Source organism: Trachinotus anak, unplaced genomic scaffold, assembly GCF_046630095.1.
Source record: "Trachinotus anak isolate AG129_WGS33_773 ecotype Australia unplaced genomic scaffold, CSIRO_AGI_Tana_v1 ptg000021l, whole genome shotgun sequence".
Classification (NCBI taxonomy): domain Eukaryota; kingdom Metazoa; phylum Chordata; class Actinopteri; order Carangiformes; family Carangidae; genus Trachinotus; species Trachinotus anak.
The window spans coordinates 18,972,048-19,105,499 of NW_027273872.1; the positions used below are offsets into that span (position 1 = coordinate 18,972,048).

Genomic DNA, 133,452 nt, shown 5'->3' on the forward strand with positions numbered 1-133,452 from the left:
CAGATGAAACCTTGTTTTGTTCACTGAGGCACACGCACATGCAGAGACACAAGCACACACAAATACACACTAAAGCCCCTCATAGCAACTGGGCAGACCTCTCATTAGTTTTACTGCCATCCACATCAAAGAAAGGGGAGGCCAATTTTGTCCCTCTAGACTAACAAATTAGACTCTGGTTTCAGTTTACAGGGCCAGGTTCTGATTAGAAAATCACCATATTGTGTTTCACTGGGTCTTGTCAGGAAAAGGTTACCAGATACCTTTAGGATGGGGCTTTTAAGCTGCTGTACTGGTCTGTGGCACCATCCAGTGGTCACAGTGGTACAATGTGTCGCTACAAATTCACAATCGCAACAAGTGCATATCGGAGGTACCTGGTAGTACCTATTTACTCTGAATATCAGAGCTGTCTCTGTATTCAAAAGTTATGGTGAGGTAATCATTTTTCTTCAGTAACTTTTGTGTCATGTGACCTAGTGACTCCAAATCATGGAAATGATCATAAATTAGGGCTGATAGCTATTGCACATTGTTTGGAGTTACAGTGCCCTCTAAAGGCAGATAGAAAGCTAAGGGATGCAGCTAAAGTGTTCCTTTGCAAAGCTGGTTTCAAATATGCCAACATGAAACACATTACAGTTATAATATCTTTCAATAATTAATAATTGATCATTATTGTGCATGCTATCAACAAAGTCTCTGTATTCTTTGTTACAATCGGAAATCAGCATGTTTAATGGACTGTTAAAACCAATATTTGGTTTCACGTAACCCACATTGCATGTCTTTTTTAATTTAGTGATACTGACACCAACAACAAGAGTGGAGTCAGTGTTTGTGCACATATCCTGTGTGCACAGACACCTGCCTATAAAGAGTCAGTAAAAATTAGTCTTTATACTCATTCCCCGAACTGTATTTTCCATTCTAGCTGGACCTCTCACTTCTTTACAAGAATATATTAGCTGGAAAATTACATAACCAGAAAGCTCCAGTATTTAACACCTTAGTTACAGTACATGATCTGGCCACTAAATAAATGTTGAGAACTATAGAGAGGATCTATAGAAAAAGAGATTAAAGCATGAAAAAAGGAGCAATGTGATATGTGATACATTTTATTGGCATTGTTACAGACATCATGTGCACAAACTCACCCATCCAGTATTAGAGAAAAACAATAACAAAATAAATATGAGGTTCTTTTAAAACAGTATTTTCAAGTTTTTTTGGAGACATTTGTTATTAAAGTACAAACATCAGTAAATTAGTAAACCTATTGATTTATAGTGCCTGTGCATGACAGCTCAAGTTACAGTATGATGTTATAACCCTGTATCAAAAGTGACAAAAGTTTTAGTAGATCATTTTGAAATTAGGCAATCATCTTAAGAACACCTCATGGAAAAGGCTTACTCTCATGTTTTCAAAACATTAGCTCAAGAATCATATATCTCTTTCTATTAAAGCAGCCTAGCACAGAATAAGCAGCAGCAAATAAACAACAACCAAGAATCGCTCTCTTCAGTTGCAGTGTGAAAACTCAAATAACAGCACAGGCTAACATTAGACACCCCTTTTATACACTGTGTATTTAAAACCCAACAGGCTCCAGGAAGGCGGCCTCTATCCTCTATTTCAGGACCTTTTCCCCCCTGTTGGGGGTAGGTTGGGGGGATGTTTGTGGTAATAGTCTGGTGGGGTAGGATTGGGGCTTGCATTCATCCCTGTAGGGACATAATACATACTCTCCAGGTAGCTCTGGTCCAAAGGTGGATTGTTCTGGGGCTCTGGCTTGGACCCCTGACCAGAGTGATTCCTGTATCTGACCCCAGGCCCACTTGGGTGCATTGTTGCTGCAGCAGAGGCCTCAGGATAGCGGGGTGGCTGGGGCTGAGCCTGGGGGTGGGCTGGGGGAGGTGGTGCTGCATAGGGCATGTATTGTGGTGCAGAGGCATACATATTGGGGTTGTGGAGAGATGGGTATGGGGCTGCTGAGGGAGGATACAGTCCTGAATGTGACATTGCCTGCTGTGGGATGAGCACCTCCACATATTGGCCTGTCTCTGGGTCAAACAACATTTTCCTCAGTGGCTGTACAGGCACTTCAATATAAAAATACTTGCCAGTCTCAGGATCCAGGAGAACTCTGCGAGGTGTCTGTCCATAGTTACTCTCTGAGTACAAACTAGAGCTGTCACCCCCATATTCAGAGCCATAGGATGGCCCCAGACTTTGAGGGCCACACAAATACTGGGGATCCATAGGAGGAAGGCCAGGAGAGTGGCTGTGGCCAGAATCGCTGTAAGGAGCCCCAGCCATGCCTGGTGGCTGCTGTTGAGGGGATCTATGTACAGGGGGTCGTCGAGGGTCAATATGCTGAGGTGGCTGCAATGGCCGGTCAGCAGTGCAGGCCTGCATGAGTGAGGGGTGGGGAGGGCAGGGAGGAGGCTGGTGGAGAGGCTGGTATAATGCTGGTGGCTGGTTTGGACCAAGAGGACTTGATTTGGGAGAGCCGGGCTGGTAGTTCATTGGCTGAGGGTCAGGTCTGCACTGGAGGGGACGAAGAGGAGGCTGAGCCATTGGGTAGGGTAATGTCTGGCCTGGAGAGTGTGGAGGGGCAGGGGGGGTGAGGTTATGGGGGCTGCGGTGATGGTGAGCAGGTACAAGACCAGGGTGGGAAGGGCAGCCAGCTGTGCAGGAGCAGGGAGGAGGACGGGAGGAGGGTTGATAGTGATTTGACCTCCTGGGGGTCAGATCTGGGAGCATGAGAGGACTAAAGCTCTCTCTTTCATCGTAGCTTGGAGGGTCATCTGATGCATAAAAACACAGGTCATCTGTCCTTTGGCGGTGCTCACTGGACAGTGATCTGCGGCATGGCTGGTGTGTGTATCCTGGCACTTGTGTTGTGGGAACAGCAGTGGGTTGTTTTGTGTTGTTTGAAGTTACTGGCATAGCTTGTTCATGAGGGTATGCCATCCTGGGATATTGTGGTTGGCTGTTTGGATCCATAACAGCTGGCTGGCTTGGCTGGTTGGCTCCAGCTGAGGGGGGTCCAGTGACTTGGTTTGCTAGTGGGTCAGGAACTGGACCTAGAGCTGAGGTTGAACCTGTGCAAGTAGTGGATGTTGGAGCTAAGGCTGTTGGTCTTTGTGTGTATCTGGAGCTTTGAGGTGAGGCAGCTGGTTGTTGCTGATGCCCTCTGTCATTAGATGCCTCTGTCTCTGATGGTGCTGTCGACTGGTTTGAGAGGTTTGAGATGGTGGTTGCTGTTGTTTTGCTAGGTGGAGGCTTGAGGCTGGACACTGCAGACACAGCTAGTTTTTTTGTATAGTTTGATGTTGATGTGGACTCATTGGAGATCTTTCTATAGATGGTTGGCGAGGACACCACAATTGTTTGAGACCTCTCCTCACCTTGTGGTTTGACAGATGATGTTGTTGTTGAGAGTCTTTGTGCTTCATTTGGCATTGTTCCTAAATCTGCAGGTTTAAATTTGCAGCTTGGTTTTGGAGGCACAGCTGGCTTTTGAGAATTTTTAGCTATAGATTTAACTTCAATTGTTTGAGGCCTGTTTCCTGTGGAGTTCGTGGGCTTCTCTTGTTTCTGTGGGTCTTTAGACAGTGACTTAACCTCAATTGGCTGTGGTCTGAATCGTCTTACTGCAGGGGACCTTGGGGGAAAAGTTGGATCTACTCTTTTCACTGCTTCAAAATCTCCTAGATCCTTCTGTTTGGTGAGTGGTGGTGTTTGCTCTTGTGTATTCCTTAGTGGAGGAGCACTTTTCTGCTTTGCTGTGTCTTTTATTGGAGGCTTAGTGCAAACTCCGTCATCTTCTGTGGTCTTTGTAAGGGTGTCAGTGTTTTCAGACACTACTGAGGGGCGAGAGGGAGTAGATGATGAGGAGAATGTCCTCTCTCTATGAGCCTCAATTTGCCTACCATCTGAAGGCATGGTGATCTGAAGGGGGATCTCCAGGCAGTTCACATGCTTATGGGGAGCCCCTTTCTCTCCAGCTGCACTCTGACTGTCACCCACCACTGCTCCAATGTCTGCTTGGTAGCCTTTCTCTTTCAATAACATGGAAACTGAGTGGCCACTACTGCCAGAGGTACTGACAGGGGTAGTGGACCCAGGTGAAAGTGAAGCAGCTGGAACTGGGTTGGGAATCTCCTCCTGGGCTGGAGATGCAGATGTCTTGGTCTTGCTGGATCCATCCCTTATCAACACTACAGCTGTGGACACCTCTCTTTCTTTACTGGGCTGTTTGGGGAGGCTTCCGAGCATGGGAGGTTTTCTGTCTGTTCTAACCACCACAGCTTCACCCTCTTTGTCTGAAATTTTTTGCATTTCTGTCATAGCCTCTTGTTTTTCTGTTGCCTTTTTTAGATCATGTTGACAAGGCTTGGAAATTGCTGTGTCTCCTGTTGTGCAATTCTGTGGCTTTGCAGTCAAGGACTTTTGTGATTCTCTGCTTATCTCAGTAACATACTCTGGAGAAGCCTGGGGTTTCTCATCTGGGTTTTCTGATTCTTTCTTGCTGCATGACATTTTATTTTTGTCTTCTTTCCAGCAAACAGCCTTGTATTCTATTTGCATTGGCTGTGGACGAGACAGGGGCTTTCCTTTGCTTTTAGGAGGTGGAGATAAGGTCGGCTTCTTTGAATCATTTACCTCCTCTCTCTGTTGCACTTTCCTCTCCACCCTGTACTCCTCTTCCCTTTCCTCCCTCTTCTCCTCCTTCCTCATTTCTTGCCTCAGTTCCTGCTCCCCGCCTGCTATGACCTCTTTCCTCCTTTCTTCTTTTACTTCTTCCCTCCTTTCCTCATCAAAATTTTTCATTCTCTCTTCATTCACATGTGATGGTATTACAGCACTAGTTGCTTTGAAAGACAAATTATATGTATTTTTCACAAGCCGCCTCACATCTCTAACTTTGTGAATAGGGGCCTTAGCTTTATTATTGCCATTTCCTTCATCTCCCTCTGTTTTCTCATCCACACTGATCTCCCCTCTTTCATCTTTTTCTCTTAAGGACATTTCTGGGGAGGAAGCGTTGGGCTTGTTTTCTGCCTCAGGTGTGAGACTGACACTTAGAGAAGCTTTCTTTTTCTCCACGGCTTTGAGTGTAATCTCCTGTGTTTTTGACTTGTAGGCGCTCTTGTCACCCTGTTGCAGTTGTTTATGGTCCTCTGTGTTTTCACATTCCTGGTCTCTGTTTGTCATCCTGACCTGTGTGCTGTCGGCTCCAGTGGCAGAAGGAGCTCCTGTGCTCCCGGCAGTGGAATTTGCTGAGTCACCACCCTCCCTTTCGTCCCATGTTTTAATGTCATCTGCTCGTTGTACTAAAGTTGTGGACTGTTTACTATCAAATGGCACTTCAAATTCTGATCGCATTTCAGATTTTAATGAGGTTGCATTCCTGCTCTGGGAATCAGCCTCTTCACTGTCAGTCTGTGAAAAATTTACACTTCTGCTGCTGCTGGATGAACTTGGCCTGTTATAGGATCTCACTCCAAAGCTTTTTGGTGGTTTGACCTCATCCTTTGTGCTTGGTTCTCCTCTCACAAGAAAACCCTCAGATGAAAGACCATAATCTGATGGGAGACTGGAACTAAGATCATGTGTGTCAGGTTTTGGAGACTCTTTCTGTGGAGCTACTGCACTCTCTGTTGGTGGGCTGTTTTCCTCAAAAGCAGGGCTCACTTCTTCTGCTTGCTCATCTGTTTGTTTATCAGCACTTTGCATCTTCTTGGATAACACACTCTTGATGAGGCAAGTAGCCATCTTAGTTTTAGAACATGTTTCATCCAGGGAGGCAGATTTCTGGAGTTTGCCTTTTCTTTCATTTTTTTGATTGGGCTCCAGGCTGTGCTCAGAAGGGTAGCAGTCTTGCGTTGCTGCTGGTGTACTATGTTGTCTCATGAATGTCTCTCTAGAGTAACTCTTTGGAGATGGGCTTTCCATCAACACTGGTATCCCAGGACTACTATTTTCACTACTCTCATCCTGCTTCCCTTCAGCATTATTCTTTCTCTTCAGCTGGATCTGTCTCTTTGGCACTCCTCTTCTCACCCTCCTGGAGTCCTCTCTTTCCACAGCCACATCTACACACTCAAAGCTGCCCATCTCATAGCACCTTGATGGATCTAGGCCATCTGAGTAGTATGCAGGTGATTGCTGGAAGGAGAGCTCATCACTGTCCAGCTTTGGAGCAGAACCCCTGAAGTCAGCATAGGCCAGCCATGCGGGATTGACCCCAGCAGGGCTCTCCTGGGTAGATGGTTGAGAAATGTTGGTAGATGACCGGTGGCTGGAGTTGTACATGTCAAGGTAATCTACCTCAGGGCTTGACAGACTGTGAAAAGCCAAGTCTGTAAACCACTTCACTTCATTATCTGCCTCATCAAGCTCACTTCCCATGCTGGAGCTGGAACTCCGACAGGGCCTGCTCGTGGCCACACGTCCAGGAGACCTATTCTTGTTCTGGTGTAGAGGAGGTTGAAGCCGTCTGCTTGAACCACCACCCCTGGTGTCTTGTTGGGAAACACGTCTCAGAAGACTCTGTTGTTGCTGTAGCTGTCTGGAAGCGAGCAAGCTCTCTGAATAGGAATGCACTGTTGGCAGTCCCTGACGGGTCTCTCTGCTTGTGGGAGCTGCGCTGCGACTTGCAAGCCCTTTTCTATTCCTGGCATTGAATGACAGCTCAACCTGTTCCCCTCTGTAACTGGCATCCCCCTGCCACCCCTCCCCCTTTTCAGGAACCCGCTCCTCCCTCTTTCTCTCTTTCTCCATCTCTCTATCCCTTTGCCTCTCCCTGCCTATCTCTCTCTCCTCCTCCAGCTGCATTTCCCTCTCCATCTCCAATTGCTCCCCTAGTCTGACCCAGTGGGCCTGGCTATTATTGTCAACAGGGGCAACATTGGGGCTTTCCCTATTTGTCACTGCTTTTTTTAAATTACCACTTGGTGAGGATGCTACAACATGAGAGGGGCTTCTGTTCTGCCAATGTCTGTATGGTTTCTCAGGGGCTATGATGTGGACAGGTGTAAACCTGGTAAGTGGTGGAGAGGGAGTCCGCCTTCTGTTTACATGGTGGGCCATGTCCTCTGTCAACCTCTCTCTGTTTTCACGTCTAACTTTGGTTGAAAGATGTCTTCCTGAGTGCTCAGGTGTAGAAGCTGATTTTAATGAGCTACTGCTTTCAGAAGTTAGGGGATAAGTAGTGAACTGGAGCTGTGGGTTTCCCAGTCTCTGCACAGGTGAGACAGATGTAGCCCTGTGGACAGGTGAAATGGTTGGACTCCTGTCCTTAGAGACTGGAAGACTAGGGGAAGGAGACTTAATTTCAATTAGGTGATTATTAAAAGTGTCTTCTTTCTGAAAAAAACTATGGCCAGAGTCTTGTTTTTCCCCAGAAAAGGAGGATAAACTCCAGTTATCCTGAATGTTTATTCCCTTTGGTGATGATTCTCTCTTTGTGCTTTGTTGTTTAAATGAACTCTCTATCTTTTTCTCTGCAAAGAAAGGTGAAGTAAATACAGGTAAACAATCTGCAACCCCTGGTGAACTGCTTTTGATTTCAGCAAAAACTGATTTGTCTCCTCTGTCCAATTCAACTGTGGGTGACACGTTGTCTTTTGCCAATTTTTTGGGGCACTGTATTTCTGCAATATCTGGTGAAGAGAAATCTCTCTCAATTTCAGGTGTATTTCTCAGAGGAGGAGGAGTAGACTGTGTATACTGAGGGTGGTACTCTGTGGACAGGGCTGTGGGTGAAATCTGCTCAGGAGAAAGGGAAACAGGTGATGGATCTCTACTTCTAAGGTGCTGAGGTGAAGAACTTTGATGCTTGTCGGATGAAGGGGTTTGATATCTTAGCTCAGGTGAGGGAGTTTGATGCTTTGGCTGAGGTGAAGGTGTTTGGTGCCTCGGTTGATGCAACAAAGTAATTTCAGGCTGCGGAATAGGGCTTCTGAAGCCTGATATATGAGGCAAGTCTCGTGTTGTACCAGTGGACTCTGCAACACTGCTCCGTGTACTGTGTCTGCTTCGGGTAGGGGTGCTTGCTTCAGGGGACACAAGTGTCCTATCAGGTTCAGGGGTGGAGAGACGACAGAGCTCAGGAAATGGAGGAGTGTTCCTGTCCTCGGGCTGGACAACAGTGTATGAAATCCCTGTGATATGAGGGGATGAAGTGAAGCTTCTTTCTGAGGCAGAGTCAAAGTGAAGCTCTGGTGAGGATGCTGTAATCCTGATTTTAGGTGAGGGAGCACTTTGTCTGTGCTCTATGGGAGAGCAGTTGCTCCTAACTTCAGGTGATGGAGATAAACTATAACTTGTCACAGGCGAAGACACCTGGGTTCTGATTTCAGAAGGTGTTGAAATGTGTCTTATTTTAGGCAGGGAACCAGGAGAGGGAGTTCTTGTCCCTGTCTTAGCCGGAGAGGCAGCACTGAGCAGGCCAGGTGAGGGAGTTGTGTGTCCCAGTTCAGGTGAGACGCTATTCTCTGCAAGCTCAGGAGATGTTGCTGTTGAAATTACAGGTGAGGGAGGTGTGTAACGTGGGGCAGGTGTAGAAGCAGTACTGCCTGGTTCAACTGATAACCTTGAGCTTCGTCTCTCGGGAGTAGCTGTGGTGTCTCTTCCTGTAGTGGAAGGATCTGAAACCAGCTCAGGAGAACAGGGAGGCTCTTCTAAATCAGGTGTGGAGCCTCTGCTGAAAAGATCAGGCAGGGAGACCCTCCCTCTTAGCTCAGCAAAAGGAGATGATGCTTGAGTATCAGGGGAATAGGGCCTATTTTTTAGCTCAGGGGAGGCCAATGTTTCTCTTGACTGGGATGATAACTCTGTACTACTGGATGAGCGTAGTGGAGATGAAAGAGTGGCTCTAGATTCAGAGGCTGATTCTGTAAAATCTAGAGTGAACTCTTTGGGTAAGGGACTGCTCTGTTGGTTAATGTAGCTGCCCCTTGGCTCAGGTGAGTTTTGTGCTACCCTCAACTCAGGTGACTGGTTGTTGACTGATTCTGAGGAGGACGAGCTGACACAGTTCCTAGGCTCAGAGGAGTGACTTAGAGTTAACGATTGATGTGAGGGACTGTTACGTCTGTCTTTGAGAGTAGGAGCACTTCTCCCTGGTTCAGCTTCTGAATGAGCTTGTCTTAGATCAGACGATGATGGTGAATGTCTTTTTTCGACTGAGGAAGAAGATAAAGATGAAGCTCTTCCCTCTTGACTGATGATATAGGAGCTATTATGTTCAGGAGAGGAGGTTCTCTCACCAGTGTTGAAGACTTCAGATGGTGGGCTAGCTGTACTAAGCTGAGGTCCCGGCGATTTCCGTTTCGGTTCTAAATTTGAGCTACTGCCCTCAAAAACGTCTGGATGCCCTGAGCCCAGTCCCTCGCCCTCTGACAGCCTCCTCTGCGAAGACACCAGAAGACTCTGCGATAAGGGGCTGTAAAGCCTTTCTCTTGAATCTTCAAAGCCCTCCTCTCCTTCACTGGAGCCCTGTGCAGTGTGGTAAGAGCCTGAGGACTCGTTCAGATCATCCACCAGTGGTGATGCAGCAGTTATCCCGTCCAACTCCCTCTGGGAAGGGACAAAGGACCCGACAGCAGAACTGCTTGAATGGGAGGGCGACTCTCTGTCGTCTCCAAAAATGTCACACAGGCAAGTGGTCTCAGAGATGGCACTGCGCTGAGTAGGGACGTTAATGATGTCAAAGATTTCAACGTGGTTGGGGGTGCCGTCACGATGGCACATAGAAAAAGTACGGGGCGCACTGCGCAGGAAGGAGTAGCTGTCCCCCTGGAGAGTCCAGCTGTCCATCGCTAGTCCACAAGCTCCAAATTCTAACTGTGGCCAGTCCAGTCCGCTGCTTCAGTCTGCTCTGGGCTCTGTTCCTGGACTGGAAATAAGATATTGTCACCTGAAAGGTGTGTATCTCATTCATTTATACCACAAGTAACATTTGGTGAATATCACTGACAGGCAATAGTGTATAAATCCCAAATATACAGGCTAAAGTGTGTAGTTTTTTCTGTTATGTTAGCTTGCCAACAATAAATGTATCTTTAACCCTAAAATATTCTGAGAATACTTGCAACTTCCAAAAGGGGCTCAGAATATAAATATAACTCTGTCACTATGCCTTAAAAAGCAGTGGCAAGCAACCTGAAATTAAATTAATATATAAACATTCACTTTAATTTGATAAAAACATTTAGTCATGTACCAGAAATTTTGTGTAGTCTACGTGTTTAAAAACTCACAAGATTTCATCAAGACATGAAACTGTACATAAAGTGCAACCTATTTTAAATTACAAGGACTGAGATTATTATTATTCATCTCAGATATATGGAAATTGACAATTTTTGCATTAGCTCTGCCCAATATATACCCTTTATCTAAGCTGTCCTTATTGCTTTGGTGTAGGACTGACTAGAGATGGAAAAGCTTAAGTAGAGAAAGACAGAATGATTGGTACTGTACCGTTTGGCCAATGATGAGGCTTTCCCAAGGGCATTGAGTTCCTCTGTGTCGAAATATCTGCCCCTCATCCAGCAAACTGCCTCTCAAAATCCACAGCACACTCCAAGTTTACAAGATCCCTGTGCAAATGCCGAATCCTGGACTGAACCGCTCCGCACAGCTCAGTCTGGCAGTGTCACACTGGCTAGACCACTTCAGAATGTCAAAGGCATTGCTATGTATCAGACTTGAATAGAAAAAGCAAAGATGGGCATCTCACTCGGACACATTACATCCTCTAATGCTCCCATCTCTATTTCTGCCCCTCCCTTCTGAGCTGGCCTCAGGGAAAGCACTTACTGAATCTAACCTGGATCTTTTTTCTTCTCCAGACTGGGGTTTGGTTGGGCATTGGCTTTTCAGTGTGAGCTAGCCTGGGGTGCAGCACTGGGGGTGGGTTGGTTTATAGTTAGCAGCAGGTGCTGATCCGGCCAGGACGGATGAGTGCGCCTGGAATTTGACACTTAGAGCCAGCTCAGTCACAGGGCCCCTCTATATATAGACCTATACTATCAGGGCCAGATAGCCATAGTTTTAGCTGTTTGATTGGGCAGACTGGTGGGAAAGAAAGGGGAAATACCGAGCTCGAAGTACAGCCCAAACATTGTCCACTTGACCACAACATATGAGGTTATATTTAACATTGACAGTGTAGTTGGTGTATACTTTCTTTGTGTGTGTGAAAATATGCGTGTGTGTGTGTGTGTGTGTGTGTGTGTGTGTGTGTGTGTGTGTGTGTAAATGCTACGGTGTGACTGGGGTACCACAGGGCAAAGGTTAACACAGACCACCCGACTTTGACAGCTCACATGCAAAATCCCTGTGCACTGCATGTTAGGTAGCAACACTTGCATAACATTGGTAAAGTGCTCTCACATGTTTCCAGTCACGTTTTCCCTTTTAATGTCTAGATATTCTGTGTTCCAAGATCTATACCACAAATTACATTTTTTGTTATAAATTCATGTTTAAGCTTGCCTGTCAACACATGACAAGCATATGATCAAAACTGTCAAAACAAAGGGGGTCATGTCATTTACTGTATGTATTACTGTTGCTACAATAGCAGTACTCTCTGAGCCACACTGAAACCGTCTGGGCATGTTTGATGGTAGTGAGTTTGGATAAGCCCTCTGTCCCTAACCTAATACCTCATGAGATTACCATTCATTTTCAGTCATTAAGTCATTCGGAGCAAGCCAATGGAAAATCTTTGATTGCAGCCCTGACTGAATGTTGCATAAGGCTCTCACTAAGGGTATATTGTATCTGTAGTATCAAGTGGTTTAGAGATTGTTCTCAACACTAGAAAGTCAACAAGCTATTTTATGTATGGCATCATGCATATGTCATTTGGCTCACTCTTCTGTCGGAAGAGTTGTACATTGCCGCAAGTGCACAAATTTTTAGTGTGGCAAGCCAAAATGGGAACTGAGTCTATGACCTTGGTGGAGTAAGTGCAATATGGCTCTACTCACAGAGCTATACAACAGCTATATATCTTCTTCTTTTATTCCAGATCCACTTTCAAATATATCTTGTCGGTGACTTCAGATTTCACTGGAGGCTCAAATGGCATGACAAGTGTGGATCATTATTCCTCTGAAGAATTAACAGGTACCATAGAGAGGACAGATCATATGGTGCGTTTAGAGCTCATACAGCAAACTGCCGTGCACTATTTCATTATGTTTGGTAAATACATGTTGACATAAATTGAGTAACATGGAGTAAAAAGTGGCCTTTGAGAACAATAAAGTTTTGAAAGGTTGCAGAGGATGACATGCATGCATATGTAAGTGCATATGCGTGTGCTGGCTAGGAGAGAGTACGAACTGAAGTGTACAGAAGTGCTGATAAATTTGAACCTCTGCGGTTATGGCAGCACAGCAGACTGGAGGAGGACTCAAAGGGAAAGAATGATGAGCACCTCAGCAATGGGGAGCTTTAGTCTACATCACTGACAGATTAGTCATACAGTCTGCTCGAGTTCAAAGACCTCACCCATCCTCACTCTTAGCAATGCAACACACCAATAAGATGTGCATAATCAATATTCTGCATGGGCATCTGTAAGTGGACTAAAGTATAAACCTTCTACAACAAATGGGCTTGGCAAAGGTCGATGTTTAGTTTCCACATGTTGAGCAAAGCACTTCTTTAAGTGTGAAGATAAATAAACATGACTTACCTTCTAAAATTCATCACAGCTGTTTTTTCTGCTCGGGCTCTATTTGGGGGCTAAGATGGTCAACAAGGGTCTAATCTCATGATGGGTTATTTAAGTGCTAGTATGTATGACAAACAGAAAGAATAAACATAAGATCACATTTCAAATGTATCTTTTTTGAACTGACCTAGTTGCTCTTTTAGGATATAACACTTCATGACCAAGCTGTACACAAGTCACCTTTCTCATATTACTTATTGATACTTTGTTTTGGTTATCAGTGATGGACAAATTTTTAGGTACTTTATACAATTTTTGTGGAACAGAGTACCTTAAGGGAACCTTCCTACAAGGTTCTTCAAGGGTTACATTTTACCAACCTCAACAAACCGCAGAAAAATCCCACAGTAGGATTTCATGGATGACAAAAGCAAATAATTGTGCTGCAACACATAATACACACTCTTCCCCGTGTTGTATGTTGCCCTGGCAGGGAAACAGTGAGCGGCTGGTCACCTGGCTAACTGTGGCAGAATCAGTACTTTATGCTACTTTATACCTTTGCTTCATTACATTTCAGTGGGAAATATTATAGATTTTACTCCACAGTACTCTACTCTGCAGTACTGACTAGTTACTTCATAACTGAAGATCAGATTATCTTAAAATATGATTCTTTGCACATACTAGAGATTAAACTACCCAAGAATACATATAAAAAATAGCACTGCCGTGACCAGCTACATCACAACATTAAAATTATGTTTACATATTGATGCATCAGTATCCTGTGACGAACCTGCAACGTATGAGTTGTGACAGCTTCAAAACGCCATTGTGCTGAAGTGCATACATCAGATTTCATTCAGTTAAAAATCATACATACAGAGCAACTGAGAGATACGACCCTGAGATGTCGCAGAGAAAATGACTTTTATTGTGAAATGACCAGTTAAGGCAGAATGCGACACAGGAAGTTGCGCATTACGACTGCTGGTGAAGTGTTGCCATAACAGGCAAGTGGCTAACGCTAATGTTTGCTAACTAATTAGCACGATAGGTGAGTGGCGCTTATTTAAACATATCTTAAAATTCAATTAAACGGCGAAATATGTTTGAATTGTTGGAATAATACAAAATAGCGAGCTGTCATTTCTCTCCTGAAATTATTTGGGCCTTGTCAGTGACCAGCAGGCTAACATCAACTAGCTAGGTAGCTGCTAGCAATGGCGAGCTTTTGTGGCTAGCTAGAGACTGTGATAGCGTTTGTTTATGTTAGCTCCGCGACAGCTTAATTTTATAAAATTACCTGATCGAATCAAAATGTCTTTTTAGCAACCCGTGACACTTAATGTTTATGATTGTGGGTGAGTAATAAAAATACAAAACGTGTCATTTCATCATTGAAACACAAATGTTGGTGTTGGTTACCTCTGTTACGGTAGGTGGACATTTTCTGTGTTCAGCTCACAAGCGGAGAGTTACAGCAAAGCTGTGCCTAACAATGATTTTGATTTAAAAAAGATATTAAAATAACAATGGCGGAGTGCAGACCAGCTGCTCAAACAAAATCCCAGATGAACATTTTTGTTTGTTACCTTGTGATTAAATTAAACTTTTGTATGTCTGCGACGCTAGCCGCGACCAACGTTAGTAAACACTAGGCCGCAGAGTACAGAGGGTGCCTGCTTCTCATCATGTTAAGGCCTTGCTAGTTGTTAGCAGTGTCACACCAGGCCAACTTTTAATCAGGGCAGTACTAGATAGGTTTGCTTTTGTTCATACCTCGATAAAAAACGACTGCCTACCAGCTGTTAAAGGTCTTTAAACGCGTCATTGTACCCCAGCGCTTGTGAAAGCTGTGTGACAGTCGTGGGATTGTCAGGTCATGTCAGTTTTATCAAACACTTGTTTATGACACTGAAAAAATGGACTGGGATCTCCTTTTAATAGGTCCACAGTTCGAATTTGTAGGATTTTCCCTTGGGTGAAAACCGCTGCAGCAAACTTCAAACATCTGGAAACTACACACTTCAATGAAAAGAGAAAACAATAACATCAATAATTGGAGCCTGACCAAAACATCAGCTGAGCTAGTGTACCAGTACTGGCATGTGTGTTGGCTGATAGTTTAGAGGAAATTGTTATTCAGGGAGGCCAGATATCTGTGAAGCAGTTTAGAAACAGTATTTTATTATTTAGCGCTGCCAGGTTTTTCTTTCAATTATAAATGGTCCTGCTTAGCACACATCTTGGTCACAATTTTTAAAAAATATATTTTTTGGATTCTTGTCAAAAATGGTTATTTCATGTATTTAGGGAAAAAAAATCATTGAGTTGTATATGAATTTTCAAGAAAATTAAATTGCCTAGTTTCAGCTGCTCAAATGTGAGGATTTGCTGCTTTTCTGTGTCGTATGTTCGTATTTTAACATAATATCTTTGGGGTTTTTAGATGCTTCTCAGATAAAACAAGTGATGGGAAGACATCACCTTGGCCTTTAGGAAAGAAGAAAATTGTGCCTGACATTCTGATTCATTGTAAAGATAAATGGAAGATTAATATATAATGAAAATAGAGCATTAGTGGATATAGTGATGTATTGTTATGAAACTCTCAAATATTAAAAAAACATCAGAAATCCAGTATCAGTTGGGCCTTACTGAATGTAACAAACTACTTTTCCCTTCTGATTTTTATCTTAAATCTAGGTGTCAGTGTTGTGTGTGTGAGTGTTCCAGTCTGAACCATGGAACAGTGTGCATGTGTGGAGAGGGAGCTGGAGAAAGTGCTCCATCGCTTTGTAATGTACGGCCACCAGTCTGAGGAGAGGCTAGATGAGCTCCTGCGCAGTGTCTGTGAGATACGAGGACAGCTAGTTGCCTTTGGTAAGAAAAACTTTTAAACACTATTAGGATACAACATGTGTAAGTTAAGTGAATTAAGTCTTATTTTTATAGTAGTTTAAATTTCTTTGTCCCATCATAAACAAAAATGCTTTGTTTATCATAACTCCTCATGCACATAATATTGTAAATATTGTATTTTTGACATAGTTAAAACTTCTCCTCTTTCTGTTTTGCAGGAGTACAAGATGCAGACTTAACAGTCTTATCTCAGACAATGGCCCAGTGTTGTAAGAATATCAAAGAAACAGTGCAGATGCTAGCCTCCCGACATAAGGACATTCATGGCAGTGTATCAAAAGTGGGCAAAGCCATTGACAGAGTAAGGACAGCCGGCAATTTTATTTAACATTTAACATTTCATATACACAAACATCAACTCTGACATGCTTCTCTACAGAATTTTGATGCAGAAATCAGTGCTGTGGTGGCAGAGACAGTGTGGGACACCCCAGAGAGACAGAAATACTTGAGTGAGACCATTGTGGAGCACCTGTACAGACAAGGAATGCTCAGTGTGGCAGAAGATCTGTGTCAGGTAAACGACTGAAACCTTCGGTCTGATGTTTTTGGTGTAAACTTGCATGAAAGGCTGTGTGGCAACCTCCTTCTGAAATTCACAAATGACATCAAATTTTATGTAATCCTTGTTTTTTTTTTTTAAGATAATTGTGGGATTAACTCTACTTTGAAATACCATTGTTTTCTAGGAGTCTGGTGTAGTTATAGATATGAGTATGAAGCAGCCTTTTCTGGAGCTGAACAGGATCCTTGAAGCTCTGAGGATGCAGGACCTCAGGCCGGCACTAGAGTATGTTATTTTAATTTATTTTTTACATTTTCTTTGTTTACTTTTCTATCAGCTTTGTTAAAAGAAAGAAATAGCTGATCTGACTGTTTTCACACTCTGGCGGTGATAAAGAACTAACTGTGTTCAGCATTTTAAGAGCGTTGACATCAACTTGTTCACGTCTGCCCCTTCTTAGGTGGGCCGTGACGAATCGGCAGCGCCTTCTGGACCTGAACAGCAGTTTAGAGTTCAAACTGCACCGCTTGTACTTCATCAGTCTGCTCAGTGGAGGAATCTGCAACCAAATGGAGGCCCTGCAGTATGCCAGACATTTTCAGCCCTTCGCCTCTCAGCACCAGAGAGGTAGGCACAATACAGCAATATAATCTTAGTGACATTCTTGATACAAACACACAAAGATGCTTAACTTGAGACGTGTTTTTTTCTTAAACTTGAAATAATTTGAGTCTCTTTTATGTAGGGACCCTGCTCATAATTCGGGTGTTGTATAATAGCAACCAAGAAGAAATTAATGTATTCTTAAGGCAAATGTTATGAAGCCTACTACACATTACGCGTGTGAATTATCTTTTTTTCCACTCCTGTACTTTTTTGTTCCTTCAGATATTCAGATCCTGATGGGCAGCCTGGTGTATCTGCGTCATGGCATTGAGAACTCTCCATACCGCAGTCTGCTGGAGACGAATCAGTGGGCAGAGATTTGTAACATTTTCACCAGAGATGCCTGCGCTTTACTGGGCCTCTCCGTAGAGTCTCCACTAAGTGTTAGGTCAGGAAACTATGAACAACTCAAAAACTCATCCCCGATCTCCTTTTAACGTATTTACATTCATACCAAAGTTAAGGCTAAAGTTGAAACAGTTAGCAGATTTTTTCCATTTTTTTTAACATGAATGATAAACAATGTTATTGCTTTGTCATCACTATGTTGTATTATTTAAGCCTGTTTTTTTTTTTTTTTTTTTAAAGATCAGCAGTAAAAGTTTATCAATATTGTCTATTTCTCTGCAGCTTTGCATCAGGCTGTATGGCCTTGCCAGTGCTGATGAACATCAAGCAGGTGATAGAGCAGAGACAGTGCAGTGGAGTCTGGACACACAAAGATGAGCTGCCTGTGAGTCTCCTGAATTTCTAGAAGACATCGTTTTTCATTCTTTCTCAGCATTCATGTAATTCACAGCCTTTCTGTTCATTTAGATTGAAATTGACCTCGGGAAGAAGTGCTGGTACCACTCTGTGTTCGCCTGCCCAATTCTTCGGCAGCAGACCTCAGAGAGCAACCCTCCCATGAAGCTCATCTGTGGCCATGTCATCTCCAGAGATGCCCTCAACAAACTGACTAACGCTGGAAAGTAAGTTGGAAATGCAGCTAGATTTATATGCACATGGTAGCAGAGGTTTAAAAACACCTTGTTTTATATTGTTGTGGATCAAAACATGGAACTCCCTCATGCTCATTCATGGTGAAATGTTCTCAGCTAATTAACCACATTAAAAAAAGGAAGCAATAATATCCAAGATTCGAGAGTTAGCTTCTTGGCTTATGTTGCATCTTGGTGCTATTATGTTGGGAAATTAAACCTGGAAGACAGTTACCAACCATGAACATGGGGGTAGGGGGATTCAGCAAGTATTATCTAGAATGTAAAAAAATGAAAAATTAAAAACATAGTAGTACACTTCAGGAAATGACCAGCAGTGTTGTAAAGTGTACACCATTCTAACACCCTGTTCCTGACCCCATCCTCAGGTTGAAATGTCCGTACTGCCCCATGGAGCAGAATCCGTCACATGCCAAGCAGATCTACTTTTGATACCACACACTTTCCTCATGAGTAAGGATGAAGTTCCCTGGAGCTCTTCGCATTTCCAGGACCATTTGCTCTGGCCCTTTTCCTCTGTCCCTGGCCTCTTGGCCTGTTATTGTAAGCATTAAGGTTTTATCCCAGTGCTCCTCTGGACAGCCTTGGCCATCCCGTAACCCACCTCGGACCCTCCAACTTTGCGTAGTTCACAGAGTCCTGCGGAGAAGGTCCAACTACAACTTGTAGTAGAGTGAGGAGTCTGTCAATAAAGAGAATAACTTCACAAAGAAGCACCTCTGAAAAAGGATCATTCATTGAAACTCATTTGCAAATACCTGCAGAGTTATAGGCTTATCTTTTAAATATGTAATACTTTATAGTGTTTGTTTTCTCGGTTTTATCGACTGCTTGAGTTGGATGACTGCTTCTTTTTTTCTTTTTCTTTTTTTTTGGACAGAAGCAGTTAGATGATTATGGATGGGTGAGCGTGGGTAAATGGCATAGATAGACAGTGTTTGACTTCTGGATGGTAATAAACTTCTATTATACATGAGAAAAACCACAGTAACAAACTGTAGTAGGTTTATTATTTGCTGGTGAGGGGAACTGTGGAGGTGTGTCTTGAATTGAACTCTTTGATTGTGACCCATTACTCCTCCATAATGTAATAAAGGCCTCACGTAGCTTGAAAGTCACTGTTGGCTGATGTATCCATTTGATCAGTAGAACAGTTGACTAACTCATCAATGGTGGAACAGCTATTTTTGTGACCGACTGCACCAGCAAGATTTTCATCATTATAGAAGCCATTTGTCTTGTTCTATGTATGTATTTAACAAACAACGACAAAAAGGAAACTAAAAATATATACTACTGTGAAATGTGCTTTGTTTCAATTTTTCATTGCAACCGCCAGAACAGCTCATGTAAAATAGTAAATTAAACTGAAGAGCAACATGCATAATCAACACTACTGTGTAACTTTCAGAACTAACGACTCAACAGTTCACATCACGGTTGTGCCATCGCCTCACTCTGCCCTGCATTGTGTTTCCTAAGCTTGCACGCCATGTGATTTGGAGATGTAAAGTGGTGTGACGGTAGCCGTATGGTCTGACTTGCAGTGACTGTAGGCTTGTGATTCAGCTTTACTCGTCGTGAGTGGGAGGGAGTCCTCTGATCAGTGTGGCTGTTGTTTAATATATAACTTAGAAAATGCCTCTGCTGCAATAGGTTTGGCTTTTATTTTAAATTGAGTCAGAATAGAAACATTGAAATCCATACATTTCCTCAGGGTTCATTGTAACAGTTCATACCACACCTTGCAGTTAGTATTAAAAGTTGTACATTTTATGTAAGGAGTCTTGAACAAAGACTACACATATTTCATTATTGGGGCTGATAGCTTGGGTCTTGCAGGAGATTGTGTATATTATTCAACTGGTGATGTGTAAGCATACACTGGGGGAAATGTGTCACAAACTCCAAGCCATTTGGATGTACAATACAGTATGTTTAGGTGATAAATACTAATAATGCAAGTTCCCGGTGTCCTCTTGAAAATGGTGATGTCACCTCACACCCGAGTGAGGCTAACTTGTTCAGCAAGCACTGCACCAGCATAGCTCACACTGACAATGCAACATTACCCTCAGTTTGTAAGTCAGAGTTTCAGATAAACATATATTTTGGTTTCATTTGGAATGGGTTTAAGCACATGTTTTGTGTGGACTTTCACTGAATTTCCTCTGTTTTTCTTTGGTTGACAATCATTCATTGCTTCTTTGAGTGTTCCTTCAAATAGACTGCTAGCGCTCTGAACTTCTGTTGTATTAATTTTGTTGAATGTTTGCATTTCCTGCTTTTGTGTGTTATGCAACCTTTATTGTAAATATTTATCCTCTAACATGTTTCATATACTTGCATCTGAAATTAAAATAAAAATTTATACTCCAAGTCAGTTTTGGAGGCGTGTACTGGCATTGAGTGGTGGACTGCTCCTACCACAACCACAGCTGCCCGTTCCTTTTTTCACATCACCACTTGGTGGAGCTAGTGCTACATAATCTATACTTACACTAAATTGCCTTGAAGTCTATTACATCTGAAGTTTGAGGTTTTAATTTGAATGAGTTTCACATTTTTTATTAATAAATTATTCACTAATAATTAATCATGCCATTTTATCGGATAAATGGAATTCTTGTTGATGGCATTCAGCGCTGCAATCCTCCTACAGAGTGATAACATGTATGAGGTAAGAATCTTTTCTCATCCCACTTCAGTAAATCACTCAACCTCTCCTGAGCTGTGCAGTTATATTAAGCCCCAGTTTATATAATGTTTTAAATGCCAAGGTAAGGGCCATGTGAGTCAGCTGCGGCTCATAACTATTCAGATTAGCAGAAAAAACTTGTGTTATGGACTCGCATGTGCTGTTTCTCACTCGTCACACTACTTTATATATATATGCTCTCACTTATGCATACCCATAAACGTCACACATTTAAATCTCAATTCCTGCCAAGATATCCTTGGGTCTCTGCTCTGGTTTGTACATTTGATGGTTTCCATAGAGGTGCTTATTTTCTTGAGCAAACAGGGATCCTCCTATGTTTTTCATCTCAGCTGACCTTCCACCTCTCTGCTATCTGTACTGCAGGAGATGGTATGTAAATGCTGGCTGGGGTAGAGCAGGGAGGGCCCTAGAGAGGGGCAGAGATAAGGATCCAAGGATAAACCTCTAAAAGCCACATTAGTCCCAAAAGCCTCTGCTGTTCTGTTGTTCATTCTGTCATAAAGCTCCTGTCCTTGGGTTTTATTGGCACGCTCTGTGGGGATTTTACACCCCTACAGAGCAGGCAGGCGTCTGAGCCCTTGGGTGAATGCCATCAGTTACACTTGTAGCATTTTGACAAGTGATTTCTAACAGTTAAATTCAGGCTACAGGAGACAGAAAAGCCTATTATCAAGCATTATGCAGCCTTGATTTACACTAGAAATGCTACTGGGACAAGCACAGACCTAACTGCTCTTACACCACTTCATAGATGTTTATTAAGAACCAAAAACAAAACATATATATATATATTTATACTGTACAGTTTTGATTCCACTAAACAGATAAGAGTCACAGTATGTTGAAAGGTCAATTGATAGCTGGCTTTGAACGTTCATATATTTATAATAAACAACAGAAGAGAACAACTCCACCTATGTCATGCATTTGATGTTATTGGCTGGGTATGTGCAACAAATCGCACCAATAAGCAGGGCAGTCATACTCATCATTTGCATCTATTGATTGTTTTCATCCCAATCAAAAGATATGAGAGTGTGCCCATTTAAGACAACAGTGTGCTTGGAGTACAACGACAGAAGGCCAATCAAATGAAAAATTACATTTATGTACAAATTATATTGGTATCCAGGAAACTGAATGAAAAAAAAAGTCCAACATTTCCAGTTTCTTCAGCAGGGCAAACAGTTTTCATGATGGCAAAGAATTAGCCTTAGTACCTTGGCACCAGGTAGCTTTAATCCGCGATACTTAACTCAGAGATGCAGCTTTCATCCCAGAGCCCAGGTGAACCCTGAATCCACAGAACCGTCTGCACACGCAGGTGCTGAGATGTTACCGGGCCATATCAAATCCCTTTGAATCCTTTGTTTACTGTCAAGGCTATACAGCAGTCCAAACCAAAAAGCAACTACCAAATGAACACAAAACAGCCACAGTCAGCATATCAATTTGTTCATTTACAGATTTATAATTGGATAGAAGTCTGAGGATGGACAGTCTGGGTGCTTGGTTGGGGTTTCGCTGTATTTTAAACAAAACTGTCACGACTCCTCTGCTGAGGACAGATGAGGCACAGACACAGTACTTCTGTGCAGCTACGCTCAGCGTCCTGTGTTTCTGTAGAGCTCATGGGTCCAGTCTCTGCAGGATAAGGGCAGTAAACAATCAACGTGGGTGCATGGGCAGAGAATGGCAGCAGCTATGGAAGGCCATTTTGACCGAGAAAAGAATAAATAAAATAAAAGTTACGCATGACAAAAACTAAAATACTCAAAGACAAAATTAGACTTACTGTGTCAAAATAATGAGATGATTAGTCTTTTTCATTTAATTTGACTTGTGTTTGATTAATGTCAAACATTTAACTCTTACTCAGACTTAAGACTTAGTATTACCTCATTATTTTTACTTGTCTCATAATTTTGACACATGGTCAAATTTTAGAATTATTATGTCATAATTTTGACTCATCAAGTCCAAAATTAGATTTTGCATGTTATACTTATGTTAAAACATTTGATTCATAATCCCATAATTTTGATTTAGTAAATCAGAATATTATTTACCTCATTTAATTTTGACTTGGTATCTCAGTATCACTAGGTCAATTTTTCAATAAGAATTCAAAACTAGTCAAAACTTGTACATATCTCACAATTCTGACTTACTATCTTATAATTTCGACTTAGTGAGTCTATTTTTTTCTTTTCCTGGCAGACATGGTCGTCCATAGCTGCCATACTTCAGGGAGAAAACAGTTTGCGTTGCAAACAAGTCTGTCACATTCAAATTTCAGATGATTCAATCCTCTCTATCCATGGCAAACTAGAGGAAGGTCTGTCCTCTTGTTTCTCCCCCACCCTCTCACTCCTCAGCTCTGGCACTTCTCTTTCCAGTGTCCCATTTCTGCTCCCTCCTCCTCCTCCTCCTGCTCCTGCTCCTCCTGCTCCTCCACCACCACCACCACCTCCGCCAGCTCCTCGCTCCCTGCCTGCCCTCAGCTGATGCAGTTCCCTCTCCAGCACTTCATTGCGGTGGTACATCTCTAAGTAGCTGGCCTGCAGCTCCTTCTGGTAGCGGATGACCTTGTCCTTTTCTGTCTGCCATGTGTGCCTCTCTTCCTCAAAAGCCGTGGCCTGGGCCTCGCTCTGGCGTCGCTCCAACAGGAGCTCTGCGCGCAGACGTTCCTCTGTAGGGCCCCCGCACCCTCCTGTAACGCAGAGGTTCACATAGCTTCAACTACAGTCCAGCAGTGCCGTAGGGAAAATATAATGAAAGACTTTGGCTGCTTCTAAAACACACACAGACAGACAGACAGAGAGAGAGAGAGAGAGAGAGAGAGAGAGAGAGAGAGAGAGAGAGAGAGAGAGAGAGAGAGAGAGAACTCTGCCCCTGACCTGGTTACTCAAATAACCTGATTTTGAGTCCAAGCATGTCAGCATCCTAACTCAAAAAAACCCAGACAAGCTCCTGCTGTGCTGATAAGAAACCCAGTTAATATCCCTCACTTAGTTTAATATTAAACAGACATCTGTGGCATATAAATATCTTGCTTCTTTCAATTTTTTTCCCCCCATTTCCACGCATGTCACCTTGGCTTGTGCAGGCTAAAGTAAGTTTGAATACTTTTTATGACTCTGCAACAAGATTTCCAAGAACTCTTATTTCTCTGTGATTTACTGTTGATCAGTTGGATCAGGTTAGCTTCATGTAAAGTCCTTTGAGACTTGTTTTTGGTGCCGTGTCAACAAACCTCAACTCTCATCTGTGCTTGGGGCAACTCAGCATGACTAAATTGAGGTGTGCACCTTTAAACCATCGAAGCACGCAATTCAAACTCTGTCAGCAACAGATTTGCAGACACAAGGAGGAGGAGACAGACACATAAAACTACCTGTTGCCCCAGCAGATGTCCTCTCTTCAGCTCCTTTTCCATCTTCATGTGCATTCTGAGAGGGACATCTGCGACGCTGTGTTCCCTGCAGGACGAGCTTTAGTGCATCTATCTGGCCCTCTTTGTTGCGTAGCTCCGTGCGGGTCTCCCTGAGCTGCGTCTTGAGCTGGAAGAGCTCACTCAGCTTCTGGGTCACCTCTGCCTGGGAGTCCCTCAGCTGCTGCTTGAGCAAGGAAATCTCCCCTGACTTTTGGCAAACCTGAGAGATAGAGTAATGGGAAAAGGAGAGATAAGGCAGGAGAAACATAAATTTTTACTGACTTTAGACCTTGTTGTGATCATTTTAACAGAGCAAACAAGGAAGGAATTCAGTTATCTTGTCTGTTCCCTGTAAGTACTTCTGTAAAGTGCGTCCCCCTGCCATAAACTGTCCCTCCCTTGTTATCCCGTGGCCTTACCTCCCACTGCGTCTCCTCCAGGGTCAGACTGGTTCGTTTTGCTACGGCTCCAGCCTCTTGGCTCCTTTCCCTTTTCAGACTGTCGAGCTCCTCTTGCAGTCGGCTCTTTTCCTGCTGGGCCTTGAACAGCTGCAACTGCAGGCTGCGCTGGGAACGCTGGGCATGCTGGGAAACCTGACGCAGCTTGGCGGCATACAGGCGCTTCAGCTCTTCCACCTCCTTCTCCCAGAGACGCTGTTTCCCTTCAAACACCTGCATGAGGCCAGCAGATGGTGGTTGGACTTCAAAAGGGAGGTATATGGGAGTATAGATTGATGGTGAAGAATAGACTAATTCGAGATTCACCTGAGCGATGGCGCCCTCGCTCTCATCCAGGTTTCTTTTCATCTGTTTCAGCTCATGTTCCTTCTCCACCAGGCGCTCCTCCAGGTCCCGCACCTGGAAAGGACACCAGGATGAATGACTTAGCAATCTGTAAATCAAACTGACCTGCTCATCCTCCCACCTATCCATCCATCTGTGCAGTACTCACCACTTCCTCCACAGACAGAGAGAGTGTCCATTCATACGGGGGTGGAGCCTCCCCTGCATATGGAGCCAGACGGCTCAGGGTGGCCATGCTCCGACACGCCATTTCCCCTATAGCCACACCCTCTGACCCTACAGCCTTCGGGCCCACAGAAGTACGGTCCAAGGAGCCGATGGTGTTGATGTGGCCCATAGATGCACTAGAAAAAGAACCAAGAACACCATTAAAATCTCTTTTATTATCACCTCCCACACAGTCATTAAGTTAAAAAAAAAATCAATGATAGCAACATCCCATTTGAATATAAAGTAGAACTAAGACATTAATGCTGCAGCAGACCTGATGTGAGCCAGGTGTGGGCGGAAGGGAGGCCGGTACGGCGGCAGGCTGCTCATGGAGTTATGGCCAGAATCTGACAGGTTATCATCCTCCTGGCTCATCCCACGCACCGAGGAGAGGGCCTACATGGTCATATTCATGCAGTTATTCATTACTTTACCATTAATAGATTGAGAAAAGATTAAATTTTGAGACAGATAATGGCTGAATAAAATTAAGAATCGTGAGCAGTTAATTGTTTTGCTTTTGTAATCAAACTTTCCACCAAGTTTAACTTACATCTAAAATACCTGTGGTAATAACTGGGCATGGGCATTGATTCATGGGAACTGGATCAAGGCCTAAAGTTATGATCATGTGTTTAGATACCTTGTTACCACTGGATGTCGGTCCTCCATGACGGGAGGGTGAGGAAGAGGAAGAGGAGGTGGAGACAGCTTTAGGGACATGGGCGTAAGCTCTTCGCAACCCGTTGGAAAGGCCATGGTCCACATCCTCTGACTTGGAAGACGGGTAGAGGTTTTGCATGGAGCTGAAGTTTTTGGGGGTGACAGGCTTGAAGGCTGATGATCTAAAACGAGCCTAGAGAAGGAAACGCAGAACAGCAGACAGTGGTGGAGAAGGGGCGAGAAAGACCTTACTCACAGCAAAGGAGGCTGAGCTATGTAACATAAATCACAATGCTTCTATTAAATCAATACTGTTCCACCCTCTATGTTCTCACATTGATCAATTCAACCAAAAAAAAAAAAAAATTTAAGATTTGATTGCAGCAATAAATTCAGCACACAGCAAGTGGCAGATTCTCAATCTGTGCTAGTGAGCTGGAAGAGATGTAAGGCTGATTTATGCAGGTGACATGCTATGGGGGTGTTGCATCGCACTGCCAGAGATGTGTAAATGTGATGCTGATCAATTTAACACAGCCCCAGCAGCAAGTCACCGGCTACACATCATTTATAAAAAGAACAACACAATGGGAAGTCATTCATCTGTGCCTGAATCAGTGAATGAGACTCTCCTGATTCTCCTGATACCTACTGCTTTGAAGGGACCTTTAAGGTACTTTCACTTCACGTACCTTTAAGATTTAATGCTTTGTAAGATTTTCACGATTCTTGAATTCTTGAAGTAATCTATAGCAACAGATTTTTGTTGACCATGTAATACACAGACTTGCTGAAAATAAAATAGAATAGCTTCCTACTAATCTGACGGTATAGTCCAATCCAAACGGTGCTTAACAAAATGATGTTTCTTCGATATTCTAACTTTCCTGAAATGACCTTTAAACTGAAATATTTACCTTTTCATATTTTCCCCCACTTGGCAGCGAGTTCTTTGTCAAATCTACTTCAGTGCCATCTTTATGGTAGACCTTGGCATATATGTTGTCCTCGTCACGGCCAGAGATAATATCCTTCTTGCCATCACTGCCTGGGTTTGCTGTAGGCTCTTTTCTGTTTGGGAGACACAGCAGGTTGCCTGAGGTCAAGTCCCATCACGCTTCATAGTACCTTGCAGACTTCTTTAACTTCAAAACTACATCATGTGAAATGTTCTACAAAAGCATCTGCCTCTCTGTAGCAGCACCCACCTGGTGATGTTGAGGTAGTTGAGTAGCTCTCTCTGGGTGAAGCCTTTCTTCAGGAGGCCGTTGGTCTGTTTGGGTCTCACCTGGGGGACTGCACGGCTGCCTTTAGTCGGAGACACATCTGGCCTCTCCACCAGACTGCCCACACTTCCCATGCCGCAGCGGGACGAGAGGGGTGGGGCTGGGAAAGGGTTACGGAAGTTTTTGTCAGGGCCACGGGTTAGAGGAAGGGTCTGCACTGAGGTTGCCATTGGTTACAGGGCTCTGTGGGGGCGTAAGGTGCTCTGTAGAAAAGAAGAAAAGTACAAAATGTGTTGAGTGCTCGCTGGAAGGTGATGTAGGTAGAGCTGCTTTTAGTAAATAATCAGCTGAGGACCAAGATGGCCGCGGTGTTGATGGCAACATATCATCATAGGCCCTGTGTTAAGATGTTACCTGCTTCTTTTTTAAGAACATCTGACATTTTAAATGCCAAGTATCACGTCATTCTACACTTTGTAGGGCTGTGTTCATTATTGACTACACTGGTGATGATTTTCTCTTTAATCGCTTAATTGTTTGTCTATGAAATGTCAGAAAATGGTTTAAAAAAATGTTAATTCTTTGGGGATCACTAAAATCAGTATACTTCAGTATCCTCTAGAAACCATGGGTGTATGTTTAAAATGTAATGGCAATGCACCCAGTAGTCTTTGAGATATTTCAGTGTGGACCATAAAGCCATTTGGCCCTTTACTACCCTGACTGGATGCTCCTGATCTCTGGAGGGACAGTGTGAGCTGACGTTTCATCAGCTGTGCTCCTCTGTACAGACAGCTGTCTCAGAGCGCAGTTACAATAACTCAGCTTCCCACAACATCACAGCACAGCACAAAATAGACACACACACACACACACACACACACACACACACACACACAGAAACTGACCCCCATGCAAACCCTGTGATAGAAGTGTAAATACCTTTACCAAGAGGACAAATCCCAAAGTTTGAAAATGTCTATTTCACGATGCGGTTGCTGCAGAATCAGTCTTGCTTCTGAGAATCTCATGTTCGTTTGTCCCGACAGCAAATCAAAAGACTAGAGGATCACATGAAACATGTGCTCTGTGAGGGTTATGTTGTTTTTCTGAGGTAGGGCAGCATATGTCATATTACAAGCCTGTTACATAACTGATCCAGCTAGGTTACTACAGCAGGGCTTCTTTAAAAAGGAAAAAAAGTACACAGTACACATTATGGATGATTTAATCAAGCGCTGCAAGTTTCCTGTCTCTCATGAAAATCATGTGTATCCAATGTACCAGTCACACAGTATGCCTTATGATGGCTGTTTGTGATATACTGCCTCAGTCACAGCAGACAACCTTATGTAGAGCAAAGTATCAACATTTTCCTTCAGCTTTGACAAAGCTAAATCAGTTGCCAAGTTACCCCAACACCTACTTAAGAGGCACGATTGTTTTGTCAACTCGAGTCCGAGCCTCTTCAGCTCCACACAGCAAATCATTCTCTCTACAACCTCCCCACCACCATCGTTTTTCAAATCACCCACATAACCCCTTCCCTTCCTTCCTTTCAGACAACCTCATTAAGGATCACTATTGATTTCACCCCCGTGACCCTCTCTCTTCCCGTGCATAAACACCCCCAGTAGCCGTAAAACATTCTCAAGACCATAAAACACAGAAGACTTCTGCAATCTTTCCAACTATAAATAGGACCTGAGGGAGGCAAATTCTGCTTTTGTTCTCAGCCAGCTTATGTGGCACCCATGGACCAGGTACAGTTTAAAGGGCCATAACCTCCAATTGGATTTGTATTAATTTCACTATATCATGAAAATAAACTTTAAGGCTTAAAGGTTGCTCGAGATAGGTAACTCATCACACAGAGCATTTCAATATCAAAGATGTGTTATTGCTGGCTGTCTTACATTTTCATGCATTCAAGGACAGAAGACATCCGATACAGGAGATACAGCTCTCAAGAACATTTCACTGTAAAGGTGTGAAGAAACTGAATGAATTAGACAGAATGCTGTTTGAGTGTCCTTAAATGCACCAACAAGACGAGTTTTCAAACCTGCTCCTCCTCGCACCTCCATAACTATGAAACAACATTATGGAAAAGTAAAGGACTGTGAAGAACTGTCACTGGAGAGGGTTGAGGAGCTACCTCAAGCAGGTTTCAGGTAATGAAGGTTTGGAAACTGTTAGCGATAAGATGTACACTGTGTGCATGATTTGAAGGGAGAAACATGCAAAAACCCAGTTGGTTGCTGAAGAATGCTTTGGCAGGTGCACGGCTGCACGGGGCATCAAACCTGGGCTCGTCCCAACGAATGACTGGGCCGACCTGCTGTCTGGCTGTCGGTACACACTCATGACACACACGCTATCTGAAAGCAGTTTCTCCCTCTCACTGTCACACACAAATGTGCCGTGTATGAGAACAGACACCCGCAGTGACACTGCGGCATCTCCTCTTGCTTCTAATACAATCCACATTTATCAAGTGCTTTGCTCTGCTGCCCTCGACAGTTATAACAATTATGCAAATGGTTAAAATAGGCAGAGAGAGCCGTGCAACGGCAACTCCAGCCCACTCCACTCAGGGCTCTCAGCCAGGCCGAGATCAAAGCAGCCCAAGCTGCTCATGTTTATATTCATGAGGTACTATTTCCCCCAATGTAAAACTTTCCACTAAAGCATTCAGCTCCTAATAAGCCACTATAATACAAGCTGAACTCAGGCTGAGGAAAGAAACTTAATAATCAATGATGATGAATAAAATCAAACATAATGTGACGCTCTTTGAACAAGTGTATCAGACCTGGTGCCGTCCAACCAGGAAGTGTTCCTGTCTTACCGTGTCCCGGGTCACAGTAAGACATGATGGATATGAGTCAGTGCGGGTCATGCTGAGTGTGTGTGTGTGTGTGTGTGTGTGTGTATGTGTCTGACATCATATGAATAAGTCATGAGTGTGCCAAACCCACTGGCCACTGGCCAGGGTCTGACACGGTGTTTTTACGTCCGGTATTTTACTCAGTTTGTGTCTTGTATCTGCCAAAGTCATGAGAGGTCAATCGATGCTTGACGGGAAGCTGGGGTTGGGGTGAGGGCGGGTGAGGCAGAGCAATTCCTTTTGGGGAGATAGGAGGGTAAAAATCCTTTTAGGCTGCAACCACAAATCTTGCAGGACTGAAGAAATCTTGCATCCAGTTGTTTTCCATAATTGCCTTCTAGTTTATGGGCCCCGAGTAAACCAGGAGACACAGAAAGATTTACAGCCCAGCCTAGACTAGCCAAGGGGCCCTGAAAAGCAACACACCTCCTTAAATCACACACACACACACGGATCAAAGCTGTGCTTCCTACCAGCCTTGAACAGTTACAGTCTAATTGAAATCTGCTCTGTTCCTGATTTATGCTTCTTTCAAAGCAGTGATGAGCTTTTTCAAAAGCTGCTAAGTTCGATCAAAAGACGAAGATGTTTGCTCGTCGAGCTGTGTATCAAAGTGATGCAGATGAAACTCAATCCTTCTTACACACCTGTACCTGCATCTGCTGGGTTATAAACACACTGTAGCTGGGTGTGTATCCATGTTTCTGGTGGTTATCGTGTGTAGGTTTAATGCAGTAAACTGGAACTGCAAGTGAAATTAGTAGATGAATGAAATCCTTTCGCAGTTTTATTGATTATATCTAGTCAGCACACACTGTCAGGCTGCTGAGTGGACCTGAGCATCAGTATAATTACTTTGTGGGAATGTGTAGTATATCTTGGGAAATGGTGATACTGAATCAGTGAATCCTGTCATTCCTAAACTGAAAAAATATAAATAAATATTTCTCTTTTTTTCTCTGTCTATGAGAAATATGCTTATGACATGAAGTAAAGTGTAATTTATTTAGTCACAATAAACCTGAAAAAAATCTAATGTGTGTCTTGCACCTTTCCCCTCTTCATTCATTCATATGTATCTCAGGTCATGAATTAAAATCATGTTATTTATCTTAAGTCCTGGTGAGCTACAGCAGTGCATACTAAAGAGGAGAGATGTGAACAGGCTGCTACGAGGTGTGAGTTTCCTCTTTAGGCTTTCAGTGAGCCTTCACACTGAGGGTTTGGCTCCAGTCTTCTCAGGATGATATCCTAACTCGTCCAGAAAACCATACAACTGCAACTTCACTACAATCACAGAGAAAACAAAACATGCAGTCTTCAAGAGGAGGGTTTCAAGGACGCTCTCTCCTAAAACATCATAATCAGGTCTCCTGTGGGGAAAACAAAGCTTTCAATGAAATGCCTGAGCGTGAAGAGAGGACATTTCAAACCCCCAGGGACACACAGGTCAGCGCTGGGACTGAGACCGAGGAGAGAAGGACAGGGAAGCCAAATTCCAAAGATGCTTTACACAACACAAGCTCAGGCTCGTCAGTTTGTGATGCAGAAAGTGCTCACTCCCACGGACATTCACTCACACTTTGTGTGTGTGTGTGTGTGTGTGTGTGTGTGCACAGGTCACTCAACACAGCCCCAGAATAAAGCACATGCATGGCTTGCAGCACCAGATCCTGTGTGCCCTCGCCCCGCGGCGTTCTCTCTTCCCCTGCTCCCTCATCAAAGTTTGTTTACGTTTGTGGGGTAACTTTGCAGGTTACATCTACAACTCCCACACAGCACACACTCTGTTACATTATATAAGCTCTATCAAAGCTGCGCTCACCAGTTTTCACAGCTGTTAGTTGTGTAAAGCACTACAGAGCGATTACCAAATCAGTCACTAGCCTTTCTTAATCTATTCTGCAGAGACCTGCAGTATTGTATTGAACTCGTGCTTACAGCATATCATGATGGTTTGTGAGGTACTGCACTGATCTCTGAGAACTGTGGGAAAAAGAAACCACAGCAATGACCTCTTCTCACTCAAATCAAAATAAAGAGGTAAACTCATCATCATCTACATTTTAAGACATAAAATCTACTCTCAGGACCATCGGTGCAAAGTTTAAAATAATAATGAGTGGGGATCTGTTTCTGCTGAAGAGAGCACAAAATGAAATTCACGTAAAGCCAAGAGTGACTGTTGTCTGATATGATCGTGTTTCAACGCTCTAATTTGTCAGCAGCAGCAGGGTGAGCGGTGCCGCAGGCCGACTGGGAGGGAAGCGTCCTACATGTGAAGCTAAGCAGCGCACCACTCTCTGACTGACTCTTACATGCTCGCGTGTAATGAGGGAGTGTGAGAGTGTCTCTGGCTGTGGGGCATGACAGCAGAGGAGCGCTCAGCAGCAGCCTCTAATTGTTAGCAGGTTATTCATTATGGATGGGAGACAATCAGGCAGACAGAGCTCGTTCCTCTCCACAGGCCCCGAGGCCACTCAGAGGAGCCGAGATGCTGAAAAGCGTGGTCATGAAAGGTTCCTTCTTCTTTGCATCTGAAGACAGTTTTGTGTGTCACATATCATACGTCTGTGAGATCTGACAAGGTACAAGCTACACACACACACACACACGGAAATATGGTCAGACGCCTCAGGATAAACTGCCCCGAGGCGATTCGCGTCTTCTGAATCAGAGCGCTGACAGAACTTCGAATAAAAGGTCGACTTTCTTTTCGCGACACTCAAGATGACGGCCGCTCTCTCTGTGAAACATGGCTCATAATTCACTGGCGGCTGGATGTGGTGTTGCTAAAGCTGAAGGCGCAGTGTTCAGTCTCACACTGTCTCCATTGATGACAAATACTCTGATCTTTACAGAGGTCAGAGGGCGTGTTTGGTCATAGCTGTAGATATAGGGAGCTATTGAGCACACAGACTGTTCAGAGCAGACACAGACGTTTCACTCTGCGAGTTCTGACAAGGGAGAATTGATGGGGCATATTTGGAAAGACCATGTGTCTCCATAGATGGTGATATTGAATTTTTCACATCACTAGATAGCACTAAATTTTAACATAACTCAGAGGTATCCTGTCCAGTAAATTTATAGGGAGCCTCTAGAAGACAAAGCCTTCCTTACAATATCCTGCCACGCATCTCAACCATCTCATTATCCTTTGACATTAGCTTAGTCTTTTAATGGATTTGAGCTCGCCACTTCTCTAAATGGCTCTCCGTGCTGCGTAGATAGATGACACTCCTAAACTCGCTCACTAAATGACATCAAGCTCTCATTAATAATTTCCACAGCAGCCTCCATAATTACTGACCCAGACGAGAAAACCTTGAAACTCAGGAAAAACTTAGCACAAGTTGGGAAAGAAAAACAAATGGCTACCTCAGAGGACCTGCAGTTACACCAGGTTTGACTTTTATGAGCACTACTTTATTAGTCTGTACAGTCCTGATCCTCACTGGCCGGCTTCGCCCTGGACTCACTCCACTAAATCAGCTGTCAAGACTTCCTCTGAGTCAGGCCAGCTGAGGTGGGCTTCCTCACTTTGCATCTGTTAGCCTATTGACGGCAGTGTGCACAGTGTTCCTCTGCCTTTACTGCTGACTTTACACTATTGTATTTCTGCACAGAATTCAATTACTGGCTCCGACTACAGTAGCCATGTCGGGGTTATCTGGGGTGACACGTTGCACTGGTGTTTCATGGAACCTCATTGATCTGGATCTGATTGTTGTTACATAAGGCTGCTTCAGCGTGAGAAGACGACACCCCAGGGAGTGTGTTCATGGGGCCAACTCTTACCTCAAAATGTATTATTAGTGTTATTTATGGGAACATTTATTCAACAGCAGCCCTGTACTCTTCCAACGGTACAGACTTTGTTTTGTTAAAGTATCAGAGTCCTCAATTTGTGGTGTGAAAAAGGCTTGATTGCATAATCCCTAACTTTGTTTAGATGAATGCATGTGCTGATCCCTCTGTGAGGTTACGAGTTCAGCCTTTGTGTGTGTGTGTGTGTGTGTGTTTGTGTGTGCGTGTATGTATGTATGTATGTATGTGTGTTTGTGTGTGTGTGAGAGATAAAGAGATTAGCACTAGCAGCATAAGGATAAGTACCTGACCTCAGTGTTGTTTTAAGTGACATCCACTTGCCCTTCACTCATCCCACACACACATACACACATACACAAACACACACGCCAATCACGCTGAGTGGTAAAGATAACATGCTAACCAAATACATCTAATAATAGTGGTAAATATGATAGGCAAAAGGCAAATTTCCTAAAATCAAAAAAATAAAAATGCTTTGTGTTCCTTCACTAAAATAGATTTCCGATGTATCAGATGTAACCAGGAACTACTGCATGTCTCATACTATCCATCTGTTCCACAATAGCATGAGTAATCTGAGGGAAAAAATCTTTGGCTACACACATGAAGTTCTGCTAAAAGACTGAGGATATGAAGCCAAAAAAAAATGCATTTTCACAGTTAATAAACCATGCAGGAGACATGGAGATAAAGAGCATAGTTCTTGTATTGCAGTGTAGTCTTATGAGACTATGAGGGGAAAATGTATGATGTGACTGTTATTTCACTCTAACATAACCCTGTGTGGCTGCTTTGCTGACCTTTTCAGATTTTCAAATACTATGTTACAGTTTTAATGTAACAAGAGAAAAAGGATTTTATCCTAGATAATGTTGGCTGGGACTGCTGACAAGCTCCTTACGTTCGATTTGACCCTTTTAAAAGGACCAAATCCTCCAGAAAAAGAGAAATACTGTCCGTTCTTGCACTCGTATGACAAACAATATGAATAAAAATATGGATTTCAGTATATTTTTAAGATGAATTACAGAACTTTCACAATGTTTAATCAAAATCTGATGAATATGTGTGAGCATCATACCTCCTGAACAAGTAGGGATGATGAATCTTTACACTGCAGGTGCAATTTTGACTAATCTCGGAAGCCTGGCACATTTTGACGCTGAGTTATTTATCCTTATTTTGATACATCTTGCCCTGATGAAGATTTTGGCACTATGTTCAGGTGATAATATATGAAGTACAGTGCCTCACGATGAGAAAGTTGTAATTAAAAACCAACATGTTTACTTGTTTTGAGAAGATTACAGGGATGATTTGATTATTCCTCCAGAGTTTTTCCGGATCGTCTATTTGCCTGATTCCATCAGCAGCGTCTGAGACATCACGCAGGAAGTCAACAACTGGAAAAACAGCATCATAATAAAATATTTCCTCACGTAACCTCGTTGGAATTTGTGAGGGAGCAAACAACAGAGTGACATGTTATTTATTTCAGCTAATTCTTAATCAAGTTCAAGTTCTCTGTTTGGTCTCTGTTCACCTTGTTAGCAAGCGGAGCACAGTACAGTGTTTGCCAAGTGCTGCTATCAGCAGAGCCGTGTTCACCACCGAGCACACGTTCAGAGAGAGGAATGTAAAGGGAGAGAGTGATGTGAGGAAACAAACTCACATTCCTTACATTTCTTACTGGATAATTATTAATGTGCCTTCGCATAACCCATAACAAACTGATATGGGTGATGTGGACGGCCCCTGTCCGCTACAGGCCCTCAAGAGTTGTGGCTCATTTCTGTGAAACAAAGTGACAGTGTCTATTATCCAGAGTTGGTTCCCATGAGAAGTATGTTGGTAATATCAGACATTTAATGACTGATGATTTTACCGCATAATCAGAGTGGGAGAGCCACACAGTGTTAAATGGAGCTGATAAAGACAAAAGCATGAGAGAGTGAGCGTCTTATTAAATTGATTACAGTGAAAGTAGAGAGGGAGGGGGGACAGGGGGGTGTGAGCAGGGACTCTCTTTCTCTTTTCTCTCTGTGGCTTCTTTGTTTCCTGGAGCGGTTCATGTCAGCGTCACTGTTCTGTGATTACAGTGATAGAAATCGAGTGGTTCCCACACTGACCCGCACCTGAACCGTTTCTATACAACAGCTGCAGTGAACGTGCGTGTTCGACCCTCACACTCAGCATGAACACAAGCAGGAAAACGTGTGGACCGCAGCTGAAAACTGATCAGGACTCACAGGACTGATGCATATCATGGCTGCTTTAAATGTTAATGCTTTCCAGTTTGCATTGATAGATAAAAAGCTAATAAGATCTCAGCAAAACCTTTTTGATCATCTGCGCTGTAACATCAGAGGAAGAGCGGAGCAGCCGGCGTGTCAGGCAGTAAACACTGATGCTGACGCACGCTGATGCCGAGTCCAACCATCAGCACTTTTTCCTCCTGTGGAGTTTCTCTGTAAATAAAGTGAGTGTTTCTTGTGAGTGCTGAGAAGCAGCACGGTGGGAATTACTGAAAAATCATCTTGTTCAGCCAATGAGGGTCACAACTTTGCTGTACAGAGTTTACAGTGGCAACAAAGCAACAAAAAACAACAATGAAACACCAACATGAACAGAATTCCACCTTGTGCGTTACTGACACTTTGCCTCTGGCGGCACAGAGAAACTGCAGACTGTAAATTCTCAAAAACCAATTGGTAACAGTACAAGAACAAAGTCAGCAGTCCAATGAAATCTTGTTACTCAGCTTGGGCATAACAGAAAACCATGAACAGTCCTCAAGGGGAATTCCTGGGACACAAGCAGACCATCAGACCAGCAATCATTAGAAAAAAAAACACCAGAAAAACAACACATGTAATGGAAAGACGGTTTATTAAAGCCAAGGTGCACCGCTCAGTGGAGCAGATAAGCCTATATACATTGTTATTTAAGCACTAGATGGCTCCATTTTGGGACTTAATAATTAACAGCTAATTAGCATATTTGTTCTGTGCTGGAGGTGAATGGGGAGGCTGAGGCTGCTGCTCAGTGTGACGTCATTCACCCAGGAGAAAAGATTTGCTTTAAAAGTTTGCTAATTTCAATTCAGCTCCACTGCAAACAAGCTTGCCTGGAGGGCTGAGTAATTAACAATCAGGCTGCTTTCCCCTTCTCTCTGCGGCTTAAGCCGCCTTACATCACAGTATGACTTCTGACCATGTTGAGCCTGCTGGCGTGTAAATAAGTCAAACTTTCCCAGCAGCAATCTCAGGAAAGTATAAAAATATACACACTGGTTTGGCAAGTTCTTCCTTTGATCTGAAGCCCAGTACCACACAGTGGGCTGTGGAGTTTAGGTACTTTCAGTATTCTAAGACTGACGTTTCCAAGGAAATTAAAACCCAAATTACTTGATAGCATGAGGTCGACAGAGATACAAAGACAACTCTTCACATAATCAAAGGATACGTTTAAATACGATGGCAAGGAGGGAAAAAAATGACTTGTTTACCTGTCGGTTTGCCCACCTGAAACTTCACTTCTCTGCTCCTGATCCCATGCTCAGTCTATTTCTCCCTCCTTCTTTCTCATGCTCGCGCTACTGATTATCATGCCGCATGACTTCCTGTTTCTCAGTCTGTGATGGCAGTAGGGAGGTGTGTGGATGGGAGGGAGCTGCCTGATCTTAACAACTGACCTGGTCCCGGTGGCCACGACAGGATAACTTTGCACTGATCTAAATAGAAGACTAAGCTGATCTTAAGCTGTGCGTGAGTTTCAACAGAGACAGACAGATTTACTGTTTTGTGTTCTAAGGGAAACTGGAAGAAATCACTACGTAATCCTCTATAGTCAGTCTCAACTCTCCAGAGAGCGCCTGGTACTTTCCTGTTCACCCTACACCCTCTTCTTCCCCTCCTCGCCTACTCATCTTTTTGTGCACTCTGAGCCCTGTCAGGGACCAGTGTGGTTGGACTTGTTCTCCCAGTTCCAGAAACAAAAGACCCACATATGAACCAGCTTTGTGGCGGTCAATCCAGACCTTGCACTGACACACAAGAGCCAGGTTCACTGGACAAATACCAACAGTTCAATGTGTCTTGTTTGCTCGTGGATAATAAGACAATAATGAGGGATCAGACTCGGGTTAAAAGGCAGGCAGCAGGAACGCAGAGAAAAAAGGATGAGGGGTGGAAAAATAAAGATGAGGAAGAGGTGGAAAATGAGAACATGTGGGGGTTGTCTCAGCATGGACCGTCTGGACAATAGTCTGAGTGTAAGTCTCCCCTCCTGAGGTTACTGGACGGGCTCTGCATCGTATCAAGTTACATAACTCAAACTGGAGACACTCGCATCTGAGGAGAGAGAAAAGAGAGGACATTGTTCTCTGCTCCTTAACCAGAAGAGAGCGACTCCTTTCGTCTGTCCTCAGCATGTGACGCAGGCTGTGAAGCTGAGGGGAGTGAAGGAAGTATCTGGACTCCTCAAAGCTGGTACCAATAGGTGGGCACACAAGAATCCCGGCTAATAAAGCACCTTGCCAACCAGAGATGCACTATGTCGAGATTGGCAAGCTATGAAAGACATTCCAGAGCAAGAATGTGAAGTTTTATGGTGCCCTTTGGCGTGCCGAGTGCAATTTGAAGAAAATCAGCTAAAAAATGAAAAGAGGGGATAACCCCATCAAAGCTAGGCAGCCCAGTGTAACACTTGAGCAGGTGCTGCTGTACCCCTGTCATTACCTCTGGGCCCCACAGGCATATCTAGTCTCAGATTCCACGGATTCTCAGTTGTAGGTTTCCAGCAGACAGAGCAGCTCCAACAAGGAAGCTCTGGTAACCTGGAGGGGCGGTGATGGTGGCGCAATTGTGTGTGAATGGATGGGAAAATGACGACTGGAAGGAGGAGGGAGAGGACAAATAGAGAAGAGGTTGTCTGGAGATCCATAGATGGAGATATGGGGCAGAAACAACAGGGAGGGGCGAGTTGGGGCACGCTTACAGATACTGTACCTGTCTGACCAGTCAACTAGACGAGACGACAGCCAGGGCCAGACTCATTTCCTCTGGCTAAGCTCTTCTGGACAATAACATAACAGGAAGTAGCTATGGGAGGCATGCTGGCCGTCTGGTGCTTGAGAAATAATGTTATCCTGGGTCAGACACCCGCCTGAGCTCGGTGCATCTGTCAGGTTGGAGTTAGTTCTTATAGAAAACATGACATGACATTTTGAAATTCAGTCAGTGAGGATTTAGACCACCAGGACCATCTTAGAGACAGATTTAACTTAGAAACAAAAATGATTAATTAGAGAAGAGATCAAGGAATAGAGCTTTACCTTTTTATTAATTTTTTGGCCGAGAGTTAGATGAGAGCTTCAGTGCCATAAAACTTGAACCAGCGTGCAGCTAGCTTGAAACAGAGGGAAACAGCTAGCCTTAATCCAAAATCCACCTACCAACTCTAAAACTCTTTAATTAATATGTTACATCATTTGATTGATTGATTCAAACCAAAGCCAACATGTAAAAACAATAGTTTTTTGTCTGTCTTTATTTGTGGACAGGCTAGCTGTTTCCCACTGTTTCCAGTCTCTGTGCTAAGCTAAGCTAACCACATGCTGGCTCTTACTTCAGATTTATTTCTCTTAAAACAATCGCTTCAAAAAAAGAAACAACATAAAAGATGAGATGTACAGATCCAGTGAGTCTTAACCATTGTTCCACTTTTCTACCTGTGCGACCAAAGTGAGACAGGAGCAGGTCACAGTATCTGACTGCAACCTTTAAAACCACCGTATTGATTTTATGTAAAAGCACAGGATGTGACAGCAAACTGAAGTGCTGTCAGAGAGAACAGAGCGACCACTACTTGTACACGCAGATATAAATAAACAACAATGCCCACTCGCAGAGGAGGGCTTCGACTCGTGGCCTTTTGTTCTGCTGCGCTATAACACTTCAGACTAAATAAAAGAGACAAGGCCCGAGTACTTCGCACACACACAGTTCATCCCAACAAGCACAAGCACATAACGCAACACAACACACAGGGTAACCACTGCTGCTGATATCTATAGAAGGCAGATGATTGTGGGAGCTCCTCACGGGGGAGATAAGCCCGATCAATAACAAAAACACAAGGAAACAATAAGTCTGAGCTGAAGTGAACACACCACGTCTGACTCACAGGGAAGAAAGGCTACATTCGTTAACAAGACAATAGTCCCAGGATGAGATTCTGCCAGGGTTAGCGGCAGAGATCGGCTATTTCCGTCTGCCCTCAGAGTTGGTGACATTTAGAGACAAAGGCCCCCATATGGGGTCTGTTCAGCCTCCTACACTCTCAGACCTCTCCCCTCTGAAGGTCAGGGAGGTCCCGCCTGTCTCATGAGGCTAAAACCATTGTCCAGGAGTCAGGTGGCAGGTCAACCAAGCATGCAACCAGTAAAAACCCAGGGAAAACTGAGCATAGTAGAATTGAATATTAAATATCCACCACATCTGGTTCATCTGGCAGCAAATGATATTTTGATTGATAGAAATAAGCCTGTGGGCCCAAAGCTAGCTCCTCGTTACGCCAAATCCACCCATGAACACTCACACTTAAACTGTGATATAGTATCAGTTACACAAGTTACCTTACTAAAGTCGTTCAAGAGTTGTTTCTGTTTTCTGAAAGATGATGTTTGCCAGGTTTCAGCTTCATCAAAGGTATTTCCTAACGTTGCAGGTGGAAAGAGCGCCGACCTCCTAGGATTAGACAAGATGACATTATAGTTTGCTGCCAAATATTTTGGAAGTCAAAACAAAATGCCTTGCAAGCTTAAATACCCGCACACTGCCATATTGTTGGCCTATAGTGTTGAGGGCATTCTAGTTTACACTTAGGTGAATCTGGTTTTCCTGCCTTAAGCTGCCTTATCTACTATCTGCTTGATGCCTTTTAACAACACCAACTGAGCTCATCCACACTAAGATTTGACTTGTATACATTTAAAAAAAACACCACAATATATCTAAATAGATTCGATATTGAATGCAGTGGATTATTCTTTAAAGCTGCATACGTTTTTTTAACCACTCTGGGGAACAGAACAATCACACAAACATCGACATTTTATCACCTCGTAAAGATGAGCAAAACAAACAGTTTCATATTTACACACCCAGCAAACACTGACCAATATTACAATTCACATGACCACCAGATGAAATGAAGTCTAGTATCTACTTTCATTCTAGCTCCGTTTTTGGTTTCCACCAACTCAGCTGCTAAATGCTGCACTATGTTCAACAGTTGTCACAAAATGTGTGTCTCTGTTGTCTGGTGCTGGGCTGGTAGCATACAGTGGGTTTATCAAAACTTTTTTTTTTTTTTTTTACTGCTGCCTGCTGCTGCTGGAAACAAGGTCGATGAGAACAATAAGACTCAACCAAAAACAGTAAAGTTCTGTTGCTAAAATGAAATCCTCTGCAGGTTTGTCCTGTCGCAATATACACAGTAATTTGATCCATAGTTACTACAAAAATACTGATTAGATAAATAAAGTCTGAATTTAATATTGCTTACCCAGGTCTCCCGGCTGCTACATTTTAGTTTTAACATATGAAGTTGTTGTTTTATTATGTCAACACACTTTCAATGATCAATCTTAAGCTATAAGGAAACACCTGTCACTTGGGGATAATGATTAACTTGGGCGTGTTCTCTGTTGTGGCACTTGGAAAAGAGCCCTGCAACTTGACCCAGCCGAATCTGTGTAAAATCAATCAATGTTTTACTGAGGCTAATTCAGTCGGAGCTGTTGTCAAACTCAGATTAGACCCTTAGGATAACCACGTTTGTGTGGACTGGTTAGTCAGTGGGCTTAAACAGGGGGCTTGATCAGCTGGTGCAGAATTACATAGGAAATATGTGTTTTGTTTACTTCCACAAACACTTCCTTTTGATTCTACTGACAGTAAAGTCGTGCAAACCATCACTATTTACTGTGATAGCTTTGAGCTGTGAAGGCTAAACAGCCTTATATCCAACAGTGGCAGAATCAAAGCAGGCAGCCCTGCACGCTTGGCCAGGTCCCACAGTGATTTTCCTAACCCGGCCAGACTTTAATCGCAGCGACAGACGGCCCACAGAGCGGATCAGGTCAGCCACCGGCAGAGGGATGACTGAGGAGTGAAAGCACAAAGTGTAAGAGCACGACACTTTCTCCTCAGAGTGATTAGGCATGGCCTTGTCTATAAAGAGTCTATGAGATGAGTGCAGACAGGAGAGAGAGAGAATAGGGTAATAGGATAAGCCCAAGATTAGGAGCAAACAGTGAGAAAATGGGGGAGAGAGGGGAAGAAAATGTGAGGAGAGCAAGAAACAGAGTTAAGGAGGGGAGACAGACCAAACCCACTGAGTGGAAGAAGGGCTGATTAGTGTTTGATTAGCTGGCTGGCCTGAGGGGAAATCTCTGTCAACCAACTCAGTGCCATTACAACCGCGCTCTCCCCGCTGCACCATCTGCTACACTGTCGTATGCATGACTGACCCGCCATCCACTTACATGCTACAAAACAAGAAAAAGACTAACAGCACACTGCACTGTGGCTCAAAGTGGTGACAAGGATGTTGGATTTATTAGCCTCTGACAGGGCCAAAGATTTACATACATTCTGAGTATTCAAATCAGAACAAACACACTGGGAGTACAGAGGTGTAAAGTTCATTCAAACTCACTGTGCTTCATGAGGAGGAGTTGGTTTCCTCTAATCTTTCCATTAGGCAACACTAAGCAAATGGTCAGCAGAATTAGTGTTTCATCAGCTGCCCATGCTTTAAGGAGACACACACACACACACACACACACACACACACACACACACATGCACAGGGGAGTGTCAGCCCCCTGGGAGCTCAAACAGCTGAAGGAAGAAGCAGCACATCAGCTGTCAGGCTGATTCTGCTGAGAGAAGAGCTGTGCTAATAGGTTCTCGTCAAAAACGTCTCCACAAGCTTTTAGGCAACAGACAGACTTTGCAATATTGACATCATGACACTTTTGACAGAATTCATTCAAATTGATATGCAACAATATTTTAAGGGTGATTATCTGTTTTGAGAAGATAAATCACATAATAGGCCTGAAACTCACAAATGACATAATTACTGAAAATATTAAATTATCACTCATGAATCTAAAATGTTAACAATGATAACACGTGGTCATCACAAGGAATCAAAGCTCAAAGTGATGTTTAAGGTGACAGTCGTAAAAAAAAAAAAAAAGATATTCACTTCACAATGTCACTAAACAGAGAACAGCGACTTTATATAGAAGAAGCTGTAGCTACTGCATTTAATATTTTTACTTGATCAATTATTAACTAATCAATCATCAGAAAAATTAGAGGTTTCTTTACTAATAAATGAGACAACACAAATAGATGTAAAACTGTTCCATCAAGGAAGGTACACAAGTGTGTCACTTTATTTTAATGCAGCCTTAAAGGGTCAGTTCACCCAAATCACAGAAACAACCACATCGTCATGGTATCCAGCCATGTCTGTAGTTTGTGTAAATGATCTAAATTAAATCACACTCATCTCCATCTTACAGGGCCGGGGGCAGAAGTTCCAGACACTAGTAACTCAAAACTTCGGCACAAAAAAACTATAGTTTGCATGTTTTTATTGCAAAGGGAAATGAGTCCTTATTGTGAAATCGGACCTCTCAGTCCCACCCCTCAGTCACCTCTGTGTCATAAAGAAGTAGGCTGGACGGGATGGAGAAATGCATTTTTGTGTGGTGACTTTCAACCCTAAACAATACTTAAGCTGTCTAAGTGATTGCCATGCACTGATCAGTCATACACACTCACACCAGCAGAGACAGCAGTAAATCATCCCACTATCACTGTCTTCGAATTCTCCTATAATCCGTTCCTAAATTACAGGAATGGTTACCATGCAGTCTCCAACAACATCTATTGTGTCTCTATTGTGAGACCGGCTCCTTCACTTGCGTCAGCGCGCACACCATAACCACCACACTCAAAAGGACTCTCCCCGCACCGAGTCCTCGGGTCAGAGGTCACCTGTGGCCTCTGGTCTCCACGACGACAGCCAGGCGGTCCCCAAAACTGAGCTGGAGCCCACCCCCCTTCAACTTCACCCTCCACCCACACACAAACACACACAGAAACAGCTTTTGTCCCCAAACTCCTGTGCATCAAAGGAGACCCTGGAGAGGGAGCTTCAACCCAAACATTTACAGCCGTGCAGGACAAACACTGTTCAGTGCTGCAGTGGAGGAGCAGGAGACCACCACTGCTGCAAACTGACAGGAGATAAATGGCAAAAACAAAAAACAAAAAAAAACAAAAAAAAAAACACTGTTCCTCCATCAGTCCTCTCTCCCTCTCACACACACACAGACTGGAAAACCTTTCAAAGTGTGAGGATTAGCCCCTGAGCTGAGCTATAAACTCTGTGTCTCTGGGTCACAGGCTTATACCTGCACAGCGCATCTTCAAGTTTATTTCACTCGGGTCTAGTCTGTAAAAAGTTTCCCACATGCCATCGTCACGGACCACAACACACTGTGCACGAATACTGACACATATTCCGGCTGCAGCGCTGCATGTGCAGGGGGGTGCAGAGGTTTTGGGGGGGGGGGGGGGGGGCTCATGATGAAAAGATTAGGAAAAACTGGAACTCACCATATTCAGCATGCAGGACATCTCTTGGTCAACACTGGTACGCCACTGCAGTTTGTCTGTGGCCGGTTATATAATGAAACAACCGGTGTTTACGTGGCTCCGCAGGATATTTTCCAGGAGTCGGTGCGGAGCAGCAGACGGAGCTGAGCCTGCTGGCGGCGTGGAGCAGACTGGGACTCTCCTCTTTTCCCTCCCGCAGATTTGAACAGCGGAGACAGCAGAGGGAGAGGAAGCATGAGGGGCAGGGAGACATGTGCCCGCTCCCCCGTCACCGGACTGACACACTTACCCTTGTAAAGCGGGGCAGCGCCACCTGGCGGCGGGGTGCGTGGGTGCGACACGCAGGCAAACATTCAGAGGCAGTGAGAAGAAGCGCTCGCCTCCTGTTCAACACCAAGATTGAATCGCTAACAGGCGCGAAGTGGGCGACTGCCACAAGGGCCCCAGATGGTCCCCCGGACACATGGATGTATTATAAGGATAAAACTTTCCTCTAGTTGGAGGGTGGTGAGATCTCAACCCTCCCGTCCGTGGTCGGTCCTTCACCCATGTGTCCAACAAGTCTATCAGTTGCAAAAAAAAAAACAAAAAAAAAAAACCCAACTTGCTTAAGCAGGACAAAATTGAATTATTCTCTTGAGTTTCTTTCTAATTATACCTTTGTCTATTCAACTCCAGTTCTACTCCGATTGTTTTTTTTTTTTTCAGTAAATGTCTTAGAAATTGCCTCATTGTGAACACACTCAGAAAAATGGCAAAATGACAGGACTTCTCATCAAAAGAAGATCTCTGCCATGGATGTATCATAAGCCTTAAATATAACCTAGTTTTTTATTCTGCTCACGTTTAGAAAGCATGGTTGAATATTTCATCAGTGTTGTAAATGTGCCACAGTTAAGTTACCTTATGTTTTAATAACTTACTTGTAAGTATGTATTTAAAAGCTTGTTATTTTATCCATTGTGTAAAACATTCATCTTAAAGCTGTCAAATTAATGTAGTGGTGTAGAAAGTAGAATATTTCTGTCTGAAATGTAGTGGAGACCACAGCCACACAAGACTATTACAATGAAATAAACTTTATATTGATGTCTAACTTATCTTAATCCTCCTAAAGGGTCTCCGCCCTCTTTTATTTCTATTTATATTCCCACATTTTTTTATTCACTTATTTAGTCTTTGGTTTATTCCTGTTTGTATTTCCACATTTATTTTCTTATTCTGTTATACATGTGTCACTATTCTACATTTATGTCACTGCTATGACTTATACAACCTCTGTAAATGTTTCCATTTTAAATGTGCGTGTTTCAGTCTCATTAATCTGCCTTCACCGCTCGGGTTTAAGAAGGAGTTCAGACATCAAAAATATGAGTCAAAATTTGTATTTGTGTAATTGTGAGTGTGGGAGGAAACCGGAGCACCCGGAGAAAACCCATGCAGGCAGAAACTGGTGTGGACCCTGGACTTGATGCTGAGTCCAGTGTCCCCACTGAGCCCCTGTGTGGCCCTGTAACTTCTGACAGGGGCCAGCCAGCGTTGCTTTACATGGAGAGTAGAAGATACAGAAGAGCAGGATTAGACCTGCAACACAAGCGGACACAGCGATGAATTCTTTCCAATAAAATCAGATTCTCCAGAAGTCGGGACAGAAGTCCTCACTGACAGCGAGTTTGGTGACAAATTCTCGGAGCAGGCTGGGGCTGTTTTCCTCGGTTGTGTCTTCAGGCACAGCGGCGGGAGAATCTGACGGCTCTGATGGCTCCATAGTGGTGATAACATCTGGTTTAACAGCAGCACTCTGTGGAAATTCATGTTGGTTCTTTTCCTCAACATGAATCATTATTCTACAGCGAGGCCTAGTTGCTCCGGCGGGACTGTCCGTGGTTGTAGGCCTCTCTGCAGCCGTCACTCCTGCGCCCAAGTCCGAGGCTCCCGCCGGTGAATCATCAGAGTAACAAGAGACAAATCTGGGAACTTTGTCCCCTGCACTCTCTCATGACTGAGGCAAGTCTTTATGTTTTCTGTGTCTCTCAGTGGTTCTTCAATGAGAGACCATCTGCTGTGTTGTAGGACACAGTTGTGACAACACTTTTGTGGAGGACTGGATCCACTCGAAATCAAAAATGTTTAGAGCCAGGTAGACGATTTCATCATCATCCTGTCTCAGTGTCTTCATGTTTACAGCCAGAAAGTGGATGAACTTGTCCTCCATACAAAACAACCCACCACAAGGTCCTGCACCTGGGCAGTCTGCGGGGGCCCGTCAGAGTGTGGCATTCAAATACTCACAAGAAAATACAGTAGCCTACTAAATCACCGTGATAATGTACCAAGCAATAAAAACAACAACTGAGACAGCAATCAACATAATATTAAGACAGACAGTAATGGCAAGTGAGATCACTAACTCTACTAACTCCGTTACACCGACTGGATGATTTCACTTTGACTCAGAGTCTCGATGGTTACAGCCACAGAGTGAAGGAACTCGTCCTCCACAATCACTTTGCCGTCAATCGTCTTGTAGATCTGGGGTTTTGTTGGAGACCGGCAGAGATCAGGAGCAGCCGAGAGTTCGAGAATTTGTCTCAAAGCTGACGGAGAGGCTGCTGACCGAGTGTGACCTCTTGCGGCACCACAGCCAGAAGGACCAGACCTTGGAGGGAAGCACTCTCACTGAAGACTTCTACCCCGACGTTATGGACCAAGGGCCGGTCTACCATGCTGTGGTCAGAGACCTGAAGAAGAAGTTCAGCGTTCAGGGCAGTCAGGAGACTTTGACAGCAACGCTGGCTGGCCCCTGTCAGAAGTTTATACAGGGCCGCACAGGGGCTCAGTGGGGACACTGGACTCAGCATCAAGTCCAGGGTCCACACCAGTTTCTCCCTGCGTCGGCGTGGGTTTTCTCCGGGTGCTCCGGTTTCCTCCCACATTCACAATTACACAAATACAAATTTTGACTCATATTTTTGATGTCTGAACTCCTTCTCCTCCTAATCACAGCTGCCAGCAGGGGGAGCTCTTTACCTGAAGGGAGCTTGTCCTGGTTAGAAATCCTCAGCTGGCTGCAGGTTCCAGATGTTAACAGCTGTTTGCTCATAAGTTTGTGATGTCTGAATGGAGCTGAACATCAACAGAACATCAAAACTTAGAGAATCACAAATACATAACAACATGTACAGTTAAAATACCAAAAATATTTACAGTTAAAATACCAAAAATATTTACAATCAAAAATACAAAAAGTAACAAGAATAGAAATAAACTAGTATAGTTATAGAACAGAGACAATTAATCAGCTCAATCCCAGTGTCTCCTCACAGACTCACTGCGTTCACGTTAAGTCCACGAGGACTCAGGACCGTCCCACTGTAAGACCATCAGCTCTGCAGAAGACGCTTTGAGTCCTCTATGAACACTTTCTGTAATTCTGCATTTCTGCTGTCTTTACCTGAGGGAATCACTCACAGTTCACAGCCTTGCAATATTAAACACTGGGTTACCACGGTAACCAGTGGAAGAGGTTAAAAAATAGTGAATAACCAAATAGTGAATAACCAAACATAAACCCATAAACCAACATCACAACAAAACAATGAATTCTAAATTCTCCCTGTCAATCATCAGCTGTGTGTATTTTGTTTTCAGTTTCTCTGAAATGTTTCCACTTCAGACAGATCACCAACATGTTTGTGTCCTTTACAGCAGCTGCTGATCAGCCTGCAACTCAGAGACCAACTGAGAGACCAGAACCAGAGAGCTGCAGAAGGACCAGCTTCTATACTGTACTGGGACTGACAGCAGCAGCAACAGTAGCAGTGTTTCAGTTCAGCGGTATAAAAGCTCAGTTCTCTCTGTCTCTGCTTCCTTTCACCCTGTTGGTCCACGAGGCTGCTTTTCCCTGCACACCCAGTCTGACCTCTGACCTTTCACCTCTCTCACTGTCTCCATGCAGACAGAGAGAGGGGACCAACACCTGATCAGACCCATCAGGACTAACAGGACCCCCTCCACACACTACTGAGGCTCCTGTTTGTTAAACGAACAAATTGTTAAATTGCCAATATGTCTTGTTTCTTCAGACTTCAATCATCCAATCCACCGAACAACAACAAACAAGAGTCAACAGCACAAAAAAAAAGCCGTTTGGCATCGGCAGAGAAGATTTGGCAAATCTTTCATGGGCGCAACCCACATACTCAGCTCTGCTGCTCATCCCACAAATGCATGTTCCTTTCAAATGTGGCACCATTTAAAAGGGAAATAAACAGGCTTTCCAAGAGTATAAGATTTATGGCCATATGTATAAATTAGTTTTAAACATAATTATAATAATTAGAATTTAGTATCTCAATATCTCAATATCTCAATATAACTTAGAAATGTAACATACCCGGTTCTGTGACAATGAACCATGTACTTTATAATAATAATAATAATCATCATCATCATCATCACCACATAACAGTGTGTTTTTATTTTATTTTTATTCTTTATACTTTCATCTTTGGCAGGGTCATTTGCAATAAGAAGTAACAAGAAGACAGGAAGCAATGTGTGTATATATAACATTTAATTTCCAAGACTGATGCGCAACATACGTTCATCTAAAAAACAAAATCTCTGGTATGATTGTCTCGGTGCAGTGTGTTTTATAATTTCAGAAGAAAGTGTTTATCTTTTATTATGATTACAGCAGGTTTCCTAAGGTGATAAAATACTTTTTAATACTGTGGCAGAGGAAAATGCTGCACCTGATCTCCACCCTCTTTCTTTCTCTCTCTCTCTCTCTCTCTCTCTCCCTCTCTCTTCTTGTCATGTAGCAGTGGTTGCTCATGGTTTCTTAGGTTTTGCTTTGGGGACCACTTTAACAGTGGTGGATGCTGATTTGGCTCCTTGCAGGTTCTGAGCGGTGCAGGTGTATGTGCCCTGGTCCACGTCCCTCACCTCGTCCACCAGGAGAACAGACTGAGACTGCTGTCGCGCCGCTCCGCCACCCACCGGACTGATGCTCTCCTGCGTGTACAGAGGCCTCCCAATCTACAAGCAGCACAGGTGCTCCATTCAGAAACAAACACATACTTTACAGCATGGGCAGAAAGTTACCTGTTTACAATAAGCCATTCAGTCTGCAGTTTCCATATTAGTAAGTCATTATATAGGCCTGGATGCTCTGCAGTCCACAGGTTGGATGCCTCTTAACTAATAATGAACTAGCAAAAAACACAAAGTAAGCTGTAATGAGAGGATGTAAACTGCCTGCTGCACACATCCTTCACTCTTCAAACCAACCTGAAATTTATATTTTTATTTATTATTCATCAAAATGGCTTATTACTGCTCTGTAGCATTAATAAATGACTCATTGACATTATAGAAATAATAAGTTTAACCCACTGAAAGTATTCTATGTTGTAAAGCATTAGAGTATTTAAGCAATAAGTTAATCATCATCCCTGTCTCCATGAGGGTCTGACCTGCTGTCCTGGGTATTCCCAGGTGAACTCCACGACCACATCCTGTTCTCCCACCACACTGCAGCTGACACGCAGGTTCTCCCCCACGGCCAGCGAGGTCGATGAGGCCTGGATCACTGGAGCAGGTGGAGCCATGGGGTCTGATGGCAAATGTGCAATAAAAGTGAGTTCTGTGAGTGAGGTGAAGTTACATCAAACAATAAATTAACAGTGACATTAGACAGCGTCATGAAAGTCTGTTGAATTTGAATGTTCCGCCCGGTTTGTCTGGGTTTCTCCTGCAGTCTTAAAAATGTAGGTTTGGTAGTAGGCCTGGTACTGCTTTATGAACAAGTGCATAAAAACAGTACTCGGTGACAGTAACAAGAGTGCTAATACAAATAGTTACTTATAATGCTGCAATTAACAAATACTTTTATTTTTGATTAATCTGTCAATCCCCTTTTCTGATTCAGTGCCAAAATTTTGCAGCTGAAAGAAACGGAAACCCTGAAACAGTGGAAGCTGTGCTCAAAGTGGCAGTTGCAATACATATACTAAATGAGCTGAATTAGCAGTTCCAGTGAAAGTGCTGATCAAGGTGAAGTGTCATTTTAAGTGTAAGCGCTGAGTGAAGTTGAACTGTAAGCTGAAATGAAAGTGGAGGAAGGATTCAGCTGATGCATTTGTCCAAGTGTAGTTGAATATATTGACCTGGAGGTCCTGGAAGAAATTAGTTCCAGTTCAAGCAAGCGTGTAACCTGAATGTTCAATAGTTTAAACAATGAAAGCAGTTGGAGTAAACTGTGTCTGAACAGCTGGAAATGGGAGGAGTTAGAGGAGCTGGAAGAAAGTTGTTTTTTTTTGTAAATTGTAAAAAGTGTGAAAGCGTGAGGCCTGAAAAGGTTTCAAGTGTCAATCAGTGCAGGTGAAAGCACTGAAAGGAGTTGAACTGTCAAAAACATAAAGTAAAAAAATATAAAACAGAAAAAAGCAGCAGAGCTGGACTGGAGACTCCATGTGATTCAGGTGTGATCGTGGTCGTCTACATTTTTCAGCCTTGTGTTGGTTTGGCTGCCTGTTGATTGTTTTTTCCCTGCTCTCTGTCTAATGCATGCTGGGAAAGGCTACACGCCCTTATGTCTCGGAAAACAGGCAGAAGCAGATAAAGGCAGCAAATAAAAGCGTGACTGTGGAAATGGATGACTCACAGTTGACATAGATGAGCATGTACTTGGTGGAGCTCTGCCTCAGGTTGCCCAGACTGGCCACACAGTACAAGGCTCCAGCGTGATAAGGCCGCGGTCGGTGGATGGTGAAGCCTTTCATGACATTAAAGGAGATCTCCCTCCCGTCCACCGCCACCTCCACCGGCGGATACTCACGGTGCAGAGTTATTTTGGCATCAGGTGAAGTCACCTGGCAGGGGAGGACCGTAGGCCAGTTGGTTCTCAGCTGAATCACCTCATAGTAGTCAGACGACGGAACAAATAGTTCTTGTGGGTCTGTTTGGTACAGCAAGAAGATATGGCAGATTGATGATAAGATATCATGTGGATGTTAATAGTCTTCCTATCAAGCTGGTGGGGAAATAAAGCAGAGGCCTGCAAAAGTGCATGTGTAAGCATCAATAAAGTTTATTCATTGTACCAGGAAAGAAGACGAAGACCTTGACAGCTTTGCCATATTCCTTCCTGCAGTCTGTGTCTTCACAGTACATTGGGTAACAGGTGTACTCCCCTGTGTCTGCGCCAGTTGTGTTGACTAATGTCAGAGCACCATATCGCTCTTGTTGGACAGTGCTGCAGAGACAAGACAGGGAAAAAAAATCAAAGAATATACAGGTCTCCAGCAGATTCATTTCATTCTGCCACTTGATTAATAAATTGTACATCATGCAAAACAAAACTGTATCTACCGGGAAGCTTACCTGAGCCTTCCATCATCCTCCTCCTCCAGGTACGAGGGGACGCTCCACTGCACAGGGTTGCCCCTGCACCTCAGCTCCAGAGTATCTCCTGTCTGCACGCTTATAGTTTCTCCCACCTTCTTAAACTTCCCTTTGTTTAACACCTTTACATGTCAGACACAAAATGATACATTAAATTACAAACACACATGTTTTTTTTCCCTGTGTTTAACAAATCTTCCTTTAACAAGTCTGAGGTTTTGTGTACGAGATGAAACACCTGTGTGAGGAAGGTCTGCGCCTGGGCTGCAGGTGTAGCTTTGATTTTGACTGTTGCAGCTCTGGGCCCTTTAGTTGTTGATTTTCCAGGTTTAGGTTTGCTTGGCTTGGGCTTCCTCTGTTCTTGGGCATCTTTTTGACAATAAGCTACACAAGATACAAAGCACATGACGCATTAGAAGTTCAGTGCACTTCAGTGTGAATTGAGTGAGAAGTAGTTCTTAATAAAAGAACAGAGTAAGATTGCTGTGTTTGGTAATAGTATAATTTTAGTGAGCCATATCATGCAGCAAGTCGACAGGAACCTCCCCTCGTTGATAATTCACATGTTCACAGAACTGCTCAGCAACTCAAAAAAAAAAGTCACTTACCTGACTCAAAGATTATGGCACAAATAAGAAGAGTGCTCAGCACCAGCTTCCTCTTCCATCCAAACAAATTCACCAAAGGCATGTTGATCTATGGATTATCACAGCAGTGTGTGGACCATAAACTCACTCAGATCAACACAGTGAGAGAGAACACACTGCAGAAACCAAAAGGAGGCAAAGAAAGAGAAGAGAGAGAAAGAGGAGGAAGAGGGCCGAGCTCGCAAAGTGAGCGGTCAGCTGTTTACCAGAATCACACAAAATTCCTCCTCCTGAGTGTGGCATTAGTACCCCAAATTCCTCCTGACTGGCTGAATGGACGCTTTCAAGCCTGTCTGGACCAATGAGGGTCCAGAGTCAGAGGCCCCTCCATGTGGAATAGCACAGCCTGTTTGCTTAGCTGCTGAGCTGCTGGACTGGAAGTGTGCTAGCAGCAGTCCGGTCCACTGAAACACACCACACAGCCCAGACGGGGGCAGTGGGAAGGTCATTAAAAGCATTTGGTGCCCAATAAACCTTGTGTACAACACACACAAATTGACTAATTCATAATAACTAATTTCAACAGGTAAAATAAAACACAGGTTTCTCCAGCTTTAGACCACATCAGATAGATAAATCAAACATAAAAAACAATACAACACTTATCTTGTAAGAGTGTTATTTATTACTCTTACATCTGTTTACACCAATCTCCTTATTCTGTCACACTTTAGGTTTTTTATATATCAAATGCTACACAATTATCTGCTGTGCAAATTGTAAACAGAATAGATAAATAGATGATTTTAGGATACATACACATGACTTTACTGGACAATAAACAACACACACATTCAATAGCCCACATTCAATTTCTCTATACTAAGTACTCCCCATCAAATTACATGTTTCTATAGAGGAAAAGAAATAAAAGTTTTGTATGTGTGATTATATCATCCTGTACCCACTGAGAGCCATGTCAACCTTTCCCTTTGAGTGACCGGCTTAGCCTCAATTTTGAACATGACACAGGTGAGCTGCTGTGAAAGGCCCTTTTGTTCCTAGTGAACTCTGGGTATGAGCCCTCTCTGGCTCTTTAGCCAAGATTATGAGTGGAAATGAACTTTCTTTTCTTTTTTTTTTTTATCAACATGCCCTGTATAAAATGAACTCCAGATTGTAGTTGTGTTGAAAACAGGATTGTTTCTTTTTAATTAAGGAATACATTTACAACATGTAATTAGAAAACATGCACAGTTTTTATATTTACACTTTGAAACAATAAACAATTAAGAAAAAAAATATTACTTTTCACAAAAGGTTTTCTGTATCTACATTGTTCATGTTCTTCAGTCTAACACTATGAATTTAAAACAAAAACAATTCTTGTTATTTAAAATCCTTATTAAAATTGTATAAAATTGATATAAATTTTCACATTTTGCAATTGATATGAAAATGTTAGGTGTAAACTTGTTATTAAGGTGTTATAAAATTGTAATTATCTACAGGAAAACGTTTGAGCCCTTTTTTTCTTTTTCTTTTAAAACAGGGGTGTAGGAACTTCTTTGATAGTAGATCTAGCAGCCCCAGGACATTGAAACAGGATACACATACAGGTAAATGTGATTAATCATGATATAAAAATGAGCAGGGAGTTAAGTTTAAATTCTGAAAGTGTGCTCACAGATCTGTAATGATTCCCGCACACATGGCTATACAAACATCCGCATTCCCTGTTCTTTATGCCTTTTAACATCTGGAAGGTCCAAAAATATGTCAGGCAGCATTTGAATGATGGCAATAAAGACATTTTGATAAATTACAAACTCCTTCAACATATAATAAATGTCAGTATAAAATAAAACTTAACAGACTGGCCCATCTGTCCATTTGTCTGCACTGTCCACCTGTCACCCTGATGCTCTGAACACTGCCGAAACAGATCAGCACCGGTGCAAGTAAAACACTAGTTACACACTTAAAGCAGTTACTCACTGTAACATCTGAATCAGTGTCTCTCTCCTCCAGAGAAGCTCAGAATTTCTCTTCTTTAATGCTTTCTTTTCTGACCGTATTGTCTATTTTGTTGCTGATGGTTTCAATACTCATCTGGTTGCCCCGGACACGCTTCCTCTGAATGCTGTTACGAATCCCGTAGCCAAAGTAGATGACTAACCCTGCAGAGAGAAGCGAGGGATCATTACAGTTCAGCAACTGACTCAATAAAAACCCTCTAAACCTTTCGAGCAGAAATATACTCTTACCCACTAACATCCAGATAGCATATCTTAACCAAGTCTCTCCGCCTAACTGCACCATCAGGTAGACATTGATGAGTGTGCTCACTAAAGGCAGAGCAGGGAGTAAAGGCACCTATGAAAAGACAAAAAAAAAAAAAAAGATGTGAAAGACTTTTCTATAGTTGATGTTAATTGGAAATTAATCTGAAGGTTTGAGTCCTAATGCTCACATATAAAATACTCACCATAAAAGATGCTTTGGTGGGATTTTGTGGGTGCCTCCAGATGAGGAAAGTGATGAGCAACAGGATACAAGCGAGGATGCAGACAATTGCCACACTCCATGCTTCCACACGGGACAAAGCATCTATGGCTTGAGTCAGGGTGATGCACAGTGCAACCACACATGCAACTGCAGGAAAAGAAAAGACAAATGAGAGATGTGTGGCCCAGAGAGACAAAGGTCATCATCATGAACCTGTCAAGAAAAGGTACTACAGTGTTTAAGAGACAATTGAGAAGCCACAAACCTGAGAATATAGTCAAGATTGTGACAGTTCGTGAGGTGGATGAGTTGGGCTTAGATGGAGGCCTCAGCAAACCAAATTTGGTGTTTGATTCTATGATTTGCAGATCTGTGTCTTCTGATGGACTTTCCTGGTACCTTGATTGCAGAGTAAAGAAATATGTATCATAAATTAAGTTTTGTTCAACATTCTGCGTAAAGGTGGCAGGAAAATAAACAAAGAAATGTACCTCAGTATTAGAATACATATAGCCACGAGTGTATAAGCAAACAGAGTGCCAATGGACATCATTTCCACTAAGGCTTCCAGGTCAAACAGCAAAGCCATGATGGCTAAAAGAGAGGAAATAAAAGTTACAGTTACGACAAGTTCATCAACCTCAGCACATGTACACAAAGCCTTATGAACAGCTGGAACATCTGTACCTGCCACAAATCCAGATGAAATTGTAGCTACAGCTGGACTGCCTTTGGCAGTGACTTTAGTCAGGGGGTTGAAAAGTAAGCCATCTCTAGCCATGGCGAACAGCACCCTAGGCATCGGGAACATGGAACCCAGCAGGCTGGAGAGACAAAAGCAAACTAATATATGTTGCTTTTTATATCATATATGAATCATCTTGCTTTATCTTGTCTGGCAAACAAGCAAAACCAAATTTCCAGCAGCCATACTGATGGTACAAATACTATTTGCTGGCCTTTAGTGTTGTTGTTTAGTGGATATCAACTTTAAGGTTAACAATGAATATATTTCACTGAACTCACACAAACTTTTTTTCTTTCATTCTGTCAGACATTTCCTATTTGTAGATAGCATAGCTAATCTTTATGTTCTTGGGTTACGCAGAGTTCGCAGTTAAGTCACCAGGTGGCTTTGCACACCATGTAGGAGCCTTGAATGCTTTCTGAGTTTGTGTGAAATTGATTTTCTGAGTACGTACTACAGCAGAGATTTTAAAAATGGAGCCAGATGGCGCCACTGAGACGTGCGATGGCTCTGTTAACTCGGGTTTCATTTTTTTTATCTTTCCAGTGGCAATTTCATTTAGACTCCTCCACCTCTCCTAACTGTGTATCTAATGTTTCTGAAACCACGTGTGGCTGTGTATTCATTACATATCTGTAGCTATCATGTTTCTTTCCTTCGTCACACTGACTGATGACCTGGAGGATTTGGTACTGTGAGACCCAGTGGTTGGTGATGCATTATAATCCATTGGTCATCTACATTTTTTGCATCAAAGTGGTATAATATCAGCAATGGCTCATCTGTCAGGATCTGACTGAGCACTGGCTTTGTATTTGCTTCTTACATAATCTTTTGTGTTTTAAGTCAATCCCTCCAACAGTTGCTGAGATATTTCAGTCAGGACCCAAGTGGTTGACTGACCAACTAACCATCAGACTAACATAATAATACCTAGAGCCTGCTGCTAAAAAATGCACAAATGCACAAATCATATTCTCCAACAACAGTCATATCACATGGCTGGGACTGTGCTACCAGTACGTTCATACCTGGTGGACAGGGCACAAAGGGACCCCACAGCCACGGCATATCTGGCAGGGCCCCAGCCGATGTAGTCAAAGGCCACTGGCAGGGGGCTTTTCTCATTGAGCAGGTAGTAGGGCATCATCAGGGTGAGAGCAGCAGACACAGCAAAGTAGGCCAGGAAACAGATGAGTAGTGAGGCCACGATGCCCACAGGGACAGACTTCTGAGGGTTCTTCACCTCCTCACCTGTGGAGACAGATACAAAGAGCTCATGTTGACAGTTGACTTTGAAGGTTTATCATTCACCCTGGAAACAGACAAAAGAAAGTCTTAGCACATGGTAACTAATCTGTGAAGCTCTCAACTACATCCTATGTCCTTCGTCATGGAGATTTGGGTCATGTGATAACATGTGGTCATATATGATATGATATCTCCCCACGATATACAACCACCTGTTATCACATGACTGAAAATAAACTAAGCTTACGTGATAACAAATAGACTATCTTCATGACAACTCACCAAACTCCCTCTTCGATGTTGAAGGCCATGGGATGTAGTTGAAAGCTCTGTAAATTTTCCAATAAATGAACATTTTGCTATGGATTTTTTTATTTCTTTAATTTTTAGGTCAAATCTAGAGAGTCATTACATTGACTCAATGTAATGACTAAGTCACACAGATATATATTATTTTTGAACCTTTTGTTATTTAATTTTGTCCAATTAGCTGCTAATATGAAAAATATTTCTTCCTTTGTAACATATAAAATACTTACAGTTCAATAAAAACCCGAAATATTTTAAATTTTAATAAAAATCGTATAAAACTTTAGTGTTGTTCAATCTACTGTGTCAGTGTATGTATATAGTATGTACATTTTGTCTCTTGTGTATTTAGTAAACAGTCTGGCCTGAACTGGCTGAAACCTATTTTAACTCTACTAAAGATACAGAAACAGCCTGATAATGATAAGAAGACAAGTTGTCCTCACCTGTTGTAGCGATGCAGTCGAATCCAACAAAAGCATAGAAACATGTTGCTGCTCCAGCCAGGGTTCCACTAAGGCCATAAGGGAAAAATCCACCCTCTCCATACATGCTTGTCAGATTGGCAGTAGAGCTCAGGTTTCTGCACAGGGGGAGACAGCATGCCTTATGATTATTTACAGTGAGATAACCAGGAGGTCAAGGACCCTGCATGCTACTAAACACAGACAGTAGTATATTGCTCTTTGACATTACTTGAATTCTGCTGTGGCGTTCAGCAGAGCCTCTTCACTGATTTGCCAGTTGCCGATGTTTCCCTTGATGAACCCAGAGATGGCCACAAACAGCAGCACCAGGATGTTGATTGCTGTGAAGACCTTGTTGATTGTGGTTGACTCTTTCACTCCGAAGGCTAGCAGACCTTTAGAGGAAAAAAACAAAGGGTGAAGTGAATGATTTTTGTATGCATTACTGTCACCACCATAGTTTTACTAGTGTCTTCATTTTACCTGAAAGTATCAAGATGAGAACTGCAGCAAAGACATCTGGGTAAGGTGCCAGACCAGGTAGGCCCATGGCTGCGTTTTCTTGCAAATATTTCGATATGACGCCACCTATGAGGTCATCAAACGTCCCACTCCATGCCAGCGCAACACTGGATGTGCCTGAGAAGATAGTGGGAGGAAGATGCAATAAACTAATCAGCCTGAGTCACCACTTCACTGTAGTCGTAAACAGAAAATACCGATGCTGATATTTCCTTCTTTCACACTTTATGACTCAGTTATTTTAAACTACACTCCTGGTTTATGGGGTTATTAACATGCAAGCAATGAATTTAACAAGCTGTGTAAAAGGGAAAACAGGATTTTGAGTGAACAAAAGCTATAAGTTAATTTGCAAACTTAGACTTCTACTCTTAAAAGAGCCATCACGAATCTACTTCTTCCACAGCTGGTGAAAGGTCGAGAGCATTTAACAGTCTCATGTTGATGGTTGATCATTTATGGGTTTCATTGTTCTCAGTGAACCAAACATGTTACATAAGAGGAAAATATCTGTTTTTCACAGAATGGAAATCACAGGTTTTCATCAGATATTAAGATTAAGACAAAGAGGGAAGTTAAATTATATAATCCCCGTTTATATTTGGCACATAAAGGCAAAAGGAAAATTACCTTTGATTCAACTCAATAATTATTACACAAGGAGCAGTTATCATGAATGTACACACTAGATAATTAACTCAACAATATATTGTAATTGACAAACAAATCCTGTGTATCACACTTGCCTATTACGTAGGAGAGTAACAGATTCCAGCCAGTGATAAAAGCCAGCAGCTCTCCCACAGTCACATAGCTGTACAGGTATGCTGAGCCTGTTTTAGGAACCCGGGACCCAAACTCTGCATAGCACAACCCGGCAAATATTGAGGCCAGAGCAGCGATGAAGAAGGAGACGATGATGCTGGGTCCAGCAGTGTCTCTCGCCACCTCTCCAGACAGGACGTAGACCCCAGCCCCGAGGGTGCTGCCCACACCGAGGGCCACCAAGTCCAGAGTGGTCAGGCATCGGTTAAATGTGGACTGCTCCCCCTCTGGCTCCAGGGGCTTCCTCCGTGACAGGCTCACCAGAAAGGACTTCACTGCACCGTGCGGCATGCTTCTAGGGTATTTAGAAGATGAGGGAATGATATAGGAAGAGACAGGCGGGAGTGCGGTGTGATGTTATAGTGAAAGTAGGAGTAAGTGGAAGGAAGAGTGGGGGGGGGGGGGGGGGGACGGACGGGTGGATCAGTGAACATGTCAGTGAATAATTGTCAGGCCAGCCCCATGGTAGAACATTTCCTCTTCAAAGAAACATATTAAAATATAACTCAAACATATATATATATATATATATATATATATATATATATATATATATATATATATATATATATATATATATATATATATATGTTTTTGTGTAACAGTGGCCTTACATACAGACAAAATGCAAAAAGAGCTATTTATTTTGAAAAACACAAAAATTAGGCTATAAAAGAACACCTGTAAATCCTAGAGACTTGGACAAATTCAGTTTTGTTAAAGCTTAACAAGATTTATATGATAAAAATGTAACCAAAATAACATAACATAAATTAATTTAAATCAAACAGGAAGATTGGATTCACTCACCTGGTCTGTGTAGTCCCCTGCCTCACAGGTGTGCTCAAAAGAGACAATTAATGGGATTTGTCATTCCCTTAAATCACATTATTCTTTTATACGTGCCCTTCTTTATAACCCCCCTGATATGATAGTGCTGATGCCTGGAGTTTTCATCGCCGCCCACAATGCAGAAAACAACGCCCTGCTCGGGGACTGTACTTTACTCAACCTTCAGTTACTTACACAATTACTCCCTTGAACATTTCTGAGGACTTCTGAAGATTATATTATAATTCTACTATTATGATTTATAATTCATAATACATTGTAATTATAATTTGTTAATTCCCTGGCAATAAAAAAAAAAAAAAAAGTTTTGTAATTTGCAAAGCATGTTCTCACCTCACCAGAGCAGTATCATCCCTCCTCTCAGGGCCACTTGGGATCAATCACAGCTAAAACCAAAACCAAAAAATAAACTTAAAAACATGCTGTGAAATAAAGATGGGGCCTTTCCTCTGATCACACACTGTGCTGGGACAAAAGGTTTGCACAAAGAGGGCAAACTCATGTGAGTAACTCATGATTTTAATGTAAGTGAGAGCTGCTGGTTTGATAATCTTTTCATGATTATGCCTTCAAGATAATCCGCGACTTTAAGTTACACATTCTTCTATGACTTTGGAGTTTGTCCCACGTGAAATAGAACCAGTAAAAGAAATGTCTGAATGTGGCAATCAGAGAAGAAATTCATTTTTGACACATACTCTATTCCCAGTACCCATGGTTATTCATTATTAAATGAAAGTATGTAGAATTATTGTTGCTTATCAGACAATATGTAATACCCACAAAAACTATACTGTGTGTGTTTACATTTATGTGTTGCTAAGAAACAAGACTGTGAACTTATCACTGCAGCTGTGTTGGAGTTTACGTGCTTGCCCTCAAGAAGCTGCGTCCCCCATCTCTACCTGGAGGTGTGAGGCTGCCACACTAATGGCCCTGTGAGTTAATGAAACAGTGGAGGACAAAGCAGCTTTCATGGCTTATGCATGCTGCAGCAGGCTGCACACTTACTCTTTGAGAGGTAGCTTTCACCTTCTCATCTCCCATCAGGGGATTTCAGCTCACCTAATCCCTCCTGGCATCTACTTCAGCAGGCAGGAGGCGAGTGGGAACGCAGCCTGGGTGGACGGTCAAAGTACCTTTGACCAAACTTAAAGCTCAGGCTTCCTATCTGCAGATCTTCTTGGCTGAGATACAATTTCCAGAGGGACAATGGGGTAATGCTTAACTAAATAACCGCTACTATGCACGTGATGTTCACCTTTATGATAAGAAGGTTGATCTTGATCACAGTGAAGCTCAGTTAATGTTCATTAATGTGCTTTTTTATGGCTGTACTGTGCATTTAAAGAAACATCTCAGATGCAGCATTACAGATAAAGATTGCTGTCCAACATTAAAAGCAAAGCACATGCTTTTGAATCTGTCTTGCTGATTGTAATCTCATCCAGTAGATACACAAGTTCTTTACCTTGTCTGCAGTCCCACGAGGAGCGACGGGTGACTGTGAGTTGAAAACAGCGCAGTGAAGCAAAAACATCCGTGCTGTTGACTTGGATGAAGAAAACATGATTTTTACTGCGATATATACAACACTGGCCTGTGTGACCCTCCCACTCAATGGAATTACTCACAAAGTAGCCTTTCTCACTCCCGACCAGTTTGGATCATAATGTGCTCATTATTGCATGGAAGGCACAGGGTGAGAACTGCGGACAGCAAATCCTATTCAGAATGTCAAAAATGCTTTTGTGCTCACTTCATTTGTTATTTTTGTTTTGTTTTGTTTTGATTCTATACTTTTAAATGTGTGAATTGTAGAATAGATAGATTTTAGTGAATTTAATCTGCATTTTGCGGTGTCTGTGTATTTCAAGGAAAACAACTGAGGAAATAGAAAAAATGTGTGTTTTAATTTCACAAACAATGTTGCCAGATGCAGCTGTTGTTGTTTTAAAAAAAAAACCTATCATGGGTTAGTTTAGTTAAAAATCATGTGAAGTCATGGATGGAATCAACACTTTTATGAATCAAAATACAGTTTTTACTCTAAATGAATAGCTTTATTTTGTGAGTGATTATATTTGGACTGGTATTAAACAATTTTCGCTGCTCTGCCTGAATCACTTTTAGGTTCTCATGATCAGTGTGCAATGCATTTTCAAAGCAGAAGAGGTCAGTATACAGTATACAGTATATATCAGACGACCACATGTCCCTGATAGACTGGGTACAACATGAGCTCTTCAGATAGAGGCACGCTTAAAAAAGTCTCATTCATGTTGTGAGTGGAGGTCAGGTGATGTCAGGGAAACACTGTGAGCACAAAGCAAAACTAAAGCCGTGCCACAGGGGCTGGCTTCCAGTCAGGGAGAAAATTCATGAGTCATGCCTCTGCTACGAAGTGTGAGAGTGGAGCCTCTTCTTCCTCTCACATCTCTCACTATCAGTCAGAGTATTTCTGATGGCACACATGAAGTTAGTTTGTATCACTGTCTGTGCCCCTGATGGTGGCACCACTGGGAAGTGTATGGGAAATTGTGAGTGATACTGGTCCATTTCTTTCATATTTTGGGCATTTTGCCTTCCACAGCGCACAACGCTGACATGGTCTCCCCCTCTTTCTCTCTCCCCCTCCCCCCCAACTATGCTGGTGTCTCTCCCCCGTTTACTGGAATAGCCTCCCGACAGGCCAGAAATAGAGCAGACTGACTCCCACATCAGTGCCAGCAACCTCCCCTCTGTTAAAATCACATTTCAGGTCTGTCATATGACAAAGTTCATGGGCTAAAATCCAACTCTAGGGTGAAAGTTTTACTGCTGCTTCACGTCTTTAAATTGATTGGAAATGTTTTAAAGAGAGGTACATGCTTTGTCTGTCTGTCTGTCTGTATGAAGAAAACATGCTAGAAAAGAGGCCGCTGGTGTCTGTGTTTTCCAGACGCTGTGGCATGAAGCGTAAAGATGCGCGTAAAAACGTGCCGCCTCTGTTCGGTTTCATGTTTCATGTCACTTGGGTTTTAAATAGTATTTTATTTACCGTAAGACTTTGATTCGCTATATTCAGTCTCTCTCTCTCTCTCTCTCTCTCTCTCTCTCTCTCTCACACACACACACACACACGCACACACACAGCTGCCGTAGAGAGCGCTGCAGTCGTTGCGTCACAGAGTAACGGGACTGCTTGAGTCTGACCGGAGGAGACAGACAGACACACCGGGTTCGTGGGGACAGAGCAGAGCCAGCAGGACCACTCTCACCCAGCACCGACACTTCCTGTCCGGAGAAGGTAAGCAGCAATCTGCTGTCGTGATTCTTCAGACTGCTTCTTCAGAGACGATACACTGCGCTGGACACACACTGGAGAAGTTTGCTGATGCGTCATTATTGAATGTGCCAATGAATTGCAGCAGCCAGCAGTATACCGCAGATCTAGTTAAATAAGTCAATATGAAGAATAGGCTGTTGTATGGTTATAGTGAACTTATCTGTGTCTGATTTGTCCCAGAGCAAAGCTTAAAGTTCGAGAAAAAAATCTATAGTTTTGAGGCACAGGCCTGTAAAGCTTATTCTACAGCGTGGGTACAGAAGAAGGGTGTGGCTCCGTATATATAGAGGCCTAGTCCCCCCCAGACCTTGATTCTGACATCAAGTTAAACTGTGCATGCTATTTTTGGACAGCTTCTCTTCTGTCTTAAACAAACAGTGCAGCATTTAAACCCTGCATGGATTCTTTTTTCTCTCTGTGGAAAAAAAAACTGTGTGTCAAGCATATGCTTTCAAATTGATATTATCTGGATCTTATTTCATTCATTCATTGTAACTCTACACTATGATTCTAAATTCTGAAATACAGTAAGTGAAAGTTAGCTGAATATATCTCTCCACAGTTGCTGTGCCTCCATATGCTCAACTTGTCTGAATGGCTGCATTATACTGTAGGTTAGAATATGTCGGTATGGAAAATGTGACTAGGCTAAAGTGTTTTCCTGCCAGTTGGTTTAATGCAATCCATCTGCCAGCATGTCGTTTAAGTTGAATGTGAGGTCAAGTCTAATAGAAAATGGTCTCCCTGTTCAGCCTGGTGCTGCGCCGCTGCTCAGAATTACAGTGTGCAGTGTTCAGTTTTACGCAGCTGTCAGGAAAGAGGCTGGACAGACCACCTCATTAGATTCAAACAGAAAAGGAGGAATCATCATCATCATCACCATGTCTCTTTGCAACACACATTGGAGGGGAATGACAGCTTCACTAGGGCACAGATGTTTTGCCATGCTGCTCTCAAGGCCCACATCAGCATTTCTCTCTCTCTCTCTGTAGGCCTGAAACTATTGATTCCTGCACAGTGTTGACACAGACGACCAAATATAGAGATGGTAAGTGGACTTGACCTTTCTCATTTTGCATTATATAAGTGTGATGTGGAATATGCTGTACTGCTGACCAGATCCCGTGTCTGTGGTACATGGATGGTTTTGTGAACCATTGAATGAGGTGGAGACAGAGTGAGGTCATTTTTCTGCCACCTGCCACCATGTGAGTCCTCCCCCATCATAAAGGCAGCAGTATAGGGTGTCATCGCGACCTGTGGCGCCCGCACATCTGATAGACACACCTGACAGCATCTTTCCAGAGTCAATGGCTTTGTAGAATTATTTAAACCCAGTGGCAGGTATCCAGCATTATTGTCCGAGCTGTAAGTCCGTGCCCTGCCATTCTGGTCCTTCCTGAAGAGAAACACACACTCGCTCTTAATTATACTCTGCAAAGTTGTGGCCTTGGCAAGAGATGAAATAAAACAGTAGAAATTTAGCTCATGATATTAAAATTGTATGAGTGTTTTTTCATATGAGAAATGTCATTAGTTCGGTGAAAAGCCTGTTGCTAGGGGCTCGTGTTTGTGGGCCTGTTGCTATGTGGGTTAGGCTTTCCAGCTGTCGTGAAGAGTGATGGTTGTTGTAGTGAAGGCGAGGATCGGAGCATGTGCAGTGGCCCCTCAGCAGGGTGGAAAGAACATTTTGGCTGACTGCCTCAATGCAGCAGGAATCTCTACAGCAGCAGCTGCAGTTTGAGCCTTCAGTGCATAGGCCAAATCTTCTTGTTCGCCACTGTGAACGAGTTAATGACACCACAGCTTCATAGGAGCAAAATGACAGAGCTATGATCATTCTCATATGTGTGAGCAGGGACGTCTTAATGCAGAACTTCACATCTCTTCACATGCCATACTCTACATTGTATGTCCGACCCCTGTAAAGAGAGGTGTGCTCTGTGTGCAACCTGACTCCCTGCCACTGGTATACACCCACTGTCCTACCCTTACACACATGTACTGGCCACACACACACACACACACACACACACACACACACATACACATACACACAGCAGCAGGTTTTTCTCTGATCTGCTGAGGGTGGGACAGGTGTAAGTAGTCAGCTGCTGTAATGGCAGACTTGGCTTCACCTCCTGTGCGAGCGTCCTGCCACTGCCACTTTTACTCAGTCCATTGCTCACACCCTGTAAGACAACCTCTGTGGGACATGCGGTGTAAAGCTGTGGCCCTGAAAAGGAAAAGTGTATCATGAGTCCTAATCTCTTGACCCTTAGTTGAGAGGGTTCACATCCAACCTATTTTTTATCTTTATAAGCTGAAAAAGAAGAAGGAGGTTTGGGTGAGGAGTACAGCAAACACTGCAGCCGTGCTAGTGGCTCTGTGAAGCTGCAGGCTGCTTAGGAACTCAGGGACAGTGCAGCTTTGAGCTAAATGCTGACATCAGTGTGCCAGCATGCTCACAATGACAAAGCTAACATGCTGATGTTAAGCAGTTGACAATAATGTTCACAATCTTAGTTAGTGTTTTAGCATTGTAACATTAGCAGATTAGCACAAAGCAACATGTTTATGGGAATCATTAAATCCTTAATTTGGCAAGTATGTGTTAAATAAATAAATAAAGTGATTAATAAATCAATTTTTTTAATACTTGTTGTTAATACTTGTAATGTTTGACCTGACGATGGCTCTGGATGAAAAGTTGAGGAATCACCACAGTCATTACCAGTCATCCTGAATGGTACATGAATGTCTGCATCAGGCGTCATGGTAATATGCCCAGTAACTGAGACATTTCATTAAAAACCAAAAATGTCAGCCTCATGCTGGTGCTAAAAGGAAAGTCACAGAAACACTTAAGTCGTTAGGCTTTATTCTCTGGGGACCATGACTGTTTGTAACAAATTTCATGGCAGTCCATTAAACAGTCCATCCCTAGAGCCATGCTACCTTTTTTAAAAAAAAACCTACACCAAGAAGTACAGACTTATTCCTTTAAACGGCAATGTTGTTTCCCCACTTCTTTTGTGTCCTTATTTCTGCCACAATTGTTTTTGCTATGACTTTCAGTCTTCCCTAAGCTGTGGCTGGTAGCCTCACCTCAGTAACCACAGCCCAGTTGGCTGCTGTTAACCACAGTATGACACATACCCACAGTTTAGACTCAATCCCCAAAAACATTCCAAACATCATTAGAAATCCTGCTTCAGATGCACTGGGGTATTCACTGTCTACACAGAGGCTCGAACAGAGAGATAATGTAGCCATGTATTTAATAGCTATAACTTTAGTGTGAAAAAAAGGTTGCGTTTCTATGTATTGTGTTGGAGCTCCAAACGTCCTGGACATCACTGTGCACTTCACTCTTGTATCATCACACTTAAAAATGTCTCACCTTTGAAAAACATTTTTCTTGCAGGTGTTCAGAGGCACAATAACAGATGCTCCGGACTTTGATGCCACCGCTGATGCCGAGACCCTTTACAATGCTATGAAAGGCATCGGTGAGTGAGTGCTTCACTCCTCCATGATGTTTGGCCACGGAGGCGCAAAGGTCGTCTTTCAGCTTATCCCCTCGTCGGCTGAATGATCAACCAAGAATGTCACCCAGCAGAAGTGACAATAACACAGTCGGAGGTCAGTTTCTGCTATGTGACTGAGACGGCAGCCGTTGAACATGTTGTCTTGTGTTCCTCAGGTAGTGACAAAGAGGCCATCTTGGACCTGGTCACCTCAAGAAGCAATGCGCAAAGGCAGGAAATTATTGCAGCGTACAAGTGCAGCTTTGGAAAGGTCTCATCTCATCTTGACTTTTATCCTCTTTGCTATAAAAGAAGCTTCATTTTCTGAGATGTCATGCCATATAGTATTTTCCTGCACTCTTAGACAGAAATATAATGTTCTTCCACTAGGACCTGATTGATGATTTGAAGTATGAGCTGACAGGGAAATTCGAGCGTCTCATCGTCAGTCTGATGAGAACTCCAGCCTACCATGATGCCAAAGAAATCCACGATGCAGTAAAGGTAAGACATTTGCCTCATAGTTAGATCCTTTCTCACACCAGTGAAGCAGAGGCTGCTTTGTATTTGACTCCGTGCTCTGTTTTAAGGGCGCTGGAACAAACGAGAGGTGCCTGATTGAAGTCCTGGCATCTAGAAACAACAAACAGATGCACGACATGGTTGAAGCATACAAGGATGGTAAGTCGGCCTGTTAAATAAGATGTCATTTTAATTAAGGAAATTATTTGTTCAGCATCTGTCGACATTTTACATTGATATCTGTGTCTGTCTTAAGCCTATGACAGAGACATAGAAGAGGACATAATCATGGACACTTCAGGTCACTTTAAGAAGATGCTGGTTGTTTTACTTCAGGTCAGTTCACTCAGGAGTCGATGTGATCACCAGTGATATATCCAGTCAGCTGTGCTGTGACTGTCGTCACACAGCACCTTTAACCACTGACTGATGGGCAGCGAGTTGTTGTGGTCTGATGGTTACTGTGCGCTCATGGTTTCAGGGGACCAGAGATGAGTCGGGTGTGGTTGATGCAGACTTGGTGGAGCAGGACGCACAAGTGAGGATTTGAACATTTTATGACTCGTAGAAAAATGCAACATGCTTGTTGTCAATTTGTGAATTTTTTAAAGTGTGCCGTAACTTTAAATACAGAAAAAATTCAATGGAGCGAGATAGTAATACTTTTCTTTGAAAATAGTAAAAGTTGTGAAAGTGGTGACAGTTTATTCATTTCAATATAAATGAATGACATCCAATATTTGTTGATGTATTTTTGTCCGGACAAGAGATGTGGACCTATGGACCAATACTGCCATACCTGTCCCTAGCATGTCTAAATACTCATATGATATTCATTTGCAATGTAAGATTAGGTTACTAATTAGGGTAAATTTACCCTGCTTTCGAGGATTATGTCATTGTGTCTTTTCTCACCTCTGTGTAGGACCTGTTTGCAGCAGGAGAGGAGCAGTGGGGGACTGACGAGGCCAAATTCATTATGATCCTGGGAAACCGCAGTGTAGCCCACCTCCAGATGGGTGAGCACAGCTCTCAGGCAAATTAACACAACAGTGAGGCATCTAAGACGTTCACACTGTGTCACCTTATGTCCTTCAGGGGTCAGTGACACAGTAAAAGTTGTTGTGCAAATGTAATTGTGAAATAATGAGTTGTGGTTAAATTTAACATGGTAATGCCCCTCTGCTACTGAGGCATGCTGTTCAGAGCTGGAGTGTGTCAATATGTGTGTCACAGAGATAATGAGCATCACAGGAATAAATGAAACGCCTCCAACTGTTTGAGAGCTGTTTTATAGGAGAAGGTAGGAAGAAAGAAGATGGAAGGAAATGTAACTTATGATAAATCTGCTTAAATACAGGCCGGACAGCTTTTTGTGAATGGAGTTTGTTCAAAGCTTTGAACACTTTGTAATTACTTTAAATGACAGTTCCTGCATATCAATCCATCAGCATAACATTAAGATACAAACATCATGTAACATTGTCTTCCTGTCTGTCTGTTAGTTTTTGACGCATACGAGAAGATCGCAGAGAAATCCATTGAGGACAGCATCAAGAGTGAGCTCTCTGGAGACTTTGAGAGGCTGATGCTGGCTGTTGGTAAGAAGCGCTAGACACACAGTGCACTTTTGCAGTGAAACTGCCTCTTTATGACTTGGGAAATGTCAAGCTGTCAATTAATGCAGGACTCTTTTCTGATATTTTATCACAGTCCAGTGCATAAGGAGCGTTCCCATGTTCTTTGCCAAGCGACTTTACAAGTCAATGAAGGTAAACACACTCTAAGCGAAAATAGCCATTCAGTCTGGTTCCAACCTATTTGTAGACAGATATACCTCAGCCACACAGTCATTATAACACGTTTGTCTTCTGTATTTAAACTTGGTTATAAACCCTCAACACTTCATCTCATCTCCATTTCCAGGGTCTGGGTACAGCTGACAACACCCTGATAAGGATTATGATTTCTCGCTCTGAGATAGACATGTTGGACATTCGAGAGTGTTTCCGCCTCAGATATGAGAAATCACTTTATAACATGATTAAGGTCAGAAAATAGATACAAAGATTTGATCTTATAGTTAAAAAATATTTGAGACTGATCATTTTGTGTATGTTTAAACCTATCAGGACGACACATCGGGGGATTACAAGAGGACTCTGCTTCATTTATGTGGAGGAGATGATGAGTAAGTTGAAGTGCGGCTGCAGACAACAGCAGCAACCAGATGGTGGAGCCAGAGCACCGCCTTCATGAATTGTTGTTTCCTGGAATAGTTGAAGCTTGTTATCAAATGACAAATGAACTGTTTGGTGAAGTTATTTTCCAAAGAAGAAGTAAAATAGATTACTTTCCTAGAAATACCATACCCATCATATACTGCTTGAGGTTTTGGCTTTGCTGAGTGTGCTTTGTCGTGTCAAACTGATCATTACAGCTTAGCTGGAGAGTTCTTCCCTGAAGCTGCTCAGATAGCCTACAAGATGTGGGAATTAAGTGCCATGACCAAAGTCCAGGTTTGGGCCCCCATTTGCTCTCACTTTAGATGTGTCATTGCATGTTTGGCTTGGCAGTGGCATGCATCTCAATTATCCGCTGGCCCCGCAATGATCTGCGTCTCGCTCTGCCGCGAACTTGTGCTGATAACGCTGCCACAGTGAATGCACAGTGAAGGCTTTGTTCAATAGTGGATAGGATCAGAATGCTGTTCGCTGAAATACAAATAGTTTTTGTTAAAATGTGTTCCCAAAGCCACGGTTTGCTTCGCTTCATCCTAGGAGCCGGTGAATGTCAAAAAGATCTCAGCATTTTTGACAACAAAAGGCTTCTCACTAACGCTTTATATGACTGAGTCGTGTTTTTCAGTCCACCCACCTTTTCATTGTTGGCGGTGTCATGGCTTTTAACCTCAAGAGGGCACACTCCCCCTAAAATGTCAAGAGATTATTATCATAAAGCTTAGTCTGCTGTCTCAGAATTGTTATGATCTAAAATATTTCCATTTTGCATGCTTTGCTTGTTAATTGCTTTAAGCTCACAGATCTGGTGTATTTAAGTGTATCAGTGTATCAGACACCATCTCAATGTGCCACCTCACATTATGTTGTGTGTTTGTGTAAATAGTGGCTCTCAGTCTTCTAATTTTATCATTTCCATTACTTCAGCTAAGGCCAACAGTTCGTCCTGCTCCCAATTTCGACCCAGCTGCTGATGCACAAGCACTGAGGAAAGCTATGAAAGGATTCGGTACGCAACCCTGAAAACTGAAGCACATTAACACTGCTATTTACAGTTTCACAAAGCACATTTTACATCTGTTGTTATGTCTTTCTTGACCACAGGAACAGATGAAGATGCAATCATTGACATTGTTGCACGGAGAAGCAATGGCCAGAGGCAAGAGATCAGACAGGCCTTCAAATCCCTACTGGGAAGGGTGAGAGAGATGAATAATTGAAAATAAATCACAAATGAATGAAGATGCAACGTCTTACTTGCTGCCTCTTCATTTTTTGATGCACACGTACATCCGTGAAACTTGGAACAAACATCTCATTGGTTATTTGCTTCAAAGTGTTTCCTGTGGTGAGTTCGTAACAACTCAATATGTTTGATCTTCTTTCAGGATCTGATGAAGGATCTGAAGTCTGAACTGTCAAAGAACTTAGAGAGGCTGATCATCGGGCTGATGTTGACCCCTGCAGAGTTTGATGCCAAAATGATGAGGAAGGCAATGGAGGTAAAGATCCAAAACACCGTCCAAAACACAGAAAGTATTCGGGGGGCTCACTGACTCATCCTTTAGTCTGAACAGACAAGAACTGAGTGTAGAGGGATCTGATGCTTATTAGAAGGCACAGAGTCAAAATACAAATCAACACCCCTTTGGCTCTGTTTCTAAGTCTTGAATGGTCAATGTCCTGAACTGTGAATCAGTCCAGACACTTCCTCACTGATTCAAGGGCGTGATGTGATCAACACAGCTATCATTAAAATACAAATGGAAAAAGAAACAATGCACTCTCCAGCGTGGTGTGTTGCTTGCTTATGTGTTTTTTTGTTTTTTGTTTTTTTTTGGTTGTTGCTTTTATGGACCTACTTTCCTTTTTTTGTGGTGGAAACTTACTTTGAAAACTAACTCTAACAGGGAGCTGGGACAGATGAACACGCCCTGATCGAGATCCTGGTCACCAGGAGCAACGAGGAGATACACGCCATGAATGCTGCCTATCAGGATGGTGAGTGTGGTCCCAAAAATGGCTTTAAAGTCACCTTCTTGTTTTAGAAAGCAACTACATGCAATGTGTCATTTCACAGCCTATAAGAAGTCTCTGGAGGAAGCCATTCAGTCAGACACATCAGGACACTTTTGCCGCATCCTTGTTTCTCTCGTACAGGTAATGCTTATCATCATGAAAACTTAGACTGTGTTTAATTTCCACGCCCACTCACTGGTTGCAGAGAACCAAAAGTCGTAATCACCTCCACAGTTTACTTTCATAATTACTGAAGAAAAAACAAAGTACTCCGAGTAAACCAAAAAGATAAAAGCTGTGCATTATTAGAGATTTGCATTTCACCTTCTTTACTCTGTTCAGGGTGCAAGAGAGGAGGGCCGTGCAGATGTGGAAAGAGCAAATGCAGATGCTCAGGTGATTCGGTGTATGTCTGTAACATTTTGCCGTGTTCAAAAGGTGAAACAGAAGAATAGGTTTAAATGTTTGTTCCTCTTGTTATATTTTTAGGAACTAGCTGATGCATGCAATGCAGAATCTGATGACATGGAGATGAAGTTCATGAGTATTCTTTGCACCAGGAGCTTCCCCCATCTCCGGAAAGGTAAAGGTCAAAACAGGTGGATCACAGTGATCCACTAATTAAATAAAAAAAAATATATAACTGATCACAACTCTTTTCTATTGACAGTTTTCCAAGAGTTTGTCAGATGCACCAATAAGGACATTGAACAAATTATTAAAAAGGAAATGTCGGGAGATGTGAAAAATGCCTTTTACGCAATAGGTAATGACCAACTTTGACATTTAACTTTCACTCTTTGGTGCGTCACAGTTTATACTGCTGACAATATCTGTTCTGTGACTTCTCCTCAGCCTCTGCTCACTCTCTCTTTTCTTTGCAGTTCGCAGTGTAAAGAACCAGCCCTCTTACTTTGCAGACCGTTTGTACAAAGCCATGAAGGTATTTTTTTCACAGTGCTTTAAATAACTTTATGCTATGCTATAGTTGTAGCTGCAGGCCTAGAACACATCACCAGAGCCTTTGACCCCAGATGAAGCAATTGACAGGACCACATTTGTTGATGCATGTGAAATATTTAGGTTTTGTGTCGTATTCTGTGCACACTTTTACTGCTGCTGAGCACTCTCAGACAGTAGCAGCTACTCTGACTCTATCAGAATAAACGAAGTATCTATTGACCTCTCCTGCAGGGCCTTGGCACAGACGACAGGGCGCTGATTCGCATCATGGTGTCCCGTAGCGAGGTCGACCTTTTTAATATTCGTAAAGAGTTCAAGGAAACGCACGATGAATCCCTCCATGAATTCATCCAGGTAGAAACTATGATTGTAAGTCTGAGCCTTTGTCAACTAACACACTGCTTGGTTTGTGGTGCTCTCATCTCATTGTGTGTGTGTCTCTGTGGAGTTTTTGTCTCACGGCCTTTTGTCCTGCTCTGTGCGTGAGTGTGTTTGCACATCCTTTTGCTGCTGCTGTTGTGGTGAGCTGGTGGGGTACTGTAATCTATAGCTTCCTGCGGTGGACTATGGGTCTGTGACCGCCGCACAGCTGTTTAGGAATTTCCCGTGCATGCTTCAACTTCCTCTCTATATCCTGTGTGATTGGCTGACAGCCGCAGAGACAGGAAGTACCCAGTAACTGCTCTATAATAATTTACAAATGAAATCGTGACAAAAATACAAGACAAGCAAGTTGGCTACCCTGGATTGGCTTTGCCAGAAATATTATCAGATTTTGCAACAGCAAGGATTGCAATATACTGTTTATTCTGAAGTGTGTATTCAGCGGACAAATACAGTCTCTTGTACATACATTTCTTTTTGAGTTATGTAGTTCTCTTTAGCATGGCAGTGCTTGTAATAGCATATTTTAAGTTTGTGAGCTTAAAAGAACTTTGATTCAAGCTATTTAGCCAATATGATTGATGAATTGAGAATTTCAACTCATGTACAGAAAAGCTAGTGCCACTGACACCCCCAGATCAAACAGGCACATTAAAAAAAAAGTTATTCAAAGGGATAGAATGACATTTTGGGGAAATACACTTATTTGCCTTCTTCCTTTAGTTACCTTCAGACAGGCTAGCTGTTTCCATTTGCTTCCAGTCTTTATGCTAAGCTAACCTGCAATTTCTTATTTACCATACAGGCATGAGAGTGGTTTAGATCCTCTCATCCACTGTAACTCTCAAATAAGATTGATTCCTGAAATGAGGAACTATTCCTTTAAAAAGAGACAATCTTATAAAAGTTTGATGATGAATATAAAGATAGAAATCTCTGTCCGTGAGTTTCAGCTGATCTAAAGGGTAATTCCACTCTTAACATTCATTCAGCAGTAGGTTTGCTGTTGTGTGATTGAGAGGAGAGAGAAGTAAACACTGCTGTCCAGTTTAAGCTCTGTGATGACCAAATGTCAGCAGACGAACACAGTATTTTCCATGAATTCATGCTCCGTGTGTGTGTGTGTGTGTGTGTGTGCGTGTGTGTGTGTTTTCTTCTCATCACTGTTCAGGGTGACACCTCAGGAGACTATCGTAAAACCCTGCTGGTGCTCTGTGGAGGGGAAGATTAAACTCACGTCCCTGCAGCTTCGTTCACAGACTTCAGTGACAAACCACGAGACAAACAGCGATTGCAGAGTGAAACTGCGGTGGTTAACGTCTGTCTCTATTGTCAGTGTTCCCGTTGCCACTCCTCAGCCAAACCAAATGACCTGTCACCTCCGAGCCTTCCAAGCCAGTCTCCTGCTCTCACATCTGATCGTCCTGCCCATCCGGATGATGTCTTTCTTTTTTTTTTTTTTTTTTTTTTTTTTTTTTACAGTGTTATATGTAACATTAAGATGTCCACGTCAGTGTAGAAAGGAGCTTCACATGTACAGCATATTTGAGACTAGTAAGTGCTCAAGCAGTGCCTTTAGATTGTTGGCTGCCCAAATATTACTGTGATTTTACAGTATCAGATATATCTGAAGTAAATAAATGAAATAAATAAAAAGTGACGTCTTTCCTCTTTCTTATTATATTTTTGATAAAAATTGTTAGGCCTCTGAACCACTCTGCTTCTTTACATTCAAACACACTGTAGAGATACAGCATGGCTTCCTCAGCCACCTGTCCACCTACCATCACTGAGCAAACATCTATACACCTACACATTACACTTCAGTTCATGTGTCTCAGCAGTTGGAGCTGTATATTTGTTAATGCAGCTGCCTGTTCTTGTCAGTGTCTCAGTTCATTGCGTATGTGTGAGCGCAGCTGTTGTCAGGCCATCTTTGAGTTAAAAGAGGAAAGAAGAAAAAAGACGTATGTGGCGAGGAAATCCCCTGCTGCACGCCAAAATCCTAGGCAACAAATAGTCTGCAGCAGTCAGCCACACTCTGGTTTTAATGGCACACCCAACCTGAAATTGCTCTATTTGCTGATAATTATAAAAGATCAAGTGATTACTTCAATAGCACATTATTAATGTGCAGTCGATGTCAAAATATACACTTCTTTGAATTTCCCTTTTAATAGCCTGGGGAACTTTGTTCCATGGTGTTTTTCAGAACAGCTTGTACAGCATAAATTAAACAGACTGTAGTTTACATATCTCAAAGCTGTTATGTCCTCAGAGGGACTTATGGGTGTTGCTTTAGTCTTTGACTTGTTTATCTACAGTCTCCACACTGATGGTGGCGTCATGATGTGATTGTGCAAACAAGCCATGTACTGCACTGCATGTACTTCACTGTATATATGAGTGATAATATAGTTTATTTGATATTATAAATCAAATGTAATTTTCACATTTTTATTGAATGCTGCTCTCATCACGTCATGTGGCATATTTTTGTGGCCTCCTCTATTTGTTCAGTTTTGTTGACATGCATTGACGTGAGCAGCGAGGTCTATGTGCTGTAAGCCACTGTTAAAAAAATGAATTAGATTTCTTCTTTTTTTTGTGTGTGTGTGTGTGTTTTTCACATGTTGTGTAAACTGAAGGACTACACATCTGGACACACACCAGGTTCTGTTTAGGCTGGGCGTACAGTGCAGGCCATTTTATTGGGTTATGGGAATTCCCCAAGTCTCACAGTGAAATTGCTTCCCCCCTATTCATCGGTTGCCTCTCCGACACAGGCTGTGTGGGTGAGTTGTTGTTTATTTGTTTTAAGTAGTAACAGAGCATTTACGGAGGGTTAAAATAGTTGTTGTGTTGACACTGAGGTGAGTGTTGTCGTCCTCTGTTTGGAACATAACATGGAGGGTAAATGTAACAATGACAATATTGATATCTGCTCCATATGTTAGAAAAAATGCCATAAGCTCTGTAATTGTGTGACATTAACTGGCTACAGGAGGTAACTGCTGTTTAATCTTGAGCAAGTAGATTGCTGTTTGTTATGTTATATGTTTATTCAAAACCTGATCAATATTTCTGTATTTTTTAATTTAAATGTGTTTTTTAAATCCTTTTTTTTGTAGTTCATTATAGCACATCAGCACATTGTATTCTTCAGACATGTTACCAAATCCATGTTTAGAAAAAATAACAAGATTTTACCTTTACCTAGAAATTGAAGATGAAATAACACAAACTGTAGTTTACAAAGATGTTTTCAGTATCATTATTATAAATTATACATAAGGCTGTGAGATATGTACTTGACAGTGAGGCACACTGGTTTCTTTCTTGGTGTAAAAAGGTCTAGATTTTTTCTTTCTTTCAGATTTGCTGTTTAAAAATGATACAAAGAGCCTTTTAGAGTTCAAATTGAAGCATATCTGGTGCCAGTGCACATGTTTTGCATAGCATCAGAGAGCGAGGATGGCCTTGGTTTAAGGCCTCGAGAGGACAGCCGGAGTCACTAGTCGGCTAACAAAAGACCATTTTGTATTAAGTAGCACAGAGCTAATGACTATCAGCTGCTGATTTCTGCTTCTAGTGGGAGATGGGAGACTGGACTGTCCTTGTGTCTCAGCAGGATGAGGTGCATACTTGTAACACTGTGGGCTTCAGTCTGATGATTACCTTCTCTCACATGTCATCTGCTCACTCTCCTGTCTTTGTGCAATGAGGCTAATGCTTTAAAATGAGAAGAGCTGGTAGGGGGAGAAAACAAAGTGTATAATTTGCTGGCCAGCAGGACTAAATGATGGGCGGCATTTCCTGTATCCTCGGGCCTTTGTTTTTCTGCTGGCAGGCTCAGAGTCACCAGCCTGACTATTATTTTAGCCCATCACAGCAGCCTTGCATGGAAACATTGTGCACTAATAAACAAGGACAAGGGGTTTGGTGACAGGGACAGGACGGAGGAAAAAACAACATCTGTTTGTATGAGGCATATGAGCTGAGTGTTTGCTTTTTCCTGTGGCCACCTGACGACTCTCTGGGAAACACATTCACACATTTTACTAATGCGTTTTGGCCACTGCTGGTCCAAATACTGTGGTACGTGTATGTGGATTTATGTGATGCATGTGACTTATTACTTGACATCTCAATTGATTTTAATGCATGAAAAGGATTTTCAAATAGGTTTTATTGTTATGGAAGCACACACAGCCATTACAGAGCACACACATTTCAAGCTGCCTACCCACACTTGTTTTCTCACTTGTTCTCTTCCTTTATAGTATGATTTTCATGTAGTCATCAGAGACATTACGTAAAAGAGACAAATGAGTAGTATTGTGAAAGTTTACAGGTTTTTAAATTCTTAAAGCTATTACTAAACTGATTCCTCTATTACAGTAGTTTTAAAATTAGCTGTACCTTAGTAGGTCAGTACTACTGGCATTCACCCTCAATGTGCTCTCTTTCTGCAGTACAAGCAGTAGTACTGGTAGCTACATAAAGAGAAAAACAAAGGTGTGATTCTGTTTAGTTTAGATTTATTGTGAATCACATCATGTCGAGTGTAAAACTATTTGCAAACTGGGTGTTTCCTGTGTTAACACAAAATGCTTTGCGATAAAACCTCCAAGGCTGATGCTCTGAAACTGAAAATCCTTATGGTGGATTTTTGTTTGCCTCTGTTGATAAGCTGTGATATGCTTTTACTCGTGATTCATGTAAGATATTTTGGTATTTAAATTAAAAATGTTGATCCATAACAGAAACATGCATATACTCAGTTACACAGATAACTGTTTGGATTATCAAGAGCCCATGAGTGGTTAATTCAAATAGTTCGTGGTCACATGCTGAAGTACATCAGAAATACTTAGTGCTTCTAGTTAACTGAGGAGTGGTCCTGATTAATATAACTCCCAAAGGAAGAAATATGGCTGCAGATTACCTGTTTGCTAATTCCCACAAGATGTCACTATTGCTCTGAATTATTCACTTTTGTGCACTTGGGGCCTGCAATTAAGTTCTGACAATTTAATCAAACATATTGTAATTATTACTGTACTGTAAACACCAACATTTTTAAAAGTGTTGTATTTGCTCTAACCATAGCCTATGTGATATGTGACAAACACTTGATATCTCAATACTAGGGAGTCTGAAATGTTGGGTTGATGAAACCACATATAAAGTCTCAAAACATGGAACTGTAAATGTACATTTAACATGGTATGTGTTTTATTTATAAAATACACTGATGTATCTATTTGCATTTTTTAGATAGCATGAGTGCAACTGTGTGGATAATTTGATACAGGAGATACACCAGTGCTAACCTGACAAAACAAACGTTTTGGATTGATCATGTGTAGCCTACTCTTAATATTTTTTTCACTGTTCAATCAAATTTCAGAAAATTATAGGCTTATAACTTCAAGAACTTCAGACTTCAAGAACAGGAAAACTTCCAGAGAGCTGAAACAATTACAGAAAATTAACCTACAACTATTTTGATACTCAATTACTCAATTTTGATAATCGCTTGCGAATTTTTTCAATAAAAAATATCACAGTTTTCATCCTCAGGCATATGAATTCTCAATAGATTTATTAGTCTTCTGTGGTATTAAACTGAATACCTTTGGGTTTTATACTGTTTGTTGGACAAAACAAATCCTGCATGTGTCAGCCTGGGGTATGGCAAATTCTGATGGGCATGTTTTACTATTTTCTGATATTTTATAGACAGGAAAATATATGATTAACTAAGAAAATGATGTCAGATTAATCAATAAGAACCGTAACACCGAATATTTCCTGTTAACCCCGAAGTGTGGTCTTCAAAATCTCAGTTTAACTTGAACTAGAGCCTTATTGCCCTGCTAGTTCTGAGGAAATATGTGATGCAATCACAGAAACCCCCAACAGCCCCTACTCTAAATTTATCAATGAAGAGAAAAGTAATTCAGTGAGAATGGGCGGGTTTGTCCCAGAACTATAGGGTGTGTTGAACTATGAGTTAAAAAGAATAAGAAATTAAAATCACAAAAACACCCATGAGATACTGTCATTGGCTTTTTTTTTTTTTTGCCACTGTGTCATAAGAGCCCTTCGTGATGTATATAGAGATATTCATTTACATATTCAAAAGTCCACAGTGTGAGCCAGCTTGATAATTCTGGTAAAAAAAAATTTTAAAAAAAATCAGTACCATATAGCGTGAATTTCGCCTCTGTGTTTACATTACGGTCAGTGGCTCCTGCTGGTGGCCCCGCTGACTGAGAGCTGTGTGCTGATTGGTCCGCGGAGCTGTCAATCATCGCTGTTTACACCGCGGTAATGTCGCGATGTGGAATTTCCCTGCTTACAGCATCGACCAGTAGACCACTTCCGCAACTGATGTCTGAGAGAGAGACGAGAGGCGAGAGGCCACTGCGAGCTGAAAGGTATCCAGGCAAAAGACACCTCTTTGTTCTTGGGTTTGTCGTTTAACTCCGCTTTCAGGTTGACTTACTGCATCGATAAAAGTAACTGTAGTGGGTAAATAAGAAGAACTGGCGGCTTCCTGTCCCGCACTGTCATCCAGTGTTAGCTATAGCCGACAGCTAGCGAGGATGTTGCTAGCAATTTGCATGACAACAGCGAAAACTAATATTAGCCTTCTTCAACCAATCAAGGTAGCTATCATTAGCTAGATTGTGCTGTATTTGACTCTCGCCTGTCGGGTAGATGTCTGTTAGCAGGATTCGCGTAACATTTACTTTTCTTTCTCCTGCTTTTGTCCTTTCCTCCCTTCTCGGATGTGAACGTTGTAGTTATCATATTAAGCCCTCACAAACGTTAGCACATTGTTGCCATATGTTTCTCTCTGGCACGGTAGCACTGTGGGGATGTTGCTGCTTTTGTCCTCTCGGAGCTGTCGGTGGTTGTCTATTTTCTTCACCAGGCTTCACCAATAGTTTACACTCGTCCTGCTAGAAACTGTAAGCTGAGACGCAACGGGCACAGCACATACAGTGGGATGTCTGAGTAGGAGATATTGATTTCATCTGCAATGAAGAGCTACCAGAAGCACCATTTGCTGTATGTCTGTGTGGCTGTAATATTGCAAAAGTGTAAGTGGTGGTTCGAGGGAATTTCTAGTTTGATATCATGTGAACCAAGAGCCAGTGCTTCTGTTCAGCTGTTGCCTTCCTTTGCATGAACATTTGCGTGTTGATATTTAATGCTGGTCAAATTGTGTAGTATATTTTTTTAAATCTGGGGATCAGATGTGGCTGTCTGCAATGGAAAAAGTTGTTTCCATAGTTGCTTCTCTTATCACAGAGGGTTGTTGGCACAAGTCGTCTGTGCTCCGGTGACATTATTATCAGCAGTTTTTGTTTTCCGTAAAGGTCAGCTTCTCCCTGTTTTTTCATGTGTTATTTAATCTTCCGCTTAGTAGTTTCCAGTACTTATTATGGTTTTTTTTTCTAATCAAGTTAAAAATAACATTTCTGGGTCTTCTTCCCACAGTTCAGAGGACCATGTCTAGAAAGTGAGAGACGGCGATGGAAGGGAAAGGCCCGTACCGCATCTATGATCCAGGTGGGAGTGAGGTCAAGGCCAGAGATGAGGCCGGAGGGGGAAGCAGCTATCGACAGCTACTGGAGGAGAACAGCATATTAAGGGAGCGCATGAAGGGACTTAAGAGCTTAGGTAGGTTCCTAAAGACGGAACAGTTACCTTAAAGCTGTGGACAAAGGCCATGATGCTCTTTGGACATCTGTTGTGTGTCTTAACACCTGAGGATATTATTTTTTCTCGATTGGTATATGTACTGGGACAGTGATTTCTTTATTGTAGTTTCTTTGTTGTGTAATCTACAACAGAAATCTATGTTCAGCTTTCGATTCAAGCAGCACTAAATGAATTATTATTTAATATTACCTTAATGCGCCCTCAAAGACTTCATATTACAGATTATATAAGATTGCAGAACAGACTACACGACTGAGTTTCCAGTCAAAATAGACAAATGTGGAAAGGAATGTGTTGCGCAGAAAAGAGGTGGAATGTAGTAAAACCTGATGATCTTCATCAGTAGTCTGTTGAAAAGATTCCAATGGCCTAATTGCTCCTTTTGTGACTCACCAAGGGAGTGCAACTTGCACGTAATTTGTCACTGAACTCCTATCACATTCTTTTTGATGACTGCTTGTGCTGGTTGTTTGAGCCTCTACTGGTCTTTGTTGAAAAAATGAAGATGGTTAAAAGATAGTTTAAAGTTAGATCAAGCAAAACTTACGTAACATGCTGCTGGATAGAGACAAGATATCTCTGAAACTTGCAGGTGATTTGCTGGAAGAGTCTCAATCAGAAGCATCAAGGCTTCGGCAGCGAGTGGAGGAACTTGTGAGAGACAACGAGGCCCTCAAGTCCTCCAGCTTTGCTGCCAGTCTGTGTATGGGAGGGCCTGTTCAGACTGAGACACAAAGTAGGTCTTACAGACTTAATGGTGATGATGAATTCAACTTTGCAGACATATTTTCATATTAGTGGATTATTAGGCCATATAGTGTTGTAACCATATGGTATACTGTTCTGCTTTACTGAAACTTGGATTGATCTTGGTGTTGGTATGGCTTATTGCAGTTAAACCCTGTTTACATGCAACTGCAGAGCAGAGGGAGGAGCAAACAAGCTGTTTAGGGAAGACCCTGCAGCCTGAGAAGCCCACTGTGAGTAATTTGAACTGTGTTGTGAGAGCTTTTATTTGAGGCAGGAACAACTGTAAATAACATCATGGAGACATTATAATGGCCTAGAATTTGTCATTTTGCAGCTCAGAAGCTGGATGTTTACATTATTGTCATAAGTTAATTGAAGCAATTACTGTGTGGACACTGCATGTATTACGGTGTGATTTCCTTTCTGGTTTTTACAGGAGGCCTTACCAGAATTTGAAGTTGTGAATATTGAGGGGAAGACTCCAGATGCCTTGACTGTACGTACCAGACTTGTTGTGACATAAATTAAGATGACAATTTTCCAGCTGTCACAGGAACTTCCGAAGAATCTTTCATTTAACAAACAATTTAGCATATTTGGAGTATCAAAACTCCGGCCAAAAGTAACGCCTAAAAGTAATTATTTTGTGTAATTTATTTTAACCTAAATTCAGCCTTTCCTCTTTATGGCCTTTTCCGCAATATTAGGAACAAATCCTTGATGTGGTGACTCACCAACAAACTCAATACTGGTAGCTCCAGCCTGAGTCAGCTTGGGGAAAGTCCAGGATTATTACTGAGTAGAATTACACTGCTGATTCATTCACACACTGCATCCTAGGGGATGTGTAAATAGGACAGAATACGAGAATATTTCAGGCACATGTGTGTCAAAACTAATTGACTAGGCTGTCGCATAATTTGAAATTGTGTAGCTTAACTTGACATAGCTCCCATATATTTTAGTAACACTAGTACCGCAACCTTTTCGTGGAGGACTAAATTTAAATCCAACAGGACAAACTGGTTTGACTTTTTAGATAAAGCAGCTGCTGCTCTTAATAGAAATATTAACAGGATGACTGTAATAGTATGTTGCTTGTTCAGTCTTGTGCTGGTTGAAGTACATATGTCATTGATCAGTCGCCCTCTGAGTCAGCGAGAGAGGAACAACTGACTGTTTACCTGTGTGGGTATCTCCAGGCCGGGTCAGTGGCAGGAGCTATCCCCCTCCTGCCTCAGGAGAACATCGAGCTGGCGAGCCAGCTGAAGAGACTAGAGAGCTCCTTCAGCATATTCGCAGAGGAGTCCAACCCGAACCAGCTGCTGGCTCACCTCGGTCGCATGGCTGTGGAGTTTCACCATCTTTCCTCTAAGGTCCAAAAGAATGAACAGAGGACCTCCCTGCTACAGGTATGTGACCAAACCACTGTATAACAAAAACAAAAAATGCCAAGGCAACCATCTTGCCTTTAATCAGTGTCACGTAGTGGGGGAAATGTGTAAACATACAGTGATTTATTTTGATGAATTAAACATTATTTTTGAATTAAATGTATTAACTATAAACTGTTCACAGGCTGGTGTGCATTAAATGCTCCAGTGTGACTTTCATGACACACTGCATATGATAATTTAGTAGCTATACTATACATCTGTGCTGACTTGAAAAAGATATTATTATATTATATATTATAGGTTATATTATTGCAGGCCATGGAGAAAGAATAAAGTTCTTAGTTTGTAATGTAACGATACATGTAATAAGTTATATTCTTTTCTGCCAAGTGTGTTTCACCACACCACACATTCTTATACAGTATGTACATATAAAGAACTACAACAACTGGTGCACAACACTTGATGACAAGTTAGCCAGATTTTTATTTAGGTTGGACTTGATATCAGAGACCTTTCCTTTTTTGAACACATTGTAAATTAAACTTAATTAAATTTATTTGTTTAGCACATTTCTAGATGAAATTATAAGTATTTTACAGTAATAGCAGAATAATTATGTAAAATATTTGATATAAACTTTAAGGCCCATAAAGAGTAGGATGTTAATTCAAGGTCAGTGCAAGTGGGAATGCATCGGCACTATGAACTTAACAATCACATTACGGGCTGAATTTTAATATACAGAAGTAAAGCACTGTTTGCAGTGACAGGGGTCATATTCCCATTTTTTTTTCTTTTCCCTCTTTTCCTTCCTTTCAAAATCTCTCACATAAACATAAACTAGGCCCATGTGTCAGAAATTTTGAATGATAGAGGTGAGACGTATTTCCTCATGAATCCTGTTCATACACAAGTACAGCATTCCAATAGTAGTTCCTTTTGTGTTGTACCATTGTGTTAAAGACAGTTGCTCCACGCTCTGTGTGGGCATATAGAGAAAAGAAAGGTTGATGTTATTATACAAAATGAAGTTAAATATGCTGATAATTGTGATTTTTTTTTTTTGTTTTGTTTTATAGACTCTCTGTGAGCAGCTCCGACAGGAGAATAATGAGCTTAGAAAGAAAATGGAAGAGGACCATCATATCAGGAATCGAGACTTGGAACAGCTGAGGTAGTGTTTCACCTTCTCTTTTAATTTGACTTGCTTTTGTGTTGCTTCTGCTAGAGCAGAAACCTTATTGTTGGTAAATTCAGAAAGAACAAATGGTGAGATCTGTAGTAGATTACTTACAAGTAACTAAACAATACAGACACTGTAGCATTTCATTCTCTTTCCTCTGGGCTTTTTTTTAAACTGGGGGACATTAGTTTCTCCTGATCCTTTGACTGTAGTGTGAATCAGCCTCCCATCACTGTTTTGAAGACAATACCAACCTTATCTTTACTTTATCATGAATGTTGACAACCACGCTTTCACTTTTGAGGGCAGTGTGGGGGGATTACTTCAGTGTTTTCTGTTGGTGTCATTGCGTCCAGTGGGTAATGTAGGTTCTTCCCAAAGTGCATCCTGAAGCTGTACCGAAACTTCAGCAAACTCTGGGAAGGAAGGGACATTGTTCACATACACTATCATTTTCATTTTCTTGCTGATTCAGACAGGAGAACCAGAAACTTAAGGAGCTTGTCACAGGAGGAGCAGCAGCAGCAGTGGCAGCAGCATCTGCTGCACCATCTGACACCGAAGCTCCAGAGGCCAAAGAGGAGCCAGTGAAGGAGGAATCGGCCGCTGTACGACCTAAGATGGAGGCCACCACACCGCAGAAGGTAGTTTAATTTACAAAGCATTTATATTATTCTGTACTCGCACAGACACACAAACACATTAAAACTTTGTTTCATAGAAATAAAACTTTTGTCCGTTTACATACCAAATATATTTTCGCTCAAACTTTGCCCTCCCTTCTAGAAATACATTCAGTAATGGTTTTCTTGATAAATTTGTGACTGAACTATTCCCTTCTTGTAAACTCTCTTGACAAGTGGGTGTGTAATGTAGGAATGTTGTGGATTCAGGAATGTTTTGTTGTTGCCCCCAGAGTGGAAAAGCTGCAGAGAAAACCCCAACTAAACCTTGTGATGTTGAGGTGTATGAAAAGAAGATCAAGCTTTTGGAGAAGCAGAGAAAGGATGTGAGTCTTTTTTTGCATTTAGTGTTCATCCTCTTTTGCCATAGGGGAAAGTCTCTGTGTATTTTGTTCCTATATGTTGAGTGTCATTTGTTTCACTTTCTGGCGCTGCTTACAGGTACTGGAGGTGAACAAGCAATGGGACATTCAGTGGAACTCCATGAAGTCACAGTTTGAACAGAAGGTACAGTAATGACTTTACAGCTTTTATGAAGGGTGTGGGAAGACCCAGAAGTGTCCTCGACTGATATAGAGCTGTTGAAGGAGAACGAATACCTAAATCTCTCCGAATTCCTTTGAAAAACAGTTTCATTTTTTATCATGTCAAAGCACACTTTTAAAAGTTCTTTTTTCTTGTCGTGTTTTTTATTTTCAAAAATGTATACTTTGGCCTGTGTCAGAGTTCAGACTTCTACCACATGTTGGGTTCTTTTGTCCTGCATTTTTAGAACAGATTATTTAACTGTGTCTTCCACTGAGCTCATTTAAGTGGAGTAACCATGTGTCTTTAACTTCAGGGTCAGATATTGCTTTAAATGCTTAGGTTTCACTTCATTTCATGAATTACTATTGCTACTGTCATCAGACATAACACATGAATATGATTTAATTTAATTCCAGGAGACTGCCAAAGACTATACAGTCAGAAAATGTGAGAAAGAACTTATCCTGCTAACAGGCTTTAAAATTAATAATCACAGCATTGTGGCACCAGTGGTCATATTTTACATTGTGTCAGTGGAATATTTGTGATCATTTTTTTTCCACCGGTAAAGTTGAGAGATTTTTTTTTAAGCAAGTGAAATGACAGAGGGCAAGGATTTTGTAATTCGGAAATATCTTTAAAGAACACAGGGTTCTGATGTTTCTGTGCATCAGTTGGCAGTGAAGCAGCTGTGTGTTTGGTTTTTTTTTTGGGTTTTTTTTTCCTCATCTTTTCTATGTGCTTGTCCAGTGGAAAAGGTGCAATCTTGCAATAGCTCGCTATCTGAACACACTTACCACAAGGCCTGTCACACAGTAAGAATTCCCCTTACCTCTCTGGTACCCACTGACTTCCTGCTATGGTGCAGTCAGAGGGCAGCAGAGACACACAAATGTACACACTCTCACACTCTCATACTCACACACCTACGCTTGTATGCACCCACAGTCATGCACAAACCTACATTCATACTTTGTTGAGACGGGGACACCATGTAGCCTGGGGTTTAAACCACAGAACCCTTGATATATTCATTTGCGTCACTAGATTCGTTCATATTTTACACAAAAACAGAACTATGTATGTTTGCAAATATGTCCTTGTTGCTGTGGCTTGGTTTAAAATTTCATAACACATTTGTACGGCATGTATCTTAACACGCCAGCTGACGTTAATCTTTACCAGAGAGTTTTTTTGGGGTTTTTTTGGTTTGTGTTTTTGAGAATTGTTCCATACAACTGTGAGTAGTGGATTCAGTGAATGCTGTTCTCACTTAAATGGTTTACATTGTCCCACAGATCACAGACCTCAGACAACGGCTGTCTGAGTCCCAGAAAACTGTGCTTGAGCTGGAGGCAGAGCGAGAACAGAGGCAGCGCGACTATGACAAGAAGCTGCTGCTGGCCAAGTCCAAGATTGAAAATGTACAGGTGAGTATACAAGGACACAGGTGAAATAGGTATAAACATTTCAAAGCCAGGAAACAGAGATGAAAAAAAATGTTACAGAATACTATAAGAAAGGTATTTTCAGTTTTTTTTTTTGGTTGTGTTTCAGGGGGAAAAGGAGTGTCTCAACTCTGAGACCACTGAGCTGAAACAGAAGATTCGCTACCTGCAGGATCAGCTGCTGCCCCTCAGCAAACAGAGGGAGTACCAGGAAAAAGAGATTCAGCGCCTCAACAGGGTGAGTATGGAAGAGATGCAAAAAGAAAGTGATGAGGGACAGAGACATTTCTTTCTGTGTAATACTTGCTCTGTTTTCTACATCAGGCTTTAGAGGAAGCCTTAAACCTGCACTCCCCTTCATCCTCTCAACAACCACCTGGCCAGAGTAACTTTGCAGATGCGGCCAATAACCTGAAGAAACAGGAACTGCTCACTCAAATTGCAGTACTAAAAGAACAGGTCAGACAAACAACAAATCACGCACGCACGCACACACGCACGCACACACGCACACACACACACACACACACACACACACACACACACACACACAGTTCTACCGCAATTATTCAAACACTTCCTCTGCTGCTTTTAATCTCTGTACTGTACTTCAGGTGAAGATCTTTGAAGAAGACTTCAGGAAAGAGAGGAGTGACAGAGAGCGAATGAATGAGGAAAAAGAGGACTTGAGGCGGCAAGTTGAAAGACTCCAGGGTCAGATTACTAATTTGACCAATCAGGTAAGCTGTGTGTTTACGGTGTGTTTTCCTGCATGTGGGATGATTGGAAAAGATTGAGTTTTTGTTTCTTGCATTGAATGTGTTTTATAACTGAACTGCTCTCTGCTGTGGGGTTTATTTTGCTTTGTTCTTTTATGTTGTGTGTTGTTTGTTCAGCTTCATCAAGCACAGAACGAGTGTCAGCGAGAACGTACAGAGAGATGTAAGCTGGAGAGACTGCAGATGCATCACAAACAGGTACTGGCTGCAGCCCAGGTCTGAGCCTGGTAGTAATGCAGACATATTCAAATGGTGAATGAAACGGTGCTGTCAGTCTGTGTAGGTGATGTGTCTGGTCATTACATTTAATCAGGGCCAAGGCATTCACTGAAAGTTGCTCATTAAGCCTTTGGGATAAATTATGCAGCAGGATACGAGTTGTAGTAAACATTGCAGACTAGCACCCCCTAGTGACAGAATGCAGTCACTTAGATGTTGACTGTAGTAAGTTCACAAATCAATACTCCAGGAAAAGAGCCTCACTCCAGTTAGCATGTTTGTCAGTGCATTCGGGATCAGCAGGTGGAACATTTACACTCCTCGGTGGGAGGCAGCGGCAGTAGGGTTGAAGTTCAGCAGTGGCTCATGCCATGACAGGACCACTGCGCTCGCTGAGAGTAGCAGCCGTGCACTGATTCGTGACTGGGATCACGTGTGTACTTGTGATCCCTCGTAGGGGCAGCAGCAGGAAAGACGTACCTCAGACCCCACGTCAGGCTCAGTGAACGGCCCGCTGAGCCCTCCCTACTGTGGTCCCTTTGTGCAGGTGGGACCGCAGGGCCTTGAGGGTTGGCCCATACACTTCCCTCCCCGGATGCCCAATGCAGCAGGCGCCGCAGCCGCAGCCGCAGCCGCCGCAGCACCACCCCCTGTACGAGACTTCCAGCCTGTTACCCCGGTAAGGGTCCTCTGAGGCCCCTCTGTCTCTGTCTCTGGAGTGACTCTAGTTCACTGAGGAAACAAGGCTCTTTTTCTCTTAACTCTACTCCCCTTACTTGTTGGGAGGAACAAGCAGATGTAATTAGGTCTAACTGCAGCTCAACCTAGCAACACTTACATTCAATACAACTGTTAGGTTACAGCAAAGTTAAGGGCTGCTGGTTATGATAAATGAGAATATTTATTGGTTTGAACTAAGGTGGTGCTTTCTTTTTCATCAGGGTTTTCCTTGGCAGCCATCATTCCCACAGCCCAGAGGGGCCAGAGCAGTTGGAGAGAGTTCAAGGCCACCACCAGAGAATGCAGGTACAGTACAGCAACCCACATACAATACTAAATTCTTACATTTTTGTTATAAATCTCATTTTTGTACATTGTTTTATTGCTCAAAGGATATGACTGGTGTAACTGTAGTTTACCTCATTGCCAACAAAAAGTCATGAAAAGAGAAAAACCAACAATGTCTTCATAGTTGCAATCTGTCTCAATACTTTGTGATTTCCCTAACCTGTGTGTGGCTCACAGCCCTAAGGGCTCTGGCACACTGGAGGTGTCACGTGTTGATCGGTCATGTTGATGTATTAGTGCAATCACATGCCTCACAGCTGTGGTGTGTGATCTAAAGGTTCATGCGTGACGTCTTGCAGCAAAAATAGACCTGTTTATGTCATATTGACATCATACCAACAATATTACTCAAAACTTACACCTTCAACTATAGTTTTCTATGTGTGGGATAAATCTGAATATGACATGATACCTGCTGCATGTGGAGATTGTGACATCTTCTGTCAAAAATGCATCAGAAATTAAATTAAAATGAAAAGAAATTGAACATTTACGTATCCTGCAAACTCTATGTAGACAGAACTCGCAGTAGTAGCAACACAGCAGAATACACACACAGCAGCAGATCAGCGACGGCAGCCTCGATGATATGCTCTCTACCAGGTGACCTATGGGGGCATCCTGACAGGTAATAGTAACAGTAACAGCAACAATAATAATGATGATGATCATTGTTTTCATTATGATGACAGTCATATCCAGCTTATTCTGAAGAATCAAGTCGCTTGTCAGTAATGCTTTAGTAGACAGTGATCTGATGTTTAGGAAACCAAGTTGGAAGGTCTTGTTGAGGCTGGAGTTGTTAGTAGTAGGCTGCTCAGTTAAGCTACTGGCAGATGAAGCCTTAATAGGGATAAGACATCATGTATTCTTAGTGAGAAATTTAGATAGCCTGCACAGGTGATGATGTGGTGACACCACGGTGATTCTGTTTTGGGAAAATGTATCAAATGCTTTGTGTGACACTTCATTGCCACCAGTGGTAGGAATGGTGGCAAGTGCTTGGTGATTTGCAATTTAGGAAACTTATGAGTAATACAGTGGGAAAGGAACTAAACTAGTGGACTCTAAAACTTCCTATAACCTTAGCAGGCTCTCTAATCACCTGTGACCTTCTGAGCGCTAAGTCCCTAATGTCAAACCTGCTTTAAACACCTGTGTATATTTCTAGATAAAATAGCAGAGCCTACTCCACTAGGACGAAGGCCATCTGCTTTCAGCAGGTCAGGGCGGCCCCAGAGAGAAGGACAGTTAACCACAACAACCAAATCCCTGCTCCCTACAATCATGAGTCAGCCAGTGGTTCAGAGAAGTGAGTCCACTGTACATCTCATCATAACCCCACATGGGTAGCAGACCAGACATCTGATCGATGCGACTCCTCCTCCTAGCTAACTCAGACGTCCTGGCTGGACTAGCTTTTGTGATCTCTGACTGCTTTATCCTCATGTCATCGATGCCGACATGGGTAACTATATTGCTATAACCAGAGCTCGTGGTGGAGTGTGCCTGAGTTCCCTGTTTCTCCCTCTGTGATGCAAGCAAGCACACTAAGATTAGCCTCTGTGTCGGAGGCTCTGGCCCCAGGTATACAGTAATTACTGGCTGGTGGTGTTAATCTAACTTTTGCGGGTGATGGAGTCCCCTATCTGTAGCGGGCTTTGTTAAACCCTGTCAGTGGAGGCAGAGAGACACTGGCCAACAGTTCAAACAGGGGTAAATGCTGCACATAGGTTGGGAATGTTTTCAGCTGTGGTTGAACACCTACTAGTGTGTATTTGTGGCATTAGGATGGTGTATATGGGACTCACTTAAAATGCGAGTCAGCACAATTAGGTAGCCCATTTTTGTGTTCTTAGTAGTTTTAAGACAACAGTGGAGGTCTATGGCACAAAGGAAAAAACTAAATAATTTGGTTTTGACTACACAGACAATACTTGTAAGGGGATCAGTTGATTGTTGGTTTTGGTCTTTTCAAGGGGTTTGTTGACAGTAAGGAAAATACAGAATATTGGCAGCATCTCTTATGCAAAGCATCTCTCACCTAGGCTTTTTGTATTTTTTTGGATCATAAAATCACACCACACAATGGACACTTGTACTGTATTCAATTTAAAAATTATGGCGCAGCAAAATTTGACTATAATGATAATACTGTCTCTTTCCTGTGTGTACCTGTAGATCAGTCTGCAGCTGCAGCAGCGGCCGCAGGATTTGGAAAAAGGGAGCGACAGAACATTGACCCTGGAAAGCACTAAAGCATCACCGTACCCACCTGATGGAGTCTGGGTAGTAGCATGAAATCAGTTTGTTTTTGAGTTGACAAGGTGTGATTTGATCTATAATTTTCCTACTGAACTGTAGATATCCTATTGTAATGTTGTTTATACTTGCGTTTTATAAGCCTATTTGTGAAGCAATTCGCTATCCTGAATATATACATGAAATATTATTTTGATTTTTTTATCAGGAACTGAAGTCATTTGTTAAATAGGTTTGAATAATTAACATTGTTCTGTTTTTCCAGAAAATATACCTATGTGATTGTCTCTCTGCAAATATGTAACAACTTGACACTTAGTTTGTTACTTGTAGGGTTACAGGAAGCCATTCCCCAACATGACTAAGACAACATATACTCATTCCAACAATGAATGATTATATAGGTACATTGACTCATAGAATTTACAATGTGAATGTTGATTGATTTATGAAGATTTCTTCAGTACCATCAATGTTATAGAACTGTCCCATATGTGTAACTGTTCAAAAGTGGTTGTTGAAATACAAAAATTTTGGGAAATGAATTTTGATGGTATCATACCAAAAACATGATTGTGATTATTGATAATTTATTTATATCCTGCTGTTTTGATAGTTGCATTGACTCAGTGTAAATCATTGTCTTTAGTAATGCTGTTCTTTCTATGTTGTTAGTGTAATCCCAATATATTGTAGCTATTGACATTGTATGTTTGTATCAGACACAATACACAATGCACAATACATACACAACCTTTTTTTCCCCATGATGATGGACCTAATCTCATTAAACACAACACTTGTACTTGACCACAATTGATTTGATCACTCATTCTGATATTTGTTTATCTTGCTGCATCCTGTACTGTTGCCCACAGTTTAGCCCCAACATACAATGTCTAGGTTACAGCACTCAAACCTTTAGGCAGCAGCAATGACCATCTCCCTCTTCATCTTCGAATATCTGATATTTCATATTAACTGAATGAGTAGTAGAACTGAAACACTCAAATTCTGCTCAAATGGCAGAAAGGGGAAGACTTTCATCAGTAGTTGGAGGTCCTAGATCCAGTGTTAGAGCAATACAGCCGTTCCTCAGAGGACAACCTCTGCCACAATGTCTGGCTTTGCTCTCCGTCGAGAGAGAGAAAGAGTGAAGAGCCCTGATAGCAGACACAGTATCATACCTCGAGATATTCTGTGTGTGTGTGTTACCATTTTAAAAATGCAGATCTAATCTTAAATGAAGCCACTTTAACTGAATACCAATTAAATTAAGTGAGCGTAGTAAATATCAGGTTTTCAGATGGAGGCCTTTAAAATGTTTGCAGATGAATTTGGAAAAAGGCTCCGTTTTATTAAGTTAGTAAAGGAACTAAATCCTGATGGATGAGAGCTGAATTGAGACATTAGCAGAATTGCACTTTGAAAGGTACGCTGTAATTACTGGCAGTTGTATTTTCTTGGTTTGTAGCCCCTTTTCTTTTTTTGCTGTAGGCAAAAGCACATGTGAGACTTTTTGTATTTGACTGGCTTAATAAATCTATTCTAAGTGTCCATTAGCATCTTACCCTGCTTATTCATGTTGATATTTTGTCAATTTTCTTTTTATTTTTTTATTGCAGGGTAGAAACATCAGGGGGCCACGAATTTGCTGCATCATGTTCACCTCTCCGTGACATAACACCCACAGTATAACAGTTGTTTCTCAAAAAGGAATGTCTGCACATCAGTGTGGTGTTCTCCATGATTTATTGGAAGTAATTAATGTTTCGGCTGTAATGGAAAACAGGTCCTGGGATGAGAAGATGACATGACGCTGTGGGATTGCAGGGCAGCCTGAATGCACTGAAGAGCTGGCCTGAGCCCCAGACTCCGAAGAGGCACCACAGAGTTCCTGTTTTCAAGCCTCCTCTTCATTTAACATGCCATCTTCATGTGTCAGAAACTGTTAACATTACTCCTGTTTACATTCTACCTTTACTCTACTTATCCTGTGCATCTCATTACAGTTACTTCATTACATTGACAATTCTCTACGATGAACCGGATCTAATTAAACAAATCCTGTGTGTAGCGTTGGAGCAGGTATTTATGAATGTCAGCTCGGACCTCAGAAATGTTGACAGTTGGGTGCCACCTCATTACAGGCTTCCCGTCCGGCCCCACCAGGAACTTCTCAAAGTTCCACTTAATGTCGCTGATTCTCAGAGGCTCCCAGAACAATCTGTTTGCAGTGTTACCAAAGTTGTCTCCAACTGGAGGGCAGACGTTCTGTGTGGCAGAAAGCACAGGACTATAATGGCAGCAATAATCACAACCTACTGATCTGCATGGGCGAACCTTGATGTGCTGTTTTGTTTTGTAAATCATTTACATAAAAGTAAAACAATCTACTGTTCATCCAGTACAATCACCAAACCAAGTGAGGAATTTTCAGCGGCTCGCAAATATTCAAACTAATAACTATTAATAACTGTTTATATTTGGGAATACGTCATACTGGGTTTGGCTGTGCGTATGCCTCTGTGCAGGGTGTGAATATATGTATACACTATTCACTGAACAAGAGCTGCCTGAGTGTGACTTATAAGGTCAAAAGTTACAGTCCTTTCTTTCCTACGTGTAATCTGACCGGAAAATCTTAAATAGCACCCTGCCTACGGTGACAAATGCTGAAAAAAATGAGATGATATTTCACTGAAGAGTCTGTGCACACCATTAGCAAAACACTTGATTTAAATCACCATAAAACATGCCACCTCTATTGATATATAGTGTAAAATTAAATTTTTTAGATTACACACAATAACTTACCTTAAGGAAAGTGAAAACCTCTTGCTCGTTTTTTCCATTCACATCACCTTTCTCAAACAGCGGGAAGTTTGGAACAAATCCATTGCCTGGTCTGACATGCCTGGAATCCACAAAGAGAGCAGCTTATCATCGGACATGCCTCTGAGCACTCTGTGGCCTGGCAGCTGCCCTAAATTCACTACAAGCTGAGCAAAACCACACAGTGCATTACAGAGGCTTTGCTATGGATATAAGATGACTGATGGAACCTGAGACACAAATTCTGTGTGTGAGAGGCTGCTAAGAGAAACTGATCTTATTGCCAAGGATGTTTTCCCTGATTAAATGAAGCTTTGTCGATTGACAGAGGATTTACCAATATTGCAAATTCCTCTCTACATTCACCTATGGAGGTTCTTATGTTGCAACACATTATAATATGTGTAAGCTTGTGACTGACACTTAGGGACCCCTCCTCTTTTCAGACTGGCTTCCAGCAGAAGACACTTTCAAGTTCCCAGAAAGCTGGCATTTGGTGATGCAAGATTTTTTTTCTACTGACAGAGATGATATATGTATAGTTTTGACCTCACTGTTGTTCTTTAGCTGGTTGTTTTACAGTGTTTTCGCTGCGGCTGACCAGAGATTGACTGGCATGGAAAAAGGAAGATTTCTCACTTCAAACCCAGCGGGATTTCATGATTTTGCCCCGGTTCCTGTTTCCCAAACTGGTTGCAGGGAAAGCCAAGAACAGTGAGTCCAAGTGGTTTCATATCTTCATGTAGTGCATTCAGGTCTGACAACAGAAAAGATCAGATGTCTTTTAGGTGGAGAAGCATATTCCCCCCCAGACACAATAAAGGAGGCTTGTTGTGCTGTTTCTTACCCATATACTGAAAGGTGTATCCTCAGTATGTAGCCACATTGACGATCAGGACACTCCTTCCTGTGTATTCGCTGAAGTTCACAGTGCGACTCCCGTTCAGAGTCTTTGCCTGGTATTTGTAAATGGTGCCATCTGTGGATGAGTCACACCGCTGGGGGTACAAATACAGGTCAAAGCAGGTTATATTTATTTTAACTGGCCATCAGCTAACACAGTTACCTAGTCCTTAGTGTAGTATTTTTGCACATAAAAGCTGCTTTTCCAGGTAGATGTGTGTGCAGAGAAACTCCCAAAACCAAACAAACAAACCAAACTGAACTTATTCTGCAGGACATTATATGCATATTATTTTTCCTTTTAAATTAATTTGTAGTGTTAGTGGTGAGGCGTCATCAACACAAATGCTCTGGCCAGTGGTTGGTCTTAACATGGATTATGTTTGATCATCAGTGGTGTGTTACATAACATTTCAGTCACCCACTCCTTTTAATGATTACTTTCATATGAGTCATTTCTAAACTAAATAAACTATTACTACATTTCTGCTTAACAAACATTAGTCACGAGCTTGTTTGTTGTGTAGAGGCAGAAAACCCAGGGGAACTGGAACTTTTCCTGGTGGTCTGAGGGTCGTTGTCGCCTGGGCCATGTTCAGTCAACTTGACTAGCGATAACATAAGCAGGGATGAGTTGAGAGACCTCTTGCGTCACCTCACCTGTGTACAACAGCTACCTCTGACCTGCCACACCACTGCTACTGCCCTGTCTTTCAACACTGAGCTTGTCTTTGATAATGGTCATCAATGACAATAATCATTTATTGTTGATGAGCAGTCTGAAAAAGAGAGTTCATAAAGCAGTCGTGATTTTTGTTAACCTTCATTTAGAGTGAGAGAGCACTGCAACTACTGCGCTTCACCTAAAGTTTCATGATGTAATAATAATAATAATAATAATAATAATAATAATAATAATAATAATAATAATAATGTTTCTGCCATGAAAATATATATCTTTGTGTTTTGGACTGGTAGATAGACAAGACAAGATATATTTTTGGCTTTGAGACATTTTAGATGATTAATCAAGAAACTAATCTACAGAGTTACTGAAAATAATTTATAGTTGTGGCTCTACATGAGTCCCATATACTTGATATTAGAAAAACACTGTCACTTTTCTTGCACCTCATACCTCTGTTGTTGTTATCAAAGTTAGACCACTGACATCTGCCCCACTACATAACACAAGCCCAGTGTCAACAGAGCAAAGGAACATTGCTCTCAAAGAGCCAGAGGCACTTAGTGCCAGATCTCAATTAATTTGTGCCTGAGTGTGTGTAATGAGACGTGGAAAACAAGCTCCAGAACTGTCTACAACAGGGCAGTAGAGGTCAAACTTTTCCATTATTTAAAACAATTGTTGCAGTTAATACACTTTAAATGTAGGCACTGGGTTAAAGTTTTAAGCACCATGGATCAGCAACTTACTAACTTCTTGTTGTAGGTGAGGTGAGTTTTCACATGAAGTCAACAATACATGAAAATGACTTTGAGGTGACACAATCACAATAAACACTTCAACAAAAATGTATTTGCAATGGTCACAGAGCTCAAAATAACACGTGTTAATATACCAACAAGTTATGTACCCAAGCGTCATCATACACTGAATGTGCTCAAACACCAATCATCAGTATGTGTACGCTATGAAAGAGGTCTGTTAATGATCTGGTTGAGTGGAGAAACATGGACACTTACATGAGGAACTTTCTCGAAAAACCTGGATAAAGCGCATCTGTTTATATAACGAGGCAGAAATAAGATAATCATTTTTAACATTCAAGTGAAATGATTACTGAGGTAAAAACCCCTGCGCACAGGCTGGTTGCAGCTGTCACAATTTTTAGCTCACAATCGACACATTCTCCATCACACAGCGCAGGTGTAGACGTCAGCCTGTCTCAGCTCGACAGGCCGGACATATCTTTGTGTCTTCGTGTCAGCAGGTGTCCTACCTGTGTGAACGTAGCCTCGGCGGGCCAGGGTCGGAGCAAACCGAGCAGCAGCAGCGGTACGAAGGGCCACATCGCGCCGTCTGTCCCCGACAACCCCGGCTGCTCTCTGAGGGCGTCTGTCCGCTTCTCCCTCAGGATAAATAAACCACTCTGGCGGGAGGCGGGACGGGGGCGGGGGGGGGGGGGGGGCACCGCAGCTGGCCGACATGACGCCCTCTGCTGACGTCATCCGCGTACACAATAGGCCTAAATGAGCGAGTGAGTGAATGAATGAATGAATGAATGAATACAGTATTAGTAGAAATCAGATGGATGGAAGCAAGATGATTACGACTTTTCTTCTAGTATCACTGCATTTACACAATGAGCAACCAGTGTTTGATTGTGCATCAGCAGAGCTTTTTATTAGCCCACTCAGTTTACTTTTAATGTGTAGGGTAATGTTTATTTTGTTTATATATATATATATATATATATATAAACAAAATAATGCTCTCCCTTAACATCCACTTTCCCTAATTAAGACAATCTACCAAAAATAAGGCAAACCCAGTTGCTGTCTGTGTGTGTCTGTCATACCTGGTGCTTAACCTGCTGTGAACATGCATAAACAGCATTCAGCTTAGCTTGACTGAACTGTGGTGAATACGAGGGTATGCGTCACCTCTCCTGTAAAGAGGAGAAATACTGTTGGTTTAATTTTCATTCATGGATCATTTCACAGTTCTGGGATCAGCTGTTGCCATGCTGAGCTGGTTCTTGGCCTTATGCCCTGTGGGTGGCTGACAGACCTCTTTTCAATCCAGTTAGAGTACCTCATATTTTACAGTGCCAATATCTATATTGTCCCACTAAGGTGCAGGCTTTCTGTTGCAGGGTAATATCCAAAAAGGATAACATATCAAATTATCATAAGACACTGGCAGTGGAAACTTGTGATGCTGGTTATATTTTGTTAAAGTGGAACCATGCTGAAGTTGCCTTATGAAATGTTGTGTTTGCATACTGCAGCCTATGCACTATGCAGCTATGTAGCATGGTGTGGGGTCATCCCTGTCTTTCACTGACTTCCTTCTCCCTAAACTTAAAAACTGTCACATCAGCACTTCAAACAGGGCCTCTGGCTTTAGGGGCTCCATGATCCCTTGGCCCGCTGGGTCTGTGCCAATAATCCTCGTCCATGGTGCTAGTTGACTTACCATGCAGTTTCCGCATATCACCACATGAGGTCGACACTGGGCGAGCCATGTTTTTACTGAGAGGCCAGAGCGACCAGCGGTGACATCAGTAGCGGCAGCGCTGACACTGAGCCCTCGGACTCAGCTGCACAGCGCAGAGATGGCGTCCCTTCTGCAGCCGGATAGAGTTGTCTATCTGGTTCGTGGAGAGAAAAGGATCAGAGCCCCTTTATCTCAACTTTATTTTTGTCGCTACTGTAGTGAGCTACGATCTCTGGAATGTGTGTCTCATGAGGTACGTTAACGTTTTCCCTTACTGCGCTCTGGTTATGACGAGCTAGCTGTTAGCTTCATTTAGTCGGCGGCTACTTTGTTGTTAGCCGGCTAGCTAGTAGCTTTGACAGGTAGGCGGGGTTTGCTCAACCTTCTCGCGCATTCCATTGGTTAATCGCCTTTCAATCACGACAGTCTCCTCATCTCATTGGCTGTAGCCGACGGTTTCCCTTCCAACTTCCGTTGGAGTTAGCGTTATGCATAGAACAAGCTAAAGCTTATTAGCTCTTGGTATTCTTCGAGTTTAACGTCAAACTGTACGGTTAGTTCACATATAAAGGCTATAACCAGTATATCCGTAAAGTGAAACGAATTGTTTTGACGTTGGTCCACCCCAGCTAACGTCCTCGTCGTCAAAAAGGAGCCTGTTAACGTGGCTAACAGTTATGGACACCACACCCACAGTGATACAGATTTTTCTTCAATAGCAACTTCACGTTCATAGTCAGAGGTTTTTTCTCTGTAAACATGTGACACCTCATATGCAACACCATGAAAAATATATTCAGTTCTCCTCCCCCACTGTCTAAATAAATGACGATCGTATAAGGTTAGTCTTGTTTTATTTACGACAACAACGACAATCAGGAACCCAGTGTAAAATAAAGTTTAAGATGTGGATGCAGAGTTTGGCTGACTCCTAACCTGCACCCCTGTCTCTGGTGATTAGGTGGATTCCCATTATTGTCCAAGCTGTCTGGAGAACATGCCATCTGCAGAGGCTAAACTTAAAAAGAACAGGTGAGGCTGAGGTGCAGATATATAGAGAAAGCTACATTTCTGCACAGCACTCATTTAGGTCCTTTTTTATCTATCTGGTGGCCTGACTTCAACTTATTTATGTCGCTGATAACCTTTTATTCATTCCTGACCATCTGTGTGCTCTACTGTAGGTGTGCAAACTGTTTCGACTGCCCATGCTGCATGCACACGCTGTCCACTCGGGCCACCAACATCCCATCTCCTCTGCCTGATGATCCTACCAAGACAGCCATGAAGAAGGCCTATTATCTGGCCTGTGGCTTCTGTCGCTGGACCTCCAGGGATGTGGGAATGGCTGACAAATCAGTTGGTGGGTGCTGATATAATGTAGAAATATTAATGTTGTTGGAATTATTTTCAAAACTTCACAACCATCAGCACTGCCAAAACACTACCTTGTCTTAAAAGTTCTGTTGTAACTCAATAGCTGCTCATCAGTTCAGATCATGAAAAAGGGTGTTTTGCTATGTATTTGCTCCCCATGACTGTCTTAAGTCTAATGTTTTGGTGTGTTTTTGTTCACTGTAGCCAGCGGTGGATGGCAGGAACCAGAGACCCCTCATTCTCAGCGAGTAGGTTTCCCCCTGTGGTCATTTTAATTCCTCGAGTTGCTCACATGTTTCCTGATCATGCATTGCTTGTTTTTCAATAAATGTGTCTCAGAATAAGCGACACCCACAGATAGCAAAAGCAAACTATGTGGCTACTTTTTTCTTTAGGCCACAAATGTGGCACAAACAACAAGTTATAAAAGTCCCTTTTAATTTTTTTTTATTTTTTTTTTATAATTTAAGTGGTTATTAAAGCAAATTATGTTCTATAATTGTACCAAGTGTTTCTTTCAGTGATTGTCATCGTAGCTGTTTAGTATTATGCACTTTTTCCACATTGCACAAGTTAAGTTGTAATCTGGCCAAAGTCTTCATTTTTTCTGTTTCATCTTTCTTAAAAAAAAAACAAACAAAAAACCATAAAGTACTGATTACCAGTTTCTGGGTTGAATTTTTGTTGCCTACAGATCAACAAGCTGATTGAGTATTACCAGCAGCTGGCCCACCGAGAGAAGCAGGAGAGAGACAGGAAGAAGTTGGCCAGGAGACGACAGTGCATGCCTCTGGCGTTCTCGGTACTCTGCTCCAGTTCAAAAATCCACATCGTCTTCCTAACCTTCTTTAAATGTCAAACAGCTGTTGTCTCATTGTAATTTGTTATGGAATGTGTTGGTACTGGTGTAGGTAAAATCAACAATTTTCAAGATGAATTTGCTACAGATATTCTCCTAAATCTCAGTATTATGAACCTGTGTGTACGGCCATTGAATGTGTATTTGTCATTAAGGATATAAGATTAGCACACCCTTAACCAAAACAGGAGGGAATAATTAGCTATATTGGCTGCTGTAATTTTGGTTGAAGTGCAACTTTCACACCATGTCCATACTTTGGTGGATAAATATGAAGGTGCTATTTACATGTTGAACAACATTTTCAAGTTGCTGTTAAAAAGTTCTCTGTCCACATTTAAATTTCAGAACAACAGAAAAAAAGACAGCTTAGTGTGTCTAAAAGACCAAAACAGAGCAGGAAATTTACACTTTTAAATTAAGTCACCCTGGTGTGGACATGATCTTTATGCTTTTTGAGCTTATTGGCACGTTTTACACCTCTTTGCATTCTGCTTTTACAATAACTAAGATTCAGTAGTGCAAACCAGTCTCTCTTGTGTTGTATCAGTACCATTTTAAACAGCTAAGCTGCGATGTCCTGCTGTTGTTTTCCATCATTGATGCAATTCTGTTGCATGTCACCAAATGCCACTAATGTTTGCTAAATCGCTTTGGTTTCACCTGGTTCTTAATTCTCTCTTTTTTTCTTTGCTTATGCACTCTGATATTTTGGTTTTTACCCCCCAGCAACACACTATTCATGTGGTGGTGAGTTGTATTTTTCACAACTTGAGTAGTCTCATCTTTATAGTAGCACTGTCTTCTCTTTACATCTGTTCCTGTCTAATCCGTTTCTAAGTGACCTCACAGATCACATGAATGCCTCCTTGGGTAAATGAGACGGAGATCTACACAATAGGAGCCTTCATGTTGGTTAGAGGGAGAGAAGAAATACACGATTGAGTAACCAGATCAAAAATATTTTTCGTAATCATTAAATCCTGAGCCCTCAGTCTGTCAGAGTTGATTCTCTCCTTCTATCCTGGGCAGAAAGGCTCCTGTTATTGTCTCTCACCACAGGACAGATGAAATTGTTTTGGCTTATTTATTGTTGTTGTGTTTTTTTTGTAATGTAAAATACAGTTTCTTTCCATTTTTGTGTATAAAAGTTCATATGAACTCCTGACTTAGTCATGTAGAAAAATAGCTGTAGCTGCAGATTAATAATGGTTGTCAGTCCTCTTTAATTTTGAGTCATCAAAATGCCTGATCTGTTTTTTCCCCCCCAAATTCACTCAGGAAAAATATGGCCTTGGAACCAGACTGCAGAGGCAGAGGTCTGGAGCTCCCATATCAAGCCTGGCGGGCCTTTCGTGAGTGGTCTTTTGTCAGATAATGGGAATTGCTGCTGCTTTGACTCCACACACAGAACTTTTTTTTTTCCTGGTAAAACTTGTGTAAATTTAAAGGACAACTCTCCTGGGTTTCCGTGTTTCAGCTCATTAACTACACATTGTGTATGTATATATTATTGGTGACTTAGATTAATTGACTTCTAACCTTCCAGCACCCATTGTTTCATTAATTTCAGTGTGTCAGGAAAATCAATTTGCAGAGCCTTGAAACCTTGGCTTGAGATACATAGGTAATCCATCACAGTGAACAGTTCATCACCCTTATTTTTTCTCAAAGTTTCATCATTACCTTTTAGTAATATGGTATGTAGCAGGGATCATTTTTAAATCTCTTTACTGCAATGCATTCAAGGACCCTCCTTAACATCTGAAAAGTTATGATTGGCACTGTATTGACAAATGTAAATCAGGCAAGGACACCATGAAAACAATAATGGAAATATTGTATTTTGCTTTAAAAGTTTGGCATTCAGTGGTCACATCGAAAATCTTGGATGTTGAAGCATCTTTGAAGGCACCATCGCAGAGTTCTCAAAAGTCTCTTTTCCCAACTGCATAACCATGCAACTTAATGTGTCTGTGACCCAAAAAATATATAATATAGCTACTGAACTGTTAACTGGATTGCCTACCTCAAATGTCTCTCAAGTGTTTCCTTTGAAAATGCTTAGCGGTAATGTACTGTAAGATACAGGTTAAGTTAATGACAGAGTCAGGGTGCTAAAACCCCCCCAAAACAACCTGTACTGTTGGTTGTAATGTGCATGTGGTTTTAAGTATTGCAAACATGAGGAAATCTCACTGCTTTACAGTGTTGTCAGCTTTCAGTTTACATTAAATGCCATCATTAGCAGAGATGCAACAGAGTGTTGACAGCAGTATTTGTGTAACTCCACTAGCCTTAAAGAGGGTGAGGACCAGAAGGAGATCACCATCGAACCTGCCCAGGCCCTTGATGAAGTGGAGCCCCTGCCTGAAGATTGTTATACCAGGCCCATCAGTTTACCGGAGGGTAAGATCTCTCTTCCAAACTTGTTAAACAATAATTATAACTTAAGTCTCTTTAATTGAGGTTAAGTTGAATCTGCGTTTTGCTGCGCCCTCTTAGTGACCACGCTGCGCCAGCGGCTTCTGCAGCCTGACTTCCAGCCTGCGGGGGCATCTCAGCTCCACCCCAGACACAAACACCTTCTGATGAAGCGCTCACTGCGCTGCAGGGTCAGTACCACTTCAGAGTTTTACTCCTCTGTATCAGTCAGTGTTTGTTGCTTTTATGTAGATCACATGAAGATAATAATGTTCGTAATTTCCTCCACCAGAAATGTGAGCACAACTTGAGCAAGCCAGAGTTTAATCCGACTTCAATCAAATTTAAAATTCAGCTGGTGGCTGTGTGAGTATTGGTCATCATGTCTGAAATGTGTGTCCATTATCCTGTTGAACACATTTTTTCACTTAATTAAAAATCTAAATCTGCCTCAAGCCTGATGTAGTTTAATTAGATTAGTACATGCTTGGGGAAATTGTTCATGCACATGTGTTTAGTTTAATGTTAAACACATTTTGTTATTTTAAAATGGTTTTTACATTAACTCTAATTTCTTCTGCAAAATAAATCATTGCTTGTATAAACTGTAATGTGGAAATCCACACAAATAGCACGACAATGTTTGAAGGAGTTGCTTCAATAGTCGCTTTTTAACAAGCATCAGCAAAAATCACATGAATCACCAAATATAGCATCAGTTTTGAAAAGTCTAGAGTGAGTGTTTGATTTTTTCCTGTTAATGAGTTTTCACTGGACTCAATCATTTTTCTGTTTTGCTTTTTCTTTGCTGTGGTAAATTTGACTCATTCTACATTTACTTGATTTTTTTAGCTGTAGTAAAGAAAAAGGTGCTGTTTTCAGTTTTCACCTTTTGATTAATATATTTGAATGTGTTGAGTGCTGCAAATGTGTTTGAATGTTACAGTGTATTGATTGGCCTTCTGCCTATTCCCACCACAGGAGTTATATCCCTGAAGTGAGAATTATGTCCATTCCAAACCTCCGGTACATGAAGGTCAGTGTGTGCACTAGTTCTGGCATAGGGAATATATCTTTTACATGTTTTATTCATTATGTTCATAATCTTAATCCTCAACCTTCAGTCCGTGACATGCAAGTGTCAATTTTTATTGTTCTAAGGTGAAATTAACTCTACAGCCAAGGTATAAGCCTACCACTTTATACCAGAGACGAACAGGACTGTATTAACTGCTGTGAAGACTGCCATTCAAACAATGAGCCTATCCAAAAAAAGAAGACAGTGAAAGAGTACACAAGCAATTAACAATTGAAAGCAATATAACAGAATTACACCAGGAACAAGATGATGAAAATTCATTTGATCAAAGTGCAGAGACCAATATTACAGTGTATCCTGGTCAGAGTGAGTAGCTTTAATTTAAGACTGGGATGTGAATCAGATGAGAAGGATTGCATCTGTTTAATACTTGTTATGGGCAACAATGTGATGCCAGGAGATTGGTGTACTTGTACCAGGGAGAGTCTGGAAAGCTTTTAGCCATAACCCATTCTTCAGCAAGAATCCCCTCGTCCCCAGACATTTCACTGAGGTATTAAGACTTCCCTTTGTTAGTGGTCAAAAGAAGACCTGAGTGTTACACGAAGCCTTGCATAGCCTTTTAAGTGAACTCATTCAGCTTTGAGAGGTTTCAGTCTTTTTTCCCCACTCTATTTAGGAGAGCCAAGTGCTGCTGACTCTGACCAACCCAGTGGAGAACATCACCCACGTCACATTGGTTGCTTGTGAGGAGGAAGATCCTGATGACATCAACAGTACTGCCAAGGTATTTGTCTATAGTTTCAAAAACATGTCAGCGTTGTGGTTGGGAGAACGCCCTCCCCACATGGTGGCCAAACATCAATGAATGGAGCTGGACTGGTGGAGAGAGCATCATCTCTTTCTTCTTGAATAATACAAGGAAAGGGCACAGTTACAGATTGTGGCACCTGCCTTTTCTTAAATATTTCATGTTATATTGAACGGTATTGCCTGAATCCTACCAGCGAGCCTCAGAGAGTGCAGGCTGGTCAGTGCTAGTTATTTAAGGAATAATTAGCATCATCTCATATACAGAGCAGTTGGGGTTTTTACCTCCATATGTCAGCTGTCACACGCACAGCTAAGAGTGCGGCGTTCCTGTGGAAAAATTTACGCTGAGTTGCCAGCAGCTGCTGCGAGGACCTCAGTGACTACAGACTGTTTGTCTTGGCCTCTTTAGTGATGAAGTCATGGGCCTGGCTGGGTAAGGAAGTGCTCCTGGCCAAAACAGAGCATCTTCATGAGCCCTTTCAATTCACATTATGTTCAAACAAAATGTGCGGTCTTGTCATTCTGCTTGATCTGATATTCACCTGGGGGGGCAGAGCAAACCACATCGAGCCATGCTTGGTTGATTTCATCGACCCATTCTTCCCAAGGCTGGGTTTGCTCACCTATTACACATATATTATGTATTTAATCTCTACACTCTGTAGATTTGTTGATGGCTGTGTTGATACATTTTTTTTTACTAGTAAATGTGACTCAAATTACTTTTTGTCTGCACACACGACACAGGCATATTGACTCAGCAATGTGAGCACATAAACCAGATGAACCCGTCTAGATTTGTGACACTTGAAATATGATGATATGACGAGTGAGATAAACAACTAGTCCTTTTGAGTGGCGAAACTGTTCATTTAGAATTACTGATGTGATTATTGACTATTACAAATACTGAAAATGTGATTATAACTGATGGATAGAATAAATCTCATCCACAGAGCCCCAAGCTCAAAAGATTGTATCTTATTGTAACTTAATCTTAATTTTGAAAGTATTGTATTGTACTGTAGGCCGGTGATATAAGGATAACTGAATTGTTTGTTGTTCATGCAACTTAAAAAGCCATACAGTTATTTATGTTTATATGCTGCGCAAAGGTTGAGCCGAAAAAAAACGAAATACAGGTTATACTGAAATAAAAATTTTGGGTGAGCCATAGTAGTGCTCAAATTTCATAACTACTAAAAAAGTCTTAAAAATTGAATATTTTTAGCTCTGTACAATCAATCAGATATCAAGACACATTGTAAATTTACATTAGCATGTTTTATAAGTGGAAAAAGGTGCATATAAAATCTGTAAAAGCTGTATATTTTTTTATAGGTTATAGTACCCAGCAAGGAACTGGTCTTGGCAGGAAAAGATGCTGCTGCAGAGTATGATGAACTGGCTGAACCTCAGGACTTCCAGGATGACCCAGAGTAAGTTATAAACACACACACACACACACACACACACACACACACACACACAGAATTAATAGTGTGAAGTAACTCCTATCCTGATCTCTTTCCTCTCCTTAGTGTTGTTGCCTTCAGGAAATCCAACAAGATTGGTTTCTTCATCAAAGTGATCCCTCAGAAAGAAGAGGATGTGGACGTCACTGTTTCACTTAAGATCAGACATGACTTCCGCAACCTTGCAGCTCCCATCAGGCCGAGCGAGGAGGGAGCCGACAACACCACTGAGGCTATTTGGCTCACACACCATGTGGAGCTGAGGCTGGGACCCCTTGCTCCCTGATCATGAATACTCTGTTTGCTCTCAGACAGTCCCAGAGTCCTAGTGTTGGGTTCTTTGAACTAATTTCTTTCAACTGTGGGATTTATTTAATTTAAAAGTGATTTCTGATTCTGCTTATTGATGCGTGAGAATGATAATAGATGTACCATACATACAACTGTTCTCAGTGTTTTGTTTTAAGTTGCATCTTCAGATACATTGTGGAACATACAGTGATTTAATGATAGCTCCCTGTGCTGCCCACTTTATAAAACTATATGACACCATGGCTGACTGCAGACCAACTGATACATGCATCAAGTTTAGTTCTTTTGCTTCTTTCACTGTTGCTACATGCATTGCCAATATGTTGTATTTCACTGCTTTATAATTATCCTGAGCTAGATACTGTACCATCTATCAGTAAACAAGTGGTTTTAGTGTGATTACTTACAGAAAACAAAACCTTATATATACAGTATATATGATTACTTCTTAAAATTGTCAAGTTGTTTTGATTAAAAATGCCACATTTGCTGTTGCTGGAATGTGAGAAAGGATTTTTCACAATGTTACATAGAGTGTTTTCTCCCAGCCTGTCACCACACTTAAAGAATATGTTGTCTTATGAAATGTCTGAGCAGTTTATGTTCAAAGATGAAAGTGAGTGGTTATATGTTAATATAACAATGAGATTGTAGAAATAGTAGAGAGTAGGTTAAGTGGAGTCCATGAGCAGAATCAGAAACCGTAACTGAGAACAATCTGAACTATTCCCAACTGTGCAGCACACACCCACCTCTGCGCTTCTATCTTGTGAATCCCTGTCAACATCCTTTTCTGCAGACAATAGTATGGTATTAACTCGCATGCTTCAACTATAGTAAATATCACATGTTAGACAATGTCATCCCAGTTACTGATCCTGTACCGTTTTCCTATCAGAAAGGTTGTCTTTGGCTTGAAGGTGATAACCTGCCCATAAGTCACACAGTAACTGTTATCAGCACTGAGGGGAGGATGTATAGTACGCTCTGTAAATTACATGAGGTGTTATCAGTTTAATGTGTTAAGACACTCATTTTTCTTGATTTGAAAATGTATCTTTGGTTTGTGGACATCACTGACCTCCCTGTCAGTGTGTGTCAATAGCTGCTGTTCTGTTTGGTCTCAAGTGTGTAAACTTAGTAAAAACAGAGCCTTACAACACAGTTAATCTTCTGTACTGGCTAATAAAATAATGTGATACTGTAACAGACCTCTTAACTGTCTTTTTTTTTATCAAGAGCTGACATGACTTTTAAAGCAGTATGAATTTTGGCTCTCGACTGTGTGACGTATGCACTCTTGTGTCCTTTGTGCTATATTCAATTGCACCACAGGATGGTGCTATAGGCAAACACTTTTTAGATAGTTGATACTTGGAGCATTCAGGGACATGCGCTTTTCATTGTGATCTTGAATAAATATACAAGCTGAAACAGTACATCTGATAATAGTAATGTATTTGACTGCGAAGGCACAAGGTATTCTGAGCCAGACGGAACCATTTTAACAGAAGTCCAAGCTAAGCTGGGTCTTTTTTTTCAGGATGAGTCATGAGGATAAAATGTCTGTCAACACTGACAACATAATGGAATTTGTGTTCTAAGAGACACCATTTTGTATTTAGCTCATATCAGTTTTGTTCAGTGATGGTTTGCACACATGGGCGGACAGTTTATTGCCCCTGAAAAGGCAGATCAGATGTGTGTGATGCAGGCCTGTTGCAGCTCTCCAATGAGGCTCGTCTGCAGTGTAAACAGGCCCGCTGTGATTTTCTTTTATCTTCCACAGATATAAACAGCTCAGAAGCGTGGCCTGTGTGAGAGCCATAAATCATTCCTGAAGATGAGGTAATAAAGCACGCGGGGTGAGTTTTTACCACTGAAAAAGGCCAGACTCCCACTTCAAGCACAGCTGATGATAGCAGTAGCTGACTTCCAGTGGTGTACTCTATATGCACTTGGTGGGGAGGGGGCATTGCTGCCTTGCTGGGAATATCACATTTTATTAAAAAAGATTAACATTCGCTACACTGAACTTGTATACATAGTCAGGGCCGTAATTTAATTTAGATGAATAGAGAAGACAGTGATTGAAGATGACGGAATTGCATATGGCGTATAGGGACTGATGGAGTATACTTATAACTGAGTCATAAGCAGACCTTGAATGATCCCCAAAAACACTGTCTGGAAGACAAATTCTGGATTCCTCTGGCCAGGATAATATTTTCCTGGATCACGGCTCAAATTATTTCATGCTCAGCATCAGCATGTTCTTATTTGTAGAACCTTACACTGTAAACGGCGCAGAAATTTGACCTGTGACCATGTTATGGGGATTAGAAATTAATATCAGGGTCTTTTCAGCAGCACTCTGTAAATTAGGAGATTATTCAAGGACTTCTTCATTTCATGTCTCTCCTTTCTTTTTCCTCTGTTTTCCTCTTTTGAAGACTAACCTCATTATTTATAAAGACAGTGTCGGCCAGCCTTGACCAGATGAAAGATTCCGCACTGAATTACAAGTTTGACTGCACCCAGGACCTTTCCACAATTACGTCATCGCCCAACCACCAGTAACTCACCCGCAGAAGATGACAGAAGCAAGCAAAAGAGGAGAAAAGCTACACCTCAACAGAGGCAATAAATTCCCTCCATCTAATAAAAAGCTGGGACACACAGTAGAAACTTGAATGACTACATTTCTCAATGCACTACCCTTCTCATGGATCAACTGTCAGTGCGTACTGTACATGCATGAGGATAAAGGTGTGTTTTCTCCATTAGATTTGTCAGGTGGATAGATATTTCCAATATAATCCTCAGAGGAGTCTCCATTTTCCGCTGCTTATGGACCACAATGGTTTGGACATGTCCTGCCTCTGGGCATGAGGAGGAGAAGTACAACAGACCCAGGAATTCATTTTATTCACAGCCCTCTTTCTTTGGGTCGAACAGTAGGCCTGGAGGTGCCCTGAGTGATTAATCACCTCCTTCATTTTCTGCTCACCAGACCATCATCCGGTTAATTAGAGGTAATTGATGATGTCTACCCGCATGAATAACAGTAGGCATTTGGGCTTCCAAAGCTGGGGAAGCCAAACCTGTGAAACCTTAGCTTTTCAGAAGGGAAAAAAACCCCTCTTTCTCCACCAGTGCTCTTTTTGTCATTTTCTTTCCATCTCCCTCTCATTTCCTCTGACTTTCACTCTCAGTCTTCATTCAGATGGCTGTAGGTAGGTTGGAATGTTGACTTTGGACGCACGATTGAATAAGATAGCTCTGAGAAAGCAGCTGACCCTCGATACCCCCTCTGAGCCCCCGTCCGCCTTAACTGACAGAGATGCAGACCGCAGGCCCAGTCTCATGCTCTCATTTAGTATTTGCTCAGTTGCGATACGTGTTTGAGGGTACACATATGTAAGCACCCCGAGCTAGGGCCAGTGCTGCAGACTTGGACCTCAGGGGAACCGCCACAACCATTGGAGGAATGGAAGTCTGCTTTTTGCTCAATAACTTCCCACTCAATGAAAACACCACAGTAGAAGTGACCTCAAATAATCAGGGCTAGTCTTGTTAGGTGAAGGAAATAATACCGTAAGTTTTGAGTGGCCCCTTTTGTGACATCAGCACTCAAAAAACATGCTTTGACCTTCCCTACAGAAGGGAGCACTGTGACCAAATGATTGTGAATGTTGGGTTGTCAGTTTTGGAAATTGTTGGGCACAGCTGCCCCCAAAGTCCAACATTATAGAGTTATTGTAAGCTATTCCACCACCTAATAAGGGATTCTTTAAAAACATACAGGGTACTTAGGGCTGATTAGCATGTTATATCTCATTTGTTTCATACGTACACAAACAACTTTACTCTTTGTTTTTTGTGTGGATTCAAAAAGAAGATATGGTTTGTTAATTAGCTTTAGAGGTGCTGGTGGGTGGATTCTGTTGTCTATAGACAAAGCTAGGCTAACTGTTTCCCTGTTTTCAGTCTTTAAGCTAAGCTAAGCAGCTGCAGGCTCCATATTTAATGACAGATATGAGAGTGGTATCAATCTCAGCCAAAAGCGAACAAGCATATTTCCCAAAATACTATTCTTTTAATAAGACGATATTCTTGCAAGCACTTACACCGTGTGCTCAGCAAGTGTTGTCTTCCTACCATAAAGATCAACTTGGGCAGTAACGCTGCCAATATTGAATCACGCCTTGGTCTGAACTTTCCAAAAGACTTATCTGTGCACAGACACATTATTCTGGTCACAGGATATTTTGTCCTGGAACACAAATGTCACTAATTTATTTGCTTGTAATAGCAAACAGAGCGAGGCTTGATTTCCTTTGACATTTACAGAAAAGAGTCATGCATTTCTGCACCTGCCACACTAAGATCTTAATACAGTGATACCCAGCACAGGATAATCCTCCGTGGTCTACAAGTATCCACTGAAAGAAGGTTCATTAATTGCAAAAATGAATGATCTTCCCCACAGAAATTCAACCACACGCCAGCAATAATACAAATTCAATAAATAGAGGATTTCATTTAGGGCAACACTTGTAATAGAAGCACTATTGTTGTCTCACTGTGGATGGTATAGCCTGAGGCTTCTTGAGCAGCTAAGCCCCATTAAGTCCTGCTGAAAGTGTGCTGTCAGCTGAGAACGTGTGGATAGATGCTGAAGACAGAGGTGGCTGGTTTTCGCTGTACAGCTTTCCCAGGGCGCGCAGCCAAACCTGCAGAGGCCCAGCCCAACATGAGCCACCACCACGACACCACAAATACTGTATATCCACATCCAGTATACACACACAAATTCCCATCACTGAACAGTGCTGTATTTCACCCAGGAGAGACTATCTTAAATCAGTGTAGGGAATCAATGAGAGCTTCATTGGGTTTATCGGGCAGGAACATGAAATGTCAAACTGTAGATGTGGATTGGCTGTAGACTCTATCAGTGGCAAATTTCACAGGGTGAAGAGCCCCTTAAAAGGGGAGAGGACAATAAGTCCCCTGCAGATGGAACTTATGAGCCTGCGAAGCAGTGAAGCAAATGCATTGGTACAACTTTTATAACATGTAGTATTTTTTTGTTTTTACTTGCAAGATCATAGCTTTAAACATAATTAAACTTTGTTTTGAGAGAAATGTCCATGTAACATGCAAGATAACTCATAATGCGATGACAGCGATAAAGGAAAATCCTGTTACAGAAAAATGTTTTTTTTTTCTGAAATATTTTTTCTATTAAGCATTCAAACATGTATTCACCTCTTCAGGCCTTTCAACAATCCTTCAAATGAGACAAATCCAAGAAAGAAAAAAATCTCCACTATAAACACCATTACCTGTGATGAACACCATGACCTGTGATGGGGGCCCACATATGGTTGTTGCCTCTTTGTTGCTCAGGAAGAAACAAGTTCAGCATCAAACCTCATTCCTTTACTCACCAAGAGCTGTCTCCGGTGCTGGAAAACAACACAGATTCTATTTCTATCACTTCTTTTCTTCTACTGAAGTTAGCACGCTAAACAAGTAGCCCCAACCTACCCCCTCTCGAAATACTACTTTATAATAATGAGTCACTGTCACGTCCAGTCTGGCCTCAGTTCAGCATGATCCTGATCAGAGGGTGTATCTAACCCCATGCCTTATGACAGAAGCTCTTAGCAAGCAGCTGTTATCACCACTGCCACCACCACTCTCTCCCAGAGTTTATCCAAATAACACCTGTTTGGAAATTTGGTTCGGAGATGTGAGGACCGTCCTGCTGGGAAACATTGGCAGTCATTTCACCCCAGCTCCTGACATCACTGGCCGGTCAGTGTGCGCTGAAGCCCCGGTAGAAAAGTGTTATCCCAGCAGCCCTTGGGCAATTTACTGTAGGCTCTGATGTCTGTAGTGTTTTGATATATGATAAAAATTCTCCTTCTGGAAGATGATATTTAGTCTCTTAGTTGAAATCTAACATTTGTTGCTGCTAGTTAATCTGAGAAGACAAAACTAAAAATACTTGATTTCCTGGACAGTTTAACAACAGTGCTGCCTCTCTGGGCTTCTTGTTTAAACATACACCACACATTTCAATAAAAAAAAATATATATATATAAATAAAAATGAACAGAGTACGGTGTGCTTCATATTGAATTTTGTTAGATTTTCAATATATATTACGTATCGTTAAGAAGTATATATCCCGTCTATGGAGATTTGAGTTTAGATTATTTTGTCACAGTACAGTCAGATACAGGTTTGTTGTAACCTGTGCCGAACTGAGCTGCTGATATTAGGAAGAACGCTGCTGTTCCAGTTGCAAATAGTCCTCACGTCCTCTGAAGTCTGGACTTCTGAGTCTAACTTGTGAAGTTCGAACTTGTGAGGCTGAACTCTGTATTGAGAAATGGCCCATGTTTGGTGGTGGAGAAAACTTGCACAGCGCACCTTTAACTGACATTTTCACATCAAATATTTTTGTCGGATTCTTGATTTACGATTACAGATTCTTCCCTGTAAGAAACACCCCTTATAAATGTTTCCATCTATTCCAAGATGATTAGCCTATAGTACTGGCAATGTGGTCATACCAGATACTCTGCCTAAATTAACTTCTTTTATTGTGTTACATATTTGTAGCAGTTCATTTCCAAGTTAACCCAAGCAAAGTGTTTCCTTACAGTCCTTTTTGCTGCTGAGCCAGAGAAAATGTGAGCTGGCTCCCTCATTGGTTAGGACTCTATAAAAGGGACAGAGGGCCTGAAGCTGTCATAGCCACTTGTTTGTATAGAAAGTGGCAGGTGAATTGACCAATCACATCTTGATTTATAGTGGGTGGGTCCAAAAATCATTCCCCTGGACCTTCCCAAAGGGTCAAGTCACAGTTATTTCACAGCGTTAAAGTGAACAGCCTGCAATGGACTTTACACGACAATATTCACAACTTGGAATACTTTATGAGAAACCCAATGATTCTTTTAATTGGTTGCTTCTGTAAAATGGAGTGAACAGTTGAATCTGTAGCTTCTAATGACATGTAGCATGTCATTATTGACAAAAGTCAAAGCATCTTTATGCCTGTTGCTACCTGTTTTTCACTAGCTTTAATCTGGTCCCCAGCGACCAAGATGAGCTATCAGCTGCTGTGCAGACTGATAAAATGGATCTCATCCTGGGGTTGGTACCCCTGTAGAACATCTGTGGCTCTTTGTGAGGCACTTTGGTGGGTGAGTGCATGTTTTTAAAAGTTAATGGGCGCAGCTCAATTTCAGCAGAAGGTGTAGCTTCCATATTTCTGCTTTTAGGCACAGTGCTGGCCAGGCCACGGGTCTGTTTACACTGTTTGTGCTCGGAAGACATTTACATTACTGCCTATGGGAGCTGGAGGCTCTTTATTTCTGTAGCACAGCAGTTCGAATTCCCTCGTGGGGCCTAATTTATGTGTATATTTATTTTTCGCCAGAAAGTATTGTCTGTAGACTGGTTTTGAGCACAGGAAATTGAATATATAAACAAATATCACCAAATAAAATGACTACCAGTTAAACTGCAACAACGGTAAATTTCCGTGACTTCAGAGTCATTCACCCCAGGAGTGAATGCACACTTTCACATCGTTGAAGGTTCAAGTGTGCAAATTAATCTTTACAACACCGTCGTTTGTCTATGATATTTAATCTTTTTGTAATCATTAATTATCATTAATAATCGTACATTTTTTCCTGTACTGTTTTCCCAGTTTCACAACTGCTTCAAGACTCAAAAGGGCAACTCGTTGTCTTTAGCCTTTATTGTGACTGTGACAGCATGTGCAACCACACACAATATACAAAACATATGGTATAAATGTAGTATTGTAAAGTGGCCATGATTATGCAAGACAAAACCTACATATGCCAAATATTAATATATGAAGCATATCATATAATTTTTTTTTTTATCACACACAGCATATAGTAACATTTTTACTATGATTTCTATTTTACAAACTATTTAAATCTCCTGCATAATTAATTATCTAGTACCTGGTGCAGCCATAGATGTAGGGTTGTGTTGTGTTTATTCATTCAGTTTTGATAATAAGTTCAAAGTGGACTTCTGGATTAATAGTTGCACCTGTCAATGCACTAAATGAATGAGATCATCATCTGTAAAAGAGTTATAAATACTCAAGCTCAGCTGTGGAAACAGAGTCAGGCAGATCCCACAGGGCTGTCAGCAGACAACACAGACCTAATTTACGAATTTCTGTCATGATCATGGAATTTAAGACAGATTGTCCCAGCTAAAACAATAAAACAAAAAACGTATGAGATCAGTTTGTGTGATTAGAGAAAGTTAACAACCACTTTTCATTCGGATTTTTAATAAAAAATTGAATTTACAGTATCTTAACTTTATGTTTAATATTGAACTTGAAGGTTTTGCGCATTTAAACTGCAGATGCTCCTCTGGACTGTGATAGGGATCTGCCAGCTCTTACAGTGTTTTGAACTGAATTCATGTTTCTCAGAGGGACGGATTGTTATCTGGGTAGGTAAACTCCTTCTGTTTTGAGCTTATATAACATCTAAGAGGCTGTATCAACTGAGCATTTTTAAGCAAACAAAAAACAGATATACATGAAATGAACCCTGATAGGCCTGACAAGAGGCTGGAGACTACATTCACTAGTGTCTGAAGTAGAAATTTCCAAACATTTATTATTTACAGAAGGATGTCTGGTGTCTGGGGGCTCTGGCTGCTGTTTATCTACAGACTGGACATGCCTAAGGAGTGTTTCACTGTGAAGACATCCTCAAGCGTTGCCAGGTCTTGTCACTGGTTGATGTTCCTGTTGGGAGGATCTGGTTAGACTGGGATTGTTGGCTTTTGTCTAAACTATGTTGTTCTCTTTAATTTCCTGTTGATGGTGCTCACAGATTTGATTTCCTGTCTATGCGGGAAAGATAATCTTGTTGCCAGCCCCCTGACTTCGGTGGGGGGAGCATTTCACTTAAGTGAGCCACAATTACTTTAATCTAAACTCCCCCCCATCCCGTAAACCCACCCCACCCCCACCACCTTCACTGTTAGAGGACAGGCCTCACAAATCTTTCACATCTGTTGTTCGTAATTTCATAATTTAGTTTTGAGAAAACATGGTGTTTATAAGACAGAGTAAAATGAGGAACAGAGTCAGTGTTGGTGGTAGTAACAACATTTTTTTCAAATGACTTAAGTTGAAAAATAATAAAAAGCTATTTTTACAACTACCACCGACAACAACATCTTAATAAATAATTGGTTTCATCCAGTATGCTTGTCAATGCATATTTTAGTGATATTACAGCAGAAGTTGCTGGCACAGAGTGGAAGAACGTTAAAGAAAAAGAAGTGGAATAATGACGATCGAGAACAAGGCTGGAGAGAGTGGTCCTGAAGGAGGAAACTATGTCTTCAAAGGACAGGAATATTTTAGTCTGGGACCAATCTGATGCATCTGTCACTCCTTTTCCTGACATCCTCTAATAATGGTGGGGACTTAGCAGCAAGGACTCCTCATAGGTATCCTTGTTGCTAAGCCGGAGTAGGAGTAGGATCCTTGTTTCTTCAGGCACACATTTGAATTTACATGTCTTCTTTCCGTGTGTCAGCAGCTAAACTATTATTTGTGTTAATGGTATTCAGTGGGCAACAGCCGATCTACACTAATGTCAGTATTAGCAGGGCTACGAAATGGAAAGTCATGACTCACTGCTAACTGCACACGGCAGCTCACCCACAGCTACAGATAGGAGAGAGCACTCCAGGCCGTGCAGGAGTAATGCATCCCTGACATCTTTCCATTTTGCCAGAGGATGGATGAGCTTGACCCCTGAGTACTTGACCTTGTTCACCCTGTAGCAAGAGCAACACATTCCCCACTGGATCAACATCACTCTGTTCAGTGTTGGAAGACTTTTCCTGAATGCTGAAAGAGGGACCACCCCTGGGGTGTAGTTTCATAACAGATTAGAGTCAGAAGTTTATGTTGCTGTTGAGATATCCCTTTAAAATTGAGAGTATGAGTAAAACAGCATGTGTCTGATGTGGATTTTAGTGTGGGTGTAAGCCTTAGGACTGCATTGACTTCATGTTTCTGGTGCAGTTTGCACAACACTGTTAGCAGGAACTTGTGCCGGCAATCGTCCAACATGATCTGTTATTATGGGCCCTTTTTTTTCACTTCACTGAGTTCATAAATATTTTCATGCCGAGGGTTATCACAACATGACCTCATTCAAATCTAAACAAAGCATTCCTTTTCCTTCTGCGCAGGATAAAAATCATTTATGTCTCTCAGTTCTCTCCCTGCATTCTCACTTTCTCCTCTTCTTCACAGCTTTTTTTGACGTCTTCACTTTCTTCTCATTTTCTTTATTTCTTTGACAGTCTTTCCATTTGTCCATCCCTCCTTTTTCTCTCCTCCTGGTCAACCTAGCCCCTAATTAGAGAGGAGTAAAAATAAGAGTGGAGTTGCTAAGCCTGTGAGTTTGGCAGACCAGGAGTTGAGCACACCAGGTTTGCTGCCAGATGAGAAAACCTTTCGGGCACATTTGCCAGCACACAGCCTTTAAGTGGGTCACGAAACTGAAACCCAGGCGCAACATTTTAGTGCTTAAAACATCCCTTTGGAGGATAGAGAACTCCAGAATCCAAACAGAAGGTCAAACGTCCCCTCAATCAGGACCTATATCCCAGACACCTCAGGGACTGTGGTGCTGAATTTATTAACTAGCATTTACACTGGCTCGATCACCTGTGGGCTGGAACAGGAGAAGGAGGTTTTCTTGAGTCAGCCTGAACAGGAACTTGGTACTGCTGGCTATTTGTTTTCTCATTTTCTTATTCAGCACTGTAACTGGATAGGCCCAGATGGCTGCCGCTGGCTAGATTGACAGGGGCGTATTTCAAGCTGTTTATATTTGGTTGTGTCTCCAGGGATACTCTCATAACTTACATGGCCGTTATATCAATACCTGATGAGATTACAAATGACACTGCATTGCCAAAGATGTTACTTCAGGTCATTTTTGCCATATATTTTTGTAATTGCATGATTGTTTAGACTGCGCTTGAGGACCTTTTCAGATTTTGAGCACTCTCTTTTTAGATCTTACAGGCCAGTGTTTTCTATCCTGGCATTAGTCCCTGACAGGAAAGGAAAGAATCTGTTATATTGAGCTACAATTCCTTGTATTGTGACAATATGATTTTAGTTTTTCAGTCAAATAACCTGAGCTGAACTAATTTCTTCTTGGAATATGTTCTTCAACCAAAACATATGGGTGTGCAGTTTCTGCAAAAGGAGGTATTTGTCACATACTCTTTCTCCTCTTGTTTTAATGACTTCTGTGGTGTTGCCTTCCATTACTAAAGGTTTATGAGGGGAAATATGGTAGAAACCAAACTGTCAGTTAACCCTGGCTGCAGCCAGTAATTAGACTTACCATTGGAAAGCACACATGATGGTTACTGACTACGATTAAGGAAGCAGAGCGGTGGTTTGGGTGAAATCCCCGAAGAATTGGTCCTATTCTTTCATTGATTCTGCGGACAATATTAACATATTTGTGTCGCACTGGTGTAGGTTTTCATTCTTTTATCGACTCGATTGCCCACATTGCCTTCATTTAGTACAGTTATTTATTTATTTATTTTTGTCATGTATCATGCTCCCTGTATGAGGGAATATCCAAAATCTTTTAAAGGAATAGTTCAATATTTTGGGAAATATGCTTCACTCTTACAACAAGAGTTAGATGAGAAAATCAATACCACTCCCATGCGGGAAACAAGTGACAAAGTCTACCTACCACCAACTCTAAGCTCACTAATTTACACTTTATATCTTCTTTATTTAATCTGTACAAAAACCAACATGTAAAAACAGCAGGGCGTGGAGTCACTGCACATAATCCCCTGTAAAACTATAAACTGTTGTCTTTACAGTTCAGTTTTTGTAGGGGTGAAACAGATTAGGCTTTCAGGGTGTTGGCAGGTGGATTTTGTTTCTCTCAGACAAAGCCAGGCTAGCTGTTTCCAGTCTATATGCAAAGCTAAGCTAAGAAGCTACCAGCTGTGGTGTCATACTGAACAAACTGATACAGATTACTCTAGGCAAGGAATTGAATAAGCATATTTCCCAAAATGTGTAGCAATGGTACTTGAATTTGCTGTTTGTTTTAAGCAACCAGATGGGATTTTTTATTGGCTCCTGAACTTAAGATAAACTTCTACTCCTCCTTAAGTAACTTCTTCAACATTAATTCCCCAACTATTTATGGTCTGCATGAAACATTAGGGTCATGGGACACGTTGGACCCAGCCGAAAGTCTGAAAATAAAGACCCACACATCATTCAAACCTTTGCTCCATTTCTCGGGAAATGTTTGGCAGGATGACTAGTGTGGGTTACTGTTTTTCTCAAATGGAGTCTGACCTAGCCAGTGCTAGACTGCTCTGAGCAGAGGGGAGGAGGAGGTGGATGAAAGGAGGAAGAGGAGGGGGAGGAAAGGGTGTTGCGGGGGATGCTAACATAGAGAAGCCCAGTACCTTCCTATTCATGCTTGCTGGCAAAGAGATGGCCAGGAAATGACAAACGGAATTTGCTGCCATCAAACCTAACACACACCTATTTTATGCAGCCAGCTACCACATCCTCATGCACTCAATCTCTTCACACACACACCCACAATCTATCATCCTGGTTTTACTACACACCCTGTGTCTATCCTGTCCAATTCAATTTAGGTTATCATACATTCATTCATCACCTCAACTCAACCCCTGAACGCTGTTCACATATAACTAACCTCTCCATTCTAATAGGAGTGTATCTTGGCTCATGGGTGCAGCTTTTAGTAAAAATTATTATTTGCTACTCCAGCTCATATAACTCTGATTGTACCATTGTACAGTTGAGGATATTGTTTTCATTCCTTCACCTCTTAATAGGTTCCCGATGTGCCGTGTCTCTCGAAGTTAGCATTTGGTCTTGATCACAGCAAAACAAAATTAATTCAAAGAGTAGCTGGATGTGGATTTCACCAGGACATCCCCTCCAGCCAGCTCATTTTCTTGACTGGGAAAAGGAAATAAAGGAGGATCACGTAGCATCACATACTACATCTGTTTCAGCATCATGTTGAATAAATCTTTTCATATTCAGCAGCCCTGACATAACCTAGACATATTGCCTGCCATCAAAGTCAACTTCTTCTGTCTACTTTGATGTCCTCCATATCATTTTTGGCACAACAGCTACTATGACTTGTCTGATGGGAGAGATATTACATTTTTCCAGAATTTCCAGTGGTTTACTTCATGGCCAAAGCATAACAATCACTCATGAGTGATCTTAGGGGAAAGTTGAGTCAAAAGAAATTACATTCCTCATCAGACCCTCCTACTTCTGAAGATGGTCACGACAGAAATCAGGGAAGACAACATCAGTGCTGATAAGACACTTGGCTGCCTGCCCTGTACACAGCACATAAGCATAAGGCAAATTCTGCCCTATCAGTTTTGGAAATACCCAACATCAGTTTATTGTACGTGTTGGGTAGCTCCAGTCTCGCTCTGCAGAGAGACAGGAAGCAGACGCAGAGGATTCATCAGGCTGTTGTTAAAAAGGCAGATTTAGTACCCTTCGTCCAGTTAGTCAGCCATCCCAGCCTGGGCCTGCTCCATGCCCACTTTCTCCACACATCTGTAAAAGCTTAAAACTCAGTGGGCTGGATCACAGAGACAGAGCTGGGCTTTGTCAGACCTCACATTCTCTGCCAGGACTCAACCTAAATGGATTAGAGACTCTGTCAGAGAGTACCAGCAGAGGACCAAGTCCACTGCCCCCAACCAACAGCCCCAGTCCCCCCAGTTCATCAGAGCACTGGTCTGCACAGCAGCGGCGACTGAGGACTGCTCTCCATCCCACTGAAAAGGGTTTTCTTTGAGAGCACTGGACAGTAGAGGCGATGCAGTTAGCAGAGTTATGGGCATGAGAACACTACAAAAGACTAAACAAAGGCAGTGAGAGTGGTCGAAATAGACGAAATGCCTCTCTTCATTTGATGACTTTGGCTTTTCAGGAGTAACAGCTTCCTCTGGTATTTCTGTCTCGACACCTCCTCCTCCCTTTCTCTTTCTGTCACCTTCCCTCTCCTTTCTCCTTGTTTTTCATCTCCAGGCCTGTCACCCAGCTGCCATATAATGGTGTGTGTTTTGATTGGTGCAGCGGGGGGAAGCGGGGTATTGTCTGAACAGGATCTAGGCTGAGATCAGCAGATAGATCGGATGGTGGTTTAGGGCAGTACTCAAGCTACCAACGTCATCTTTGTTTTAGTTGGACTTTGCAAACACTTAGCTAATCCTAGAAAAGAGCCAGACATGCAGGAAATAGGGACTTATGAAAACAAGCAACCAGTCCGCCATTATTATTATGTCAAACTCATTCATTAGACATGTGTTACTATTGATTATGTGTCCAGATGTTATCAGACCTTGTTTTCATTTTGACTACACTAAAATGAGATATAATGAAAAGGATTGATAATTTGAGGAATATAATGTCAGATCTGAACAAGTTTGATTTGTTTTTACTGCCTGTTATGTGTTGAATCATTTTCCATGCTATTTCCCATGTGTGCTTACTTTATAGCTCTGAACAGAGTCAAGGTTTTGAACTTCACCTTTACCTCCCTTGTATCTGTTGTCTGAGCTTCCTGAACTGCAGATTTCATGGTTGGTTATGGCCCACCCCAGCGTTGAGATGGTCAGGAGTGCACAGGCTTGGCTGCCACTCGCAATGCAAAAGGGAGCTGACACTGAAAGGATACAGACAACTGATTTATGTATTCTGGCAAAAAAGCAGACAATTAATTCCTGGTGACGGGCTCAAATTACAACATGCTCGGGTTGTTGTGGCAGGGGTGAATGACCTGAAATAGCTGGTTTGTCAGTGCCATGAATCTGCTATGATATAGAGGGGTTGGTAGCCAATATGAAACAGGGCGTGAATGGTAATATATCCCATATGGTGCTCCACACTTTGATCAATCTGGAAAGAGGTCAAAATGTTTCTAATTTATGTCCAGATTTAGGAAACTGTTCGTATTAACAATAAACCCAGATTAATCTCAGGATTGTGTGCACAAGTATATATGCACACATTATATGTACACATTTAGATAATTGAGATCATGGGTCCAAGTCTCCCATTACAGCCCCTATCAACATGTCCCCTTCACAAAAATTTGACAAGACACCAAAAACAAAGTTTGTAAAATTTTTGTAAGTATTATATTTTTCAGGCAACTGTAAATATTATTTTCCTGCATGGGGTTTCACAGCCTTTTCCACATTGTCACCAATAACATTCAGGTGGAGAAATACTGAATTTTCAGTTTCCACAGCCATGTTAGCAGCTCTAGGAGGCTGTCCTTTGGCACAGCAATGCTTTGAGCCAAATGCTAACAGCATGCCAACATGGTCACACTGACAATGCTAATATGCTGATGTTTTGTAGGCAAAATGTTCACCATCTTAGCATGCTTACATGTACCGATTTGCAAAACACGTAGTACACAGCCTGATAGAAATGTCATTAGTATTCAAAGTATCTTGTCATAAACCAAAGTATTGAACAAACTGAAATATTGACTTGATGATGGTAGGCAAGGTAAGGTAAAGGTAAGCAAGCACCAAAGTTATCGCACTCCATCCAGAGGAGGGACCCAAATGTCTATACCAAGTTTAAAGCCAATCCATCCGATTTTTGTGGAGACATTTCGCTTAAAACCACATGTCAAACTCATGGTCGCGCTAGAGGAAAAGTCAAGGGGTCACCAAAGCCAGTAGGATTATCTGAGAACCATGAATATCTGTATAAAATCACATGTCAATTGATCCAATTGTTGTTGAGACATCTCAGCCTGGATAAAAGTAATGGACCAACCAGCCAACAGACAAACATTGCCATCCCCAGAGCCATGATGGGCACAAAGATACCCGCACTGTGCAGGGAGGGGAAGAGCAGAGCTGATGTTGTGTCATCTTCATCTCTTCCAGTCCATCAGAATTCGTCTCTTGTTTCATACACTGTACTGCTGTCAGAGTGGCGAGCAGGCCAGAGGGACGGTTACACAGGAATCGGAATATGGGCCCATTTTGTGAAATAACTTCCTCTCCTTGAAGGGTGGATGCCACATCGCTTGATGTTCTGTGGGATTCAAGGCCTCTGAGGCTTTCCACAGTGTGTCATTTCCTCCCTGGAATCTGTGGATTAGTCATATCACTTCCTATTGTCCTTGCAGGGCAGCGGCCCACTTGGCTGCAGCTTGCCTTTGTCCACAACTGCTTATATGGCCTTCTGGTTGTGCCACGGTCAGCACATGTTCGCCACTGTCAAAACGATTATTTTCTTTCCTTTTTCCTTTCCCATTTAACTGTTGGAAATCTGAATTGTGAAATTCAAGTGCAATGGAACTGTCATCCGTTTTAACATAATTCCCAGGATTTGACATTTGGCGGAGGACTTTATTGTGTGGCCAAAGGCAGACAGCACATATCCAACAATCTTCAAAACCATATCCATGTATGGTGTTGTAAAGAAAAGAAAGTAAAGAAACATTTAGTGGCTCATTTGATGATAAGTTCAACTTTGAGTGATAAAACTTTGAGTGGCATGTGTCACTAAAACTGGAATGTGTTAATGAGAAAACACTGACCGCTCAGTTTGGTCTATGGTTGGATGAAGAAAAAAAAAAAAAAAAAACAACAGAGGGGAAGAAGAGGAAAAAAAAAGAACTTTTCCATCCAGCTCCAACGCAGCCCCTGGATCTGCATGTGGAAGTTTTAATAGGAGTCAGATGTGCTCCTAATCAAAGAAATATGGCGGGAAATGTTAGTGAGCCTGAGCAAGGAGTAACTGGACTGCAGGAACTGTGATAAGACTCAAACGACAGTGACAAATTACATTTCTTGACTTCAGAGCCAAATAACAACAGAGTTGATTTTACCTCCACTGGGAACATGGTCATGTGGTGCTGTTAAATGCCATTTACGAGGTGCTGTACATTGTGGGAGTAAAGACAAAATAGCTTGTAAACAGGGACAGGCTGTAGATATTTTTTAGTAGTTGCAATTTCTAGCAATTCAAATGTATTGTCCTGATCCAACTTTGTATTTAAAGTGACTATAATTAATGTTTTTAACATTATGTCAAATGACTAAGTACAACGTGGAAGAGGTCTCTCAGTGAACTATCACCAGCTCTGCAGTTGGCGTGGGCGATCTAGCCAAAAGATCATATGACAATCTTTTTGGGTGGAATCGCAACCCATGATCTTGATCACGATCTGCATCCTGTTTCCGCTCTGATTTTATTGTGAAGGTGCTGACTGGAAGTTGTGATTCGTATCTTTCGTCTGCTTTTGACGCTTCTTTTGGATGTTTGTCTACTTGCCGCTACTCTGCTAGTATGAGTATTTGTTTGGACAATGCTGTTATTTGTTTATTTATGTAGCGCAATTAAAGGAGAGCAATTATTAGACGTACATTCTCTAAGTGGCCAGAGGCACAACTCCAAATGAATATATTACTCTATAACTGTTGGATGCATGAATAGGCAATATTTGCGAACAAGTTTGCCTTAACAACTTAAAAGGTGATGATAGTCAGTGTTGTGTTTACATTTTGTTTCTGCCACCCCCAAATGGTCAAAAAATGTGTTATCACAAGTTTAAGTGACTAAACAAATTCTTACACCTCTACTAATAAAAAAGAAAACTTAATAATCCACCAAAATAATGAAAAAACAGCTTTAAAAAGCAATAACACTAGACCAGAACAAATATTACTGGCAAATGGCAGTTTTGAAGCTTTGACTGATATTAACTAACCAACTTCATTTGCATTTATAGCTTCTGGTTACCGTTGTCCTTTACCTTCAAGTGTGTGTTATAATTTCAATAAAATGATTTTTTCTCTACAAAAGAAATGGTTGCTGCTGCTCAGCATATTTTTGCGCTGATGTTGCACATGTAGTTAACACTCTAATACCACAAAGTAGCTTGCTCTGTCCTGTGACAAAGGCATACCGCCTAACTAATCACCCACTGCAGCCGAACTCGCTCTGTGTTTTTCTCACTGTCTCCCTGTTTTTCGGTCATCCTACTTATTATGCAGTATATCTGAGTGCCTGAGCATGCCCAGAGCACACTGACCAGCAGCCAGCCGACGGCATGAAAATGGAAGTGATGAGATCATGTGCTGATACACGTTCACAGAGGAGGAACAAACTCGGCTATTCGTCTTTGTCAAACCACAAGCTCCTTTCCTCTGCCCGTAGACTAAACACGCTCGCACACAGACAGGCACGTATTGTATTCATCAGTGCTTGTGAGCGTGCACAATCGAATGCCACCACACACAGAGACATAAAAAACACAATGTCGGACTTACACATGTGTACAGACACACAGAGTGACAGACATACACAAATCATGCTACATGCCAAACATCCACAAGAAAGCACAATAAATCTAATTTGTGTTCGCTGTCTGTGGGGTCACTCTCCTCTGTGGTGACCTTTACTGTTTCTTTGTTTGCACCCCTCTGACTCTCACAGACAGGCAAACCACAGAGCTGAGACTTTAACTCCCATTAACATAAAATAACCCTAGGTCATGCACAAAGAACTCATGGGAAAGCAGCACTGAGTCTTCAACCTCTAACTGCTCAGACCTTGGCTTGATTATAAAAGGAGATTTTCATTGCAAACCATTTTCTGAACCAAGCTGTCTTGGTTCAGAGAAAATATCTGTGGTTGTAAAAGTACTAATATAAAGGGTGGAGGAGGAAAAACCAAGAGAGAAGTCAAAATAGGGAGAGATGTAAAAGAAAGAAACTTTCACAAAAATAGGAGACCATGTAAGAAGCTTGTTGAAGCATGTTTTGTCTTTTTACAACACAGTCATTGCTGCTGTCTGGAATGCCTGCATTTTGACTGGAAGAGCAATAATCAGGAGAGCTGCAGGCTATGGCATCCACACAAGAGAGGTTATGGGGATTCAGCAGTTTGCATGAACTATATTTCTGCCAGTGGGGCAGAAGCTTAAAAACAAGCTTGTGTGAGATGATTCTCTGGCGTCTGTTTTCATTTAGCGTGCTGCATTTTTTACCACGAAACGATGGACACAGTGGTATCATCCAGGTGGGTGGCTGGCAACAGTAGTGGATGAGGGGTTTTCTGGAGGCGTAGATGGGTTTTCCATTACAAATTGTATCAGGTGAAAAAACATGTTTTCTTAATTGGTCATTGTAAATAGCGAAGAGCCTTTTCTCCTCAAACCCATATGCTGAGCAGATGGGATTGAACCCAAGCAGCAATCACAGGCAGTTATAGATAAACAGCTTGGATGGCCCAAGGTGTAACCTCCTCTTTACAATAACAAATGAGTTCACTTTGAATTGGAAAGGACACTTCCTCTGCATGCTGTGTGAATAATTTCAGTATTGATTCCACATTGCCCTGCTTTGCTAAGTGCCTGTCGGGGGTCAGGTGCGGGAGCAGACATGATGGAGGATTTGGTATTTATGGGAAGAGACAATGATGTCAGAGCAGCGGTGTCCTCTCCAGACATCCGGCTGAGGCCATGTCTGGTGTCGGTAAGATGAGGCAGGCTGAATACACCTGAGGCTGATCTAACAGCTCTAGTAAAGGTGTGTGCGTGCATGGACAAGCAAGTACACATGCATTCTCACACATACACAGAGTGCGGAGTGAAGCTCCAGTCATCTGAATCACCTGGCCAGAATCTAAAATCGCTCACAAGGGCATAGTGAAAGGAGGTGTACCAACTTCAAAGTGTTAACGTTCCTCCACATTGTGTTTTCATAGACTGAATCACCCACCTGTGGTTTTAAAGAATGTTTTCAGTCCTGTCTGGTATTTAGTTTCCCAAGTGAGCAATTTTAAGAGTTACAGTATGTGTCATTAACGGTCACAGTTGATGGAGTAGAACCCAGGAAGAGCTTCACTGGCTGATTCACTCTTACTGTATTTGAAAATAAAAATAAAACAAGACTAAAAATCTGTCACCGTGCAAGTGGCCCTGTGAGGCTGTAAGTCTCATTACACACCAGAAACAGAACAGCTGGAAGGATGAAATATGGAGACTTTGCTGCTCTTACATCCTTCCCTCTAGTGGGGCAAAAAATGTAGAGTTTGTTAGGTATTTAAGGCTGGGTTGTTTGCTAAATGAAAATAAAAGTTACTGCTTAAGGAATTCAAGACAGTAAAAAAGCCTTGTTTCCAGGAAATTAGTCTTATTTATTTGTCTAAAAAGAAAAATAATCTTGTCAAGCACAAAAGTAATCTCGTTTTAGAGAATGCATCTAACTTTGTCTCAATAAGATATCCCAGCTAATTTGAACCAGTAATAAGCAATAACAATGTTTTGCATAATATCCCAGCAGAGGGACAAGATTGTTTCCCTTGTTTTAAGAGTAAGAAAACTTGTACAACTTCTCAGTTTAAGACTCCTATAAAACAACAACTAGTTTGTTGACCTGTTTGTTTAAATTTCTAGTTTCTGTTTAGTTCTTGTCTAGTTTCTGTCAAGTTTTAAGGCACATTGAGGTCTTTCAGTGGATAGCACTTTTTGCTAGGTTTTAAGAATTCTAGTCAAGCAAAACTGGCCTAATGGCAGATTTTTTTTTGCCAAATACAAGTCAATTTGATTAAATTTATTTTATTTACCTTCTTTTTAGTAGGGCTGTGTAGGTTCTGTTAGTTATAGTGAATCTGTATGGACAGATAATTGCTGACTGAACCAAGTCCCAAAGTCCATTTCAGCACATACAGTAACACAGAACATACTTTGGTTTGTTTTGGCTTTTGCTCCATAATGATCAGTAGCAACCATTAAAAAAGAATTATATTGAGTGCTCTTGAATAACACAGAGACTGACAATGCACCGAATAAAATCTACAATAATCATGAGCACAATACTAAAAAAGTCTATTGTAACAAGTAAACCTTTTTGAGAATAGAGTGAAATCAATCATGAAGTGTATCTTGAAGAAACAATCGGCATGCTTACATGACCACTGAGCTGTGACTGGCACTGACAGAGGTTCAGAGAGGACACTGAACACCACAGAAGCTCATTCCTTTCAGTATGAATCGACAGTAATATCACCTCCCAAAACACTACGGCATATAAAGCTGATTAGCCACCTAATAAATCAGATTAACTAGATAGAGATTCTGGGATGTAATAACAGACTGTGAGCCAATGGTTACAAACAGTGATAATCAGTGTCCTTTCAATATGTTCCCACTCTGCTGCGGACGTTAAAGTCAGTCCAGGTTTGTGGGATCAATTAGGCCCAGTGCAACGGGTACACTGTCATCCATCAGTAGTTTCAGGACTGATTTTCTCTGCCCAAACTTCACTAAATTCATTACAACTCTACTTGGTCATGATTGGCTCTCATCACTGATTAATGACTAAAATCGGTCCAGCCAGACCAGTTCTCAGAGTTCAGACTGGAAACCACCATGAAGAACATGATTCTCATCCTGAACTATTAAAATCAAAGAAATGAAAGAGGGTAATATGTGACCACACATCTTCACTCCATCCAAACACACAGCGCACACTGCAAACCCCCAAAGTGATAGCCAGTACTTTGACAATTTGGCTGCCTGCCCCACTTCCACAATACGCTCCAGTATTCTTTTATTTTGTTGGAGTCCCATAAAAACCCGTGGATCTCACTCTCTTTAAAACTGATGTTCACACACATTCACTTTGAATGTGACCTCTCATGAATGTGTCAAAACTTTCCCTTACGTACAAGTGTGATCAAGTTGCCTGTAACTTTTACAGAGGAAATTCTTTCCTAACACTGTCTGGGGTTTGACTTGGGGATTTTTGAAACTCTTTTACTGGTACAAACCATTATTGGATAAGTCATTGTGGTGAAACAGACCAATCACTGAGAGCCGTAAAAAAGACTTACCACGCTCCCACTGTTTGTGGGTAAGGGCCATGACACTTAAAGGACTCTTCATCATAAATAGTTATCAACATGTACAACCTTTCATGTATGAAAAGCTTCATGTTTAGTCTCATTATACTGGCTTAACACATGAGTAGCTTCTTCTCCTGTCAGTGCAGTTCATCCTTTTCTGTTGGGAAAACTCATCCAAACCGTTTTTATTCATCATTATTCACCAAAGGAAGTGAGATGCTAGTGAGAGTGAGATGTGAGACGTTGCTGCTCATTATCAGGTCCTGAGTATGTCTTTTACCGGATGCAGGGGGAGCTGTCTGTGTTCCTGTTAGTCCCATCTGTCGGGCGGCTGCTGGACAGCTCAGAGGGGTCCTCTTCACAAACTGCCTGTCTCCTGTGGTCTCTTTAGCCTGGCCAAAGAGGATAAATTACCATCTCCAACTACTGGTGAAGCTGCTTCACCGTGACCCATCCGTCGGCCCCAGTGGACTCTTTTAGCACTTTCTCCTTAACGGAAAAGTCTTGTCCTTGCCAGCATCTTCACTCGGCTCAGAGTATCCGCTGCTGGCCAGTGAAAGACCATTAAACCGATGGAGTGACGGTGATGAGCAGAACATACTGTTGAGAGTCTGCTTAAATGTGAACAGCAGGAACACCTATTACAGTCTGACTCACTGGGCTGGCCATCCCTCAGGCTGTACCTGGCAAGTAAAAGGACACTGAGCCACAGTTGTTGCTCTTTGATCACATTTCTCTCTGAATAAGCCCTGTGAACTGATTCTGCATTATGAATGAAATCATTCACGACTACGACTCACTATTAACAACATCATTTGACCTGAGTGTTTTTGCAGCTGCGTTATTTGTACATTAAGTCAGCAAATCTTGTTACAGTAAGCTACTCCCAGGTGACAGATTGAAACCTTCTCCAGTGGCTTATTTTCACTGAGAAAAGTAGAACAAGGCTGAAAAAACTGAACCAACAAAGCCTCTAGTGTCCTGAGAATAAAAATGAGCCCTCAGAATGGAAAATGATTCAACCTATTCTCTTAATTCAGAGTAAAAAAAAGTGAGAAGACCCAGCAGAGACCAGATGGCAGGAGGTATGAAGGTATGAATTTAATTGCTAGCAGATGCAGCACAAGCGTATGTGTGTGTGTGTGTGTGTGTATGTGTGTGTGTGTGTGTGTGTGTGTGTGTGTGGGTGGGGGTGGGGGTGGGGGGTGGGGGAGCACAAACACACCCTGAGAGATTTCAGATAAGTCACCACACCACAGTACGACTGGATTGAAATTAATTAAAAACTAGCTTGTGTGGTGCAACCTGTTTTAATCACTGATGTGTAAATTTCCTCTTGTTTCACTCTGTAACTCGGCTAATCGTGAACTCACGAAGTGCTGGATATAAGATCGTGAAAAAAAAGTGAGTTTCTCTCACTTTCTCTTTCTCTTTTTCTCTTTCTCTTTCTCTTTCTTTCTCTCACATAGTCTCTCTCTCTCTCTCTCTCTCTCGCTCTCTCTCGCTCTCTCTCTCTCTCACACACACACACACACACACACACACACACACACTGTGGCCTCTGATTTCCTGACATTTCACTACATTACACATTCACAATGACCGCAGCAGATATTTTGGGCCCAGGCACTAATGTAATTTGCAGGAGGTAAGATGAATAAATATTTTGTCAGGACCTTGCATTGTGTGACACAGATTAAGTCCTTAGCCTGCGTGGCAGTGAACCAGATCAGTGTTTGGCATTTTGTTTTTGTCTCCTGGTAAATTCTGATTACATTCTGCAGAGCGTTGATCCAAACAAAGAGTGAGCCTCTTGTTAGGAGAATAATTCCTGCCTTGTTCACATCCCATCTGCAGGGAGGCCCAGCTACAGAGCTCAAAGGCATTTTAGATGGAAATGGGCTGAAACAAACAGAATCAGACAGGAATGTCACATCATTTGATCCATAAGCGTGTGCATATGCTGATCTGACGGACTAAATGCTGCCATTAAATGCTCAGTTTTAATTATTTTGCTGCTTAAACCTTATTAAGCTGGAAGGATCCAGCATGGAAAAGAGCCTGGCTGCAGCAGAGTGATGGCTTACTGTTTGTGTGTATGTGTGTGTGTGTGTGTGTGTGTGTGGGCTTTTTTTTTTTTGTTTTTTGAAAAGCTTGAGCTCCCACCCATTTCCCTTAATTCTTTAACACTTAACATGACAATAGAGCAAATAAGTAGTAAAAGTGTTGCATGACATTCCAGTGAGTAAAGTAATGTCCTGTACAGATTACAACCTGGACTGCACATGAAAGACATGTACCTCTTGTTACGTGACGCTACTTAACACCCAGACCACTGATCTATGATACAGACTTGTGGGGTATTAAATCATTTTCTCTCAGCGGATCCTCATTCAGCTTTTAAAAAGGGACATACCTTGGAGATGGTCTATTTGTTGGTGCATTGTCCATACGTGAAAACAAGGAATCAAAAGGTCTGTTTGTTCCTCCACTAATAAACTCAGACTAAATCAAACTGACCAAACTTCTTTTTTCGCAACATCCGGTGTTTGTTTGTTTTGGCTGCTGCAGCCATGTGAACACTGATGAGAGTGATTTGAAACTGGATAACTCCAGAAATGTATTACATTAAAACATTACAAATCAAACCCAGACGAGCTGGCAGTGAAGGAAACAGTGATCGTGTCCAGGGCGAGCCCCCGAGATTCATTTGCAATTATTGCTGATTCCCTCATGTCTGAGCAGCATTGTTGCCAAGAACATATTAATGGAGGCTATAGCTGATTGTGTGATTGTGTTTCTTTTCTTTTTAATGTGTAAACAGCAGCATTGGCTCTGTGTGTGTTTCAACACTACCCAGACAGACAGACTGAGCCAGCTGATTAGGTTTGGGCTCAGGCTCAGTCTCCGTATTAATGCACTGGGGCTCCCACCATATGCTTATAGTGGTGTGGGCCCAAGTCTGGTACACAAACACACCTTATAAATGAACGCACACACACACACATAGATGTACACAAACAACAAAAAGAGACTCCAGGGTCCAATAGCAACTTAGATGCCCTGCCCAGTCTGTAGAAGCAATTTAGACCACAAAACAATGTTGTGGTGGGACCTGTGCCATGAAGTATATTTAGCATATATACTGGATTCAGAAACCTTATGTGCGATTTAATGTATTAGCAGGCGCCAGGCTGGCATCCAAGCCTGCCTGTACTTACATCGTGAAATTTGTTGTCTATTAGGCAATGCTATGTCATGGCCAGTATCAGTCTGTATGTGGAGTGTTACTGGTGATAAATGGAGTGATGCTGTTAAGGAATTAGGCTGCTGGACTGTCTGCTTCAAATGTGGCCTTACAGTAGTACACATCATCAAACCACAAGTGAACACACCCTGATTCGACCAGGCTTTATTCATCACTGCTTCAGACCACAACACCCTCTGAGGTAGTTTATGTGAAATACAGATGTCTGGTTGACTGAAAATAAACAGAGGCAGCGCTGAAACGTGAGTGTGCCTTAACCAAATCCGTCTTACGTACATTCTCAGATCAATAATCAACACAGTTGGTGTGGAGTTGTACTCCCAAGCTCACAAAGAGATGTGAGCTTGCCTGAGTTGCGCCTCATAATCGCTGAGGAACATCTACCCATTAAAACATCCAGCATGGTGAATAATCTCTCTTCCTCTCTCTCTGCTTCTCTCTGTGTTTATACTGAAGCTGAGCCTTTGAACAGCCCCTTGGCTGTATCCCATTACATCCAGAGGGATGTGCCGAGGGATGGTATGGTGAGCAAGAAAGCAGAGAGGGGTCTGTGTATGATTCTAATCAATTCAGGCCTCAGCCATGGCAAACGCTCTTTAATAACTTCTGTAGATGGATCCGACTTGAGAGGGAATGCAAAGCAGATCACTTTAGGAAAAAAAGCCCCTCTTCTGGAGGAATGTGCGCTAACATTTCCCCTCAGTTCCCTGGTCTCCCACACACACAGCTGCCCTTCAGAGAGTCACGCCAAAGGAACAGAGCCAAGCCGGCCGCTGGAAAGGCGGAGAGGGAGAAGAAAGAAAGATAGACACAGTGGCTAATGGCTGCTGTCCCAGCTGCATGGGGTCTCACACATATAAACATGTCAGGAGACGCTGATCAAAGGAGAGAACGTGCAGAAATGGTGATGAAGAGAGGGAGACTCAAGTGGAAAATAGGGATAAGTAGCCTAAAGTGAGACTATAAAAAGACGAAACAAAGAGATAAGGAAAAGGGAAATCGATCTGGTCTGACAGATGTGTGAGGTAAGAGAGGAGAATGATAAAAGAAAAGAGAGAGGGAGAGTGGGAGCAGGAGCGAAGGGATGTCGAAGGAGGAGGTGAGGCGGGGCTGAGACGTTACTGAAAGTAGCCTCAGTGTGATGGATTGTCTGAGCAGCCTGGCAGGACCATCCATCAGGTGAGGAAAGGTGGTGAAAAGAAAAGTTCAGACAAACATGTCACGCCAATTCCACAACCAACAATCCCTTTCAAAAGATGCAGAAGTGATTTTTATATTGCTTTTCAACACGCTCATGATCCAACATAACTTAGGACATCGAGGTTTTACTTTTGGAGGAAACTTTGTTTGACCTGCTGTCTGAAAGACAGGTGAACCACCGCCAGAATAATTGCACCATTAGGAAAAGTTAGCTTATCCTATGGCTGAAGGGTGACCAGGATATTACTCCTAAAGGCTGGCAGTCATTCAATCAGCATATTTTCCACCATATGACTCAACCCAGCCAGACCAGTGCTCACTGCTGGTCCTCGTCTCACTGACAGGTTTCAGGTCAAAACATTTAAAAGTGAAATGTATCCAAGCATGGGTAAATCTAAACATATAATAATTCCCATACAGTGAACCAGATGTTACATTTTAACATTTTATGGCACTTGTGGGATTGTTTGAATAAATCAGTGTTTGGAGATATGAAGTTATATTAGTGAATCTCAGGATTAATATCCCTGCAGAGAAGCCAGAAATTCTGTCCTGTACATCAAATATGAATCTCCATGAGTTACTGTCCCGAGCAATCTGCACACATGGTTAAATGCACTGTAGGATCTTCATGTCTGATGCTTCTTTCCTCAGTTTTTGAGAGGAAATAATTGAGTTTTATTATTCAAACACAGTTGACAGACTAACATCAACAGATTCTGCAGGAACTTAGTCTTACATTTTTCTTGAGTAGTTTTTATTCTTTATTTGGATTTTGTCTGCCCGGTGTGCATGGCGGGAAAATTGGTCAAGAAAGGAAAAGAAGGGGGGGGGGGACAGAGTGGGGCCCACTGAGTCCCTCAACATCCCTGTGTT

General features: G+C 42.0%; 9 protein-coding genes across 37 annotated transcripts; 4 read left to right on the forward strand and 5 right to left on the reverse strand.

Annotated features, from left to right (window-relative positions):
* Positions 1-1,100: 1,100 nt before the first annotated feature.
* On the reverse strand, positions 1,101-13,458 carry LOC139637830 (serine-rich adhesin for platelets). The gene is made up of 2 exons (XM_071506732.1): positions 10,504-13,458; positions 1,101-9,916 (listed from the first exon to the last, which is right to left on the reverse strand). Exon 2 carries the CDS (start codon positions 9,835-9,837, stop codon positions 1,642-1,644), a length of 8,196 nt encoding a protein of 2,731 aa, XP_071362833.1. The 5' UTR covers positions 9,838-9,916; positions 10,504-13,458; the 3' UTR covers positions 1,101-1,641.
* A 133-nt stretch (positions 13,459-13,591) lies between these two features.
* rmnd5b (required for meiotic nuclear division 5 homolog B) lies at positions 13,592-20,191 on the forward strand. 3 transcript variants are annotated; one of them, XM_071506740.1, is made up of 10 exons: positions 13,592-13,728; positions 15,425-15,601; positions 15,799-15,941; positions 16,020-16,157; positions 16,330-16,430; positions 16,606-16,772; positions 17,034-17,199; positions 17,442-17,544; positions 17,628-17,782; positions 18,181-20,191. In XM_071506740.1, exons 2-10 carry the CDS (start codon positions 15,463-15,465, stop codon positions 18,242-18,244), a joined length of 1,176 nt encoding a protein of 391 aa, XP_071362841.1. In that variant the 5' UTR covers positions 13,592-13,728; positions 15,425-15,462; the 3' UTR covers positions 18,245-20,191. The 3 variants fall into 3 exon arrangements, with proteins under 3 accessions (XP_071362841.1, XP_071362840.1, XP_071362842.1); XM_071506739.1 differs by having other exon boundaries at positions 13,645-13,772; XM_071506741.1 differs by lacking the exon at positions 13,592-13,728 and adding an exon at positions 13,930-14,079.
* A 1,073-nt stretch (positions 20,192-21,264) lies between these two features.
* On the reverse strand, positions 21,265-44,881 carry n4bp3 (NEDD4 binding protein 3). 5 transcript variants are annotated; one of them, XM_071506736.1, is made up of 11 exons: positions 44,303-44,881; positions 40,234-40,345; positions 26,855-27,135; positions 26,564-26,717; positions 25,627-25,839; positions 25,258-25,379; positions 24,922-25,117; positions 24,735-24,827; positions 24,390-24,641; positions 23,932-24,190; positions 21,265-23,247 (listed from the first exon to the last, which is right to left on the reverse strand). In XM_071506736.1, the coding sequence occupies exons 3-11, from the start codon at positions 27,100-27,102 to the stop codon at positions 22,823-22,825; spliced, it is 1,962 nt and encodes a 653-aa protein (XP_071362837.1). In that variant the 5' UTR covers positions 27,103-27,135; positions 40,234-40,345; positions 44,303-44,881; the 3' UTR covers positions 21,265-22,822. The 5 variants fall into 5 exon arrangements, with proteins under 5 accessions (XP_071362837.1, XP_071362834.1, XP_071362839.1 ...); XM_071506733.1 differs by lacking the exon at positions 40,234-40,345 and having other exon boundaries at positions 44,303-44,879; XM_071506738.1 differs by lacking the exons at positions 40,234-40,345; positions 44,303-44,881 and adding an exon at positions 41,166-41,254.
* A 3,980-nt stretch (positions 44,882-48,861) lies between these two features.
* On the reverse strand, positions 48,862-52,574 carry LOC139606080 (platelet-derived growth factor receptor-like protein). Its single transcript, XM_071458093.1, has 7 exons — positions 52,321-52,574; positions 51,951-52,096; positions 51,692-51,834; positions 51,412-51,563; positions 50,973-51,266; positions 49,783-49,922; positions 48,862-49,345 (listed from the first exon to the last, which is right to left on the reverse strand). Exons 1-7 carry the CDS (start codon positions 52,400-52,402, stop codon positions 49,139-49,141), a joined length of 1,164 nt encoding a protein of 387 aa, XP_071314194.1. The 5' UTR covers positions 52,403-52,574; the 3' UTR covers positions 48,862-49,138.
* A 1,322-nt stretch (positions 52,575-53,896) lies between these two features.
* On the reverse strand, positions 53,897-61,352 carry LOC139606079 (cationic amino acid transporter 2-like). Of its 5 annotated transcripts, XM_071458090.1 has the most exons (14): positions 61,253-61,306; positions 60,115-60,167; positions 59,740-59,772; positions 58,851-59,224; positions 58,066-58,221; positions 57,812-57,977; positions 57,562-57,698; positions 56,587-56,809; positions 55,495-55,631; positions 55,299-55,401; positions 55,073-55,206; positions 54,788-54,954; positions 54,567-54,675; positions 53,897-54,479 (listed from the first exon to the last, which is right to left on the reverse strand). In XM_071458090.1, exons 4-14 carry the CDS (start codon positions 59,218-59,220, stop codon positions 54,337-54,339), a joined length of 1,845 nt encoding a protein of 614 aa, XP_071314191.1. In that variant the 5' UTR covers positions 59,221-59,224; positions 59,740-59,772; positions 60,115-60,167; positions 61,253-61,306; the 3' UTR covers positions 53,897-54,336. The 5 variants fall into 5 exon arrangements, with proteins under 5 accessions (XP_071314191.1, XP_071314189.1, XP_071314192.1 ...); XM_071458088.1 differs by lacking the exon at positions 59,740-59,772 and having other exon boundaries at positions 61,253-61,352; XM_071458091.1 differs by lacking the exon at positions 59,740-59,772 and having other exon boundaries at positions 58,851-59,221; positions 61,253-61,351.
* Positions 61,353-62,930: 1,578 nt separating this feature from the next.
* anxa6 (annexin A6) lies at positions 62,931-74,423 on the forward strand. 2 transcript variants are annotated; one of them, XM_071457934.1, is made up of 25 exons: positions 62,931-63,070; positions 64,102-64,157; positions 66,537-66,621; positions 66,816-66,910; positions 67,030-67,143; positions 67,230-67,320; positions 67,418-67,497; positions 67,643-67,699; positions 68,087-68,180; positions 68,667-68,762; positions 68,875-68,933; positions 69,088-69,210; positions 69,294-69,352; positions 69,602-69,680; positions 70,329-70,410; positions 70,506-70,600; positions 70,790-70,903; positions 71,312-71,402; positions 71,482-71,561; positions 71,763-71,816; positions 71,910-72,003; positions 72,091-72,186; positions 72,305-72,363; positions 72,615-72,752; positions 73,939-74,423. In XM_071457934.1, the coding sequence occupies exons 2-25, from the start codon at positions 64,155-64,157 to the stop codon at positions 73,996-73,998; spliced, it is 1,998 nt and encodes a 665-aa protein (XP_071314035.1). In that variant the 5' UTR covers positions 62,931-63,070; positions 64,102-64,154; the 3' UTR covers positions 73,999-74,423. The 2 variants fall into 2 exon arrangements, with proteins under 2 accessions (XP_071314035.1, XP_071314036.1); XM_071457935.1 differs by having other exon boundaries at positions 72,615-72,737.
* Positions 74,424-75,539: 1,116 nt separating this feature from the next.
* On the forward strand, positions 75,540-91,637 carry tnip1 (TNFAIP3 interacting protein 1). Of its 17 annotated transcripts, none has more exons than XM_071457928.1 (18): positions 75,540-75,562; positions 80,283-80,465; positions 81,100-81,243; positions 81,402-81,487; positions 81,694-81,753; positions 82,460-82,669; positions 83,737-83,831; positions 84,316-84,484; positions 84,757-84,849; positions 84,965-85,030; positions 86,350-86,481; positions 86,609-86,737; positions 86,824-86,958; positions 87,114-87,239; positions 87,396-87,476; positions 88,045-88,176; positions 88,439-88,523; positions 90,747-91,637. In XM_071457928.1, the coding sequence occupies exons 2-18, from the start codon at positions 80,318-80,320 to the stop codon at positions 90,821-90,823; spliced, it is 1,968 nt and encodes a 655-aa protein (XP_071314029.1). In that variant the 5' UTR covers positions 75,540-75,562; positions 80,283-80,317; the 3' UTR covers positions 90,824-91,637. The 17 variants fall into 17 exon arrangements, with proteins under 17 accessions (XP_071314029.1, XP_071314024.1, XP_071314026.1 ...); XM_071457923.1 differs by lacking the exon at positions 75,540-75,562 and adding an exon at positions 79,090-79,213 and having other exon boundaries at positions 87,955-88,176; XM_071457925.1 differs by lacking the exon at positions 75,540-75,562 and adding an exon at positions 79,090-79,213 and having other exon boundaries at positions 87,955-88,149.
* Positions 91,638-92,562: 925 nt separating this feature from the next.
* gpx3 (glutathione peroxidase 3) lies at positions 92,563-96,688 on the reverse strand. Its single transcript, XM_071457938.1, has 5 exons — positions 96,527-96,688; positions 94,510-94,660; positions 94,302-94,419; positions 93,645-93,744; positions 92,563-93,101 (listed from the first exon to the last, which is right to left on the reverse strand). Exons 1-5 carry the CDS (start codon positions 96,596-96,598, stop codon positions 92,880-92,882), a joined length of 663 nt encoding a protein of 220 aa, XP_071314039.1. The 5' UTR covers positions 96,599-96,688; the 3' UTR covers positions 92,563-92,879.
* Positions 96,689-97,794: 1,106 nt separating this feature from the next.
* On the forward strand, positions 97,795-107,252 carry dctn4 (dynactin 4). 2 transcript variants are annotated; one of them, XM_071457936.1, is made up of 14 exons: positions 97,795-97,999; positions 98,708-98,778; positions 98,931-99,109; positions 99,328-99,371; positions 99,818-99,925; positions 100,712-100,732; positions 101,264-101,337; positions 102,279-102,391; positions 102,488-102,597; positions 102,699-102,772; positions 103,388-103,442; positions 104,125-104,232; positions 105,600-105,697; positions 105,800-107,252. In XM_071457936.1, the coding sequence occupies exons 1-14, from the start codon at positions 97,865-97,867 to the stop codon at positions 106,017-106,019; spliced, it is 1,410 nt and encodes a 469-aa protein (XP_071314037.1). In that variant the 5' UTR covers positions 97,795-97,864; the 3' UTR covers positions 106,020-107,252. The 2 variants fall into 2 exon arrangements, with proteins under 2 accessions (XP_071314037.1, XP_071314038.1); XM_071457937.1 differs by lacking the exon at positions 100,712-100,732 and having other exon boundaries at positions 97,797-97,999.
* Positions 107,253-133,452: the final 26,200 nt, after the last annotated feature.

What these genes read in the sequence shown, in the direction of transcription:
- rmnd5b (XM_071506740.1), top strand. Translation starts at nt 15,463, where the DNA reads ATGGAACAGTGTGCATGTGTGGAGAGGGAGCTGGAGAAAGTGCTCCAT. An exon ending in GAGTCTCCACTAAGTGTTAG is followed by an intron (nt 17,200 to 17,441) that starts GTCAGGAAACTA and finishes ATTTCTCTGCAG; the next exon opens with CTTTGCATCAGGCTGTATGG. An exon ending in AAACTGACTAACGCTGGAAA is followed by an intron (nt 17,783 to 18,180) that starts GTAAGTTGGAAA and finishes CCCCATCCTCAG; the next exon opens with GTTGAAATGTCCGTACTGCC.
- LOC139606079 (XM_071458088.1), bottom strand. Translation starts at nt 59,220, where the DNA reads ATGCCGCACGGTGCAGTGAAGTCCTTTCTGGTGAGCCTGTCACGGAGG. An exon ending in AACGCCACAGCAGAATTCAA is followed by an intron (nt 57,699 to 57,811) that starts GTAATGTCAAAG and finishes CCCCCTGTGCAG; the next exon opens with AAACCTGAGCTCTACTGCCA. An exon ending in TGCTATCTGGATGTTAGTGG is followed by an intron (nt 54,480 to 54,566) that starts GTAAGAGTATAT and finishes TTCTCTCTGCAG; the next exon opens with GGTTAGTCATCTACTTTGGC.
- tnip1 (XM_071457915.1), top strand. Translation starts at nt 80,318, where the DNA reads ATGGAAGGGAAAGGCCCGTACCGCATCTATGATCCAGGTGGGAGTGAG. An exon ending in CGAGACTTGGAACAGCTGAG is followed by an intron (nt 83,832 to 84,315) that starts GTAGTGTTTCAC and finishes TTGCTGATTCAG; the next exon opens with ACAGGAGAACCAGAAACTTA. An exon ending in CCAAGATTGAAAATGTACAG is followed by an intron (nt 86,482 to 86,608) that starts GTGAGTATACAA and finishes GTTGTGTTTCAG; the next exon opens with GGGGAAAAGGAGTGTCTCAA.
- LOC139606080 (XM_071458093.1), bottom strand. Translation starts at nt 52,402, where the DNA reads ATGCCTTTGGTGAATTTGTTTGGATGGAAGAGGAAGCTGGTGCTGAGC. An exon ending in GAGGATGATGGAAGGCTCAG is followed by an intron (nt 51,564 to 51,691) that starts GTAAGCTTCCCG and finishes TTGTCTCTGCAG; the next exon opens with CACTGTCCAACAAGAGCGAT. An exon ending in GGGAATACCCAGGACAGCAG is followed by an intron (nt 49,346 to 49,782) that starts GTCAGACCCTCA and finishes TGCTGCTTGTAG; the next exon opens with ATTGGGAGGCCTCTGTACAC.
- anxa6 (XM_071457934.1), top strand. An exon ending in GGTTGAAGCATACAAGGATG is followed by an intron (nt 67,321 to 67,417) that starts GTAAGTCGGCCT and finishes GTCTGTCTTAAG; the next exon opens with CCTATGACAGAGACATAGAA. An exon ending in TCAAATCCCTACTGGGAAGG is followed by an intron (nt 70,601 to 70,789) that starts GTGAGAGAGATG and finishes ATCTTCTTTCAG; the next exon opens with GATCTGATGAAGGATCTGAA.
- LOC139637830 (XM_071506732.1), bottom strand. Translation starts at nt 9,837, where the DNA reads ATGGACAGCTGGACTCTCCAGGGGGACAGCTACTCCTTCCTGCGCAGT.
- dctn4 (XM_071457936.1), top strand. Translation starts at nt 97,865, where the DNA reads ATGGCGTCCCTTCTGCAGCCGGATAGAGTTGTCTATCTGGTTCGTGGA. An exon ending in AACACACTATTCATGTGGTG is followed by an intron (nt 100,733 to 101,263) that starts GTGAGTTGTATT and finishes AAATTCACTCAG; the next exon opens with GAAAAATATGGCCTTGGAAC. An exon ending in TCAAGCCTGGCGGGCCTTTC is followed by an intron (nt 101,338 to 102,278) that starts GTGAGTGGTCTT and finishes TAACTCCACTAG; the next exon opens with CCTTAAAGAGGGTGAGGACC.
- n4bp3 (XM_071506736.1), bottom strand. Translation starts at nt 27,102, where the DNA reads ATGGCAACCTCAGTGCAGACCCTTCCTCTAACCCGTGGCCCTGACAAA. An exon ending in GTGGGGGAAAATATGAAAAG is followed by an intron (nt 25,840 to 26,563) that starts GTAAATATTTCA and finishes TTCCTTCTCTAG; the next exon opens with GCTCGTTTTAGATCATCAGC. An exon ending in TGGAGGAGACGCAGTGGGAG is followed by an intron (nt 24,191 to 24,389) that starts GTAAGGCCACGG and finishes TCTATCTCTCAG; the next exon opens with GTTTGCCAAAAGTCAGGGGA.